Genomic DNA, 144179 nt, shown 5'->3' on the forward strand with positions numbered 1-144179 from the left:
AGTGACGAATGCTTCCTGCAGTTGACTGATCCACAGTCAGGTTTAAAAAACGAATGGTTTGCGTCTCAAACACCTATTTGGAACAAAAGTAAATATTGGCAAGAATAGCAGGGCAGTCATAAGAAGAATTAACAATTTTATATAAAAAGAGAAGATCAAGAATAGTTCTGATAAAAGAGGACTGTTAAAAAGTTTGCAATAAATGGGATAACATGAAATACTACAATGCACACGTAACTGATAGCTAAAAACCTGTAACCATCAACTAACCACAAGGATAGCGAATGTGTGATCAGATCACATAAAATAATGATGGGAGGAGAGATAAAATTATATATATGAAGCAAGAACTTGAGCTGAATGCAAATGGACTTTAGGTAATTATGATGATTTGATTTCTTTATAGCCATCACAATTCACAAAACGCACACATGCACAAAACGGTTTTATTAGTGGCCATCAAGGTTCATCAATTTAAATGCTTGCAAGAATCAATGAAATTTAAAAAAATGTTTTTTTCATGTGCGACCTGTTTGAGGACGTGCATCCTCTGTGTTAAAGGCGAGACAACATGTTCCCTTTATAGCAGCTGTGGATTTATTCTGTGTCTACTTGGATGTTCTAATCTTGGTGTTTTTTCAGTGATTTCTCTAGGTGCAATCCAAATACAGTTGGTGGTCTTGTTTTCCAAAGTTTTGCAAGAGTTTTAACTGGCCAACATGTGCGTTTCCATGTGGTTTATTACTGGCATGTTGATTTCCCAGTTTTCAACTTTGTTTACCATTTTCATATAGCAATCTCATATGTTTGCATTGTCGAGTTCAAATTAGTGGAATGAGCCCTACATAGCTTTACATACTGTGGCGCCGCCAACGTCGGTCAATGGACACAATCGGTTGGCATGGCGTAAATGCACTTGTTGGCATTCTTGACTTTTGACTGCTGTTTTTTTTTTCAAATATTTTATATTAATTGCTTCTGATATGCTCTTAAGTTACTTAATATCCGTCTGCAATTCTGAACTGTAGTCATATTTTCCGATCATGAGTCGTATGTTTTAAATAACTCACCGTGACTAGTGTTTTGCATTATGACGTATATTAATACAATGGTCCACATACTGTAAATATTTTCCTTTTTTATTTATTTCGCTATTTCGTTATTTCACTATTTCGCTATTTCGTTATTTCGTTATTTCGCTATTTCGTTATTTCGCTATTTCGTTATTTCGCTTTCCAGCATTTACAGGAAACGCACATAATGGGAGTCTTTGCAGTTAGAGTGTCTTTCTGTGTGTGTGTGTGTGTGTGTGTGTGTATGTGTGTCCGTCTGTTCCACTGATATCTCAAGAACCATACATCAGTTTTTGATGAAACTTGGTGCATAGTTGCTCTGGACCAATGCGCAGATTTGATTAGGTTTTGGTAAAAATCCCATGCATATTAATTACCTAATTTTCATGATAATTAGCTGATTTTTGGCTGTTTCATGACTGTTTCACTGATATCTAAAGAACCACTCATTGGATTTTGATGAAACTTGGCACACAGATGCTCCAAACTAATGCGCAGATTTGATTAGTTTTGGGTAAAAATCTGTGCAATATTAATTACCTAATTTGCATAATGATTAATCAATTTTCGGCTTTTCCACTGATATCTCAAGTACTAATCATCACATTTCAATAAAACTTGGTACATAGATGTCATAGGACACTGCACAAACCTGAAAGTTTTTAGGGTAATATCAGTAGATATTAATTACCTAATTAGCATAATTAATTAATTTTCAGCTTTTGATATTTCAAGTATTAATTGCCACATTTCAATGAAACTTGGTACATACATGTAGATGTCATAGGACACTGCACAGACCTGATAGTTTTTAGGGTAATATGAGTACATATTAGTTACCTAATTTGCATAATTAATTAATTTTCAGCTTTTGATATTTCAAGTACTAATCATCACATTTCAATGACACTTGGTACATAGATGTCATAGGACACTGCACAGACCTGATAGTTTTTAGGGTAATACGAGTACATATTAATTACCTAATTAGCATAATTAATTATATTTCAGCTTTTGATATTTCAAGTAGTAATCATCACATTTCAATAAAATTTGGTACATAGATGTCATAGGTCATTGCACAGACCTGATAGTTTTTTGGGTAATATCAGTAGATATTAATTACCTAATTAGCATAATTAATTAATTTTCAGCTTTTGATATTTCAAGTAGTAATCATCACATTTCAATGAAACTTGGTACATAGATGTCATAGGACACTGCACAGACCTGATAGTTTTTAGGGTAATATGAGTACATATTAATTACCTAATTTGCATAATTAATTAATTTTCAGCTTTTGATATTTCAAGTAGTAATCATCACATTTCAATGACACTTGGTACATAGATGTCATAGGACACTGCACAGACCTGATAGTTTTTAAGGTAATACGAGTACATATTAATTACCTAATTTGCATAATTAATTAATTTTCAGCTTCTGATATTTCAAGTACTGTGGAATACTTTAGTTTCGCTTGGAATTAATTTCCGCTATTTTCGCTGAAGGAATGATTCAGTGAAAATAAAATTCAGCGAATATACCTTTTTTTCTATCTTTTACATTCAACTCGCCAAAAATCAGTAAAAATAAATTCCATATAACACACCTAAAAAGTCATTTCAGTGAAAATAAATTCCAGTGAAAATAAAGTATTTTACAGTAGTAATCATCGCATTTCAATGAAATTTGGTACATAGACATCATAGGACACTGCACAGACCTGATAGTTTTAGGCTAATATCAGTATATATTAATTAGCTAATTTGCATAATTAATTAATTTTCAGCTTTTGATATTTCAAGTAGTAATCATCACATTTCAATGACATTTGGTACATAGATGTCATAGGACACTGCACAAACCTGATAGTTTTTAGGGTAATACGAGTACATATTAATTATCTAATTTGCATAATTAATTAATTTTCAGCTTTTGATATATCAAGTAGTAATCATCATATTTCAATGAGACTTGCTACATAGATCTTCTCGAATTATGCAGAGACCTAATTAGTTTTAATTGGATATTAATTACCTAATTTGCATAATGTTCCACTGATATATAAAGAACCACAAATTGGATTTTAATGAAACTTTTAAAGAGAACTATGCAGAAACCCAATTAGTTTTTGGTAAATATTTATGCTTATTAATCTCCTAATTAACATAATTAATTAACACTGATATCTCAATTACTGATCATCACATTTGAATAAAATTTGGTACATAAATGCTCTAGGACAATAGACAGGCCTGATTAATTTTGGGTTAAAATTTGTTCATATTAATTCTCTAATTAGCATAATAATTCATAATTTTTTTGTTCTGTTCTGTTCATATTAGTTACCTGATGTACATAATTAGTTTTCAGCTTTTCTATCAATATCTCATGTACAAGTAATTTTGAATTAATTTTTAATGTGTCTTCAATACTCTCAGCACACGGGAGTTCTTTCTAAGCTTTCTTTGATTTATCATTAAAGCCAGGGAGTCGTCACCTCCTCATGCGTCAGATGGCCATAGCGTGTCATTGTTTACAAACAAGCGTCTACCCATGAGCCTTTGCGTTTTTAGCGTGTGTTGTTATCATTGCTTGCGACTCAATTCTTGCGTGTGCGCAGGTGATGACCCTCTCGGTTTATGAATTTCAGGTTTGCGTTGTGATAACTTTAACTTGGTTATATTATCAAGCAATGTACAATTGTGGTGCAGTTTAATGCTAGTGCATCTTCACCAGCCAAGGTTCATTTATTCGGCCATTGCCACATGGAGAGCATGTTTTCATTTACCAAACCTAACCGCACAATTCGGATGATGATGCTAGTGTGTCCGCTATATACATCCAAAATTCGTCTCATTCGCACATGTTAACGTGTGTCCTCATGGTAATGCTACGTCACTACTATATTTTCCCAATATTACAAAAAAAACCAATATTTATAAAAAGAAAATACAACTCGTTGGATAAAAGTACCAAAAACAAATTACAGTAACATCATAAAAAAAAATCCAGTTCAAAACAAAGTGAAAGAAACACATTTTGCATAGTAAATCTACCTACTCCCTCCTCTTCATCCTCAATGTTTCTGATGGGCAACTTCTGACTCCAAAAAGTACTATGAAAGAAGAATGTGCACGGTTTTACATGGAATAATTTTATTTTCAGAGTGAGAAGACAAATATGGAAAAAACAGAAATGAAAGGGCACAGATCTAGAAGCAGTACCTACACACGAATTGGTGACGTCATAAAATACATGACCTTCAATCGGGGTCGTTTCCTCGGTATATACGAATTGGTATATACAAATTACAATAAAGATACTTAAGACATTACACATAAGGTAAAACAAATCACGTGACAATATAATGATAATAACGGTAATAAATCCTACTAGCTTAACAGTTGAAGAGAACGCTCATATAGTCAGTCGGGTGACGCCGAGGGTCACGAACTGTGTTGCAAAATGGCCGTGTGGTTGAAACTGGGTCATGGCATGACGCGTGAGGAAGACATCATTAAACACTCAAAATCACAATAAAACGGGGAAGTGGTTGCATATTACGGCGTAGCTAACATGGGAAATAAAAAAACGCCCAATACAAACGACATGGGTTCGAATCACACTAGATACACACTCACCAGAACCGAAGCAATCAGAAACCAGCAATCGTTTTGGCTTTTCCGTTCAACTCATTGGAACACTGGAGTAGTTAGAAAAATGAACACCACCTAACGACCAACGTCGTGGCGTGGTACACAAGCGTGCCATCAAAATAAAACAAAATTAGCTTGAAAAGACAGTGGGTTCGAGTCCCGCTCAGATCTACCGTAAAAACGTAAATCAAATAAACTGAAATCTCTCAAACCGTAAACAAGTAAACAAAGAACGTCGCAAAAAAATAATAAACCTCACAAAACTCCACCATACAAAACTGAATGAATAAATAATAAAATAACTAACGTCTTAAACTGGACGACGCGCAATTTGTTCAACAGTTTCCAGATTGTGACAAGAGATAAACAAGACCCAAGTCAAGGTAAGTTTTGTTAAAGTGTCGATGGCGTTCCCTATATTACGAAAACAATTCAGGCAACAGACGAATATCTTCCGTGGTGTTGTTGAATTTATACCGTGTCTGCGGAATTGTTGATTGAGGGTTCGAAGCCAGCAGTTAACATTTTGTTAGAAAGTTTCACAATTAAATCAAATATCCAATGATACCAGTATATTTATTTCATTATTTTAACAACTTGCAATGGTGGAAGTTGGTCAAACACGAGTTCTTACACCTAAATAAGTATCAAATATTTGTCGACACATTTATTCTCTCAACCTTGTAGAGGTGGAAATTAATTAAACAACAGGTATTTACTCACAAATATAATGGTCAATATTTGTCCATACATTCATTCTGTCAATTTAAGAACTTGTAATGGTGTAAAATAATTAAACGAGAGTTGTCTACACCAAAATAAGTCTAAAATATTTGTCCGCACATTTATTCTCTCAATTTAACAACTTGTAATGGTGTAAAATAATTAAACGAGAGCTGTCTACACCAAAATAAGTCTAAAATATTTGTCCGCATATTTATTCTCTCAATTTAACAACTTGTAATGGTGTAAAATAATTAAACGAGAGCTGTCTACACCAAAATAAGTCTAAAATATTTGTCCATACATTTATTCTCTCAATTTAACAACTTGTAATGGTGTAAAATAATTAAACGAGAGTTGTCTACACCAAAATAAGTCTAAAATATTTGTTCGCACATTTATTCTCTCAATTTAACAACTTGTAATGGTGTAAAATAATTAAACGAGAACTGTCTACACCAAAATAAGTCTAAAATATTTGTCCGCACATTTATTCTCTTAATTTAACCTGTAATTGTGGGAATTAATCAAACGAGAGCTGTCTACACCAAAATAAGTCTAAAATATTTGTCCATACATTTATTCTCTCAATTTAACAACTTGGAATGGTGTAAAATAATTAAACGAGAGCTGTCTACACCAAAATAAGTCTAAAATATTTGTCCGCACATTTATTTTCTCAATTTAACAACATGTAATTGTGGGAATTAATCAAACGAGAGATGTCTACACAAAAATAAGTCTAAAATATTTGTCCGCACATTTATTCTTTCAATTTAACAACCTGTAATTGTGGGAATTAATCAAATGTGAGTTGTTTACATCAAACTAAGTATTTAATATTTGTTGAGACATTTATTCTCTCAATTTAACAACTTGTAATGGTGTAAAATAATTAAACGAGAACTGTCTACACCAAAATAAGTCTAAAATATTTGTCCGCACATTTATTCTCTTAATTTAACCTGTAATTGTGGGAATTAATCAAACGAGAGCTGTCTACACCAAAATAAGTCTAAAATATTTGTCCATACATTTATTCTCTCAATTTAACAACTTGGAATGGTGTAAAATAATTAAACGAGAGCTGTCTACACCAAAATAAGTCTAAAATATTTGTCCGCACATTTATTTTCTCAATTTAACAACATGTAATTGTGGGAATTAATCAAACGAGAGATGTCTACACAAAAATAAGTCTAAAATATTTGTCCGCACATTTATTCTTTCAATTTAACAACCTGTAATTGTGGGAATTAATCAAATGTGAGTTGTTTACATCAAACTAAGTATTTAATATTTGTTGAGACATTTATTCTCTCAATTTAACAACTTGTAATGGTGTAAAATAATTAAACCAGAGTTGTCTACACCAAAATTAATCTCAAATATTTGTCCACACATTTATTGTCACAATTTAACCACTTGTTAATAGTGGAAATTACTTAAATGCGACTTGTTTAATCAGTTGACATCAATGCAACTTACCCGCAGACAGTGCACAACAGAGTATCATTATTGAGCAATTATAAACAAGAACGTGTCTTGGCATTAGGGTTAGGGTCGGGTCAGGTATGGGCAACGGAATTATTAACAGGAATGTGTCTTGACATTAGGGTTAGGGTCGGGTCAGGTATGGGCAACGCAAATGGCAAACACCCAATTGGCAAGATGTACACTAACGGGTTATGGCATGCATATAGTTTACACAAGTAAAAACACAAAATTGGCAATTTTTTGGACAATTGTAACTCAATAATAGAAATATGTTGTATTTCTATATATATACACACTATATAGTCTTATCAAATGCAAACACATCCAGTCAATCCAATGTGGTCTTGTGGGTCAGTTTTCTGCATAGTGATCAGGAGGACCCGGGTTCAATTCCCTTGCTTGCCCATCTTTTTCTCGCAAACGCCATTTGGTAATAAAGCTAAATATGACAACAAATTATTTAATCTGCATGACTACCCACATAGCTCAGTTGATTTGTACTATGTCAGCAATGTGAGCGATCGCTGGTTCGAATCCAGTATGTTTAGTTAGATTTTTGAATGCTAGTGAAGACAGTGCTCCTATGAATAGGACTTAAATCCTAACTCCTGTGTGAAGACACTCGTGGTACAGAGGACAAGACAGTGCGCTGGGAACTCAAAGATCGCAAGTTCGAATCACGGATTGGACACTCCTACAAAAGACATGAAAGACGTTAAAATCAGAACACAAGAATACTACCCCACATGGAAGCCAGTCGAAGTCGTCAAAGAACGAACACAGTCGAAGAACGAACACAGTTGACAGCTGTAGGTCACGTGCAACAACAGACACGAGGAGCATGGCTGCTCTCCAAATGGGTCCCTTCTTTTGTATTGACCCCCTAAGGATTGCTAATCCCCCTTTCTAACTCTTCCCCCAAAAATAATATATCGCCCCTTTTAAAATGTATTGACCCACAAATTAATGAATATTCATGAGCACAGAAACTGCTACGTCATGAATAAATTAACATAATTTTTAAAAAAATTGCATAAAGTGTAGGTACTCCTTCTGGAGCTCTGCCAATGAAAGTCTTGGAATTGGATGGAAAATACCAGGATTCGGTGAAGCGATTTGCAGATGCTGAGAAGGAATTGAATGAACTGAAAAAGAAAATTAAGGAGGCTAAGAGACAAAATGAAGCACAGGAGGTAAGACACAAGTATTCAACCGGGTTGGGGTTCTTATAGTGCATTCTCTATAGGACTGATTTTGTTAGGACATTGGTCAAAATGGAATCCCCAAAGTCAAGTTGGGTTACCTCGGTGACTGCTGAAGGGAGAAGTACTGTAAAATACTTTATTTTCGCTTGGAATTTTTTTGCAATTTTCAGCGAAAGTAAATTCCAGCGAATATACATCTTTTCCTTATTTTCCATTCAGCTCATCAAAAATCAGTGAAAATAAATTCCATACAAAACACCCAAAAAGTCTTTTCAGCCAAAAATAATTCCAGCTAAAATAAAGTATTATCCAGTATTCAAGACAAATTCAAGATTCTATGTGGCTGTGACCTCTGAAATCACAAACTGAACTGTTGTAGCACCTGATTTCTTATTTTGAGGCTTTCTTTGTTTATAAAGTGAATTTCATTTTATCAAATTTTATTTTCAAAACCTTTAGTAAGATCACCTGTTGCATCATGGAAATTAGCATAATTAGTTGCATCGCACGCCACTCTGGACCCAGAGGACACACCACTCTGGACCCAGAGGACACACCACTCTGGACCCAGAGGACACACCACTCTGGACCCAGAGGACACACCACTCTGGACCCAGAGGACACACCACTCTGGACCCAGAGGACACACCACTCTGGACCCAGAGGACACACCACTCTGGACCCAGAGGACACACCACTCTGGACCCAGAGGACACACCACTCTGGACCCAGAGGACACACCACTCTGAACGCAGAGGACACACCACTCTGGACCCAGAGGACACACCACTCTGGACCCAGAGGACACACCACTCTGGACCCAGAGGACACACCACTCTGGACCCAGAGGACACACCACTCTGGACCCAGAGGACACACCACTCTGGACCCAGAGGACACACCACCTCTGGACCCAGAGGACACACCACTCTGGACCCAGAGGACTCACCACCCTACACCCAGAGGACACACCACTCTGCACCCAGAGGACACACCACTCTGCACTCAGAGGACACACCACTCTGCACCCAGAGGACACACCACTCTGGACGCAGAGGACACACCACTCTTGACCCAGAGGACACACCACTCTTGACCCAAAGAACACACCACTCTTGACCCAGAGGACACACCACTCTTGACCCAGAGGACACACCACTCTTGACCCAGAGGACACACCACTCTGAACCCAGAGGACACACCACTCTGGACCAGAGGACACACCACTCTGGACCCAGAGGACACACCAATCTGGACCCACAGGACACACCAATCTGGGCCAAAAAGCAATATACATCTTGGGCTTCTCCATTTAAGCCTAAGCTCACACCAAATTTGCTTTCTGGATTAAAATTACAATGGATAACAAAAGATAGATTAACATAGTAAACAACATAAACAATAGTGTCCCATAATTCATTGGTGCAATCCGTGGGTTTTCCAGGTTACCCCTTGAAATATCACCAGACAGCAATGTGTGGCATTAGTAAATGACATCATCTATATGGAAGGGTTAATACTATGTGACTCCAACTGATACTCATATACAGCACCTAATCACCTAGCTTCACGTCACAGCATGGGTTCCCCTTGGCCACCTGACATGTATGCTTAGTAACCAAACTTATTATGTACAGAGAGCATAAAGCCCGTTCAAGCTGATCCACACCACACAGCGAAGTCATAAGGGCAAGGACCCCTCTGATCTGACTGGTGAGACTGAATGGTGCAGCTTAATTATTTTGTTGTTAATTAATACATTTTTGTTACTTTCTTGTATTTCATCAGGAAGAGACAATGCTTCTGAGAGAAGAATTGAAGAGAGAAATTAAAGAAAAACAAGACAAAGATGAAGCATATGTGAGTCTGCTAAAACAGGTTGAGAATTCTAACATGTCACTGAGAATGCCAGAAAGCATCAATAACAACAACGCCCCAGCAGCCAATCCTTTTGAAAACATGTTTATAAACCCGTATGTTGACGAAGCAAGAGAGTTAGGTAGACAACACGAAGTAGTAACTAGGGGAATCCACTACAATATGCACAGTCCCCGATCGATCCCACCACCAATCCCACCACCGCGCCCACGCCCTGGTTACGTGATGCCAATGGTGCCACCAACAACACCAGACCTGCTACCAGAGTGCTTTGGAGCTGCAGCGACATCCGCTCCCTTACTGCCACCAATGCGTCCGACTGTATTACCACAAGCCAAACTAGCTGCTGTCAAGAACGAAACACGTACCGCTGCTGATGCAGCTGATCAGAGTGACAGTGATGTGTATGATGAACCCGACGCTGTGACTCCACAAGAAACGGTCACAATACAAGTTGACGGGCACGTTCCAGAAGAAAGGTACAAATTTCTAACTCATCAGTAAGATGCATTAGTAATCCTTGGAGATTTAAAACTTACTTGTAACTTACTTCGTAAATAAGAAAAGTGGTTATCAAACTTTTACATATTACTGCCATAGACCCAAACACAAAAGTGGTGGAGTCAAAAAATTGGTAAATCTGAAACAGTTCTAAACTTCTAATTTTATAAAAAAGTATTTCTGACCTCTCTTATTTTGTTTGGCTTCAGTTTATTATGAGGATATCCGAGAATTCACAGTCAATTTCTCCCAATTTATATTCATCCAAACACATTCGTCCCAATTTATTTTCATCCTAATTCTCATTCGTTTTAAAAAGGTTTCGTCCCATTGCCCTTGTACAGCCTTAACATGTGCAGGGGGTTGTCGATTTCTACGTTACCGTGCAATGAGTTGTCAATTTCAACGTACATGTACATGTGTGCTTTTACCATGTTTACCATTGTTTGGCACATTAATTATACTATAATCATGAAATTATATTGACAGGTTTCTATTTTTGTCATGCTCTGTAGTGCTTCTGCAGCCAAGAAAAACATTGAAAAGTGTTCACATGTAACGTCCAAACCTTGAACATGGCAATGTTGGTGACATAGCTTACGACGTTTAGGGGAAAATTTGGCTTTTGAACATTTGAACGAGTGTTGATACGTTTCGGCAAATTTTATTGTTGTTAGTGCTATTTGTATAATATTGTGAAGTTTCAAATTTCAAAAAAATCAGATGAACTTGAGAAATCTAGTTGCCACCAAGATGTCTGACTGATCCATTAATTATTGTCTTTATTATCTTTTAGAGATGACGTTGCTACTGAATTCCACGATGCGCAAGAATTTTCCGCTGACAGGGTTGCTATATGGTGCCCAGAATGCAATCTTCTCTTTCCTCCTTCGTGTCCTTCTGATACATTTGAGCAGCACGTACAGGGTCACTTTGGATGAGTATGTCCGATGTGTCGCAAACAGTTCCCGAAAGACTCGTGTGATCAGGACGCGTTTGAAGACCACGTGCAGACTCATTTTGAACGAGAATAAATCAAAGTGAAGAAAATTTAAATTTAATTTTTTTTAAATTTAAATTTTCTTCACTTTGGAAACGTTTCCAACTCGTATATAATTTGATGACTCGTGAAAAAAAAATTCGTTTTCGCAGCTTACTCTAGATTTTTGCTTTTGACATGCAACTTATTTTCTCTTCTCGATTTTTTTTTTTTCGTGCAGACTTTAAAAAAATGTGATTTCTAGTGAAATGTTCACCTCAACATAAATTATTTCTTTTGCTATTCTCCTTCACAGTCTGTTGTCACTAAGCTAGGTAGTCACCATGCTTTTGCCGTTCTCCTTCACAGTCTTTTATCACTAAGCTAGGTAGTCGCCATGGAGCGCCCCCACTAGTTTGACCAGGGAGAGTGTGCCAATTGTTATTTTCCACTAAATTTATCTCATTATTGATAGGACAACCAATGGAATTGAATTGGAATTCAAAACATGTCTGAATTCTATTATATCTTTATTTGAATTTGCTTTTATTCATGACTTAACATTTGCGAATCAGTTAATCATTTCAACATCCAGAAAAATTATTATAATCAATTTTAATCAATTTTGTGCCTATATCAAGAAAATATAGCAACTGAATTTATGGTTTTTTGTTTTTGTTTTAATTCAGCATTGAACTAAATTCATATTTTCTTTCTTTTGGTGGCCATATACAGTTATAAACCTACAATAAATGTCAAAAATTATGAAAAAGTAATATTCAGTCAATGTTTATCTTCAGCTTTTGCATGTTCCAATATCTATTTTCAATTTATCACTTTTTTGAAAATGGTGAAACATTAATTACAGTTTTTCAGAAGTAAAAATTAAAATTTGATAAGGCTCTTTAAACCATTTAATCAAAGGAATGGATTACGAATATATTATCCACAGTTTCCTCCTGTTATGGGTCTTCTAAAAATTGTTACAAATTAAAATGATTTGGTTTTTACAAAATTTACAAATAGTAAAACTAACCACATATATGAAGAAATCAACTTTATTAATCAAAACTTTTTGTTTTTATTGGTTTATTCTTTAGTTGTATTGCTTATGTCATGTTACTTCATATTTACATATTTTATTAATTTTGCCAATATTGATTGTTAATTAAGTGTTATATTTGAGTGAATAGAGTTTGGTTTGATTATAGTTTAACATTTAGCAAGCTTGGCTTGAACTAACTTAGATTGCTGTGCAGAGTAATCGTCTAAATTTATCCTATATTAATAACATTGGTAAATACTACTAAGAATAAGTTGACAATTATACCTGCTTTAAGACTGCTTTAAGTTTTTATGCAAAGGCAATGTCAGCTTGGATGTTAATTAATTTACGCATAAATTGTAATGTACTGACCTTTAATATCAGATTTATCTCCTATTCGTTTGATAATGCCTCATGGTGTGGTAGTGCTGTATTCTCGAACAGAGAAGCATCAAATGCTACATATTATGTATAATAATTTACATAGTGTTTATGATATTCAATAACCTGCAAAATATCAGGTTTCAGATATTGACAACTGTCAACAAATGTCACTAGTGGTAATATGTATAATTTATATGCATAACAATATTTTTCAAAAACTTTCGTTGTATTCTCGGGAGCGAACATCCAGGCATTTTCACCGTATGGCAACCATCTTGAGAGGTCGAAAAACTCAGAAAACTGGATTTGAGATAACCCCTACGTGTGCAACATATATTTATATATTTTGTTGTTCGCGTTTAAATTGAACTTCAGTTTGTGCTGTTTTACCGGCTCTTCGACCGGCGTTCCACAACAGCTCGTGCAGAGCCCATAGAAATACATGGTACAGTGGTGCATGTGATAGAAACGTAGAACATTCTATGATGTAGCTCCGCCCCCAAGAATACGTTGTTGTCTACATACTTTGTTTTATGCATAATTTTTGGGAATGCGTTGAATCGCAAAATTTGCATATCTTTTTAGATTTTTATTAAATTATCTATAACTAATAAATATTATTTTTTCTGTTTTCCAGTAATGTTCATAAATACTTGGATTATGGTTTTACAATTATGTTTATTTTTTCTTGCACCTCACCTCACCCCACTCCACCTCACCTCTCCCCAAATGGTTTGACCAGTTATTTCTTCAGACATGATTATACTATTTACAAGTGAGTAGTGGAGTAACATCGCCAGGGTGAGTTATTTTATATATTTTAATTTTAGTGATTTGAAGTGAGAATTGATGTTTGGATCCAATGGCACATGACTCAGTGTTTCCCTGTAAAATGTTATTCTTTTTCGTTATTGATGATGTTCTGTGGCATTCTGGGAAGACCTGTGTCGAATAATATTGTAAACTATTTTGCTGATATAAATTTACCTATATGAGTTTCGGGCTTTCATAAGAATGAAATTAGATCAAAGTCATTTTGACTTTGTTGTTTTAAAGTTGCACTTATTGGGTTCTTTGGACTATTATGTGAAGTATGGGATAGTCTGAATTTGTGAGCATTGCCAGAGAAAAGAAAAGAAGGATTTGAATTACTGCTGGTGAAAGTAATTCAAATCAGAATCAAATCTTTGTGAACTCGTATGTAGAAAAGAGAAAACAAATATCTGAATTACTGTTGATGGCAGTAATTCAAATCAGAATCAAATCTTTGTGAATTCACATGTAGAAAAAAAAACAAGGATTTGAATTACTGTTGATGGCAGTAATTCAAATCAGAATCAAATCTTTGTAAATTCACATGTAGAAAAAAACAAGGATTTGAATTACTGTTGATGGTAGTAATTCAGATCAGAATCAAATCTTTGTGAATTCACATGTAGAAAAAAACAAGGATTTGAATTACTGTTGATGGTAGTAATTCAGATCAGAATCAAATCTTTGTGAATTCAAATGTAGAAAAAAAACAAGGATTTGAATTACTGTTGATGGTAGTAATTCAGATCAGAATCAAATCTTTGAATTCACATGTAGAAAAAAGAAAACATCTAAATTACTACTGGTGGCAGTAATTCAAATCAGAATCAAATCTTTGTGAATTCACATGTAGAAAAGACAAATATCTGACTTATTGCTGATGGCAGTAATTCAGATCAGAATCAAATCTTTGTGAATTCACATGTAGAAAAAACAAATATCTGAATTACTGCTGATGGCAGTAATTCAAAACAGAATCAAATCTTTGTGAATTCACATGTAGAAAAAACAAATATCTGAATTACTGCTGATGGCAGTAATTCAAAACAGAATCAAATCTTTGTGAATTCACATGTAGAAAAAAACAAGGATTTGAATTACTGTTGATGGCAGTAATTCAGGTCTGAATCAAATCTTTGTGAATTCACATGTAGAAAAAAACAAGGATTTGAATTACTGTTGATGGTAGTAATTCAGATCAGAATGAAATCTTTGTGAATTCACATGTATTGTGTCTCTTAGAATACAAAAATGGGTAGCCTAATTGATGGCTAGCATTTAGACATATAATATCAAGCCAAACTGACCTTTGTTTTAATACCAGATGAGTAAACCTTTCCGCCATTTTGGTATGTTCGTGAGTCATAACACAACTATCGCAAATGACGAAACGTTTGGTCAAAAATTGTATGAAGCGCTCACAAAATGTGTCTTCATTGAACGCACATTTGGTATCAGGTCACATAGATTATAGTTGTAATAATGGCATGCCAATAACTTGAAATGTTTTTGTTTTTTTTGAATTCATTTTCATGCTTTTAAACTATGTTCACAATGTATGTACTTGATAACACAAAGGTCATTTTACCTCGTAATTACATGAATTGAAAAAAATGATGAAAAATACACTTTTAAGTCGCTGTAAAGCCATTGGTTCCAACGCTGTGTACTGTAAACTGCTTATGTTTCACTGCTTGTAATTTTGACGCTTACCGGATATTTTGTCTTTTGTGACAACGAAATGATGCGAAAGTCATAGCACTCAGGTCACAGGACCCAAAAGAAATTGTCATTGCTACAAATTTCATGATTTTCACGTACTCTGAATTCATGAAAATTTTTCGCTCGTGAAAATAAAGCAGTTTACAGTAGGATGATATATATTCATTTGCGTTTATTTTTTTTTCTTCGATACTAGTATTTTATTTTATCCTAATGTTATGTAAACTTATATGATTGTTCTGACTTCCAAATCTATTTGATTTGAGATTTCCAGATTTTTAGTGAGTGTATCATCTGTAATGTGTGAAGTATGATTTGTAAATAAACAGAATATATAAACGGGATTATATTGTCTGTGTATTGATTTAACATTTTCACCACCAGACTTTCTTGCCCAAATTATTCTGTACTTTTTTCTAAAATTCTGTAATACTTCTGGAAATGAGCCCTAATTTTGGAGCCAGAAGACAAAATTTGAATCAATTTTTATTTTTTACTCAAAAGATTTGGTATTTTTGTCCAAATCTTTTGAAAGATAGTGCAGACAAACGAGACTATTTTGTCAATTTGTGAGATAAAGAGAGAACTGGTGGTGAAAAGATTGTAGCATGTAAGGCTGTACAGTGATCTGTGTTAAGGAGTTTATTCCATAATTGGAACCTGCTCTGATCAATGGCGTCACACAAAACTTGTAAAAGTTTGATTGGGTAAACATAAACGCACTCGCACAGTACGCCACTGCATCAACCTCTGCTGCGCGTTGGTGGATACTCTCACTGTACTGTCTTCGTGCATACTTTTCGGTATCCATATAAGATAATACGTGAAAATTATCCTATTTATTTCATTTTTATAGTCCACTTTCATGACCCCCTAAAGGTCACACATCCTGGTGCTTTTGTTAGTATGACATCATCGCAAACTTGGACAATTACTGTAAAATACTTTATTTTCGCTTGGAATCAATTTTCGCTATTTTCGCTGAAGGAATGATTCAGTGAAAATAAAATCCAGCGATTATACCTTTTTTCCTATACTTTATATTCAACTTGTCAAAAATCAGTGAAAATAAATTCCATACAAAACACCCATAAAGTCTTTACAGGGAAAATTAATTCCAGCCAAAATAAAGTATTTCACAGTAGGTCATTTTAATGTTTTTTTTTGCTCCTAACAGAAGTATTTTACTCAAGTAGACAAAAAAGAAATCAAGTCCATGAAATTTTGCTGAAATATCAATAAAAAAAATCATTTTTGATTTTGATACTAATGAATGTACCAGGATGTGACATTCAAAGGTCAAGAAAGTGACCTGAGGTACTGCGAAATACATTATTTTAGCTGGAATTAATTTTCGCTGAAAAGTGTTTTGGGGTGTTTTGTATGGAATTTATTTTCACTGATTTTCAATGAGTGGAATGTAAAATATATAAGTTATACTTGCTGGATTTTATTTTCACTGAATCATTCCTTCAGAGAAAATAGCGCAAATTAATTCAAAGAGAAAATAAAGTATTTTACAGTATTACAATTTATATTCATAAAAAGTTTGCACATTCCAGGATGTACTCTAAACTAATCAATCAGTTTCTACTGTAATCTCGTTAAATTGTTCATTTAATAGTCAAAATGGTTTTTCCTGTTTATCAATTAAGGGCTGGTGTAGGACATTCGTTGATTTTACTTTTACAAGACCTGGACCCCACCTCCCACCACCACCAAAACCTGACACTACCCTAAAGTCACTTCTTACTTCTCTGTGTCCAAATAACATGAATCCACTGAGCATCGATGTCAACTGTTGTCTTCATTCACAAAACAAAACCTGCATAAATTGTTTTCACATTTTTTCTAAAATATATATCAAGAGCTGTAGCCAAAAGGAAATTATGTCAAAAAAATGTCAAAAATTTTACAAAAAAATACCATATTTGAACCATTAGCATAAACTTATGGAAATGACAGAAGTATATCTTTGGTCAAAATAAGTCATACTTTAATCTTTTCGCCACCAGTTTCTTTTTTTCATCACAAATTCACAAAAATAATCCTGTTTGTAGTCTGCACTTTCCTTCAGAAGATTGGGACAAAAAATAGCCAAATTTGTTTTAGTAAAAACTGAAAATTTACTCAAATTTTGTCTGTTGGATCCAAAATTAGGATTCATTTCGAGGAAAATTTAAAGAATATAAAAAAAAAAGGCAGAATAATTGGGACGAGAAAGTCTGGTGGTGAAAAGGTTATTTATCCAAGTGCAAAATGGAACAAATACGGTATAGGCAAAATGTTGGGCCGTCATTTCGTTTGAAAGAAATATGACACAAAACTTTTAAATTGAAAGATGCAACAACCGCATTCTCCTAACATAGGTCAGTGACCAGGAAATGAACTGACATTTTAAATTTTATTATCTAATTATGCGTGCTCAATTAAAAGAATTGAAATGTAGGTATTTGTTAAGCAGAAAGCACTGCATTCCACCGTCGTCTCCTAGGGCTGTGTCTACTTACTATGAATCACCCATTGTCAACAATCCCCCCCCCCCACTGGAAAAATAGCAAAACACTGGAAAAGGTAGAAGCGAACTCTTAATTTTTGAGAAAGTTGGTCATAAATCACATGACAATGTGAATTGGTTTATTATGTAATATTATGCACTCGAGCTATTGTTCCTTGCTCCTATGAAATAGCATTATTTGTGTGTTACTGTTATGTATTTTGAGAAACTTTTCCTAATATTTTATAATAATTGCTATTTTAGAACGACTCCATAAAACTCAATGTTGAAGGAAACATGCTTTTTTTGACACCCAGATTTAAAACCCAGATTTTCGAAATAATTTAGGTCAACAAAATGGCCCATCATTCACAATATATGATTTCTACTGGCCTACAATTTGAGATATGGCATAATATCTCTGCCATAGGAACCTTTGGTAAAAGGCAAAATACTGACAAAATGGCCAGCACTAAAATACAACCATCATTTTCTTGTAAATTAGGCTTGTCACGAACATTAATATTGTTATTAATTTTGGGTTTTTATCGCTATATTCAACATTACAGTAATACAGCTGTTATCCAAATGTAATGCATAAATTATGTTAATTAGGGTCGATCTACATTCGCACATGGTTGTTATTGACCAATCAGTGTTTTTTTAACTTCTGCTCGTGTGCAATTAAATTTCTGTTTTTTACCGCTGTATTTTTACTGGAGGAGTTTTTGAAATAAATGGTATACAGGTTGTGATTGTATCATTATCAGAAACCTAACCTGTATTTCTGTGGTGCTATAAGGCTGATGACTTCTCAATGTTGAAGAAAACAGGTTTTTTTGACACCTAGATTTAATTTAGATCAACAAAGTGGCCAATCATTAACAATATATGATTTTTACTGGCCTACAATCTGAGATATGGCATAATATCTCTGCCATAGGAAGCCATAGCAAAAACATTATACATTGTAATACAAATGTACTGACAATATGGCCGCAATATTTTCTTAAAAATTAGGCTGGCGACTTTTTTTTTTTTAATAAATATCCTTATATTTACTGGTAGGTACACTATATTGCAAAAAGAATAAATTCTGGGTATTTGCGTTTACAAGTTTATAGGCTTCTACTTTAAACTGATTTAAGTGTTCAACCTTAATGTGACTGTTTCAAGCACAAAATGAGAGTTTACTCAGTGACTTGAGTGCAGTCACATGAGTGTATAAGTGTACATTCTATGTTTGTTCAACTGAAATGTCAACAAAATGCATCATGTGTTTAAAGTCATGCCATGGTAATTACACCCATAAGGTACCCCGGTATATAATAAAATTTTTATTGACTGGATACAGCTTTTGCTGTCCTCAGCCTTGGTTGTATTGCTTACACGACCTTGCAAGCTTGGGCGCCTCCAGTCCCCCCCCCCATTAAACCATTAAAAATCATGGGGGGGGGGTATATTTAAAATCAATTCAAGCTAGACACCAAGGAAAAAAATATGCTTGCACGGTGTTGTAGGGAACACAATTTGGCACATTCCAATATCACATATTAAGTTAGTTTGATCAGAGTGAACTCAACCCACATTTTCAATTTTGCGATCGAACTAACCGTTTCTAATTCTATCTAACTGTGGCAAATTTGCAACCAGCATTTTCAACTTTCCAATTAACTTTTGCAACATTCCAAGACAATTTTCTGTCCTATTTTTCTACTTTCAGCAAACCTTTGTAATTTGACATTCAATTTTTGTTGACTTTTTACCTTACTTCTGCAACTTTGTAAACCAACATTTTCAACATCCCAGCTTTCAAACTGACTTTCTTGTTGGGTTTTGCAAATTTTTTGACTTTCCACTTTCTTGATTTCCTGGCTTATATTTTCAACTTTGCAACCAACTGTTCTGAATTTTCGCAATTCAACCAACATCTCTGACTCTCTAGCAAATTTGTGCAACTTTGGAAACGAACGTTTTCGATCCTTCACCAAAATTTTGTCTCCAGCTAAATTTCTTTGCCTATGCATGCAGCAAATACAGAGTTCAACTGAAAGGACTCTCCCACATGAAACTGTGAGGGCGCCAGACTTATGAAAAAAGGTCTGCAGTCTACTGCACTCATTTATATCTCGCACCCAAAGATAAATTAAGAGAGTTGAATACATTACCCGGTTAATATTACAACTTGTTTTCAACGTTGTAACTGCGGATCGCAAGTTAGCGGTGATTACTGAGTGTCATTTTTTTCAGACACTTACATCAGGAGTGAGAGTATATAATAAATTACATTTTAAAAAACATTTTTTTTTCCATTGAAAAAGAAAATGCAACAATGAAGATTGATAGAAAGGATTTTTATTGATAGAGTGCCATGATATTAAAATTAATTAAAAAAAAAACAATACAAAAAGTTTCACATGACAAAGTTTCAATAATACCATTAAATAACACTTAAAAACAAAAGGTAAATAAATTCCACCACTAGGTGGTGCTGCGACATTGGACGGTCTTAAAAATGATCAAATTTACATTCAAAACTATACAAATTAAAATCTATTTTTATTCTGTAGGTTTTTGCAGAGGAAATTGGTTATTCAAAATCAAAATTGTTAAAAGCATAATTAATTATCCTAGCTTCCTCTGTCTGTTTCTCCGCTTGGCTCTCCGAAGTGGAGTGACAGACGGATGAAGAACGCGATATAGTGAAAGTATAATTCATGTTAAAAAGAAATCGGCATATTTTCGAAGCGCAACTAATAATTTAGCGAGTAAAAAAAATGACAATATTATTATATAAACAATATATACATTACTGTTTCCACCTTTAGTGTATATTTTAACTTTAATAGCATTGTTTGGATGCAATGAACAGAATTTGCTACAATTTACATGATTTGTGCAAAATTTTAGAGAAAACTGCAATAACAGGTTTAGCAAAAAATTATGAGTGTCACTATTGAGGTCAAAGGTTATCAGAGTAATGATTTTTGTTGAGTTGAGAATATATATACAAGGCTGAATTTGATACAATAAAAAAAAACCTGTCGAAAAACAAGCTGCTCTCTGATTGATCTGACTGTAAGGTGTTGGGGCTGGGTAGCCAATCAGACACAGTCTTGTAAGTAGCATATAGATAAGGCAGAATTTTGATACATTGATAAAAACATGTAGAAAAACAAGCAGCTCTATGATTGGTCTGAATGTTAGGTGCCAGTGGTAGGCAGCCAATTATATTGACACACTTTAGTGGTGAGAAGGCTGGAACCATACTACTATCACTGCCATCACAGGCAACAATTGGAAAACCTGTTTGCACACTGTCATCAGACTCACCAGAAGGTGTGGTCAAAATTGGTTAGAATTCTCCAGAAATCCAATGCCAAATATATCAATCTTTGCAGTATTCAGTGTCACAACCTTGATTGGTCGCCCCCCCTGGTTTATCCATAGGACTGCTTCATTTGTATCTATAGAAACAAACCAACTTTTAGCAAGGGACGAACCAACTAATTAATTGGGGGTTAATGAAAAACAAGAAAATACTTACTTAAAAAAAAAGAAATTGTCACTGTAATTCACACATTTCTTACACAATGAAACAAAAATAAAGCAACTCAAGAAGAGGGAAGAAAAATACTTTGACTTTCGATGATTTGACTTTCGATGGTAATTCCAATACCAGCAAATGCATGCAAATGTTTATATTTCCTTCATTGTTTTGCTTGGATGGCCCAATAGTGATATTCTCTGTTAACACTCATGGCAGTCACTAACTTTCTTTAAGATTTAAACTGAATTTACTTGCTAGAAACAAAATTTAATGAGAAAGTGAATATTTTATGGAGGGGAATTAATACTCCCAAACCCACAGTGAACATTTTACTGAAGGGCTTTAGACCCCTTAAGTTACCATCAAAAAAGTGAGAAACTTAAGACCCCCTAAGTCACAATGAATATTTGACTGTAGGGACTTAAGGCCCCCTAAGTCATAGTGACTTTCAGTAAAAATTTTTCTCACAATCATCCAGGGATCATCGATGCAAACAATTTCTAGAGGTAAAAAATTATCTGGTTTAACCTTCCCTGGTTTTATTTCAGCACATTCAGATTTTTGCAAAAAAGAAATTGAAATGCTGGAAATAAAAATTAAGCATTTTAGGTCAAAAATCTGTGATCTCATTTTAATTAAAGTGTCTGTTCTGGTGAACACTGAAAAAGTTAACAAAATGTTCGCACGTTAATAAAATAAAGTGCTACATACATAGCTCAAGTTTGAATGTTGTATAAAACAAACCACATATTTGTCTTGTGACCCATTCCAGACATGACACAGTATGGCACTTCAACTGCATTGTTAACAGCTTAAAGCGAGAGGATCGTCACCTGCGCTTGTGCGAGAATCGAGTTCCAAGCAACGATGGGAAAATGCAAAGGCTCATGGGAAGATGCTTGTTGTAAACAACAACACGCTATGGCCGTTTGCCGCATGCGCAGGTGACAACTCCACGGCTTTAATTTTCACATCTACGAAATTTGTAAATTTTCAGTAATTCTCGAAATTTTTCTTGTGTGAAATTAAAGCAGTTCACAGTATTTAAGAGAAATTGCAGACGTTTTATGATTCGGCTTCCACCGCTGTAAAACTGTGAGTAGTTGACTGCAATGGTGACCTTGCAACGACCTTCGTGATGTGACCTATTGGTGTATCCGTTGGCAACGGTGTCGGTTCTACGGAAGATCCAGGAGGAGTGTTCGGTGATGATGCTTGATGTACCGGTGTAATTGGGGTTTCTGATGAGAAAGAACAAAGATGAGAAAATTTATCCATTGACCATCAAAATTGGTTGCAACATTTTGCATTTTGATTACTTTTTCACATTAATTTGGGACCAAACGGACATAATTCCCCATTGATGACAGGTATTGATTTAAATTTTTGAAAAAATATGCAGGTTTTATTTTGTGAATGATAACGAAATTAGCACTGCATGAAAGGCATATTCACCAATTTGACATCTCAGAACAGAACACTAGAGGGCGCAATTTGCAGGAACTGTATTTTCATGTATTTTAACAAAAATTTCTTAATGAGCATAATTTCCAATCATCCACTGATCCTGATCAAAATATTTTTTTTCTTTTCAATTATGATAAATTATTATAAATTATGATAAACATTATGCGGGTTATTTTTATGAATTGTGACTTTGGTAAATTCAACATTTTATTTAGGTCTTTGTCTTAACACACACTTGAGGTGTTAAATTATGAACATTTCTAGCAACGAATTTTTTAATAACTGTTTATAGTATAATTCATTCTTTGAAGAACAACAATGTCAGCCTCCTTCTCATTTCACAAAATCAAAATGCATAATTTTATTCAGAATTTTTCAAAATTTTTGAATCAAGATGTACATTTTTTGAAAATTCTGACCGAGAACTATAGCCAATTAAATAATATTTGTAGAGTCACAACACCAGCGGAGGAAAGGAGGAAGAATTATGATGTTAAAAATTATTCTGAGTATTCAAATAGTTATTATTCATTGTACTTACCGATAAGGGAAGGAGTAATGGAGACTGACTTACTCCGTCCGCTGCTAGCACTTGACTTGGCATGGGGCCGTCGAAGACCGCCCTCTTGTGATGGAACTTTTATCGTTTTTTAAAAAATAATTTACCATAATATCATAAAAGTTTGCAAAAATTAAAGAAAAACATCTTCGTACCCGAGTGGATGGTCTCTGAGTAGACTTGCTAGCATGGATGGACGCTGGCGTTGGTGCTGGTACCGTATTCATAGGTGTGCCCTCACGTAGTGGGGTCATTGTCCTACTAATCATTTTAGGGGGTCTGTAATTGTTACTTATTTTACCAGTATACTTGGAAAGATAACCCCTGAAAATAAAGCAAAAATGAAAATTACGTAAGTCTTTCAAATTTTAACTTGCAGTGACAACGATCAAAGCGAGCACTGTAAATATTGAACGACAGAATATATCAATTCAAAACAGTGACGATAGATCTGATTTTTTTTTTCCACTCATTAAATTTTCAACAAGGCATCTAGATATGTCATTTTTTGCTGTTCTTTTAAATTTGTGGAAAAAAATCAGTGAAAACAAACTCCATACATAACACCCAAAAAGTCTTTTCAGCAAAAATTGAATTGAAATTGAATCTTTCATACACTAAACAGCCCTTTATGATTACTATAAAATATTTTAGCTGGAATTAATTTTTGCTAAAATATTTTTATGGGTGTTTTGTATGAAAATTAATTTCACTGATTTTTGATGAGTTGAATGTAAAATATAGAAAAAAGGTATATTCTCTGGATTTTATTTTTACTGAATAACTCATTCACCAAAAAGAGCGAAAATAAAGTATTTTACAGTTTATCCAAGAATATTGTGAAACAGCAAATTATGTAACTCTAGAGGGCACTAGACACAGCAATACGACAAATGCTCCTAAACGCTATGATCACTGTTTACATAATAATAACAAGCAGCCTGTCAGCTGAGATAGCTCCGCTGTTAGCAATGCACATTTCAATTAAAGAACATTAGAAAATGAACAATATGTATAGTATCAAAGCAACCAGCTTGCTGTTTTCAACAAGAATTCAAAAATATCACTTTTTACCAAAAATTACAAAAATAATAATTGAAGATATCACCACAAAATTAACAAATCTGAAAGAAGTCCACATGTAGTACCTATATATGTAATATAAAATCAATCAGACTTGTGTTTTTTTAAAAGAAGTTGAAAATATCACTTTTTACCAAAAATATTCACCAAAATTAGAAAATTGAAGATATCATCATGAAACAAACAAATCTGAGAGAGGTCTACCCAAGGTACATATACACCAAGTATCAAAGCATTCAGGCTTGTAGTTTTCAAGAAGAAGTTGAAAAAGTAAAACATTGTCATGGACAACGAGGGACAATCACTCATATGATAAGCTCCGCTCGACAAAGTCAACAGTGGAGCTAAAATAAAGTGAGGAAAAGTCAACTTACTTTCCTTTCCATTAATAAATAGGTTTGATTAGAAATATTCCGGATTCTTCCTCTATCATTGAGAGCGTATCCATAAGTATGTGCGCTAGTCGTAATCTTTCTTCTCCCATTTCATCCATTCTGTCGTTCCATCGCTGTGCTCTCTGGTGAAAACAAAATGGCGGTCAGATTAAGAAAAGGCAATATTTATGCAACAAAAATTTTTATCATATTTTCAGGGACATATAATTTTGTTATTGTTATTTCATTTTCATTTTTTAAATCAACAATATATCTAGCAGTGAGAATAATGGACATTGAAAGGCCTGTGTAAAAGAATATTGTTTTTTTTCAAGTGTTGCTGTCAACGGCTCTCAACAAGTTCTGGTACAGTTGTTTTTATTGGTTTTTACGTCCCAAATTAGATAGCAGGACTACAAATATTACAGCAGATATTGCATGCCACAGTTACAAATATACGTTGTATATGTGTAGATTTTAACAACAAAAAGTTAAATAGACAAATCGAAAATATGTAATGCAGTACCAATAGATAGGGATTAAAGACATTTTCAATTATTTTTGTATTTTTTTGTAAGGTTGAGAAAAAAAAATATCTCTGTTTCTAGTTTCCATGCACATCATTTTGAACTATGCGCCTCAGACGTTTTTTTTTTCCTTCTAAAACATTCCAAAATGCGCTTGTACTCGCACTTGACACAAATTTCCCCATTTTAGCTCAGTAATCAAAAAGAAAAAAGAAACGTCTTGCCACCTCATTTTAACATTTCCATGAAACAAGAGCAGAGGATTTTTTTTCCCTGCCTTAATTTATGTTTTAATTTTGAGCTATTTGTACATATTATTTCCCATCGTCTGCCGATTTTGATCCATTCTATGGCAAAAGTTGACCAATGCTTTTAAAAGGTTAAAGCGCGGTGGTCGTCGCCCAGCGCACGTTCGAATTTCATGTAAACATACAATGTATTTTACACGCGTTGTATCCGTCGCTTTGAGTCCCATATCGAACAGGACGTGGCACGATGACCACCGGCCTTTTCGACATTCAGCAAAACATGTCGCCCTTTAAATGTGTTGTTGTTCAATTCAGATTACGATAGTTTTCAGTAACAGTGAATAAATTTAAACTGTAATGACCTTCATTTCATAGTAAATACATCTAATGAATTAATGAACTTTGAACTTGTATTCCCATAATTCCATGCTGCAATCCCAGGGATTGAGGAATGTCAGTTTAATATGTTTTACAACTTTTACCACTTACTGTGTTTTGTAATGCCTCCATTTTGTCCAATAAATTAAACACATCGTCATCTAAGTTCTGACGTACGCCCTCTGGAAGAAAAAAAAAACGGAACAAAAATATTGACGATTACTGATGTTACAAAGTTAAAACAAGCATGACATCTTGGGAATGACATTCCTGGGAAATATGACATACCAGGGCAAGGTGTCCATGAGGTATATGGCATCATAGAGTATGCCGTCCGAGGGCCATGGTGTTTTGTTTCTAGGACATGGTGTTCGGGGGGTAAGGTGTCATAAAGGAATGACACTCAATTCACCTTTCCAATGACTTGTGATTGATAAATTTCTACTGTACCATCAAAATGACGTAGATTGGATGAAATAAGTTGTTTATCATTTAGAATTTAGAAAATGTCTAAAAAGTAAATATTTTTATTTATCACTGATTGAAACAATATTGATGCACAGTGAACGGTGTTTGTAAATACACCAATAAGTTACAGAAGCCCTCTGTTGCTAAACGGTGTGGTGTGTTGGATACATTAGTGATATATGCTAATACACAACATGGTAGGCCACAAGCTAACTTTTTCAACACCAATTCCCTCTTTTCATCAAAATTCATAAAATAGTCGTATTTATAGTCTTGCACTTTCCTTCAGAAGATTGGGACAAAAATAGACAATTTTTTGAGTAAGAACTGAAAATTGAATAAAATTTTGTCTGTCGGCTCCAAAATCCAAGTTCATTTCAAGAAATGTTGAAGAATATAAGAAAAAGTGCCGAAAAATTCGGGCGAGAAAGTCTGGAGGTGAAATAGGCAATTTTTTTGAGTAATAACTGAAAATTTAAAAAAAAAATTGTCTGTCGGCTCCAAAATTCAAGTTCATTTCAAGAAATGTTGAAGAATATAAGAAAAAGTCCAGAAAAATTCGAGCGAGAAAGTCTGGAGGTAAAAAGGTTAAGGACAACGTCACACATGATACCCTACGGTCGTTTAACTTCTCCGGTATGATAAGCAAAAATTAAATATATTATAATATTTTTACGACATGTATTGGTCAAATGAATCCTAAACTAGATTTGTGATGTCACTGAAAGCCCAAATATGGGCAATAATAATCTCATTTACGCATACCTTCTATTTGTTTCATCTGTACATGGTGCGTATATTTTTTAACGAGATGAACTAATCGTTGTGACGGCAAATCAACGTACTGCTCCATCGCATCCACTGCATTGTTGTAAACCTCACTCTGTACCTTCTCAGATGCCACGCCTTTCTTAAGAGCACGCTGGTTACGTTCCCAGTCCAACCGTGTGAACATAATGGCCGAATCCTGCTCACGACTTGGTAAGTTTGAACCATAACGTCCGGCGGTTGCGGCAGCTGCATTCAATTCACGTTGTAGTTCAGTTATCATGTCCTGCATCTCCATCATAACAACAGCATTATGACTAAAAAAAAAAACAATTAAAAAACATTTCAAACATGGCTATAATTATAATATTATTATACATCTGTCACCGTAACGCCATAAGTTACAGCGTGCCGTAATTTTGCGATATTTTACGGGGTATTTTCATCCTATCATATTAGGAAATGCGAATTCCAAATATGGAATGATTATGCGTGTAAGTGTCCTCTAATAATAAAAACAAACATGGCTGCCACCAGGGTTTGACTGGACTCCATACAAAGAAGTTCGCTGATTCTGTTCTAAATATTTTAGATTTCAGCATTCCCATGATGTATCCTTGGTAGGAAAAGATGTATAATAATTATGAAGGTTATTATGAAGATACCTCAAAGTATGCACTCAGACAGTACTCTGCCGCATCAACCTCTGTCTTCGTGCATACTTTGAGGTAACCTCGTAATAACCTTATATTATTTTTATATTGTGCATATATTCGTAGCATATTTACACATGTAACTTTCAAAAGTATTTTTATGGAGGGTTTGAAAGATTGCAGGATGACATTTTGAGTTTTTCAGAGCATGATTTTTCCAGTTTTTTATATCAGATCAGTTCTTTCCTAGATTCACTAATTTGCAATCAAATTTCTAGAAATGTGGGTTTCTCTTGGGATTTCGTGATCATCTCACAATTCATGTGATTTCATCAATTCTCGCGAGATCTTCATCTTATATCACACCCCTTGCTTACCCTTATCTCATAAACCCTTGGTTTACAATATGTTAATTAGTGTCAATTATTCAAGATTTGGAGAAACACTTACCCGGTACTTCAACTGTTCTTCATATTCCTTTTTGTCTCGTTTCTTCTCATCTTTACTGTAATGACAAACATAAACACAAGATGCATTAATATAAATACAAAATACTTTTCTAAAAAAAAGGTAAATGTATTTTACATGAATAATCATAATATGGAATCCTTAACCAACTCCACACAAGAGGGCGCCATTTTTCTAAGAAAAAATGACGGAATTTATTTTGATCAAAATTTGAAAGGGAAAACTGATTCGCTAATTCAAGATGTCGCTAATGACTTTATTATAAATTCAAAATGGCCGCCAAACGTCTTCTTTTCTCCACCGTACTGACATGATGGATACACATTATTGAAAAGTAAATTAACACAAAAAAATAAACGTACTCATTGTGGTCATTATTTCAATGAAAATAAATAAATTAAAGTGATACTAATATATTATTACGGAAATTAGTAGTAATTAGTAATTTTTGAGTCCCAATATAAAAGGTCAATATTCTGGATGTAACGCAGCAACGATACCGGCTTTTTAAATCGCTGTTGAATCAGTTTTTTTATGATTGCAAACAAAATCAAATTACACTTAACAGTTTTTCTTTGTTTTTATGGATATGATAACTGCGTATTTGTTTTGATGCGTGACAGACAAGTATTGTGAAAACAGGAAATCAACAATGACAAGAGAGATTCGCTCAATCAACATTTCACTATTACGTCATTTTACCACAATTTGCTAAAATTGCATGTCGCTTTTTCAACATGTTTTACAGTATGTTGTGGGAAGTGGCAAAAGATTTTTTATAAGACACAAATCGGCTAGTTCCATAACAAATTTGAAAACCAATATTCACAAATAATAACTTTTTTTGTCTGTTCAGTTCAACAAAATTGATGATGAAATTTGAAAAAAAGTTCCGAAATATTGTAGAAATATTTTTGGCAGGAAAAACATTAAGGACTATCACAATGAATGTTAAAATGGCAATATTTCAACTTTTTGGCAACTTTTACAAGAAATACTGTATATACTTTATTTTAGCTGCTATTTATTTTCTCTGAAAAGACTTTTAGGCTGTTTTGTATGGAGTTTATTTTCATGAGTTTTGATGAGTTGAAAAATATAGAAAAAAACCATATATTCGGTCGATTTCATTTTCACTGAATCATTTTTTCAGCGAAAATAGCAAAATTAGTTCCAAGCAAAAATAACGTATTTTACAGTATATCCAAGAAAATTATGTAACAGCAAATTATTAAAATATAACTCTGACACCAGAGGGCGCAGTGCGGGTGCAGTACATTTCAACTTACAGTTTACTGAGTGCATCTTGTAAATCCCTCACTACAAGTTCTGTCATGGAGGACATGTTGCTTTCTTCTCGATGTACAGACTGCGTATCGGCCGACATTGTTGGCTGTGAATGCTGTGTTGTCAGCGTCTGATTGGTCATTCCACGTGATCCCAGCGACGACACTCGTGGATCCTGTTTTCGAACACTCACAACACGTATTGGATAATTAGTCTCTGAATTATCACTATTCGTATCGTTGCCATTAACATCTGATTACGCTCCGTGCAGACAGATAACTGCAAACTTGGTTTCTGAGTCATTGTCTCGTCGGCCAATAAAAACTAGACTGACGAGACCAACCAGTTCGGGTCAGTCGCCGGGCAGTTTCAGATAAATTCTTCCTGCCAGGCTGTCTAGCCGGTGCCGTCTTTGCGCGGCCGCCATGAAATGCGCACTTCCGTCCAGAGCACACCAACATAACTGAAGATTTCAAAATTAATAATACGAAACTTTGTATCTAAGTAAGCCTTCCAGTGTTACAGCCGTGTAACCATGTTGTGTTCGTTTTGTCGTCTACATGCCGATTATTCTATGTAGTACATATCTAATAACAACATATACTCCTAAAAGACAGTTAGTTTTTATGACGCCCCATTGCGGCCTTTGAGTATGCATACTATAATAGGCGAGGCCATACAAAACAAATGTATTGTTATGCGAATCATCATGGTGTGAATTTTATGTGGTGATTTTTAGAGATGTCTGTGACTTCATTCGATTTGTGACATTTTTATGGGATTATGGGAAAAATATATCATTATATGTTTTGTAATTCTCAAAGCAACACAATTTTTTGTAGTTTTGATAGAAATTGAATTTAGGAGCAGTTTTGTGAATTAAAATTATTTCATTATCAAGGCTTGATCTTTGGAGTTGAGAAAGCTCCCTTTTTCAAGGCCAAAATTTGATAAAACTGCCTTGGTGGTATATATGTAGAAATAAAATAGGGTATGTTTGTAATTTTTAGAAGGGCATCAAGGCAAACTTTGAGAACATTTCATGACCTCTAAAGGTCACACATCCTGGTACTTTCGTAGAGATGAAAATCAAAAAAGTTTTCATTTTAATTTATTTTATTGATATTTTATTGATTTCCTAGACTTAACTATCTGTTTTAGCGACTAGAGTAAAATATTAGTGTAAGAAATAGAAATATTTCTGTTAGGAGCACATTAATATGCCACAATTTTGTATGTTTGTGATGATGTCATACCAACGAAAGTACCAGGATGTGTGACCTTTAGTGTTCATGAAAATGGTCTATTTTTAATACCTTTGATTCCTCTACGATGTTCAAGTCATAATTTTTCTCATTTTGGTGCAAAATTGCGCATGTTTTGTTGTATTTCTAGTTTTGTTTTGATAACTCACAGTGACAAAAGAACAAAAGAACAGTACGGTAATATTGCAGTAAGAGACACCGTTTTGCTAACAATATAGCTAACAATGTAACCATTTCTTTCTGTGGCAACACTTTGTGGAATTTATTTTGTTATGTTAGCAAAACAGTGTTTCATATTTCCATATTGTAGTTTCATTTTTTGTTTGCGGTCACAGTCATTCTTTGTTTATTTTAGACCAGATGGAAATGATTTTTTCATTATCTAAAGGTCTTGATAGAAATTTTTGAAAAATTGATAAAATTTTATTAAAAGTTTATTTTGTGAAACATAACCAAAAGTTTAATTTGGTGTTTGAAACTATTTCACAACCTGCGTCCACTGCACAAGGACTTGACATCTTGTAAACAACTTAACCCCTATAAAACACAACAAAAGGCTAGAATTTTATCTCCCAAAATGAAACACAAAAGTACTTTTGTTGCAATTAATTGTTTCCATTCAGCTACATTTTATTACACTGTCCTTACAATGTAGCTGAAATGACCTTACACTTTCACTGACTGTGACATTAAATGTCACATGATCTATTCCAAGACTTTTGATTGGAGGATAGTTAATTAATATTCAATACCTGAGAAAACCAAGAAGTAACACCTTCATGTAAATTTTCTGTTTGACATTAAACTGCATTTGATGCAAAATATTTTTCAAAACATTTTATTTTATCACGAGACATGTAGGTGTGTGGTAGCAGAGACTGTTATGACAACCACATTGCCATGGCGATTGATGAATATCAAATGCTCTCCACTTTTACTGACACAATTATGCATGCTAATATTCTAGGAATATTCATCAGATTATGGTAATACTGCAGAGGTTGAACATCACAGAGGAATCAAATGCAATAAGCTCCTTTCATGACCCCTAAAGGTCACACATCCTGGTACTTTGTTAGTATGACATCATCACTAACAAAAGATTTTTACACAAGTAACTGAAACAAATACTCAAGTCTTGGAAATTGTGCTGAAAAATCGATAAAATAAACCCATTTTTGATTTTTATACTGACGAAAAAACCAGGATGTGTGACCTTTAGAGGTCATGAAAATGAAATATTACAACTGTTTGAATGATTGAATATTCCTGGTTGAAATTTTGACAAAATTATTTTTTTTGGATAATTTCTTGATTTTAGGCATAATTCCCCATTTCTGTTGACTACATTCAAGCAACAAATAAATGTGCTCCCAGGGATACCACAGTCAAAGCTACAAGTCAATAGGATTGTTGAGTGTTATGTGGGTTTGTTTTCATGATTAGTGCTCAACCCAGAACTTTAATAATGCAACAAAACAGATTTTCACGCCAACTAAGGTTACATAATCCGTTTAAATACTTACGAATTCATTGTTGATAAGGGAAGACAGAATTTCTGATATTTCACGTAAAACTAGAACAAAAAAAAACAAAACAATCATTTACTACTTTGCAATTAACAAGACAACAATTGAGGGAATCAATAATTAGTAACCATGACAACAGACTAGCGAAAATAAAGCGGTTAACAGTATGGACAATGATGAGTGATTTTCCGTTCACTGTAAGACCTCGCGTAATGCCCGAAGGACGTGGATGAGGCGTCTGCCACATAAAACAAATGATTAGTTTTTGAACTTTAATTTCTCTTTCTTATTGTTCAACGTCGAAATATGGCGTTGAGATACCTTTACTTCATCAATATTGTCCATCATCAAATGTATATAGCACATTAGTAGGTGTGTAAAAACTCAAAACAATATTTTCGCATTTGTTGAATCTTTGACTAGTTTTTACGCTTGATTTCATGGATAAAACGAGATCTTGCGGTGAACAGAAAATGATATATTGAGGGAATCAAAGAGTAACCATGGCAACAACAAAGCAAAATTGAAGTGATTTACAGTATAAATCATGAAAATCTAGAATTAAAAACAGATTAGATTATCTGATTTGACTCACTTTTATGGACGTCTTGGCTCATCTCAGTGATTTGCAAATGAACCGTTCTGTCTTTGTCGAACTCGACATTGGACGCCGTGTCCTGAAGCTGCTCAGCGTGGGACATCAATTCTACAGCGATAAATGTGACAGAAAATCATAAATCAGTTGGTTGTCATAGAAACAGTTATAGCCATATAATGAAAAAAGTGTTTAAATATAAACATCACTATGACTCCATAAACACAGATTTTTCTACTTTTTAGTCTACAGTTTATTGTTTACCTTGTTTAAATTTTCAAAAAATTAGAAAAAAAAATATGCTGGATTATTCTGTGACAAAAGGTGACAAAAGTTGATCTTGATGTTACAAGGGTTAAAGTTCAAAGGTTAATTGATATGATGCATACCTTTTTCTGTGAGTATTTTGACAAGCTCATCTCTGAAGTCCGTCACTGTCTGGTAAGTTTTCAAATACTCCTGTACAACAGGATGGCCAGATATTGAGACAGATCTCCTGAAATAGACAAATAAAAGATATTATTAAAAAGTGTTCAGATTTCAGGTGGGCAAAGCAAATGAACTTGAACTACAATAAGACTTTTGACATGAATTCCTGTATTTAAGTTTATCTATACTGGTTTCTGGGAAATGGATAACCAAATATGGAAAATGGGTATCAAAATATGGACAAGAGGTACCCAAACATGGACAAGGGGTACCCAAACATAGACAAGGGATACTGAAATATGGACTACGGGTACCTATATATGAACAATAGTTGCCCAAATATGAACAAAGGATGCCCAAATATGAGCAATGATTGCTCAAATATGAACAAAGGATGCCCAAATATGGGCAATGGTTGCCCAAATATGAACAAAGGATGCCCAAATATGGGCAATGATTGCTCAAATAAGAACAATAGTTGCTCAACTATTAACAATAGTTGCCCATATATGGACAATGGTTGCCCAAATATGAACAATAGATTCCCAAATATGGGCAATGGTTACCCAAATACAGACAATGATTACTCAAATATTACCAATGACTGCCCATATACAGACACTGGTTGCCCAAATATGGGCAATGGTTTAATTAATTAGTTAGACTCACCTGGATGATGCAGCACTGCCAACTGTCATGGGTGATGTTGTGGCATCAATGTGATCAACAGAAGCTGGAAATAAACAACAACAAGTAAACAACCATGGAATCAAACAATGCAACAACAGTATTAACATTTTACAAAGATTTTATGTAGCCAGACTTAAATGCTAGAAGGTTAATAAAAAATACCTTTAAAAGACTTTACCCCTTTGAAATATTTTAAAACAATTGGAAATTGTGCAAAAAAAAAATATCTGACTCCAAAATTATCATCAAAATAAATTCATAAAAATCAATTACCCACCCTCTCCCACCCCCCAAAACCAAAAAATTACATTTTCTGACCCTCTATAATAACATGAGTCTATCTCTAAGGAGTACCTATTTTTAGCCCTGTACTTTTATGGATCATACCATAATTTTTCGGGTAAGTCAACTACACAAATTGATGAGATTATTTCACTGGAAATATACTTTTAACAAACAATAACAATAACAATACATCCACAGTACCACAATCTATAGATGAGAACAGAATGACATCAAAACACTACCATACAAGAGCACCCTCTATGGGTAGAAATGACCAAGAACGCATTATATACAGTGGTCCCTCTAACAGAACTGAATTTGTATCCTGAGTCAAAATAGAATCCCAAAATCAAATTTAGTCTACTGTAAAATGATTAATTTTCACTGGGTTTAAATTTCACTGATTTAGAATTTCAGGCATATTCAGTCAGTTTTAAATTCACGGTTTTATCATTTACATAATGCTAAATTTGACATATTCACTGGGTTTTAATTTAGCGCATTTTCCAGTCATCGAAATAAGCAAAATTAAAACCAAATGAATAATTAACCCCTTTACAGTATTTATTGACTGCTGGGGAGGTTGGTCAGACAGTGGAAATTGTATTTGAATGTGTCAGTGATTTGAGAAACAAACAAAAATGTTGTGAACCCTGATTTTATTTGTTATTTACACTTATATCTGAAAATTACAAATTCTATAACTATAGTGAGATGTTCAAGTTCACTTTCAATGTATGATTTTTTGTCAATGACTCACCAGTGAATTAACATAAATAGTTGCATTACAGCAAATACTTGTACATCGGTGGAGAATCATATTGACGTAGAGGGCACACTGATTACATATTACATAATACATAGAAAGTACTACAATTTATAAATAAATTTCGACACCACTTGACAAAACATGAACAACGGTTTCAAACACTAATAAACAAAAGCGCCCTCTATGGGAAGGTAAATTATAAAAAGTGCCCTCTATAGGAAGAAATGACCACCACATACTCATAATAAATACGAGTATACAGTTCTACAATCTATAGACATCACCACAATGTGAAGACAACAGAAAGTGCCCTCTATGGGCAAAAAATTATAAACAGCGCTCTCTGTGGGCAATAATGACCACCACATACTCATAACAAATATACAGTACTACAATCTATAGACACAATAGGAAGAGAATAGAAAGTGCCCTCTATGGCCAGAGATTACCGTTACATACCCATAATACCCTTTGATGTTAATTTCACCAGCTCCACGTAGTCACTGTCGCTATTACCCTGGAGACTAGCTGTGTGACTATCGTAACTATTCATATCACTATCGCTAATATCTAAAAACTGACTGAGTGTTGACGTATCGCTGTCACTGAGACTGGGCGTGACGTCACTAGACATGGTGTCACTAAAATAAGTGTGAGTGGAATATATCATTCTGTGTGGAGGGGTGGAAGGTTGATACAGTGGAGGAGAAGAATTATCAGAAGCTGAAAGATATTTAAAAGAAAAGTGAGCAATGTGCTTGGAAAGAAAATGAAAGAATTAAGATGCATATCATGATAACCCTGGTATGGTGTTCTTTGAGTAAATTGACAATTTAGAGGTCATTATTCAAATTATACGCAAATTATTAAACTAGAGGTCTTTATTCAAATTATACGCAAATTGTTAAACTAGAGGTCTTTATTCAAAATATACGCAAATTATTAAACTAGAGGTCTTTATTCAAATTATACGCAAATTATTAAACTAGAGGTCTTTATTCAAATCATATGCAAATTATTAAACTAGAAGTCTTTATTCAAATTATATGCAATTTATTAAACTAGAGGTCTTTATTCAAATTATATGCAAATTATTAAACTAGAGGTCTTTATTCAAATTATACGCAAATTATTAAACTAGAGGTCTTTATTCAAATCATATGCAAATTATTAAACTAGAAGTCTTTATTCAAATTATATGCAAATTATTAAACTAGAGGTCTTTATTCAAATTATATGCAAATTATTAAACTAGAGGTCTTTATTCAAATTATACGCGAATTATTAACTAGAGGTCTTTATTCAAATTATATGCAAATTATTAAACTAGAAGTCTCTATTCAAATTATATGCAAATTATAGGTCTTCATTCAGACTTCATTCTACATATATGTTAATTAATAGTAAGCTAAAAGGGCTCCATTCTAAATCTCTGTTAATTTTTAGTAAGCTAAAGGGCTTCATTCTACATAAATGTTAATTGATGGTAAGCTAAAGTGTTCCATTTTACTTCTGTTCATTAATAGTAAACTAAAAGCGCTCCTTTCTAATCCTCTGCTAATTTTTAGTAAGCTAAAGGGCTTCATTCTACATAAATGATAATTGATGGTAACCTAAAGTGTTCCATTTTACTTCTGTTCATTAATAGTAAACTACAAGGGCTCTATTCTAATTATCTGCTCATTTGTAGTAAGTTAAAGGGCTTCATTCTACATAAATGTTAATTGATGGTAACCTAAGGTGTTCCATTTTACTTCTGTTCATTAATAGTAAGCTAAAAGGCTTCATTTTACTGATATGTTAATTGATGGTAAGCTAGAAGGATTCATTCAAACTGGAGCTCTATAGGTGAACATTGGAATAAATTTGCATATAATTTTAATAAAGCCTCCAAGTTCCTGTCGTCATGGGACTGACAATTTTTATCTATATAAAAACAAAATGTGTTAACATTTAGGAAATATTGCATTACATCACACCAAGGTTTTGAGATAGATCGTCAACAGCAACCCATAAAAGAATGGTGATTATCAAAGATCATTTACATATTATTAGCATGAAATAGAAATATGCAAGCTTATTGGGTGAATATATATTTCAGCCAAACAAGCATTTACATCTCATTATCATAAATCAATGTAGAAAAGTGATTGGTTAAATTAAAGTATGTGCATATCATTAGCATAAATTAGTTACATGAAGTATGAGTGGTGGTAATTATCAATCATTAGCATATCATTAGCATAAATTACAGTTATCATTAGCATAAATCAGGCTGATTGATGTAGATCCTGCTGTAAATATAACTGAAAGAAATTAGTTCTAAACTTTTAAAAAACATTTTTGTCGATTGCTTTGTCGATTATAAAATTTCACATACCAGGTTCACCATCATCATCAGCGAATGGTACGTCATCGGTTGTTGCTGTCTCAGGACGTGACTTAGCACTTAACAACGAACCGTGCATTGACGTGGATTTTGATAGTCGTCGTACGATTCGCCTGTCTTCCATTTGTTGTTTCAGTTTACTGATGAGATCTTTTTGACTTTCAGATTCAGACTGCGGCTGACTTTCCTCACTTGGTATTTCTGATGGCACACCAGTTGCCTTGTCTGTAGCCTGTAAGAACAAAATACAGAATTAATGAAAGAAAAAACACTTTTCCTTAACTATATTTTAGCTCTAGCAAAGAAAACAGATTTCAGAATAAGCAGTCACTTATTTGAATCACAAGAAAGTCAAGTTGTCATTCACATTTACTTAGGGAGCAAAGATTTATTTACAGTCACTTAGGGGGTCAATATTTCAAGTTGTGATTATCGGTAACTTGGAAAGTCATACAGTATTCTATTTACATTAACTTAGAAAGTCAAGTTGTCATTCACATTTACTTAGGGAGCAAAGATTTATTTACAGTCACTTAGGGGGTCAATATTTCAAGTTGTCATCGGTAACTTGGAAAGTCATACAGTATTCTATTTACAGTAACTTAGAAAGTCAAGTTGTCATTCACATTTACTTAGGGAGCAAAGATTTATTTACAGTCACTTAGGGAGTGACATTGTCAAGTTGTCATTATCGGTAACTTAGAAAGTCATACAGTATTCTATTTACAGTAACTTAGAAAGTCAAGTTGTCATTCACATTTACTTAGGGAGCAAAGATTTATTTACAGTCACTTAGGGGGTCAATATTTCAAGTTGTCATTATTGGTAACTTGGAAAGTCATACAGTATTCTATTTACAGTAACTTAGAAAGTCGAGTTGTCATTCACATTTACTTAGGGAGCCAAGATTCATTTACAGTCACTTAAGGGTCAATATTTCATTTGCATTATTTATAAGAGTAAATTTTTGCCATTTGTTAAAAGTGTACAAAAGTTCCCGCCAGCTTTTGTCAATAGCATTACAATCATTCACTTAGGGAGCATAGTTGCTATTTACAGTCACTTAGGGGGTTAATAGGTCATATGCATTATTTATAAAGCAAATGTTTGCCATTTGTTAAAGTGTACAAAAATTGCCACCAGCTGTTGTCAATAGCATTACAATCAGTCTTTTAGGGGGACTAGTTGAAAAATTTGCAGTAACTTAGGGAGTTAAACTGAAACTAAGTACACATGTCAATCACATTACATTATATTACTTGGCAGTAATAATGCAAAGCAAGCAAAAGTTAAACATGCATGTTTTCAATCAGCTACGACATGACATTTATTTAATCCAAGATGGAGGCAAGGTGGTAAAGCTTGAGATATTATGGGATGTTAAAGCTAGAAAACAACAAGAGGTTGCAGTCTGTAAACAGTAGATGCACAAACACACAAAGATATATACAACAGAACATTCTAGTAACATGCTATGATGAAATATACTCAACATTTTAAAATAAAAAATTGGAGTTCACTTTATCAAGATATTTTGTTTACAATGGAGAAGAGCATTGTGTGAGTAATGTACATTTCAATTTATTTTAATCCGTCTTGTAGGTAGAGTTTCTACAAGTGGGTTGTTGCTAAGTACAGTAGCTCGGAAAGTAGAGATTTTAGGGTAGTAACTTAGAGAGTATAGTTATGTACAGTAACTTAGAGAATGTAGTTATAAGCAAACCATGGTCACTTAAGGAGTATAGGTACCAAACCACAGTCACTTAAGCAGTATGGGTATCATACCATAGTCACTTAGGGAGTATATGTATCAAACCACAGTCACTTAGGAAGTAAAAGTATTAAACCATAGTAACTTAGGGAGTATGGGTACCAAACTACACTCACTCAGGGAGTTAATTGTCAGAAAATGTACATACTAATTAAATAATCAAATAACCTATATATGAACTCCAATTTTTGAGGTTTACTTAATAAATTACATCAAAATTAATTATTAAAATTCAATTCAAACAGCACATTAAGACTAATAATCTGACTTGTACCTCATCCACAACAAATGATACAGATTTGGGTTTCTATGGCAACAAACAATGATGGAAGAAACATGCAACAAGTTAGAATGTAGATGAATAGCACCCTCAGGGTCAGCAATTAGAAACATGCAATACATTGTCCTTAGGGAACAGCTGATGAAATGTGACATTTCAGCGCCCTCTATGATCAGTGATAAAACATGCATTACCAGCGCCCTCTATGGGCAATGATTAGAATGAAACATGCAATACACCTTGGTCTTGAAATCTACAACTGATAAAACATGCAGTAGGAGCGCCCTCTAGGGGCTACGATAATTATTGAAACATGCAATAAAAAACTGCAGATGAATCAAATGACAAAGACTGGAAATTGAATAGGCTCAATTACACTAAATATCTCGTACAACTATTTTTAGTATGAATTTGAATTTTTTTCAAAGTTTTTAAAATCTTTCAAATCAAAAAAATGAAGTGCAAGATTTTCCCCATTTTATGTATTTTTAGTTTTTTGACCAAATGAGCATAATTTCCCGTTGACAAAATGTAATAATCAAAATAAAAAAAAATTGCAAGTTTATTTTTAAATTTGTGGAAAGTGATTCTTAACCAAAGGTAACCATTGTCACATTTCAAAAAATAAATCTGCAGAATTTTTTTCATATTTATTTAAAAGTTTTGATCAAGATGTGTAGCAAATATGAAATTATGTCTATTCAGTCCAAAATTATTAAATAAATCATCAAAAAATACATAGAAATGTTCAAAATGTTGTTCATAAGAATATATACAATGGAGAGATATTGACTGCAATTTATGCAAATGACTATAATGAAATGACATTACCATGCAACATGCAATACTGAATATTTGTTATAATTCAAATTTTATCTCAACAAATATTTCAAGATTTTTTTTCCAACATTTATTTTGATCTAAAGTAATTTTAAATAAATCCAGATTTTAATTGTATTTCAATCAAAGTGAACAAGTAAACCATTTCCTGATTGGTTTATCAGTTTTTGTGTTACATTCAGGCCAATCCTAGGAACTCAAATGAAATTTAATCATGTATAATGTTATTATGAAATTAATGAGAAAGACAGTTCAGCGAATGTATCGATCACCATGCCGTCTGAGAACACACTTTGTGACATTTTCGTGATCATCTTATTATAAATGATAGTTTTCAAGGTTGTAAACTTAGTGGGATATACAGTAATATCCAAAATTTGACGCATAGATTTGTTGTGCCTAAAAATTAGGTAAATCTAACAAAAATAGTCAAATAGGAATTAGAATTCATAGGATATTCAAATTCAAAATTTTCAAACATAACCACGCAGGCTTTCACAGATGATTAAAGCGGGAGGGTCTTCACCTGCGCACGCGCGAGAATTGCGTCCCAAGCGATGAAAACAACACATGCTAAAAATGCAAAGGCTCATGGGTAGAAGCTTGTTTGTAAATAACAACACGCTATTGCCATATGACGCATGCGCAGGTGACGACTGCCCCGCTTTAAATACTATAATAGTTTTAACTGCCAAGATTTATCAGATCAGTGAGAAAAGCCCTGTCATTGGCTAGGCCTAAGCCTAACACAATTAACAAACCAATCAGAAAATATCTTACTAAGTTTTGATAAATAGTGGTGACAATTCCAAGAAATCCAAAAAAATGCGCAATGACAATCTACAGAAATGAACATACTAAGGGACATGAGTTACCAAGGTAACTAGAGTTGTGTGAGGTTTTTTTGAATTACAGTTTGTTTGTTTATGATTTCTTACCACAGACTTAGCAGTCTGGCTAGACATGGGAGGAACCGGTGATGAGTCAGGTAATAACTGGGTCAGATCACGATACTGTCGGTAGGGAAATAGGTAGGAAAGCATGAAATTTGGTGAGTACAAGTTGAAAAGTCAACAGCCCCTCCGACATTAACCTGTAACCCTCATAAATGGTCCCAACCACTAGCATGAAATGTTTATTTTACTGCTGTTCTCATTTATGATAAAAAAATAAAGTTATATTGCACAGCGCTGAAAAAAAATGAAATACTTTTTTTATTTTGAAATTATAATGATGCAAAATCCTGTCAAAATACAATGGTGTGTGAAACCGGTTAAGAACAAATCTATGGAGGAAATAAAACACTACACAGTCATACAACCAATCAGGAAGTGTTTTACAAATTTGAAAATATATATACTTGAAAACCACTTTCTGATTGGTTGTTATTTTTGAGGCCACAATAAAGTTTGTTCTTCACGGTAATGTATGTTCACACGCCATTTGAATTTTAACCGTGCATATTAATTAGACATATGCAATTGAGTATGCATATCATGCGCTAATTACACAGATAAACAAGCTTCTAATGCATGTCTGATTTTCCAGTGCTCTGAATCAGTTTCTTTAATTTCTATACATGGCCAGTGAGGGCAGTATTGATTTGGCAGTAGAAAACTCAATTCAGGAAGATATTGATCAGAAGGCCCAATCAAGAAAGCAGGCGGCTAAAATTGAATTCATTTACACACAGTATTAGGAAAAGTAGGGTAGTTGGGTCATTTAGAGGTCACACTGCTCGTTTATAATGTTTTGTGTGTTCTTCTCTCACCACAACCACCAAGTATTACACTAAAAGTCAGAAATCTACTTTGATAATAATTCACACATCAAATCGTGCGACACAACTTATTTTTTTGGATGTCCAAAACTTGCATTATAAGAACCGCTTATCTACATAGCATAAAAACTGCAAAAAGTTACATGACTAAGCCAGAATTGTTTGCAGTTTCAGTAAAATATTCCGACCCAGAAATGTTACATTTTCCAGTGTTTTGATGATTGCTGTATGGGAATAAAAATAATAAATTATTTTACATAAGGTCATTGCACTTTACATTTCGCAATAATATAGCTGCATTATAACTTTACATACAAAATTTTCATCACTAAAAATATTCTTATTTTGATAATTTTCTCCAATTATTATTTTAATTTTTTTTTCATAAAAATCATTATTTCTGTTGATGTTCAAAATTCATCATTTTTTTCTTTGACCTAAAAAAATTCAGAATAATCTGTGAAACAAAATACAGGACTGTCAGAATTTTACTGAAAAAAAATTCAGCTTTTATGAAGAATCTTTAAATTTAATGACAATTTCTGAATAAAAGTAAAAATTCTGTCAACACATTGATTTCTATAAAACAAATCAAACAGAAAAATGTTTTATTTTAATTTTTTTGTTTTACCAAATTATAAATATTTTAGTGATGAAAATTTTAAATGATTTACAGGATTTACTGACATATTGAGCAATAATTTAAAAAGCTGCATTATTAATTTACATTATTTTCCATGATATATATATTATTGTTTGATGGTCTGTCCTCTGAGATATAATAATTTAAAAAACAAATACAATAAAAATTAATTTTTTAGCTAAATAACCAGAACAAAAAAAAACAACAAAAAAAAACATTTTTTAGTTTATTTAACATTTATGAATTATTTGAATTGTTATTTGTGCATTTCTACAATTTAGAAAATCTAGTTTTACAGCTCTCAGGGAACACACACGGTATTGCTATGAATACAGCATTGATAACATACTTAAAATTATTAAAAGGACGATGGTCATCGTGCCCCGTATATGTGAGATATGGGTCTCATTATAAATAAAGATGGCGACATTGACTGTTGCGCAGATCAGCGAGTACAAACTGAGATGTTACCAAACTTTAATTATGTAATTTTTTGGTGATTTCAAAGTCGCACTAATTTTAAAACTCATCTCATGTGTTTTCATCAGAAAAGTGCATTGAACTTTGCCAGAAAATAAATGTTAATCAACACAGATGTTGCACATGCATGGCGCGGCAACCACGGCCTTTCAATAATAATATGAAATATAATTATTTTTTACTTCAAATCACATTGTCCCAAACTCATAGTTAAAACACAAAACTGTTACATATAACTTTACATGGAAAAAAAATTAACTAAAAATGGAAGGAGGAAAAAAAAACAATTTTACTCAAGGAATGATCATACATGTTACTGTTACCATGACAACCCACACTGAATATTAGAGACATTAGGTTTACTGCTTGGCATGCTGGGTAATCTTACCATCTCAGCACGTGAGGTTTGCTGTGAGTGGTCAGTGATGGAAGGAAGCGGCGTGGTCTGTGTTTCGCCGTCCTCAACCTGACCGATATCATCATCCTGCTGGAAAAATGTTGCATGAATTGAAGAAAAAGAAATAGAACAGTTAGAGGAAGAGGATAAAACTGCACCAATCAATGAAGACAAGAAGTGACTCGAATAAATTCCCATTTTGTATCACACACAGAACACCAGTCTTGAATAATATTAAAGTTGAAAAGGGAACTAGACTAAAAGTTGGATGACATAAAAAAAAAATGCAGACAAAACAAAACATAACAATCATTGTTGAACTATTATCATTATTGAAAGATTTGATTGTTAATATTTTACTAAAAATTAATTTAAATAATTTGAATACATGTCCACCACATGACACACATGTGTTCACAACATGCACATAACATGTTTGCCACATGCACATCACATGCACATCACATGTCCACCACATGCACATCACATGTCCACCACATGCACATCACATGTCCATCACATGCACATCAAATGTTTATCACATGATATGCCTACCTTGCTTTTAGGAGTCTTTAGCGTGGATTTATCCAAGTTAAGAATTGCTCTTTGCTCCGGAGTCAACCTTTTAACTTCTTTCTTAGGTTCCGCTTCAGCTTCGGGTTCCGTCTGTGATTTTAGTTTCTCTTCAAGAGCAGCCTTGTCCCTGACCTACCAAAGATCATTGCAAAAAAGCGATTTTGTGACGTACAAATTCCGTATATGGATGAAAGCATCGCGTCGTTTAAAAACTACAACTGCGTTCGGTTGTGTATATAGTCGTTTATTATTTAAATAATAAATCTTGAGTTCATGCAGACCTAATTAACTGATGTTCCTTCAATGTTGCATCTGGATAGAATGAATCTGAATCCCTGGCGATGGCATTATGAGTCAATGCCAAGCTAATTTGATACAAGATTATGCCTGATTGGATAATAAACCCTGACATCTAAGCGTTAGACCAATCAAGGAGCAGCTAGCTTGTTTGTTGACACATTTTGCCTTGTATATATGCTTTGACTCAACCATTCATTGCATGTGACATCACAGAACCCCCTAAGGCTCCATCTAGAGAAATGAGCTTGTGTAGTCCGAGTATTTTCTATGAACTGCAAGCAAATTGAATTGACCTCCGATTTGAAACTTCTTGGCTCACCCACCCATGGTATGACTCACCAATGGTTTGACTCACCCTTTACAAAGTTTCATAGACAACCCAAATGAATGGGAAACAAATTGTATCATGTTCAGCTAAATAATGGGTATTTTTTGAAGAAAAATTGAACAATTTTGCTACAGCAGTTTGGCTGGATATGACTATTTTTAACAGGGCCTTTAGAGACAACCACGTCATACTAAACACAAACAGAACTTGACTTCAGCTCAGGTCAACTAACCGTGGGTGGGATACAACAATCACTACGCTACCTATTGAAAAAATAAAAAATTATATCTCACCAATTTTTCATGTTCATTGATTAACGCTTCTAGCTGCAGCATCGCATCATCAGCTTCTTTCTCGGCGTCCGCCTGCAACCGCTGCGACTGTTCCACCTGGTATATGAGTACCTGTCTCTCAGACTCCCATTTGTGTTGATTATCTCGGTACTGGGATTTCAATTTGTTGTATTTTTTGTACTATTGTCATCTTTGGTTGGTTTGTCTCCTTCTTGTAAGGCTGTGATCACTAACAAGCTCTGTGATTGGTTGAACAGTGTCACATGATTAAAATACTGCAATCTGATGTGATGAGGTGACTGAATGATACACCCTGATTTGCCACTTATAATATCACTCTGTCAGAACTATCACTTGGGGTCAATCAGAAAACTAGGGGTCAAAACAGTGGTGCATACCTGTATACTTTGGAAGTACCCCTGCTCTAGGGTTAGTTAGTCAGAGCAAACAGCTCAAAATTGCAGCTGAAACACATTTTGCTTTCATTGATTCATGCCATCAAATCATTTGCAAATCATTTTTTATTCAGTATTATCCAGGTTACAGGGCCTTCATGCAATAGTTACTCAGGTTACAGGGCCTTCATGCAATAGTTACTCAGGTTACATGACCTACATGTACTAGTTATCCAGGAATACTTTATTTTTGCTTGGAATTAATTTTCGCTATTTTCGCTGAAGGGATAATTCAGTTATGAGATGACTGAATGATACACCCTTTATCCAATTTACAGGGCCTTACCTCCTTCCTGTATTGTTTGAATCCACTCCTTAATTTCTCTTGTGGTAAAGCCGCCCATTTCTCTTCGTCTTCCAGCGGTATTTTGTCATCAAACGGCACTTCCTGTACAGTTTCCAGGTTGGATTTACCGCGTGATACAGGTTGAGGAGTCGGTACTTTCATGGAATCACTGCTGCCCTGCTTCTCCACTGAACCTGAATAATAACAAAGAAACGTGAGATAAGGCCAGGGACTCTGAATAATTGATGAATATTTGCATGAATTGTTGAAAATGAACAATTTTACTATTGCTTGTGTGATGCCCTCCCCCAAATACCCATAATTCTTTGAAATAAAACAGTTTGGCTGAACATGATGCTCTTTTTAAAGCGCGGTGGTCGTCGCGCAGCCCGTGTTCGAATTTCATGTAAATAAACAATGCATTTTACACGCGTTGTATACGTCGCTATGAGTCCCATATCGAACAGGACGCGGCGAGATGACTGCCGCCCTTTAACAAGGCCAACCTATTAAATGTAGCGTCCTGACATTACCTGGTCATACTAAACACAATCAGTACAACACATGTCATCAGACCCTTGGCTGCATCATATGGACATACTATTACATCCATGGTTGTAAAATCGATAAAACCAAATACATACTATACTATCATCGGTAAAAACGGTAATTTAACTTACTTTTGGTTGCTGTCGAAAGATTGGTATTCTGTCTACTACTGAACTGCTCCTGCACAAATAATAAAATAAATGATGTTAAAAATAATTTCCAAGAATTTTTATAAACAGAGAACATGCACGTACATCATATCACAATTGTGTGCTATATGGTTCTACAGATTGAATGTTTACAAACAACAAGCTGTCTGCACTGGACAGCATGTGTCAAATCAATGATTAGCGCCCTCAGTGGCTGTATGACACTAATATTCCACTGCTGTTTTTAAACAACTTGTTAACTATAAATAAAATGTAAACTGAAAGCAATTACTCTTAAAGATTTCTTCTGTTGTTCCTGATATGCAGCAAAGGAGAGAGAAAAATAAGTAGCATTAATAGTAAGACTAAAATAATACCATGCTAGAGGGCCCAATACCAACAAACCTCAGCTTGAAGGGCACTGACAACCACATAATCACTCGATATCAGGATAAATTTCGGTTTGGGGGAAAAATAAAAAATGCAGGAATATACACAACATTTTGTTTTCCCAACATGCCTTGCATCTGAGGTCATTGACATCAGGAATTGAACAGTTCTATTCTAAATGAACTGTTTTTTTTTTGATATTTTCTTCTCACATCTTTTCAAACTCTGCTATGGCACAAATGAGTGGAAATGGCATGCTGGGAAAATATGCTGATTCATAAAATATAAACTTGTGCAAATTGAAGTAGAAAATGGGGAAACAACTTTAATGTTGTTAATGTGTGTCTCAGGGTTATACAAAGTATCACAATGTGTGACCTTTGTAGATCAGTGCGACCTATGAAGGTCTCCCAAAGTACCAGGATGTGTGACCTGTGAGGGTCATACAAAGTACCAGGATGTGTGACCTGTGAGGGTCATACAAAGTACCAGGATGCGTGACCTGTGAGGGTCATACAAAGTACCAGGATGCGTGACCTGTGAGGGTCATACAAAGTACCAGAATGTGTGACCTCTGCAGGTCATACACAGTACCAGGATGTGCGACTTTTGAGGGTCATACAAAGTACCAGGATGTGTGACCTCTGAGGTTCATACGAAGTATCAGGATGTGTGACCTCTGATGGTCATACAAAGTACCAGGATGTGTGACCTCTGATGGTCATACAAAGTACCAGGATGTGCAACCTGTGAGGGTCATGCAGAATACATAAATTTCTTTTGCACACCATGCATTATATTTTACACCCAATGACTGAACAGGGATCAAAACAGGATGTAAATAAAATGCTGCAGTGACACATATTGTGAGTTCCATAGAAAAAAGTGCTGGCTGGTTTACAGTCCAAATGCAACTGAACTTATCAACTTTTAGTTCCCTTCCAAAAAGATTTATTGAAAGTTCATGTCAAATTTTATATATATTTTGTGATTTCTTGAAATTACTTTTCTCAACACTTTCATAAAATTTCATTTAAATCCATCTAACCAAACAGGGAAAGTACAAATAACAAAACCTATGAAGAAAGAATGAGTAAATGTTTCAGATACCAAAGTCAAATTTTATCACAATATAAATTTTCATAAAAAAATTTTAAATTCTCCATATTCGTTCAAAAATTTTAATCATAGCTTGCAGCCAGCAAGAAAATACATCCATTTTGTCGAAATTAAAAAATAAATTATAGAAAAATACATTAAACATTCAAAATGTTTGGAAATTCAAAAATATTGGCGGGAAAAATTATGGTGTTCAAAGGTTTAAACAAATCATGGTTCAGGACTTTTCACCACCAGACTTTCTCGCCCAAATTTTTCTGTGTTTTTTTTTCTTATATTCTTCAATATTTATAGAAATAAACAGTAATTTTGGACCCAACAACAAAATTTGAGTCAATTTATTCAACAAATTTGGTATTTTGGGCCCAATGTTCTGAAAACTATGTACAGGACTATTTTGTGAATTTGGCTAAATTTTACAACTACGGAACTCACAATACATGTGTGAAAAATCAAAGTGTCACTCTGGGAATGGGAATCAAATCGTCAAGTCACGCCAGTTACCCAGTTTTCTCGTAACCAGATGGATCTCTCAATGATCCCCGTCCTCATCTGTGTGGAAATTTACATATTCAACCAATATAAAGATTAGAAATGAACTCCTCTAGTATCCCATAATGCATTGCCTCATTAACACACAACACTTTTGTCATCATTCACAATTTCTATGCATACATAATATTTTTCAGAATTCTTTCAAAATTTTGATCGAGACTTGTAGCCAATTTGAAATTATACCAATTTGATTCAAAATTATCCAAAAAATACAGAAAAACAGACAAAATCTTCCATCATAATTTTGTGAAACACACAATACTGTGAAATACTTTATTTTAGCTGGAATTAATTTTCGCTGAAAAGGCATTTCGGGTGTTTTGTATGGAATTTATTTTTACTGATTTTTGATGAGTTGAATGTGAAATATAGGAAAAAAGTATATTTGCTGGATTTTATTTTCACGGAATCATTCCTTCAGCGAAAATTAATTCCAGCTAAAATGAAGTATTCTACAGTATGCAAATGGCACATCATTTGAGAACGGTGAGGCCAAATAAAACTAATTTATTTTTTTCAGTAACAGATTCAAAATTACTTGGGTTAAGTAGGTTTTTATTTGATGGAACATAATGTTTTAGTGAAAATAAATTTATTTACAGTAACTTTATTGCCTACGAACCATAAATACTTTAATTTAGGCATTATTTTTCAAACATTTCAATCTTTCCTATTGCCTAAATTTGAGTATAATTTAGTTTTTCATAGTCACTGATACTCATTCAATGTTTATCGTGAGTAGATTGAATGGGTGAACTTCATTTTAACATTGAGCTGTAATCGCTGTAAAAAGTTTTCAATGCTGAGATTATTTTTCGAAAATTACTAATTTCTTGATTTAAAAAAAAATCGTGCTGTTTTTCTGCCAAAATCAATGCCAAAAAATTGTACTACAACATTGATAAATCTCTTCTGTGTTGTATTTGCCATTCAGTGAATGCATAAATTGGAGAATTTACAGTGATATGTTACTCTTATTCAGAAACACACACACACACAGACAGACAGAAAGGGTAACCACAAAAACATGTGTACTTTAAATAAATTAACAGCGCAATGAGTGATTGTTGATGGCAGAGATGCAATGTTTCTTGCTGCGTTCTCAACTGAAATGCCATAAAATATAGCACTGACCTAATTTGCATAATAATAATAATAATAATAATATGCTAATAACCTGCACTGTTCTAATTGCTATTGTTCTCTAATGGCAACCCAAATAAGAACAGCGGGTCACTACACTAAAGTACCCTGGGAAGAGTCTGGGTTGTGGTAATTTGTTGCCTGCTACTACACCCCTAATGAAACTTATTTTTTCTAGAATTTTGAAAAAAAAATTCTGAAAACTTATTTTATGTTTTTTTTTCAGAATTTCTTATTTTTTTTAAATAAAAAATTAAGATATTTTGAGATCCTTACATTTACCTTATATGATTTGTATTTGACTCTTATATGTTTATTCAAATCGTATGAAAGTGGCAACAAATTTCCTAGTGATTGGTAAAAACTACATAAAAAAATAATTACATAGAAAAAAACTAAAATAAAATCTACATAAAAAGACTAAACAAAGAATGATCATAAATGTGCTAGCATTGACACAAAAAAGCTTTTTGATGCAAAATTGAACTTTTTGGCGGAAGGGAAGAGCCAATTGTACACATCTGCTTTTTTAAAATATCAAATAAAATAAAATAAAAAAATTTCAATTTGTGCAAACATCACAATGTCAGTTCTAATCACTGTCCCCCCACTCGACAATTGTCGAAACCGGAAAAAAACATTTTTAATGTGAGTTACGTGTTAAAATAGACGTACACTTACTAATTTAGATGACAACTGAAGCGGCAAATTGATCATTTCCAAATTTAACAGAAATCAAAAATATGGCTTGCGAGTATGACACAAAACAGCGATTAACGACAGAGAAGATCAGAGAAATACGAGATACGTCAACAATCAAAAAGTTCATTACATTAAGTATTTTGATTATTGCTACAAAGTAATTACACTGTAGTCAGTTTAAAATAAGAATGCTTCCAGACTAAACATACAAAACCGAGTCAACTGTTGTCATGGTAACAGACACAAATTATAAACAGTCAAGCAACGTCTCTTTTCAGATGTTGTACTATTTAGACAAATTGAATGTAATTGCGTTTAAATCACTTTTTTTTGTAATTGTCTGAGATTTGTTCACATATAAAAGTGAAGTACTAATAGTTCTATATATTTGGTGCAAAGCCACACCATTCAACTTTCGACAATTTTTTTTTTTTAATATCAAGACTAGTCCAACGCTGGTTTGCACGCTGTTTTTTAATTTAGAATATCATTTCTAGCCAAAATGCGTTAGGACTGTTTTATGTTCCTAATACGTTTTGAACACCATTTTTGACTTATACAATTATTATGAAATGACGACCCAGTATTTAACCAAAGTCGCACATTGAAAGTATATTTTCTGTCAGTGTCAGTGACCTTTGCAAAGTTTTGTTTTCACAAAGTCATCCTGAAATCCTGAAAATTTCTAGCAGAGTAAATTAAATTGTTCACATGTCACAGGCCTTAAGTTTTCTGATATGATTTTGAGAGAAAAAACAATGATTTTAATAATTCTTTGCACCAAAGGATGAAGCATGTTCAAACATAACTACTGTAAAATGATTAATTTTCACTGGGTTTAAATTTCACTGATTTACCATTTCAGGCATATTCAGTGGGTTTTAAATTCACGGTTTTATCATTTAGATAATGTGTTCTATGCTAAATTTTTACATATTCACTGGGTTTTAATTTAGTGCATTTACCAGTCAGCGGAATGAGCAAAATTAAAACACAGTGAATAATTAATCCTTTTACAGTATGACTTCAATGATATGTATGTAATATTGACAAACTTTTTAATGACATTTATTTAAATATTTGTTTGTTTGTTGAATAATGTTAATAATTTAAAAAATATTCTAATGAAGTCTAAAGTTTTGTGATTACAGAATATTCAATTCCGATTTAAAAAAATAAACAACATCCACAAATGATAAACAAACAAATAAATAAATGAATAAATAAGAACTCTGCTCCAGAGATGAACAATTATTTTAAATGTGTCTATGTGATCAAAACCAAAATACTGTCAATTATTATACATCTGGAAACAAAAACAGAATTATTTTTTTCAACAATAACCTAAATATTGGACAATTACAGGGGAGTGAAGACAATTACAGGGGAGGAAAGACAATTATAGGGGAGGAAGACAATTATAGGGGGAGGAGAGACAATTACAGGGGAGGGAAGACAATTACAGGGAAGGAAAGACAATTATAGGGGAGGAAAGACAATTACAGGGGAGGGATGACAATTACAAGGAAGGGAAGACAATTACTGGGGGGGGGGACAACAATAGGGAAGAAGAGACATATACAGAGAAGTAGCAATTACCACAGGGGCTGTGAGACAATTACAGGGGAGTGAAGACAATTACAGGGGAGGAAAGACAATTATAGGGGAGGAAGACAATTATAGGGGAGGAGAGACAATTACAGGGGAGGAAGACAATTATAGAGGAGGAAGACAATTATAGGGGGAGGAGAGACAATTACAGGGGAGGGAAGACAATTACTGGGGGGGAGACAACAATAAGGAAGAAGAGACATATACAGAGAAGTAGCAATTACCACAGGGGCTGTGAGACAATTACAGGGGAGGAAAGACAATTATAGGGGAGGAAAGACAATTATAGGGGAGGAAGACAATTATAGAGGAGGAAGACAATTATAGGGGGAGGAGAGACAATTACAGGGGAGGGAAGACAATTACTGGGGGGGAGACAACAATAGGGAAGAAGAGACATATACAGAGAAGTAGCAATTACCACAGGGGCTGTGGGACAATTACAGGGGAGTGAAGACAATTATAGGGGAGGAAAGACAATTATAGGGGGAGGAAGACAATTATAGGGGAGGAAGACAATTACAGGGGAGGAAAGACAATTATAGGGGGAGGAAGACAATTATAGGGGAGGAAGACAATTACAGGGAAGGAAAGACAATTATAGGGAAGGAAAGACAATTATAGGAGAGGAAGACAATTATAGGGGGAGGATAGACAATTACAGGGGAGGGAAGACAATTACAGGGGAGGAAAGACAATTATAGGGGGAGGAAGACAATTATAGGGGAGGAAGACAATTACAGGGAAGGAAAGACAATTATAGGGAAGGAAAGACAATTATAGGAGAGGAAGACAATTATAGGGGGAGGATAGACAATTACAGGGGAGGGAAGACGATTACAAGGAAGGGAAGACAATTACTGGGGGGGAAGACAATTATAGGGGAGGAAGACAATTATAGAGGAGGAAGACAATTATAGGGGAGGAAGACAATTATAGAGGAGGAAGACAATTATAGGGGGAGGGAAGACAATTACAGGGAAGGAAAGACAATTATAGGGAAGGAAAGACAATTATAGGGGGAGGAGAGACAATTACAGGGGAGGGAAGACAATTACTGGGGGGGAGACAACAATAGGGAAGAAGAGACATACACAGAGAAGTAGCAACTACCACAGGGGCTGTGAGACAATTACAGGGGAGGAAAGACAATTATAGGGGAGGAAGACAATTATAGGGGAGGAAGACAATTATAGAGGAGGAAGACAATTATAGGGGGAGGAGAGACAATTACAGGGGAGGGAAGACAATTACAAGGAAGGGAAGACAATTACTGGGGGGGGGGAGACAACAATAGGGAAGAAGAGACATACACAGAGAAGTAGCAACTACCACAGGGGCTGTGAGACAATTACAGGGGAGGAAAGACAATTATAGGGGAGGAAGACAATTATAGGGGAGGAAGACAATTATAGGGGGAGGAGAGACAATTACAGGGAAGGAAAGACAATTATAGGGGAGGAAGACAATTACAGGGAAGGAAAGACAATTATAGAGGAGGAAGACAATTATAGGGGAGGAAGACAATTATAGGGGGAGGGAAGACAATTACAAGGAAGGGAAGACAATTACTGGGGGGGGAGACAACAATAGGGAAGAAGAGACATATACAGAGAAGTAGCAATTACCACAGGGACTGTGAGACAATTACAGGGGAGGAAAGACAATTATAGGGGAGGAAGACAATTATAGGGGAGGAAGACAATTATAGGGGAGGAAGACAATTATAGAGGAGGAAGACAATTATAGGGGGAGGAGAGACAATTACAGGGGAGGGAAGACAATTACAAGGAAGGGAAGACAATTACTGGGGGGGGAGACAACAATAGGGAAGAAGAGACATATACAGAGAAGTAGCAATTACCACAGGGGCTGTGAGACAATTACAGGGGAGTGAAGACAATTACAGGGGAGGAAAGACAATTATAGGGGAGGAAGACAATTATAGGGGAGGAAGACAATTATAGGGGGAGGAGAGACAATTACAGGGAAGGAAAGACAATTATAGGGGAGGAAGACAATTACAGGGAAGGAAAGACAATTATAGAGGAGGAAGACAATTATAGGGGAGGAAGACAATTATAGGGGGAGGGAAGACAATTACAAGGAAGGGAAGACAATTACTGGGGGGGGGGGAGACAACAATAGGGAAGAAGAGACATATACAGAGAAGTAGCAATTACCACAGGGGCTGTGAGACAATTACAGGGGAGTGAAGACAATTACAGGGGAGGAAAGACAATTATAGGGGAGGAAGACAATTACAGGGAAGGAAAGACAATTATAGGGGAGGAAGACAATTACAGGGAAGGAAAGACAATTATAGGGGAGGGAAGACAATTATAGGGGGAGGGAAGACAATTACAGGGAAGGGAAGACAATTACTGGGGGGGAGACAACAATAGGGAAGAAGAGACATATACAGAGAAGTAGCAATTACCACAGGGGCTGTGAGACAATTACAGGGGAGGGAAGACAATTATAGGGGAGGAAGACAATTACAGGGAAGGAAAGACAATTATAGGGGAGGAAGACAATTATAGGGGGAGGAGAGATAATTACAGGGGAGGGAAGACAATTACAAGGAAGGGAAGACAATTACTGGGGGGGGACAACAATAGGGAAGAAGAGACATATACAGAGAAGTAGCAATTACCACAGGGGCTGTGAGACAATTACAGGGGAGGGAAGACAATTACAAGGAAGGGAAGACAATTACTGGGGGGGGGACAACAATAGGGAAGAAGAGACATATACAGAGAAGTAGCAATTACCACAGGGGCTGTGAGACAATTACAGGGGAGGAAAGACAATTATAGGGGAGGAAGACAATTACAGGGAAGGAAAGACAATTATAGGGGAGGAAGACAATTATAGAGGAGGAAGACAATTATAGGGGAGGAAGACAATTATAGAGGAGGAAGACAATTATAGGGGGAGGGAAGACAATTACAGGGAAGGAAAGACAATTATAGGGAAGGAAAGACAATTATAGGGGGAGGAGAGACAATTACAGGGGAGGGAAGACAATTACTGGGGGGGAGACAACAATAGGGAAGAAGAGACATACACAGAGAAGTAGCAACTACCACAGGGGCTGTGAGACAATTACAGGGGAGGAAAGACAATTATAGGGGAGGAAGACAATTATAGGGGAGGAAGACAATTATAGAGGAGGAAGACAATTATAGGGGGAGGAGAGACAATTACAGGGGAGGGAAGACAATTACAAGGAAGGGAAGACAATTACTGGGGGGGGGGGAGACAACAATAGGGAAGAAGAGACATACACAGAGAAGTAGCAACTACCACAGGGGCTGTGAGACAATTACAGGGGAGGAAAGACAATTATAGGGGAGGAAGACAATTATAGGGGAGGAAGACAATTATAGGGGGAGGAGAGACAATTACAGGGAAGGAAAGACAATTATAGGGGAGGAAGACAATTACAGGGAAGGAAAGACAATTATAGAGGAGGAAGACAATTATAGGGGAGGAAGACAATTATAGGGGGAGGGAAGACAATTACAAGGAAGGGAAGACAATTACTGGGGGGGGAGACAACAATAGGGAAGAAGAGACATATACAGAGAAGTAGCAATTACCACAGGGACTGTGAGACAATTACAGGGGAGGAAAGACAATTATAGGGGAGGAAGACAATTATAGGGGAGGAAGACAATTATAGGGGAGGAAGACAATTATAGAGGAGGAAGACAATTATAGGGGGAGGAGAGACAATTACAGGGGAGGGAAGACAATTACAAGGAAGGGAAGACAATTACTGGGGGGGGAGACAACAATAGGGAAGAAGAGACATATACAGAGAAGTAGCAATTACCACAGGGGCTGTGAGACAATTACAGGGGAGTGAAGACAATTACAGGGGAGGAAAGACAATTATAGGGGAGGAAGACAATTATAGGGGAGGAAGACAATTATAGGGGGAGGAGAGACAATTACAGGGAAGGAAAGACAATTATAGGGGAGGAAGACAATTACAGGGAAGGAAAGACAATTATAGAGGAGGAAGACAATTATAGGGGAGGAAGACAATTATAGGGGGAGGGAAGACAATTACAAGGAAGGGAAGACAATTACTGGGGGGGGGGGAGACAACAATAGGGAAGAAGAGACATATACAGAGAAGTAGCAATTACCACAGGGGCTGTGAGACAATTACAGGGGAGTGAAGACAATTACAGGGGAGGAAAGACAATTATAGGGGAGGAAGACAATTACAGGGAAGGAAAGACAATTATAGGGGAGGAAGACAATTACAGGGAAGGAAAGACAATTATAGGGGAGGGAAGACAATTATAGGGGGAGGGAAGACAATTACAGGGAAGGGAAGACAATTACTGGGGGGGAGACAACAATAGGGAAGAAGAGACATATACAGAGAAGTAGCAATTACCACAGGGGCTGTGAGACAATTACAGGGGAGGGAAGACAATTATAGGGGAGGAAGACAATTACAGGGAAGGAAAGACAATTATAGGGGAGGAAGACAATTATAGGGGGAGGAGAGATAATTACAGGGGAGGGAAGACAATTACAAGGAAGGGAAGACAATTACTGGGGGGGGACAACAATAGGGAAGAAGAGACATATACAGAGAAGTAGCAATTACCACAGGGGCTGTGAGACAATTACAGGGGAGGGAAGACAATTACAAGGAAGGGAAGACAATTACTGGGGGGGGGACAACAATAGGGAAGAAGAGACATATACAGAGAAGTAGCAATTACCACAGGGGCTGTGAGACAATTACAGGGGAGGAAAGACAATTATAGGGGAGGAAGACAATTATAGGGGAGGAAGACAATTACAGGGAAGGAAAGACAATTATAGGGAAGGAAAGACAATTATAGGGGAGGAAGACAATTATAGGGGGAGGAGAGACAATTACAGGGGAGGGAAGACGATTACAAGGAAGGGAAGACAATTACTGGGGGGGAGACAACAATAGGGAAGAAGAGACATATACAGAGAAGTAGCAATTACCACAGGGGCTGTGAGACAATTACAGGGGAGTGAAGACAATTACAGGGGAGGAAAGACAATTATAGGGGAGGAAGAAAATTATAGAGGAGGAAGACAATTATAGAGGAGGAAGACAATTATAGGGGGAGGAGAGACAATTACAGGGGAGGAAAGACAATTACAAGGAAGGGAAGACAATTACTGGGGGGGAGACAACAATAGGGAAGAAGAGACATATACAGAGAAGTAGCAACTACCACAGGGGCTGTGAGACAATTACAGGGGAGGAAAGACAATTATAGGGGAAGAAGACAATTATAGGGGAGGAAGACAATTATAGGGGAGGAAGACAATTATAGGGGGAGGAGAGACAATTACAGGGAAGGAAAGACAATTATAGGGGAGGAAGACAATTACAGGGAAGGAAAGACAATTATAGGGGAGGAAGACAATTATAGGGGAGGAAGACAATTATAGGGGGAGGGAAGACAATTACAGGGAAGGGAAGACAATTACTGGGGGGGAGACAACAATAGGGAAGAAGAGACATATACAGAGAAGTAGCAATTACCACAGGGGCTGTGAGACAATTACAGGGGAGTGAAGACAATTACAGGGGAGGAAAGACAATTATAGGGGAGGAAGACAATTACAGGGAAAGAAAGACAATTATAAGGGAGGAAGACAATTACAGGGAAGGAAAGACAATTATAGGGGAGGGAAGACAATTATAGGGGGAGGGAAGACAATTACAGGGAAGGGAAGACAATTACTGGGGGGAGACAACAATAGGGAAGAAGAGACATATACAGAGAAGTAGCAATTACTACAGGGGCTGTGGGACAATTACAGGGGCTGTGGGACAATTACAGGGGCTGTGGGACAATTACAGGGGCTGTGGGTCAATTACAGGGGAGTGAAGACAATTACAGGGAAGGAAAGACAATTATAGGGGAGGAAGACAATTATAGGGGGAGGAGAGACAATTACAGGGGAGGAGAGACAATTACAGGGGAGGAGAGACAATTACAGGGGAGGAGAGACAATTACAGGGGAGGAGAGACAATTACAGGGGGAGGAAAGACAATTACAGGGGAGGAAAGACAACCATTGGGGAGAGCCACATGAGAAGACAACAACATGGAAGGAATACCTCAGAGGGAAGGGCTATCAAGACGGATGAAAACACTAAATATTGACTTACTCTGCTAGACTTTCTATCACTTATCTTATCATCATCTTCAGAATCTGACACCCAGTGTTTCACTCTCTCTAACTCTTCCTCCTGAAAATACAAAAATAAAATGAATACAAAAGACAAATTTCAAGTTCCATCGTTTCCTTAGAAACTTGTTCATTCTGGTGTAAAAAACGTTCCAATTTTGTCAGCATAAACATTTGATAGCTCATTAGAACACTGAGAAACTAATGAATAATTAATATGTGAACTAAAAATCAATTCTGATTCTTGTACAGAAACCGATTAATTTTATACTGTCAAATATTATATTTTAGCTAGAATAAACTAACTTTGTGGGTGTTTTGTAGTAAGTTTATTTTCAGTGATTTTTGATGTGTTAAATATAAAATATAGGTATATTCGCTGAATATTATTTTCACTGAATCATCACTTCAGCGAAAATAAATTCCAAGTGAAAATAATGTATTTTACTGTAATTAACTCAAAACACATGCTAAAAATGCAAAGGCTCATGGGTAGACGCTTGTTTGTAAACAATGACGCACGATGGCCATCTGACACATGTGCAGGTGACGACTCCCCCGCTTTAATACTTTTATGAGCATGCATAGAATAATGAACTTAAAGATTTGAGTAAGTAAATAACAAACTAACACACTAATTACCTGTTGTTTTTGCTGTAGGATGGATGATATGATTCAATCACAATGAGTTGAAGACAAATAAAAAAAAAAATGGGAAAATTAGATATGAGAGTGCAAAATAATATGATTTGAGTCAAAATGTAATGATTTTGAAATGTGAGTGTATTGGTAGGTTTAATCCATTAAGGACCAAAGTCAATTTCAGGCGCCATCCACAAAATACTGTAGAATACTTTATTTTCGCTTTGAATTTATTTTCCCTATTTTCGCTGGACGGATGATTTCTTGAAAATAAAATCCAGCGAATATACTTTTTTCCCATATTTCACATTAAATTCATCAAATAAATTCCAAACAAAACGGCCAAAAAGCCTTTTCAGCGAAAATAAAGTATTCCACAGTAGTTCCATTTAGAGTCTGCTCTTTTCCACATGAAATGTCGTGAAAAATTCAAATTTTTTGAACAAAAACTAGAAACAATGTAACATTTTGTCTTTTAGGTCTAAAATTAAGATTGAATTCAGTGAAAATTACATAAAATGTGAAAAAATTTACCTAAATTTGAAGCGGGGAAAAATTTGGTGCTCAAGGGGTTAACCTGTGAGGTATAATAGTGTACAAACAATGAGTCATGGATATTTCAACACGTATATTACCATATTATATACCATTTATATAACCTGTATACTATCAGAGGTACATTACTTGGGGTTTGCAACTGCAATGACATGATACCAAAATCCTGTTTCAATCTCGCTCTCGCATAAACGAGGCAACTAGGGTACTGGGATGTCCAGGTGGATCACAATAGCTGCTCACGATATGACGGATTACGATAAACTATATTTTCTGTACATTTTCGATGTATTACATTTTTTCACTATGAATTTGGTAATACATGTTTTATTACAAACCGCCTATGTCATGTCGGTCGTAGCATCAGTCTCGCTGTTTACGAGATGAGACTTCAATGGGATCTTGACATGATGTCACCATACAGTACTATGCGCGTTGCAAACCCCAAGTAATGTACCTCTGATTCTATATATACTCTGTAGTATATACCATTTATATACCATAGTATATAGTACCATATGTACTCATAGTACCGGTATATACTTTATACACTAGAGGTTATTATGAGAATACAACGAAGTATGCATGTAGGCAGTATGGTGTTTGTATCGACCAACAGAAGTATGTGTTCCAGTACTGCCTGAGTGCATTTTTTGCAGTATTCTCATACTTCCCACAAATACCATTATAGATACCCCAAATATACCATCACATTATTCGCATATGTCCGAAGTATACCACAAAGTAAGTAACCAAAATATACCATGTATACATGTATCATCAGACAACAAGGTAGTAACTACATATATACTACAACATGTTCCATATATACCACTTCATATATCAGATACACTACACTCATATATCATCCAGTCTAAACTCAAATCCTACATGTGTACCTGAAACTCCATGGACATACTTGATGAATACAATATATATAACGCACACAGTCAGGTATGAACAGAAAATAAAATGAGAAACTGAACAACACAGACGTAATTTACATATTATTACGACCACCTGTCATTAACAGTCACTTATACCATTATGCAATCACAAGTCGTAGCGAGGGCAGCAAACGCTGACCCCCCTTCCCCCAATATACAGTATTCAGCTGCCAATAGTTATTGTTCAATAATGACAACAAATAAATAAAAAAAAAATTATGGAGGGATAATAATTTAGATGATACAAATTTTTGATTTACTGGTTACCATGGAAACAGATCATTTCAATAATGGTGTGTAAACTTTGCACAAGCTTTTTATAGTTATCTTTTATGCTTCTCTACGAATGAATCCCATCAACCAATGAACTCAAAGACTTGATGACCTATGACCTCCACAACTTTTTAAATTTTTTGTCTGAATTGAAAAAATATATATGCAATGGGTGAATATCATAAGAAACTGAGAATTGCTTTTTATTATTTTTGTGCCAAGTGACACTTCTGAACATAGAAGTCATCGCTTGTTTCTACTGATATTTTTTGTATACTGTACAATTTTATGTAAGCCAATTCAAGAAAAGTTGACATCGTTATTATTCAAGCTATTATTGCAGTGAGTCGAATTCTCTAAAATTGCATTTACATGGGGAAAATATACATGCCACACAAATGGATTACTTCCCCTAAAAATTCTCTAAATATGGGTCAACTTTTTCAAAAAAAATGTGACAGATTTTAATCAATTAAAAAAGAATTACGTGGTAGTTAAATTTGAACGAAACTTTACAAAAACGGAATTTTTTTTTCAAAAAAACAATAATTTTTCATCCTGGATATAATCATTTTCACCAACAAATTTTCCTAGAACAGGGTCAATATTTCGAGTTCGGGTAGCCAACTTCTGTCAATTGAGGGCATATAGCTATTTTGTATTTTGAAGAATATACGTTAAATATCTTGCATACAGCGATAACTGCACGTCTATACAAGACATTGACACAGAAATAGCAAAACTGAAAACTACTTATATGAAATACAGTGTTACTAGCTCAGATTTCAACCTTTTTACTGGTGTTATCAACTCACATTACAATAATCTAGTGTTTGCTACTGTCAGCTGATTTCCAATGTAAATATTGACCACAACTTTTGATTAAATCTTTTTAAAGCCATAATACCTGTCTGTTTTACCCTAAATTAATTTAAAAAATCATTAAAAATGACAGAAATGTGATATTTTGCCAAAAATGAGTAAAGTCTGCACTGCATTTACCGTACTGCATTATAAGCATATTTGCAATAAAACGCATATAATTAACCAACAATACTGTAAAATACTTTATTTTACATGGAATTAATTTTCACTATTTTTGCTGTAGGAATGATTCAGTGAAACTAAAATCCAGTGAATATACATATACTTTTTTTCCTATATTTTTCATTCAACTCATCAAAAGTTAGTGAAAATAAATTCAATACAAAACACCCAAAAAGTCTTTTCAGCGAAAATCAATTCCAGCTAAAATAAAGTATTTTACAGTATTTAAATTGTATTCTTCTTGATTATGTAATGAAGTCTGTAGTACAAATAGTATTTTTAACAGTGGATATGACATAGGGACACTAAACTTGGCATTTTCCCCAACCCTCACCACCACCCCTTGTCTACAGGTAAAACTCATATAACCTCATAAAACTCAGCCTGGGGTGGGGGGAGTCGGGCATGACATTGACTGTAGCATAATATAATAGCAATGTTTGCACAAAACCACTTAACTGGAAATCAGAAACAGACAGATAATAAACAACAGTCATTACGGAATAACTCAACTCTAATGTAGTTTAAGACTTAATATTACCTTTAAATTGTCAAACACGATAACTTTTCATGCACGAGGTAAATTCAGTGTGAAACACGATGGAAGTGGTATTATCCCACGCCAGGTAACTAGGCATTATGTTAATTGGTGTAGCGTAACTAAAGCTTTATGCAAATGAGTGTGGTGTGTAATTACACCATATAATGTCACTGACTGTAACAGTAGTGGATTACATCAACAAAGCATTGTTATTGTGTTTTTGTGTGTAGTATTAAATTTGATATGAAGTCCGTGTGAATGAATGACAAGTTAGGGATTTATGTTAAATTTCACAAACAAAATTGTAACACTGTGTTTCAAAACACATAAGCACACTGAACTAAATTTTCGGTAGGTAAGGGGCAGACCATTATAAACTCTGGGGGAGGGGGCATGGTATTTCATTCTATCATTTGCATAATAATTCCAATTTTGAAAATATAAAAACGTCACATTACAATAAAATAAATTAAAAATAAATATTATAGCCTCACTTTCTCATTTTTATTTTGAGAGTATTGGGGGGGGGGGGGTGGTATCCATTGACAAACATACCTACAATGTAACAAACCTTCAAGAACATACAAAGCCAAAGAGTGTTAATGATGACAAATATACTGTAAAATAATTTATTTTAGCTGGAATTAATTTTCGCTGAAAAGACTTTTTGGGTGTTTTGTTTGGAATTTATTTTCACTGATTTTTGATGAGTTTAATGTAAAATACAGGGAAAAAGGTATATTCGCTGGATTTTATTTACACTAAATCATTCCTTCAGCGAAAATAGAGAAAATTAGCTAAAAGCGAAAATAAAGTATTCACAATTTTTTTTTCACCCTTCCACTAGATAGCTGCACCCCTATCCAACACAATGGTCTATCCATATAAAACATAACTTCCAGCTAGGTAATTACACCCTATGCATTTAGTACTTGGAAGCATATATAAAAGGTAGAGCAATGTAGAACAACCACCTTACTCTCACCTTCTCATAGGTTAGCTACATCTCCTGAGCCATAATGGTTTATTCCTGGTAACATCTCTAAATGTAACCACCCCTCAGAAAATTACATGCAACAAGTTGAAACTACCTCCTAACACACACTCTCCCATAAACTAACAGCATCCACTTGAACCACAATGGTCCATTCCTCGTAATTCTATAAATCTTAACCATCCCTCAGGTAATTACACCATGCAACAGGTAGAACTACCTCCTAACACACACCCTCCCATAAACTAACAGCACCCCCTTGAACCACAATGGTCTATTCCTCGTAACTCTGTAAATCTTAACCACCGCTCAGGTAATTACACCATGCAACAGGTAGAACTACCTCCTAACACACAACCTCCCAAAGGCTAGCTACACCCCCTAAATCACAATGGTCTATTCTCCACAACATCCCCTAAAGTGATCTCCCCCAGGTAATTGCACCATGCAACAGGTAGAACAGATAGAACTACCTCCTAACATACACCCTCCCACAGGATAGGTACACCCCCTGAACCACAATGGTCTATTCCTCATAACATCCCAAAATCTTAACCATTGCTCAGGTAATTACCCTATGCAACAGGTAGAACTACCTCCTAACACACACCCTCCCACAGACTAGCTACACCCCCTAAACCACAATGGTCTATTCCCCACAACATCCCCAGGTAATTGCACCATGAACCTTCACCTCAATGACTTGGATAAATATTAACAGGGTAGAGCAGGTTGACTTCTAACCATTGTGTGAAGGTCACACTATTGGCATCACGTTAGACCTATTTTAACTTTTTGAGTGCCAGATAGCTTTCCCGCCCAAAAATTAAGTGCAAATATTTTCACATTTTTAAAAATTTTCACTAAATTTCATCACCATTTTGGACCATACAGACAAGTTTAGATATTTCTTTCAGTTTTTGACCAAAAGATTTGTCAATTTTTATCAACATTTTATGTGTGGAGGAGCAGACTACAAATTGTTTTGTTGACAGTGCTAAAAGTTGACAATGGTGCCCAAGGGATTAACAATTACGACATGGTGCTCTTCTAACAATTCAAACAGACCTGTAATTGTAGACTTTTGTGTCATTCTCCATTTGTTGTCTATTAAACCTGTCTCCTGTCTGTACAATGTGTGTGGTTTTTTTTGATGCACAGAAAGTTGAAAAAAAACCCACTCCCTATCAAAGGTCACCAATTTGTTTAGAGACCCATTCTTGCCAACCAATCACACTCACACAAAATGTGTGATTTTTATACAGAGAATATAGTAATTAAGGACTAGAAATTAAAAAAAACATCACTAAAAAAATGAAAACAAAACTAGGGAAAATAACCCATGTATTCCAGAGCATGGATATCAACAAATCACACCATACATGTATAAATTTAATATCAACAACAGAAAAAATCGCCGTTGTTTAATCTTTGGAAGCGAATAGTCGGTTCTCATCTACCAGTCACTGCATACGTACACACATACACACAAAAAGAAACTGTATCCCCAGTGTGGGATTTTGGTAGAGAGAACAATAAAGAAACAACTACAGATAAAAAGACAACAAGAATAAAAAAAATGAAAACAAAACTATGAAAACAAGCAGCCTATCGGCTGAGATAGCTCCGCTGTTAGCAATGCACATTTCAATTAAAGAACTGAAGACATCATTAGAAAATGAACAATATGAATAGTATCAAAGCAATCGGACTTACAGTTTTTAACAAGAAGTCAAAAATATCACTTTTTACCGAAAATTACAAAAATATTCACCAAAATAAATTAATTAGAGAATTGAAGATATCATCACAAAATGAACAAATCTGAGAGGTCCACATGTAGTACCTATATATGTAATATCAAAGCAATCGGACTTACAGTTTTCAACAAGAAGTCGAAAATATCACTTTTTACCAAAAATGACAAAAATATTCACCAAAATTAGAGAATTAAAGATATCATTACAAAATGAACAAATCTGAGAGAGGTCCACATGTAGTACCTATATATGTAATATCAAAGCAATTGCACTTGCGGTTTTTAACAAGAAGTCGAAAATATCACTTTTTACCAAAAATGACAAAAATATTCACCATAATTAGAGAATTGAAGATATCATCACGAAATGAACAAATCTGAGAGAGGTCCACATGTAGTACCTATATATGTAGTATCAAAGCGATTGGACTTGCGGTTTTTAACAAGAAGTTGAAAATATCACTTTTTACCAAAAATGACAAAAATATTCACCAAAATTAGAGAATTAAAGATATCATTACAAAATGAACAAATCTGAGAGAGGTCCACATGTAGTACCTATATATGTAATATCAAAGCAATTGCACTTGCGGTTTTTAACAAGAAGTCGAAAATATCACTTTTTACCAAAAATGACAAAAATATTCAACAAAATTAGAGAATTGAAGATATCAACATGAAATGAACAAACCTAAGAGAGGTCTACCCAAGGTACATATATACCAAGTATCAAAGCATTCAGGCTTGTAGTTTTCAAGAAGAAGTCGAAAAAGTAAAACATTGACACGGACGACGAACGACGACGAACGACACCGGACGACGGACAATCACTCATATGATAAGCTCCGCTCGACAAAGTCGACAGCGGAGCTAAAAAAAAAACCATGTATTTCAGAGCTCAGGTATCAACAAAATCACAATATCTGAAAAATTCCAGCTGCTATGATACTATTGAGAAGTAATGGTCTGCTATAATTAGATTTTGCCCCTGGCTGACACAGAGGGAGCACTCTACTGGAATTAATACTTGACAGTAATCAAATCCAGAGTTTTGTTATCTTAGAGTTTAATCAGTAAGACAGGTGTTAATAACACTGAAAAAAAAGCAACTGTCTCTGGTCGTGAGGGTAACGGTATTCACACATGTGCGTTTTTATTTATGTGCATTTCTATTGGAGAACTTGAATATACTGTGAAATACTTTATTTTCGCTTGGAATTAATTTTCGCTATTTTCGCTGAAGGAATGAATCAGTGAAAATAAAATCCAGTGAATAAACTTTTTTCCCTATATTTTACATTCAACTCGCCAAAAATCAGTGAAAATAATTTCCATACGAAACACCAAAAAAGTATTTTCAGTAAAAATTATTTCCAGCTAAAATAAAGCATTTTACAGTACCTCATCAGCAGGCTGAAAATGTGTTCTATTCATAGATGATTTTGTTAACATTTTTTAAATTTGTAATATTGAATTTTTCTTTTTAACTATTATATTCATTTATATACATGTACATATATATATATATTTTTTTTAAAGGATGCAATAAAGATATTAGTACAATATTATTATTAAATTAATATTATTAGTATAGGTGGCAGTGACAGGTTTATTTTTAAGTCAGTGTTCACACCTATTCATACCCTATATTCATCTACCATTGAGTCAGCTATAGAGAGTATTGTCTTAAAACGTGGTGGTCCTCGCGCAGCGCGTGTTCGAATTTCATGTAAATAAACAATGTATTTTACACGCGTTGTATACATCACTATGAGTCTCATATCGAACAAGACGCGGCACGACGACTGCCGCCTTTAACCACAACCCCCCACCCCCGGGTGGCTTATCTCACAGTTTAACACTGTCAACATGTTTTCCCTTGCGTTGTTTCACTTGTGTTAACACACTTAATACATCTGGCATTCTATTTTTCAATTCGTGAATAAATTTTTAGTCATGGGTATGCAGGTCAGTTCAAATAGAGTCGCTCACAACATTTTTTTTTTGCGGGGGCGGTGTTGAAAATACTGTGAAAATAAGTAGTGTTTGAATAATCTCATTGAATTTTTTTTTAAATCGTCCCAAAAGCAAGAACCTCTTATTCTAGTGCAGCGAATAGTTAAAATTATTTCAATAATAATATGCAATGCTTTTAACTTCCATTACACAGATTTTTAAAAGTACAATGAACTACAGGTCAATCGACTCCATCCCTCCCTCAACGACAATTATACCCTCCCATGTCCATCCTTGAATTCTGAGACACTTTTGAAACTAAAATAAGTTAGACTTGCCAGGACAATATCTACCTGGGATGCCAACACACACACAACACAACACAACACAACACAACACAACACAACACAGTGGAATTAGCCTGACATTTCAATTCTGAGCTTCTTTCACTCAATCCATTTTTTTTTTATTTATACAGTAAACTTTCCGCTCCACAAAATCTCAATTATTGAGTATATATTGACCGATGTTGTTAGCGGCATTCCAGAGAGTCTTAACTTGCAAGTAATCTGCCATTAAAGGATCAGGAGGGGCAGTATTAAGTCAAGATGACGAGAAAGTCGTTTAAATTTGAACAACGTTCTTCTATTCACAATAACCCCCACCACCACCACCACCACCACCACCACCATCTGTGCAAGTGCAGTAACATGCAGTCAAGTCATATACTGTAAAATACTTTATTTTTGCTTGGAATTAATTTTTGCTATTTTCGCTGAAGGAATGATTCAGTGAAAATAAAATCCAGCGAATATACCTTTTTTCCAATATTTTACATTCAACTCATCAAAAATCATCAATACATTCATACAAATAAATAAATTCCTTACAAAATACCCAAAAAGTCTTTTCAGCAAAAATTAATTCCAGCTAAAATTAAGTATTTTACAGTATATACCACACAGAATTTGATACAGTGAAAAAACCTGTCAACAAACAAGCTGTTCTCTGATTGGTCCAATTGTTAGGTGTTAGGGTTGGGTAACCAATCAGGCACAATGTTGTATGTAGTTCAAAATTTAAATTTGGCTCAAACTACTTTAAAATTACACGCTTGTTGGTAATGATCCCAAAATGCATTAATTTCTTAGAAAACCATGTTACAATAATTGCAGCGCTTACATGCACCTGCCACTGCAATACCCCCAAGGGTGGTGGATTATGAGCTGAAGTGACTGTTAAAAGTCATTTTCCCCTCATTTAGGATTTTGATTAATGTGATGTGTAACCAAGGAGTCAAAGTCAGTACATAAACTGATGGTGACAAAAGTGTGACCAAATAGTTCAAATGGTTTTTTTAATGTAAATGAATGCATTAACCATGTAAGGTTAGGGAGACTTGTTCCTCAAAAATCAAAAGTTAAGGGGCCCTATTTTATATGAACCACTGATACTCTCAATTTTATTATTTCTTACCTCCAATTTTCTAATTTTGTCTTCATACTCTCCTTTCAGTCGTTCTATTTCACCACTGTGTTGTCTTTTCAACTCTATAACAACGCCTTCATGTTCCTTCTTTAATTCTATACAAAACAAAACATCAGAAATTGTCATACCATATAAGGTGAATCAATGAACTGTTCCATTTTACTGCAGGGGAAGTAGGTTGTGTTAGTTGTTCTATTTTCCCAGTAGGGGTGACAGGTTGTGTGTTGATGCTTTAGACTGCATGAAAGGATATATTTAATCTTACAATTAATGAGAAAAACAAATATTGGTAATTACAACACATATTTGTTAATAATATACTGTAAAATCATTTATTTTCACTATTTTGATGGTTTGAGCATATTCACTGTTTTAATTTCATGAATTTTGTCAAAGTAACAATGAATTTTAATGTTATTTCACTTGTTCAAGTAGATTTACTTATCAGCAAAATAAGGAGATTAAAATCCAGCGAAAAAATAATGCATCTTTTCACCACCAGACTTTCTCGCCCAAATTTTTCTGCATTTTTTTTCTTATATTCTTCAGTATTTCTGAAAATGAACCCTAACTTTGAAGCCAACAGATAAAATTTGAGTAAATTTTTAGTTTTTACTCAAAAAATTTGGCTATTTTTTCTCCCAATCTTTTGAAGGTAAGTGCAGACAATAAACAGGACCATTTTGTGAATTTGGGATGAAAAGAGGGAACTGGGGATGAAAAGGTTAATGATATTTTGCAAGTCAAAACTGTTGGGCAAAATTTATTTAGGACAGAAGTAAGAGAAGTGCTTCCACAAAATTTTTTTTTTTCTGTCACAGAATTAAATTCTGATAGTTTACATTGACCATTAGATGGGCACAGACAATATGAACTAGACTGTAAATTATCTTCAATATAAAACAACAAAATAGCCATGGCTGGGCCAGTCTTGTTGAGTACTGTAAAATACTTTATTTTAGCTGAAATTTATTTTTACTGAAAAGACTTTTTGGGTGTTTTGTATTGAATTTATTTTCACTGATTTTTGACAAGTTGAATGTAAAACATATGAGAAAAGGTATATTGACTGGATTTTATTTTCACTGATTCATTCCTTCAGCGAAAATTAATTCCAAGTGAGAATATTTTACAGTACCTGCTTTGCCTATAGTGAAATAACACAGTGGGAGGTATGTTTAACTATTTACATATCTATTCCTAGTGTAATCACCAGGTAGCAGTCAAGTACTTCATATGATGTCATTCATGGCTGACCTAACATCAGTAAATCTTATAGTTATTGTTTACACACTGTTATCATTAAGTTGGCATGAACCAATGTACAAATACTGGGACTAGTTCACTAATTTTATGACTTTTTTTTTAATTTTAGAAAAAAAATTGCTTCCTTTAAAATTCTGGTAAAATATACCATATTTAAAACAAGCTCAAAATGATTATTGCATTGTCGATAAACTTACCTAATCAGAATTTAATTTAATAACTTTTTTTATGATAATTAGTCAATTTTAAGTAAATGTTTATGAAAATTAATAAATTTTAAGTAAATGTTTATGCAAATTAAGAAGTTTTATGGAAATGTTTATGCAAATTAGTCAATTTTAAGGAATGTTCTGCAAATTGGTCAATTTTAAGGAATGTTTATGCAAATTAATAAATTTTAAGTAAATGTTTATGCAAATTAAGAAGTTTTATGGAAATGTTTATGCAAATTAGTCAATTTTAAGGAATGTTCTGCAAATTAGTCAATTTTATGGAATGTTCTGCAAATAAGTCAATTTTAAGTAAATGTTTATGCAAATTAAGAAGTTTTATGGAAATGTTTATGCAAATTAGTCAATTTTAAGTAAATGTTTATGCAAATTAGTCAATTACAAGGAATGTTTATGCAAATTAGTCAATTTTAAGGAATGTTCTGCAAATTAATAAATTTTAAGTAAATGTTCATGCAAATTAAGAAGTTTTATGGAAATGTTTATGCAAATTAGTCAATTTTGAGGAATGTTTTGCAAATAAGTCAATTTTAAGTAAATGTTTATGCAAATTAGTCAAGTTTAAGGAATGTTTTGCTAATAAGTCAATTTTTAGTAAATGTTTTGCAAATAAGTCAATTTTAAGTAAATGTTTTATGCAAATTAGTCAATTTTAAAGAATGTTTATGCAAATTATTCAATTTTAAGTAAATGAATATGTAAAACTTAACACAAAAACTTCTATTGTATATGCGCTTCTAGTTGAACAAATATGGTAAACGTAAACTGCCTTATTTCACAAGATATAAATCCTTACAAATAATGTTTAATGTTTAGATTTAATTACTACATTCATGAATGAATGAATGACCATGCACACGACAAAACAAACGTTTAAATTTTTTATAGGGGTGTATGTCACTCGCCCTTTACATGGTGTGGTTGGTTGGTTTGTGGGAAGTTTTCTCCAATTTACCTAATGCAGCAATAGGCCAAAATATTAAACTTCAGGTATAAATTAATAATCTTTTTTTTTATTAAAAAAAATATTTGTTTTTGATTCAAGCTCAAAATCCACTGATATATTTCAATGAAATACTAGTAAATACAACCCACATGTTTATTAACGGTTTGAATCCTTGACAGCTGAGGCATTTTAATTTTTATCACAATCTGCAAAATTATATCTATTTGGTTCAAAATTAATAAAAAGAATACATGAAAAAGTGTGAAATGTTTAACCGAAATTTCTAAAAATAGTTAGTCTAAACTTTTTTTTTTTTTAAATGGAAATTTAGTGCACTACCCTGGCGTCAACCAGGCTCGGTTGAACACAAGCACCTGCGGACCTTAACCAAGGTTCCCCCAAAGTCGCATTCGTTAGTGAATGAATCTCGGCCAGTGGAATTGGCCTTCCCATTGAGTCTGTGGTACACTCACCCAGGGTAGGGGTCGACCCTTTGATGTTCAGCCTAAGGCAGGATTTGAACTTGGATTTACCGATCAAGAGTCTGATGCAACAACCACTATGCTACCAGTGATCGGTTAGTCTAAACACAGTCCCTCTATCCCATCTATAGAGGGATTGTGGTCTAAACTTTATAAAGTGAAGTTGAAGAATAACATTGATGCCCTGGGAATTGTTGTTGTAGGACGGGTTTATATAAATCTGAAATCAATGAACTAATAATCTATCAGTAACCATTATGTATCTAATGAGAAATTATAAATGATAATTACGTGATTGTTTTAAAAAAAAAAAGTATTCTGGAACAAAGTGATGTGCTTTACTAAAAGTTTTATTAATTTTTTTTTTTCTGTACCTTTGTAAACAAGACTATCTTTATTTCACCGTGCTCCAGTGTCGAGAAGAAATAAAAATTGGGAAAGTCATGGATTAAGCTATGAGAAGTTCACCAGATTCTAATCTTTAAAGGGAATACTGTAAAATACTGTTATCGATTGAATTTACTTTTCTTTATTTTCACTGAAGGGGTTATTTGGTTAAAACATTTTACATTCAACTCACCAAAAATCAGTGAAAACAAACTCCCTACAAAACATCTTTTCAGCAAAAATTAAATCCAGCTAAAAATAAAGTATTTTACAGTACCTAAAATGCCCATGACATAGGCCAGTTGTTTGTTTCAAGTTCAACTACAAGAAGATGATGAAAATATACCGTACAAAGGCCAGGACTACTAAACCAAGTATTTGTAAAGACAGTTCTGTACAACAGAATTTCTATTGTCTTGTTTTCTATTGTATAACAATGAATTCATTATTTTCCACTATTATTGTTTAAGTCACCTATTGTTATATTGTAAGTATAATTGGATCACTGCTTCATAGCCTGTTGATTGTTTTGCTTCCAGTTATTGTTTAGCAATCTATTGTGTCACTGGCTATTGTTTTATGTATCTATTGTTAACAGTTTTTGCAAACAAAATGGTACATGGAGATCTGTACCGGAAACGGTCATTCAAATTTGTAATTACGTTAGTATTTTTTACCATTTGACAACTACAAAGGGATGAAAAATATCGTGATTCTCTGACTGAAAAACCTTAATGACATTTTTGCTACCACAAAATATTGAATTCTAACTTTGCAAACTTAACTTTTTCACCACTAGACTTTCGCACCCAAATTATTCTGCAATTTTTTCTGATATTCTTCAATATTTCTGGGAATGAACTCTAATTTTGAATTCAACAGACAAAATTTGAATCAATTTTCAGTTTTTACTCAAAAAATTTGACTATTTTTGTCCCAATCTTCTGAAAGAAAGTGCAGACTATAACTATTTTGTGAATTTGTGATGAAAAGTGTGAACTGGTGGTAAAAAATTTAAAGCTGTTTAATATTACTGTAATTAACAATATAGAGAATATATTTCCAAAATATACAATATTATATACCGATAATCAGGCATCTCCAATTCCACGTTCTCGCTAAATCCAAATTATTATGGACTCGACCAAGCCTAATATCCCAACTACCCCAGTACCGGTATATATGAATTGATTTCAGACAGTGAAATTGTATCCAGACACTGCGTGTTTCTAGATCACTTGCAAAACTGGACTGCAATGCAACAAAATAATAAAATCCCGCACTCTGTCTATTTTTTTTTGTTGTTCTTTGGACAGGGGAGGGTAGGTCAAAATGACTCCCATACTTCAGTTTTATAATTGTAGGTCCCCTTTGCAAATTGCCGTTCCAGTACATTTTACAAAAAGTTTCAATTTTCAATGTGATTGTACAGAATGTGTGTACAGAATAATTTTTTTGCTGCTTGGAAAAAAATAAATAAATAAATAACTGTTCAAAAAGAAAATTCTCAAAGTAGTCGACAATCAGAATGCAAGAATTTTTTCGCTGGTAGGAAAATAAATAAATAACTTTACCTAGCAATCTGAAAGCCAGCAGAAACATGGCATACCTCCTCATAGTGTTATACATGGTTTGGCAGCTATGTAAGTTTCACATCCACAGAATTTTAAAAACAAATCCCACGGGGTCACAAAGTTCGGTTCAGTTCAAACCACTATGCTACATATATTATTTATAACACTGTTCAGCGGGTCACATATTTCTATAATTTTATTTCCATTTAATATCGGTAGATTACGGATGACGACACAGTAGCAATATCAAAATGTCGAAACAAACATAGATGCAGAATGATGTCAATATAATTAAAATATTTCAAACAATAATTAAAATATTTCAAACCGCAAATAGTTATTTGGTTACACAAGCGTCTATAGTAATCCTTGCTGTGAAGAGCGAACAATCAGCTGATCGAAAATTTGAGTTATTTCGGAAACGAGAATGGCTAAATTAATTTGGTCCAGGCAAGTATACGAGTAGATTAATCCGTGGGCAGATCGTACGAAGAGTGGTAAAGAGGAAAGCTTAGCGATGCGAACGCAGTTGACGTTGAAGTTTTCATACGATATAATTCCATGTACTGAACAGGTGTATAATCCGAAAATTCCGACAAGGAGAAGCGAACATCTAACAGATACAAGGAAAGCAAAGAGTATAGCAAACAGACGAAAGGATCTTGTATCAAAGTAACTATTCCATCTGTGTTAACAGCGTGGAAGACACCACTGTTACCCTCCACGGTGCAATAGACAGTGAAACAATAGACAATACAACAGGTTTTTTAACATTGTCTGCTTGTAACTAGGTTATTAAAGCGATGGCGACTTGCCAACATTCTAACCTCCACCCCAGTACTGGCTCACGACATAAATTATTGTGTTTAGTTCACACATTACAAGTTTACACTGTCTGTGTTCTGTTCAAACAGGTACATTTTAAGGGGGCTTCTCAATTTTTTTCATTTCAAATGTTACAACTTTAAATTTTTTAATCAGTTTTTTTTAATCCCAATAGTAATTTAGAATATAAGGATTATGAGATTAAAATTGGATTAGATTGCTGAATAACCTATCAAGATCATCAGCTAAGGCAAAAAAAATGTTTTTGCTTCTCATTCTAGGGGAATTAAATCAATTATAGCGGTGACACAGTTTAATTTTTTTTTTTATTTGTATTTGATTATTCAATGCCACAACGACAAGACGTTAAATGTTTTTAACGCCTTATAGAGGACATGCATTAAAAAAGTTGATTTGAATCTACAAAACATCTGAAACAGAAAACAAATAATTTCCTTATTTTTTCTTTTTATGAAACAGTTCATGAAATTTGAAAGAAATTGTTTGAGGTTTAGGTTTCCTACTAACGCAATGAAGAGAAGCAAAACTTTTTTTTTTTACTTAAGACTTTTTTTGAGAAGTTCCCTTACATGTCACCAATAGACACTTTTTGATTATTAACAATAGGTACTTGGTGTCAGTGACTGACAGTGATTAACGTTAAATGGACTTAATAGACAACATAATGTGATAGGAACAATAAGGGACAGACCAATAAATAATAGGAGGAGAGATCACTATTAGTTTAATGTGACATTGCACAATAAGGAACAGACCAATAAATAATAGGGGGAGAGATTACCATTAGTTTAATGTGACATTGCACAATAAGGAACAGACCAATAAATAATAGGGGAGAGATTACCATTAGTTTACTGTGATAGGGACAATAAGGGACAGACCAATAAATAATAGGGGAGAGATTACCATTAGTTTAATGTGATAGGGACAATAAGGGGCAGACCAATAAATAATTGGGGGAGAGATCACCATTAGTTTAATGTGATATTGCACAATAAGGGACAGACCAATAAATAATTGGGGGAGAGATCACCATTAGTTTAATGTGATATTGCACAATGAGGGACAGACCAATAAATAATAGGGGGGAGAGATTACCATTAGTTTAATGTGATACACTGTAACCTCAGTATAATGAACACCATTATAATGAACTTCCTGATATAATGAACACATAGCGTGTCTCCCGCTCACAACAAACCCAATGTATTATGTGCTTCATTATAGTGAACATTTTACTATAACAAACTAATTGTTTGTCCCCCCTAAAAGTTCGTTATAGCGAGGCTACAGTGTATTGCACAATGAGGGACAGATCTATAAATAATTGGGAGGGGAGATTACCATTAGTTTAACTTATCGGTAATATGGGACAATAAGGGGCAGACCAAATAATTATGGGGAGGGGAGGTCACCATAAGTTTTATGTGATATGGGACAAAAAGAAATAAGAACAATTAGTTTTAAAATTATTACTAGATACAATGCACTGAAGAAGAAGAAATATTTGCTATGTTTTGGGGTTCAATTATCAGTGTTCAATAATACCTAACAAAATGAGGCCATTTCACTCCTTGAACATTTTTGCCTATTTTAATAATACCTAACAAAATGAAGCCCTTTAACTCCTTTAACATTTTTGCCTATTTTAATATTACCTAATAAAATGAAGCCCTTTAACTCCTTGAACATTTTTGCCTATTTTAATAATACCTAACAAAATGAAGCCCTTTAACTCCTTTAACATTTTTGCCTATTTTAATATTACCTAATAAAATGAAGCCCTTTAACTCATTGAACATTTTTGCCTATTTTAATAATACCTAACAAAATCAAAGAAAGCTTAGAAAGAACTCCCATGTGTTGAGAGTATTGGAGACGCATTAAAAATTAATTCAAAATTACTTGAACTTGAGATGTTGATGGAAACGCAGAAAATTTATTATGCAAATAAGGTAACGAACAGATTTAAGTGTAAAACTAATAAGGTCTGCACAATGTACCAAGTTTCATTGAAATGTGATTAGAACCAAAAACATATTAATTATTATGCTAATTAGAGAATTAATATGAACAGATTTTAACCCAAAATTAATCAGGCTGTCTATTGTCCTAGACCATTTATGTACCAAGTTTTATTCAAATGTGATGATCAATACTTGAGATATACAGTATTAATTAATTATGTTAATTAGGTGATTAAGAAGCATAAATATTTACCAAAAACTAATATGGTGTATAGTCCTAGGTTCATTGAAATGTGACAGGTACTCTTGAAAAGTTTCGTTAAAATCCAATGAGTGGTTTTTAGACATCAGTGCAACAGCCATAGAACAGCAAAAAATTAACTAATTATGCAAATTAGGTAATTAATAGGCACAATTATTTATCCCAAAATTAATCAGGTCTCTGCGTAGTCCTAGAATATCTATGTCGCAAGTCTCATTGAAATGTGATGATTAGTACTTGAGATATCAGGTGAAAAGCTGAAAATATAGATGGAAGACTCTGAGGGACCGCCCAGAGTACCGGCTGTATCCAACGCGAGCGAACTGCATCTCCTTTAACTTAAAATATGTGAGAGGGAGCGTGTTCGACTGTGCGTCTCATGACAGGGTCGGTTCCCTCTGGGGACGCCCGTGGGACGGTAAGAAAGTAGTCAAAACCCACAGCGGGGACCGGATACAAGGATAAATTCGTTACCGTTGTACCGTTACCACGTGACGAACCCTAGCTGGCTGAAAGTGGGGGGGGGGTCAACGCGTGCCCTGCCCTGAAAGCCCTGCCTCGAGATCGGAGACTTGGCTGCCAGCACCCCGTTGGCATTCAGTGCCCGCGGATCCAGAGAAGGACCGGTGCAATTAGCCTGAGCCTCGGCCACCCCCCAAAATAGTGGGAGAGCCGTGACTGGGAACGGGGGTTCCCCGGAAGAGACGTGTTTGAATGCAAACATGCTTTCGTGTCTCTTCTTGCTTGCCCACCGAGGGGACACAGTGGAGACAGCTCGCTCCGACTGCGTCTGATCTACCCGGCCTGCCAGGGACGCAATTGCCCCGACAGTCTTTCGACCAAAGCCCTCAACTCGGAGGCAAACTCGGCGCCGTGCGAGGAAGGGTCCACGAAGAGACCCGCAACGGGCCCCATAGGAGGAAAGCCTCCAGGGGCACAGCCTCGCTGCAGCCGGTAAAATCGGGTAAAAAACACCGCCTGAAAAAACAGACTGTGAGGATGCCCTCCGATCAGGGGGGGAGACCGAGAAAATATCGGTACCTCCGCCGTCGGGCCTCTTACTCGACGTCCCGGTACATGAAGTACCGGTAGCCGAGCGTGAGGACTTTCCACTCATGCAAAACACGCAACTCACTTTAACCGATTTGTTTACTGGACGCGCGACCTTGCTGTGACGTGACGCGGTCAGTGTCAGCGATTTTGATGGCTCTGAAAGGAAATCTCAGGCCTCAGAACTCCAGTGAAAAAAACACGCTTTCACGCAAAAAAAAAAAAAACGGAACCCACACGTAGCCACGACAGCATCTCGGATGCGGGTTCTATGCTGGTAGATTCTGAATAAACCACTGTACGGTCGGCTCGAAAGACGAGGAGACCGGAAGAAAAAGGCAGCGAGCCTTGGAGCTGTCATTACATCGATATATTGCTAAATACATTAAAAATAAAAGACGACATGCATGACGAATTACAGTTGTAAAAGGTGCCGCCATGAAATCAACATGTGATTACGTAGTGGCGCCGGATTTTGATTTCTTTGCTGTGAAAAATACAACACGCAAAGGGGAAAACGACACGAGGGTAAAAAAAGACAAGGAAAACTTATCCTACCAGTTACCATGTCGGATGCCGAACAACGGCAACAACCCAAGCTATAAATCCGGACAGGAAAAAAAAGCAGGCGATCCAGCAGAGCTCGCTAGATTTCATCTCCACTCGAGGTGGAGAGAAATTAAGAGTGAAGGACGGCTACCTGTGGCGCTGCCAGGTGGCCTCGGTCACGTGGGTTCGTGACGTAAGGGGTAAAAGAATCTTGAGGTCATGGAGCTTCCCCTGACCTGGATTCTATCTCTCCGTCACCGGCAGAATCGCTGATTAATGCCTACAGTTCAAAATAGTCATTTTGACTGACCGGAGTCTATGGTGGGTAATTGAACGTAGTGAATGTCACTGTGCAACTGGGTGATGCCACTGTGCAACTTGGTGATGCCACTGTGCAACTTAGTGATATCACTGTGCAACTTGGTGATGCCACTGTGCAACTTGGTGATGTCACTGTGCAACTGGGTGATGTAACTGTGCAACTTAGTGATGCCACTGTGCAACTTGGTGATGCCACTGTGCAACTTGGTGATGTCACTGTGCAACTTGGTGATGTCACTGTGCAACTTGGTGATGCCACTGTGCAACTTGGTGATGTCACTGTGCAACTGGGTGATGTAACTGTGCAACTTAGTGATGCCACTGTGCAACTTGGTGATGCCACTGTGCAACTTGGTGATGTCACTGTGCAACTTGGTGATGTCACTGTGCAACTTGGTGATGCCACTGTGCAACTTGGTGATGCCACTGTGCAACTTGGTGATGCCACTGTGCAACTGGGTGATGTAACTGTGCAACTTAGTGATGCCACTGTGCAACTTGGTGATGCCACTGTGCAACTTGGTGATGTCACTGTGCAACTTGGTGATGTCACTGTGCAACTTGGTGATGCCACTGTGCAACTTGGTGATGCCACTGTGCAACTTGGTGATGCCACTGTGCAACTTGGTGATGTCACTGTGCAACTTGGTGATGCCACTGTGCAACTTGGTGATGTCACTGTGCAACTTGGTTATGTCACTGTGCTAATTAGTGATGTCACTATGCAACTTGGTGATGTCACTGTGCAACTTAGTGATATCACTGTGCAACTTAGTGATGCCACTGTGCAACTTGGTGATGTCACTGTGCAACTGGGTGATGTCACTGTGCAACTTAGTGATGTCACTGTGCAACTTGGTGATGTCACTGTGCAACTTAGTGATGTCACTGTGCAACTTGGTGATGTCACTGTGCAACTTAGTGATGTCACTGTGCAACTGGGTGATGCCACTGTGCAACTTAGTGAAGCCACTGTGCAACTTAGTGATATCACTGTGCAACTTAGTGATGCCACTGTGCAACTTGGTGATGTCACTGTGCAACTTGGTGATGTCACTGTGCAACTGGGTGATGTCACTGTGCAACTTAGTGATATCACTGCAACTTGGTGATGTCACTGTGCAACTTAGTGAAGCCACTGTGCAACTGGGTGATGCCACTTTGCAGCTTGGTGATGTCACTGTGCAACTTAGTGATGCCACTGTGCAACTTGGTGATGTCACTGTGCAACTTGGTGATGTCACTGTGCAACTGGGTGATGTCACTGTGCAACTTAGTGATGCCACTGTGCAACTTGGTGATGTCACTGTGCAACTGGGTGATGCCACTGTGCAACTTAGTGAAGCCACTGTGCAACTTAGTGATATCACTGTGCAACTTAGTGATGCCACTGTGCAACTTGGTGATGTCACTGTGCAACTTGGTGATGTCACTGTGCAACTGGGTGATGTCACTGTGCAACTTGGTGATGCCACTGTGCAACTGGGTGATGTAACTGTGCAACTTAGTGATGTAACTGTGCAACTTAGTGATGCCACTGTGCAACTTGGTGATGCCACTGTGCAACTTGGTGATGTCACTGTGCAACTTGGTGATGCCACTGTGCAACTTGGTGATGTCACTGTGCAACTTAGTGAAGCCACTGTGCAACTGGGTGATGCCACTTTGCAGCTTGGTGATGTCACTGTGCAATTTAGTGATGCCACTGTGCAACTTGGTGATGTCACTGTGCAACTTGGTGATGTCACTGTGCAACTGGGTGATGTCACTGTGCAACTTAGTGATGCCACTGTGCAACTTGGTGATGTCACTGTGCAACTGGGTGATGCCACTGTGCAACTTGGTGAAGCCACTGTGCAACTTGGTGATGTCACTGTGCAACTTAGTGATGTCACTGTGCAACTTGGTGATGTCACTGTGCAACTTAGTGATGCCACTGTGCAACTTGGTGATGTCACTGTGCAACTTGGTGATGTCACTGTGCAACTTGGTGATGTCACTGTGCAACTTGGTGATGTCACTGTGCAACTTGGTGATGTCACTGTGCAACTTAGTGATGTCACTGTGCAACTTGGTGATGCCACTGTGCAACTTAGTGATGCCACTGTGCAACGTAGTGATATCACTGTGCAACTTAGTGATGTCACTATGCAACTTGGTGAGGTCACTGTGCAACTGGGTGATGCCACTGTGCAACTTGGTGATGCCACTGTGCAACTTAGTGATGCCACTGTGCAACTTGGTGAAGCCACTGTGCAACTTGGTTATGTCACTGTGCTACTTAGTGATGTCACTGTGCAACTTGGTGATGTCACTGTGCAACTGGGTGATGCCACTGTGCAACTTGGTGAAGCCACTGTGCAACTTGGTGATGTCACTGTGCAACTTGGTGATGTCACTGTGCAACTTAGTGATGCCACTGTGCAACTTGGTGAAGCCACTGTGCAACTTGGTTATGTCACTGTGCTACTTAGTGATGTCACTGTGCAACTTGGTGATGTCACTGTGCAACTGGGTGATGCCACTGTGCAACTTGGTGAAGCCACTGTGCAACTTGGTGATGTCACTGTGCAACTTGGTGATGTCACTGTGCAACTTAGTGAAGCCACTGTGCAACTTGGTGATGCCACTGTGCAACTTGGTGATGCCACTGTGCAACTTAGTGATATCACTGTGCAACTTAGTGATGCCACTGTGCAACTTGGTGATGTCACTGTGAAACTTAGTGATATCACTGTGCAACTTGGTGAAGCCACTGTGCAACTTGGTGATGTCACTGTGCAACTTGGTGATGTCACTGTGCAACTGGGTGATGCCACTGTGCAACTTGGTGAAGCCACTGTGCAACTTGGTGATTTCACTGTGCAACTTGGTGATGTCACTGTGCAACTTAGTGAAGCCACTGTGCAACTTGGTGATGCCACTGTGCAACTTGGTGATGCCACTGTGCAACTTAGTGATATCACTGTGCAACTTAGTGATGCCACTGTGCAACTTGGTGATGTCACTGTGCAACTGGGTGATGTCACTGTGCAACTTGGTGATGCCACTGTGCAACTTAGTGATATCACAGTGCAACTTGGTGATGCCACTGTGCAACTTGGTGATGTCACTGTGCAACTGGGTGATGTAACTGTGCAACTTAGTGATGCCACTGTGCAACTTGGTGATGCCACTGTGTAACTGGGTGATGTAACTGTGCAACTTAGTGATGCCACTGTGCAACTTGGTGATGCCACTGTGCAACTTAGTGATGTCACTGTGCAACTTAGTGATGTCACTGTGCAACTTAGTGTTGTCACTTTTACAACTATGGAAAGTGATGATGTCATTGAAAAGCTTGGTGAAGTCACTAAACATTTGTGCATGCAAAATTGTGGCTCAATAAGCTAAGCCATGGTAACTTAATTTATGACATTGTGAAATGCCCACATATGATGGGATCTGTAAAAAAAAAGGCCAGAGACATCTGCTCGTACTTTGCTTCCCTGACAATAAAATGACACTGGCAGGAAAGAAATACGAGCTAGTACCAGTATACTGTAAAGCCGTTTATTATCACTAGCATTTCATTTGACTATTTTAATGTTTTGAGCATTTTCACTGGGTTCACAGACTTGGCAGGAAAACAATGGGTTCTATTGTTACTCACATGTCTATATGGATTTTATTTACCTATCAGCAAAAATACTGTAAAATACTTTATTTTAGCTGGAATTAATTTTCGCTGAAATGACTTTTTGGGTGTTTTGTATGGAATTTATTTTCACTGATTTTTGGTGAGTTGAATGTAAAATATAGGAAAAATGGTATATTCGCCGGATTTTATTTTCACTGAATTATTCCTTCGGCGAAAATAGAGAAAATTTATCCCAAGCGAAATAAAGTACTTTACAGTAGTTAAAATTAAAAACCAGTGAATAATTAATATGTTTACAGTAAGTTTGGTTAGTTACATGTGTAGTCTCACAACAATGGATACATTTACTACTGTAAATCACTATTGTACACAAAGCAACTAGTCTATTTTAATCTCAGTCACGGTTGAAAGATTATTTCAGTCAGATTGTCTATCAAAAAGTTGCAGAGCAGTGTTACTGACATACATACCACAGAATTCAGATTTTTTAAACTGAAAACAAATATCAGTATTATGAAAAAAAATCTCACAATACTTTACAAGAAAAACAGCTATGGTACTACAAAATATTTTATTTTCGCTCAGGATTTATTTTCTTATTTTTCACTGAAGGCACGAGTTCGTGAAAATAAAATCCAGTAAATATACCTTTTTTTATATGTTATACATTCAACTCATCAAAAATTAGTGAAAATAAATTCTATTCAAAATACCAAAAAATTAATTCCAGCTAAAATACCGGGGGGGGGGGGGGGGGTAAGGTATCACATAAAATTAGCAGGGTAAGTATAGGAGTCGGATGGTGTCACTGTATCACGAAAAATAATAGGTGAGGAAATTACTACGTGGTGGATACAGTGGGACGGTTTAAATGAAATGTCATTATAGGGCTCCCTCAGCCCTCATTGTAATCCTAACTTTGTCCCCACCAGTGCCCCTCCTATATTTTAATTTGATATGCCCCTCTTTAAGAAATGTATAGTTACCAGGAGGGGCATGTAGAATTATATTGCTGGAGTGATATAGTTTAGGTTAGGGGTGGGGGGGGCCTTAAAGAAGTCATTCTGTTTAAATCAGAGGTGAAATTAAGGCCTGTCAACCTGTTCAAGATAGGCAGATTTTAGCTGGGACAGGTAAATGTAGAAATTGCCTGTACCGTGGAATTAAGGCCTGTCCACCTGTTCAAGATAGGCAGATTTTAGCTGGGACAGGTAAATGTAGAAATTGCCTGTACCGTGGAATTAAGGCCTGTCAACCTGTTCAAGATAGGCAGATTTTAGCTGGGACAGGTAAATGTGGAAATGGTCTGTCCCTGTGGAATTAAGGCCTGTCAACCTGTTCAAGATAGGCAGATTTTAGCTGGGACAGGTAAATGTGGAAATGGTCTGTCCCTGTGGAATTAAGGCCTGTCAACCTGTTCAAGATGGGCAGATTTTAGCCAGGACAGACAAAAGTAGAAACTGCCTGTGGATTGAAATATGACCTATTTTGATCTTTAAAAAACCTCTGTTATTTATGTAATCGCATTTATTATGGTTGGGAGGAGGGTAGGGGGATTATTCAAGGTGACGAAAGTTCACTGGAGGTTAAAGTTATTCATAGTATGGTTTCTATAACAACGCAGTCATGTACTACACAAGTACTGACCACTCTGTTGTTAAGATTCTCAGGCTGCCGTATCAAGATCAGAAAGATAAGGCCTGTGTCAATACTACCAATACCAGTACTCACCAGTTCGTAGAGGCGAACTCTCTTAGCGGTGTCATCGCTAAGAACCAATCACCAAAGAAATTAAAAAACTGTTGTGTCCTGGAAAATTCACTTGATAAAAAAAATACTCAAAAATCTTTGAAATCTAGCAAGAGGGGTTGGGTAACTGTGATGTTCAAAATTTTGAAATAAAAATATAGGGTCATCGAACTACGCTTTCCACAAAAGCAACCTAAAAAAATTTATCAAAAACGTGTGTTTTACATAGTTTACAATTGGTTCCTATGACAGAAAAATTATATTAAATAACATTTTGTTCAGTGACCTATGCTAAAAAAATTCTATGTAGTATCAAGTGGGCTCCATATGACTGTCACAAAAAATGGAGAATTTTGAATAATTATGTTACTGTAAAATATTTTAGCTGGAATTAATTTCTGCTGACAACAATTTGTTGGGGTTTTGTATGGAATTTATTTTCACTGATTTCTGACAAGTTGAATGTAAAATACAGGAAAAAAGGTATATTCACTGGATTTTATTTTCACTGAATAATTTCTTCAACGAAAATAAAGTATTTTACAGTAAGTTATCCATGGAAAATGACTTGCATGTATATGAATCAACACTCAACGATTCTTGAATTATTTACTGTGACCAATCTTTTCTGTGTTCTAATTTAATGGTACAGAACTACCTCAAAATCATATATCGTATATATAAATCATATAAATATAATCATATTTTCATATATGTCAAAATTGAATTAATTTTGTAAAAAAACAAAACATTTTCATGATTTCTTGAAAATCAGGGACTTTTTCTCTGGAGGTCATGCAACAGCGAGTGTTAGCGACTTTTGTAGTTACATACTTTATTACGATACATAATTAAGATCGTATTATGAGCGAACTCTGTGAATCCAAAATGCCACAAAATAAACTGAGATGAAATAACCCCAGTTCTTACCTACTTAAAAATGATTAATTTTCACTGGGTTTAAATTTCGCTTATTTAGCATTTCAGGCATATTTAGTGGGTTTTAAATTCTCGGTTTTATCATTTAGATAATGTGTTCTGTGCTAAATTTTACATATTCACTGGGTTTTAATTTAGCGCATTTTCCAGTCAACGAAATAAGCAAAATTATAACCCAGTGAATAAATAATCCTTTTACAGTAGACTTACACATACATTTGCATTATTATTTCTAGAAATGTCTGTTTTTCTGATTTCTCACAATTTATGAATTTCAACACGATTTCCTTCGGAGGGTGGGTATGCAATTACAAATATACTTAGTTCCTTATTTGGAGGCATGGTAATGTAATTCCCAGTTCTCGAATCGATAGTGTTTGCGTATTCATCGTTTGTGCGCATATTGCGTGACCTGAGGTAAACCGGAATATTTTGTTTTATTTGCTGTAAATTACACAAATTTTTTTTTAGCAATGAATTATTGAATAATGTCCTAAGGTAATTGTTTGACAACAAAAATCCCTGCTTTTACCAATCATTTCAACGCCAAACAAAAAGTTTTCGCATATCAAAATCTTTCTATTAGTTAGTTTGACCATTATTTTGATAAGAATTGTCACCTGATTTTTGTTAACATTTTGAAAATGGCCACATTCAAGTTTCTGCATTTCTTCTCTTCGACCACAAACAAACTAATCACACCTTAATTCTATATTTTTTTTTCCGTGTTTTGAAATGACCTCCATCGACTTAAATCAAACTTCTACAACCATGTAACATATTTCAATCACACAATTATCATAATTTTATTAATTTTGCTACGAACAATTAAGCCACCTCATAAAAAAATAGTTTTTCATCAAACCACTTGGTCTGATGTTCCTAAGTTATGTTCAACATTTTTTGAGGGATTTTTACTTTGTGAAAATTTCCTAAAATTTATTTTTCTACCTACATAATTAAAAAAAAAAATGTTCATAGACTGAACAAGTTAAAGGGTATTTAAAAACGGTATTGTATAATATTTTGATAATTTGGGTTAAAAAAAATAAAAATTGAAAATTCGGAAAATGCTTTATACGCTCAAAAAAAATAATATCTTTGTACAAATTACGGACTAATAAAATAGCTGATTACATTTTACATCTCGCCCATGTCTACGAATTTACATTTTTTATTTATTTAAATTAGATCGTAAAATCTGTATAAGAAGCCGCATCCCTAATATAAGTCGCACCCATTCTTTTTGAACAATTGAGAACCACAAATTCACTATTTCTCATATGTGCAGATGCTCTAATAGAAGCTGCATCCCCTCTGTTGCATTGTAACATTTTAATAGAAGCCTTGGCTTTTAATACAGATTTTACAGTATTAAGAAAATAAAAATAGTTGATTACAGCTTACGAAAATACCCTTTGCCGACACTCAAGTTATATTGAAATTTTTTTGACAACACTAGTTTCAATCACTCTTTAAAGTGTAAGATATATTCTCAAAGACGGAGCTATGTCACGATCACCCAAACGTTGCCAGGACCAATCATAAACAATTGACATTAAATATTTTGATTAACACCTCGGTTTTCCCCACGCTAAAGAAAAAAATTCTCTTGTCTTCTACTGACTTCCTGCTCCAGTCCATCTTTCAGAATAAGCTTAGTGTTCTCAGCAGGAATTTAAATACATCGGTGGAATTGTTCCATCAGTTTAGAAAGTATGAGAAAATTACTGTAAAAGGGTTAATTATTCACTGGGTTTTAATTTTGTTTATTTCGCTGACTGCAAAATGTTCTAAAATAAAACCCAGTGAATATGTACAATTTAGCATAGAACACATTATCTAAATAATAAAACTGTGAATTTTAAACCCACTGAATATGCCTAAAATGGTAAATCATTGAAATTTAAACGCAGTAAAAATTAGTCATTTTACAGTACTCATCTATGTGGAACTACATGTAAAAGCATGTATTTTGTTTCCCTCATAGTATTTTGCTTATTATGAAAACATATTTTAATTTTATTCTACACTTATAGTCACTTGTTTTTCTTAAAATTGTGTGAGACAATTTATCTCATGAGAGTAAAAACCGAGGGACAAAAAATTAAACCATTGTGTCTGGTGAAAAAACTTGAAGCTCAGAAAAATAAAAACAGGAATCACGTTCAATCATGCTGACCTTGAGGGAGAACTTTGTTTTGTAAATATTACGAGTGACCATGACTTCAATCAGACACCGATCACTCCGCGATAACACTAAATATAGCTTATGTTCTTCTGAAACTTAAACTGTTACGGTGTAAACATGACAATTTACGTTTCCTGCGAAACTCGATCGCCGAAAACAAGTGTTTTTTATCGAGAACGCTTAGCGCCATTGTCGGGTGATATAACTATAAAAACAAAACAGAGAAACTCGACACTACAGGTACATGGTACGTACTTCAGATATGCTACAATCTCGGTACCCAGTATTTTAGTTCTAGCGGGGATCGTGGCCTGGAGGCGATTGTTCCAGTTTGCTGCATCGTAAACAGCACACACGATAACCAACGTCTCGTTGAAAGTGTTAATCGTTTTTTATCATGAATCGCTTAGTGATTTATTGTCATCGATTAACGATTAATTAGCTACGTAAGACCGATAAAACTCACCGTAAATGTGAAACAAAGATTACACTTTGACTCTGTTGAGCATCACGCCGTAATTTTCACCAGGACCGTTCGAATAAAGCTCAGGAACGCAAGATCTCCAATCTTCTGTCAATTCCCCATGTCCGCCATTTTGCTGACCGAGCTCGCCATCATGCTTGGTCACGTGATAGTTGTTGCCTAGCAGCAGGCGCAGCAGTGAAAACAAAACTTGAATGGCGACAAGTCCTAACTAACGAGAGAGAAAAAACGAAACGTAACTATCAATTAAACGGTATGAAAATACTGAATAAAAAATACCGAACATCAACTTATAAATGTAGATCAATAAACTCACAGGCTAATGTACCAATGACATACGCGCTTACGTGTGAGGTTTGCTGTTGACGGAGAGGGGCGTCCCGGGTTTAATCCCGGCGGACAGTTGATACGTAGCTGGGTAGGGAGGTGCCCCTGAGTGCTCAAAAGTGTGACCATTTTTTTTACCTGGATAGTGGCAAATTCTATACCTATATTTATACTAAAGTACGATTTTTATCATCACTTTTTATTCCAAATAAAACAGTTACCGTATTTGCTCTGTTAGAAGAGCATCTCCAATAGAAGCACATGTAAGCCAACAGTTGAATTGTATATTGATTTATTAAAATATGTATTTTGACCATAGAAATACCTCTGTCACTTACATAAGAGCATATTATTAACACAATGTTCAGGTTATTTAAGTTGTTAAATGAGAAACATCAGTTCTCTTTCTCTTTGAAATATTACCGATATTTATACCTACTAGTATCTTGACCACAGAAATAAGACCGATACTTATACCTAAAATCCAAAAAACAAGACCCATTTCAGGGGCACGTCCCCATTAGGCAAGTTGCCCCCCCCCCCGGGTTTAATCCTCATGTTGTTATAAAAACAATGAATTAAAAAAAATGAGCGAAGAAATTAATACCAAGCAAAATAGACTACGCGGATCGTGGGAACTATGTAAAATGTTAAATGTTTTAAGTCGAACTAGGATTCGAATTGAGAACTATTTTCTATTTTCAATTTAATATTTGTTATTTAGCTGGAGAAAATGAAAAAAGTAATTTTTGGGCTGACAATATTTCGAGAAATGAACAATACCGGTACATAAGTCGTCATCAGTGAGCGCGTCAGCTAAAAAAATGTGCACAATTTTCACAATCGATTAAGGCTGTCACGGTACAATAACAAAACACTTAGAAAACAGAAAGTTAAAGCGGGGAATAGTCACGTGTGCAAGTGGCGGACGGACGGCCATAGCGTATCGGTATCTACAAACAAGCGTATTCCTTTGCGTTTTTATTGTGCGTTTTAATTCGAGTGATCGAAAAAAAAAACACGAAATGTTTTTGCGCGTTTACTCTTCTTTTACGCGAAAGCTGTACTAAGTTAATTTTTAACCATTTTTATCGCATTTTTGAAATCAGTTTTGAAATTTTAAACGGAATATGATTCAGATTGTTGTCCACCTGCAGTCTCCTTCCCAGAGACCCTTGCGACCAGAACACCATAGAAATAGAACTCTGTCTGAGAGATTGGTCCACCAGTTGTCGCAAACCCATGGGAAATCAGAGAAAGCTTAGAAAGAACTCCCGGGTTCTGAGAGTATAGGAAAAATATGTGAGTAAAACAAGAGAAATATTTAAAATTAATTGAAAATATAAGCTATTATAAAGGACTGGTCATTTTCTCCGGCTGGGGAGGATGCCGGGAAAAAAGAGGGGGTCAAGCTATTTTAAAATTGAATAAAGGGGGCATGCTTTTTTTTCCATTACCAGGGAGGGAGCAATTATGTGCAGAAAAAAAAAATACATAGTTTAAGCAGATACAATATTTACAAATTATTTTATTGCACAGAAATATTCAAATTCATAAACTTTCTTTTAACACTTTGTGCGCTCAAATTTGCAACACATAGACCTAAATGCGCTGAGCTATCAAAAAAATAATTTTCGCAATAGTATGTTCGAGGTCTTCAATTTCTGATAAAATAAACACGGTTTTAACAATTCACTTATTATAACACCCTCAAAAGCGAGTGATCCAATTTCCGTCAATGGTTGATTCGTGTTTTGTACGATGATTTGAAACGGTTTCGTGTGTCTCACGTGTTCATTTGCCTTAAATACCGTTTTCGGGTTCATCACTGCCGTCCCTGGAATCTTACTGATTTCGATTTAGTCGTAATTTTCGTCACGGTAGCCATCGCCATTGATTCACAAAAGAAAAACAGTGGTGAAATAGTAATTAGCATAAAAATGTTTTTCACCTTTGTCGTCATTTTTATTTCAATTATATTTTGTAGTATTGCAACACATTAGTAACAATTAACAAGTATTAACAAGCAGTATAACAAGAATACATTCTATACATGTTTAAATGTTCCTTGACCAAAGTAAGAAACTAGGTGATAATATCAGAGCATGGATTTTATTTAGGGGAACTCCTCCTAAAATAAAAAAAATAACTGTTTGAATAAATAAAGAAATTTATTTATTTATTTATTTATTTATTTATTTATTTATTTATTTATTTATTTATTTATTTATTTATTTATTTATTTATTTATTTATTTATTTATTTATTTATTTATTTATTTATTTATTTATTTATTTATTTATTTATTTAATTATTTAATTATTTATTCATTTATGTTTTGTTAGGTTTTCAACCTAAGAAGTCAACAGCAAATAGCTAAAAAAATCGTGGTTGTTTGTTCCATGCGAAAAGTAGCTCAGAGTACATATATTTCCAATGAGAACTACATTGAAAAGTCTGAAAAGCTGTTAATAGTTATTCATTATCTCAAAATTGCTTTGGCCTGGCAAGAAAAAAAAAATGATAAATAGATAAGAATGTTTAAAAATACCAATAAAAATATATTGACAACGTTAAAAACAGTTTTTTAGAGTAGGAAAAGAAGTACGCCCGGTAAGGGGGTCTAACCCTTGGCCTTAGGATTAAAAGTCCCACGCTCTACCGACTGAGGTAACCGGCTCGCTTGAAACTTTGTACAAACTAATTATACCAGCTCTTGATTCAATGCTTTACCAATGAAAACACGTTTAGTTCAGAATTGTGAATATTGTATGAACTAATTACAGGATTATGAGGTGAATTATTAATTACAGTAATTAATAAAGAGCTACACGAAGAGCTCAGTAACAAGGATTCTTGGAGATATACAGCAGTGCAGGTGCGCGTGGGGGCGCGCTACAACCTCGAAAGCAATCACACGCTCCGGCGTTGAACCACAGGGAGCCCAGGAACTATAATCAACTGTAGTACGCGGTGTTTATGAGCGGGGGGGGGGGGTTATCGGCTGGTATCGAGTGTAAGAAATAGACAAGGGATGAAGGCTCCAGCCAGCTCACATTTTTTAAACTCGAAAAAAACAGACGAAAAGAATGAAAAATAAAATCTAAAAAAAATACCAGGTTGAAGAATATTAGTTGCTCCTTCAAATTTTGCCAAAGCCTTGCCTACATTTTACCGATATCTGCAGAATAAATCAAGAAAACTACACAAATTGACTCCGTTTAGGAATTCCTAACGGTTTGCCCGAACGCATGGCAAAGTTTGGAGGCGTGGCCTGTAGCATTTGGCAACAACCAATCACAGGACTGATTACGAACCAGTTGAGCAAGGCTAACCGAGTCGTGACCTCGATGTGGTTCGTAACTAGTCTTGTGATTGGTTGTTGACAAATGCTGAACAGGCCACGCCTTCAACTGTGCCGCGCGTTCGGGCAAACAGTTAGGAATTCCTAAATGAAGTAAATTTGTGTAGTTTTCTTGATTTATTCTGCAGATATCGGTAAAATGTAGACAAGGCTTTGGCGAAATTTGAAGGAGCAACTAATAATCTTCAACCTGGTATTTTTTTTAGATTTTATTTTTCATTCTTTTCGTCTGTAATTTCGAGTTTAAAAAATGTGAGCTGGCTGGAGCCTTCATCCCTTGTCTATTTCTTACACTAGATACCAGCCGATAACCCCCCCCCCCGCTCATAGAGACTGCGTATTACAGTTGATTATAGTTCCTGGGCTCCCTGTGCGCACACGTGATAATAAAATAAATGCGATATTTACTATATGGGGGCCGCCATCTTGAATGACGCATAAAACTAAATAAGAGACAAGTTGTGAAACGCGTTTTTCAGATTCCTACAAATCAGGACAAAAATACCAATCTTTAGTTTTATGCGTCATTCAAGATGGCGGCCCCATATAGTAAATATCGTATTTATTTTATTATCACGTGTGCGCCAGCTGACTGTGCCGTCAAGGCCCCAGCCCCCGGGTGGGGGTACTCACATTGAAGTGCTATATGTACATGTGCCGCCAAAAAGGGTTCCAAATTCACCACTTCTGTCTGAAAAGGGGTATGCTATTTTACCTTGTTTGTCCGAAAAGCGGTATGTTATTTTAGCCTGTCTTTCTGAAAAGGGGTCCATATTTTCCAAAGACTGCTGTCTCTAGAGCTTCAGTGACCATTAGCTCAATACGTGATTCAACAATCAGGGGAATGAAGCTGATTTTTTCTTTCTGTAACTTCCTTTCGATCGTCAAAGTTTATCCCCGGGAGTCCATCTAGGTAAACAAAAATAGCTGACCACCCCCGATTTCCCGGAATGAATAAACCTGAAACGGGTCCTCTGATTCGCTGTCTACCATTTACGCTTACTGTCTGGGAAGGGAAGTCAAAAATCCACAGTTTGGTCATCTTGCAGTTTGGTCCGTCTGGTCATGGACGAATGAGATTAGAAAGCACAATTTCGGTAGTCAGCCTACGGGGGGGGGGGGTAATTTCACTCACATATAAAGAATCCTTGTCGTGATAGTGAGCGAAATTTTCTCTTGAAACAGACTGAAGGTTGACAGTTTGAAATCGAGGTGGGATTTTTTACTCACATCTTGCAGAACCTTTTATTCACATTTTTTTCATATGCCGGTATATGTATTTCCATCCAACATTTCAAAGAACTCACCAACTTTTAATATAAAAATTAAATATAAACTCACTCTTCCATGCACCCCCATTTATTTCAAAAGGTGTGCCCTTAATTAACTGTTTCATTTTGTTCACCGTTTACGGCAAGGATTTCTTATCCGGTCACATCCACACATCCTGACTTACACCGTGATAGTGTATTACTTCCTCCGTCTTTTCTCAGCATCGCTACCAAAAATATATATACGAATACTAGTATCTATTTACCGGAAGCGTAGAAACAGACGGAGGAAGCTGGGATAACATCGTATATAAAAGCATGCGGGGCGTGTTCATTTTTCAAACACAGTCTCTCAACATTTAAACATCGCTTTTTTAAAACAAAACAAAAAAAAACACTGACTTTGGTGAACTTCTTTGTCTACAGTCGACTGAAATATTTGTGCGGTACATGTATGGATTTATTAAAGCGCGGCGATCGTCGCGTATTTTACACGCGTTGTATACGTCGCTATGAGTCCCATATCGAACAGGACGCGGCACGACGACTGCCGCCCTTTAATAATACAAGACACTTCGCGTTATACGTCTTTCGCGGTCAGTAATATTTACGAAAATTTGTGTTTACTATTTGATAAACTGGCTTGGCAATTCTACCACCAATTAGACAATAGCATTTGGGCTAGTTTTTCAACAAATCTAAAATCACTCTCAATAATTTTGATTACATTTATGATTTCATTTGAAGTTTTTATAATTTTAGTTGGTATACATATTTTCGATGCATACATGTACACTCACAAAAATATCCACAGAATAAGATAATATAGTATACTGTAAAACATGTTGAAAAGGCGGCATGCAATTTTAGCGAATTGTGGTAAAATGACATAATAGCGAAATGTTGATGTAGCGAATATCTCTTGTCATTGTTGATTTCTTTGTTTGGCGGTCATTTTGAATTGATAATAAAGTCATTAGCGACATCTTGAATTAGCGAATCAGTTCTCTCGCTAAATTCGCGAAAAAGACATGCTCGCGAAAAAAACATGTTTTACAGTATAGCCTTGACAAAAAAAGCATCATTTTTTCGATCTGTGTAACTTCATGGGGAAATCCTAATGAGATTTAAAGTTCAGTTCACAACTGACGGTTTTGAAATATTCCTTGTCGTTTTTGTAAACAACGACACGCCATGATCGTCTGCCGCGTGCGCAGGTGACGACGACTCTGCTTTAAAACAATTGTAGGTCACAGGATTGTTTTTCTTCAAATCCGTCCGATATGTCATGGTTAAAAATTTTCATTTTTGCATTAGTTTTTATATGAAAAATTATTTCCTCATGATATCTCAAAATTTCCATTGTACACACTGGATCTATCCCATATTGCATTGTATGCAGTAACCTGCTAGTGCCAAATTTCAAAATAAAAATAACTCAAATATTTCGTTATTTCACGAAATACCCCGGGAAGAGGGTCTGCCATCCGAACTAAAAACATTGACCGTGTCCCAAAGCTAAAGCGATGTTGGGCTAATAAAGTAGTTTTTGGTATAAATGGTATCATTTCCGGAAAATAGTGTCCAAACTTATCCAAAAATGGTAAAACTGGCGTCATTTTTGTTTATTTTCTTTTGTTCAAACTTGGACCTCCAATATTTCGTTATTTCACGAAATACCCTGGGAAGAGGGTCTGCCATCCGAACTAAAAACATTGACCGTGTTCCAAAGATAACGCGATGTTGGGCTAATAAAATAGTTTTTGGTATAAATGGTATAATTTTTGGAAAATAGTGTCCAAACTTACCCAAAAATGGTAAAACTGGCGTAATTTTCGTTAATTTTTGTTCAAACCTGGACCTCGCAAAAAATTCTGTTTTTTTTTTTTCTGAACAAAGATAAGTAACGGAAAATCACTTATTCATTGTAAGTTAAAATCCAATAACAGTATTACATAACTTGTAATTAAAATAAAATTTTTAAAGGACGGCAGTCGTTGCGCCGCGCCACGCGTGTAAAATACATTGTTTGTTAACATGGTATTCGAACACGCGCTGCGTGGCGACCACCGTTCTTTAACTAACAATTTTCAAACATTTCATATTCAAAAACACGCTCTCGACCAATAAGGACAACGTATTATCAAATTATCGTCCAATTGTAAAACGGTTGCTGATTGGCTAATTGCGTTGAAGAATAATTTCGGTTTCAGATACCTCGAGAGAGCGTTTTGCTACTTGGCTGGTTCCCGCCTCAAGTGTCACCTGCCATTCGCAAAGGACGCCGGGAACCAGCGAATTTTGCTACCAGCATGCTTTGCTATCAACGCCGTCTGCAATGGCGGTAAGCGATGTGATTTTTGAAGGATGTTCAGACAAATTTGAGGACTTTGGTAAATTGCGAGTTTTTTCCAAGCCATGGTGAATTGAACAAACCGCTGCATTGACGAAAGTGCACAATAGAACAGCTGTAAACGTGAATTGAGGAAGTTTTCCGACCCCAACGAAAATGTTATCTTGATTTGTGTACCCGGACTTGAAGTAACTGCGACCATGAACTATTATTAACCTTGTCCTTGACGCTAGTGACAGAGTGAGGGAAGGCCATTTCCTGGTAATTAAACAACAGGTAAGAAAATACATTATTAATATTAATAATATTATGTACTTTAATAATCCCAAATCAGCTACTTGTTTTCGTTCTCATGTCCACTGTCTGTGAACTTTCGCGGCGTGTACCTGCTTGACTCAGTGCATTTTAAACATTGTACAAACAAATCGTTATGGAACAATAATAAGTCAAATGCTGCTGTATTTTTTGATTATTTATATGTTGTTTTTTTTGGCAAACCGTGGAACATTGCATTGTGCGCTAACATGCGCCAGGGTGGGTGGGGGATTTGCACGAGAGGGCGCCGCCCGATCTAGATGGGATGTTTCGAAGTCAGTCGTCCGCGTCCGTGGGCCATCGTCGAAGCAACAACGCCCCTTTTACGAGCATATGAAATAATTTCAGCGATTTCTTTACAGAATTATCCTCAACAAAACTTAGAAACATCACATAGAAAAATGCAGGCTCTAAAATTATGTCTATCGCGAAACGGCCAGTTTGAAGGACTGGAACAGCCTTACAACCCATGGCGTGGGGGGGGGGGGGGGAGGGCGGAAGTGCCACACTCTGTGGTATATAAGGTGTTAATTTTGTATCACTAAAGTATCTTGGAATGTTTCCTGTGCGGAATGAAGATGTCTACTGAATGGGCTGGGTAGCAAAGTGTATATTTTAGGGAAAAAAATAAGCTTACTAATCATGTTTTGGTGATGTGCACTATGTAATTATGAAATAAATGATACCATTCTATTAGTCTAAGATAGTATAAAGATAAGATAATAAGATAATAATAATAAAAAAAACAAAAACATACTACTGTTAAAATTTTCATTTCATAAAACCCACTCGAACAAATAAATTTTATTTACATTGTACGAAACTGTGGTTTCATTGATCCCAAATTGCACTGGGAACCAAATATTAGCAGACAGGGGATTTACATTGAAGGAGGACTTTGCTGCAGTATGCTCTGCCCATCTCATTATGCCAGCTTTTACCAAAGGCAAAAAAACAACTTTTTGCAGAAGAAGTAGAGAATTCCAGAAAGATATATCTACTGACCGATTCCACATTGAGTGTGTCAAATATGAAATACAGATATACAATACTGCAGGGCCTTAATTCTAATTAGAATGGTTCAGAAGTTGGCAGATGAGGCCATAGATAACAAGTTTTTCAGCATTGATAAAATAATAAAGGTTTGTGCCATTCTAGCAAGTTTTGGTGGAAACAATGTAAACAGTGAGCCACACATTGAATTAAATTTTAATATAGTTGAATTAACTTTTAATATAGTTGTGATATGAACTCGATTAAAACGTGTTCCTATATAGAGTTGGAGTTTAATTAAACACGATTACAATGCAGTACAACGTAGAATTGCGTTTTAATTAAGTTTAATTAAACAAAACTTGAATATCCTGTGACTGAACATAGAAATGTTTACAAAGCTTAGGTTTAGTATCAGGGGAAGGTATGGTACAATTATATTAATATTAATATCAATTGAACCATACCTTCGCCCGATACTAAACCTAAGCTTCGTAAACTTGACTTAAATTCGATTAAATATTAATATAAATTATGAAACATTGTGAAGTCCAGGGATCTCGCCAGCCCAACGTGAGTGCTGGTCGGTCATGAATATTAATGAGAATATGAATATTAATCAGCAATGAATATTAATGAGTTCGATCGCAGTGCAAATATTTTTGGAATTAAGACATTATGTTTCACAATTTAGAAGACTTTGAATTTAAAAATTAAATATATTCGAAATGCAAATGCTGCAGACTAAAAACAACATTTTCACCATTCCGGACCCGGATCTCAGTTATGCATGGACGGATTTTGTTCAAATTTGGTACATACATTAAACATAATAGGACCTTGATGCACGTCATTTTTTGGGGGGATCGGGTTTGAAATGGCCGACTGGCTGCCATTTTGTTTTAAAGAATTCAGTTCTGGATATGTATCTGGGACATGCCTGGATTGATCGAGTTCAAACTTCACACACACAAGGTACATCATGTCACAAATATGTATGTGCATTTGTTTCATGATCTCATTAACGATAACCAAATGGCGGCCATTTTAAGGCCGAAAATGCATCAAAATCACGTATTTTCACAATTCCGGAACCGGATCTCAGTCATGCATAGATGGATTTTGTTCAGATTTAGTACAATGTGTTGTACATATGCAGGTGCATTTCGGTCATGATCTGCTTTGAATGTATATTTCACTCAAATATGAACGGAACGGGGACGTGTCATTGACAATGACTTGTTGTACAATAACTCTTTATTAAAGTAATTGAGCTGATTTGGACAAGAATAAAATCAATTTTATTTGGAACACATCAGTGTTTGAAGCGATGACTGAATAAACAAACCTTGGCTGGCGAAGATGCATAAGGAAGTTTACACATTAGTTGGAAATGAAAAAAAATATTCAATGTAATGACAAACATTGTAAAATACTGTGGAATCTCTTTTGTAAATAAAAACAAGATAACTCTGCTGTTAGCATCGCGCATTTCAATTAAAGAAATGAAGATATCATTAAAATTAACTTATGTATAGTATTAAAGCAATCGGACTTGCTGTTTTCAACAAGAATTCGAAAATATCACTTTTTACCAAAAATGACAAAAATATTCATCAAAATTAGTGAATTGAAGATATCATCATGAAATGAGCAAATCTGAGAGAGATCCACATGTAGTACTTATATATGTAATATCAAAGCAATTGAACTTTTTGGGTTTAACAAGAAGTCAAAAATATCACTTTTTACTCAAAATTACAAAAATATTCACCAAAATTAGAGAATTAAAGATTATCATCACAAAATGAACAAATCTGAAAGAGGTCTACCCAAGGTACATATATACATCAAGTATCAAAGCATTCAGACTTGTAGTTTTCAAGAAGAAGTTGAAAAAGTAAAAAGTTGACTCATATGATAAGCTCCGCTCGACAAAGTCGACAGTGGAGCTAAATACACTAGTAATTTTTTTTAATGTTTTATGGAAGTTAATTTATTGAGTGTACATGGATTGGTGGGCAAAACACAGGAAGATATTCCGTACAGTATGAATTGCAAACTAAAACTGATACTTTCTCAAACCTCACAGGGGTTTATCTATAATTAATATTAAAATGTAAATTGTTTTATATTTCAACAAAAAATATTTTATTTCCACAGCTGTTGACTGTTTCAATTCAATCTTGGCAACAAAACACACATGCAGGCTTAATCAATAATTCTGTGAACAAAACGTAATTTATCATCTGATAAAGTTATCTCTGTTTGCTTGCATTGTGGTTATTATTGGCTACTGTAATATTATTCATGATTTAAACTGGGTTTGGCTCATTCTGCCGACAGTAGTCGTCAATGATACACTAGTGTACAAGAACAATTTGGACCAGCGATATATATCTGGTAAGGACTTCATAAGCTGTTCTTAAAATATAGGTGTTCATCTTACATATAACGCCTTTATTTGTGGCATAAATACTTGGTTTGATACTTGATGTTTCCATCATGTTAGGTACTTTATGTAGACCTCACTTATTCTTGAAAACTACCTTCCTAATTAATTTGATACTTGATATGTAGGTACATTGTACGTTGAGTGTATCTCTGTGTGGTAAATGATGATACACTGGAATTGTTGAAAACTATCAGCTGAATTGCTTTTGATGCTCATGGTTATCTGTCAGATTTGTTCATTTCATGCTGTTATCTTCAATTTTCTATTTTTAGCAAATATTTTTGTTAATAATGATAATAATGATACATTGTATTTTAGACTTTTTTGAAAACTACCAGCTGAATTGCTTTGATGCTTAGTAATAAGTACTATGGGTGGTTCTCTCTTTCATTTTGTGACGATATCTTCAGTTTTCTTTTTAGCCCTGAATGGCTGCTGTCATTGAAAAGGATAGGCAGAGCTGTTGGTATCTAGGTGATTGTCAATTCTTGTCATCTCTGATCAACTTTTTCGTTAAACGACTTCTTCTTGAAAACCGTTAACATATCCTATAACTGGTTGATAATTTCAAAACTTGTGTACTATTAAACTTATCTTTATCAATGGTGGTCATTTTGTTTTTGTTCATTTTCTTGCTAATTCCTCACTAATATAATGCGTGAATCAGTTGAAAGTTTGCTCTCAAGTACTATAACATAAGTTGTCTTGTTTATTAATTTGATCAATTTTGTTGAATAGATGCAAGAGGGAGCACCACCAAGTAGGAGAGATAGGGTTCTCCCTACCAAAGAATTTTTGATAATTCTAAGTTAAAATGGAGCATTATATGGCTTCCTTGGGGCCAAAATTACTATCAGACAGGTCACAGTTGAAGACTGATCCCTGGTCAATCAGAATTTTATTGTTGCCAGAAGATCTGCTCCCAGGGATAAGTGGGCACATGGCCATGGCCATGGCATGAGGGCGCTGCACCCCTGATCAAAATTTATAATACATACAGAAAGTAAATTTTATTTTTCGTCCATGGTTTTTAGTCTTATTAGTTCCAGAGCATCACTGCAATGAATTCAATTCAATTCGGATTTTTTTAGATGTCAGGAATAGGCTAATAATAAATAATCAATATGCATGTTTATCAACATTAAACTAATCATGTCTGTGGATTACCTCAATGAACCAAATGAATTATCATACAAATTAAGCAATTATTATGCATAGCTTTAGGTCTGTATATTGTTTTATGGTGCACATGTACAAAGTTTCATTATAATGTGATGATTAATCCAAACTAAATTAGTGGAAAGCTGAAAAGTAAATTATTATGCAAATTAGGTAATTATTATAGATTTATATAAACCTAAAACTAATTTGATCATCAGAAGTTTCATTGAAATGGAATAATTAGTACATGTGATATCAGTGTAAAGGCTAAAATTGGCTAATTATGCAAATTAGGTAATTAATATGCACTGATTTTAACCCAAAACAAATAAGGTCTGTCCATTGTCCTAGAACATCTATGTACCAAGATTCATTGAAATGGGATAATTTAATAGTACTTACGATATCAGTGTGAAAGCCATTTATTAACTAATTATGCAAATTCATTGATTAGTATGCACACATTTTTACTTAAAATTAATCAGGTCTTTGGATTGTTCTAGAGCATCTATGTACCAAATTTCATTGAAAAGTAATGAAATAATAGTCACTAGCGCCCAGCACTCATAATTGCCGACAAGGACAAAATGTTGGCAACCGGCACTATTCTATTTGTTTATGATACACACAGGATGTCCGCCACTAGACAATCATTCTATTGTTCGTGTTGGTTTTAACACACAACACAATGCAACAATTAACACACAAGAAAACTTGAAAGAAGACACCGCTGTTCAAAATCAACGTACACGTGTAACATCGGCCTAAAGTGTTGTGTGTAGGATTTGTCGAGTTGAACAATAACCGGCAGCGATGCGTCAAGCTGTTGTTTGTTTAATCTGCACTTGCACTCGAGCGTAGTAACCTTCATTGATGTTTTCAGCTTCATGACTCGTTCATAAAATTAAATTCATAAGCCATAATCAGTCAGCGATACAAGGAATACTTATTTTTCACTATTACCTTACTTTCCCGAGTATAAGCCCAGGGACCTGAACATGTAAAATCATAAAAAAATAAAGGGTGGGCTTATACTCGAGGAAAACCTCAGAAAAAATAATTTGTTGGTGCATTTAAAACTGTAACCATCTTCCCAGCCTCGAAACATTATCCAAATTACATTTTTCGTTCACAGCACCGGTCTCTGGGGGAATATTACGTCTTTTTGAGAAAATGAAAATGAAAAACGAGCAGTCGTTGATTTCAACGGCGCTTTTTACAATGAAGAAACAAATATGAACAAAAAACAAAAAAAATATTACAGTACGATTCACATACCGTCTGAATTTATGGTGCAAAAATGGGTAGGGTCTGTGGGAAAACAGTCAAAGGCAAGATCGTCTGTTAACTCTCGATACAAAGCTATTTCCGCCATGGTTTCATCATAATTTGACCTGAACAACTTCCTTTGACCTAACAGGTCACATCTTTCATAACCAATGAAAATGTTCTGTCATACAGTCGAATTCACACATTTGATACATTTCGTAAGTCTTATTGCCCCAGCATTTCTGAGTGAGAAATATTCAGGCAAAAAACAATTTTCGCCCAATCAACCTACAATGACTTTTTAAAAATAATAATTTAGTACAACATTTAGATGATTGGTTATCAGTTACACACTGAAACAAAAATTTTGTTTGTAAATCACTCTGGTGATGTACAATTAGCAATAATATCTAAGGGCGAGGAACTGCTTTTCAAAAAGATATACATGTATATACTATATATAACTATTCATGTCAAGCATCATTTTGTTGGACCATTACATTTTCACAGTGATATCTCTTGATATATGGTATTCGTAGTTCAATAACACCCACTTGTTGCATAAAAACAATATATGAGATTGCCTTTGTGCTTATCATGAGAATGACAAATACACACCTAACAACATTAGAATGTTTGGCACCAAACCATGTTTATAATTGGCATAAACTTTACCCTTCCCTCTCTTGCCCTGCTGTATCTCATTCTCTGTCCTGCTTTTTTCCATTGCTTTAAAAATGAAATATCAAACAAAAGAAGCAGAGTCAGAAAGTAAAAGGTTGCACATATTTACATTTTGTTTTCTTTGAGTCTAACTAATTGGTTCATAATTAGTTTTTTTTTACTCCTCCAAAGTGTATTTAGTTATCGGTAATTGCTAGACTAACATTGATTAGTCAAAACAGGGCCATGTGATCATTTTCAAATATAAAACTCAACTACGGGCAGTTTAATTAAAACTCACTCAATGTTGTCATTATGTCAACTGACATCACCACTGTGTTTCTAATGTATAAAAATCTGGCTATAAGATCCCTTCAAACTGCCCATTAATACTATGTACATGGATAAGAGTAAATTTAATTTTACTTTTTAGCATCTGACTTGAAAAGTCTAATTACTTACATTTATTCATATTTGGTACAGAGGCAAAACAATATTTTACAAAAATGCAAGTTAATTCTGACTATCAGCAATTGTGCACATATCTCAAATTCACACAGTCCAATGAGATCAGCACTGTCTATAGACCGAGCCAATAGAAACAGACAAGTCAGCAGATTTTCTTCATGACCGTTTAGCAACAATCTGGTTTTGTGTTCAGTATCTGGTAGACTGCTGCATTCACTAGTGGGTGTAATTTTTCCATGACGATGTACATATTACGGAGTGTGCGATGTTTCAAATCATGGCATATGGAGCTACAGCTCTGTGTTTGGCGTGAATGACCGAACAGACTAAGTTTTAATTAAACTGCCCATAGTCGAGTTTTATATTTGAAAATGATCACATGGCCCTGTTTTGACTAATCAATGTTAGTCTAGCAATTACCGATAACTAAATACACTTTGGAGGAGTAAAAATATAAATCAGATGAAATAAATGTATGTGAATGCTTATCTGTCCCTCTGTCCCGCTAATCCAGCAAAACAACAACTGCTATCAACATCACTTCAAAAGTATTACAATTTACTTGTTGAAATACAATATAACAATTTAATTTCAAACCAAGTACTTAAGTGGACAGAGGCGGAGTTAATTACCCATGAGCACTTGGTGCAATCCTTGGGATTTAGCGGCCCTCCTTTAGGGATTAGTTATCACATTGGGCCATTCCAGTTTATATCTGCACCCCCCTGTTGATGAGGTCGGATTCCTAGCACTGTATGATGGAGAAAATACCCCGGAATTCCAACTGTGTATGGAGAAACAGAATCTAGAAATCCAGACGAGTATGGAAAAAAAATTCCTGGAAATCCAGGCAGTTATGGCTACTAAATAAAATATGGCCTAGTTTATCTCGCCACAAACCGGTTGATGAGATTGGATTTCCAACAGTATGACTAAAAAAACTTGGAATTCTGACTGTATATGGTAATTAATTTTTGTTTACACTTAAAAAGCCGATAAAGATGTTAAGATACCCAAACTAGTTACTAGAAAAAAGTGATTTTCCTATATCATTAAACCCAACTCAGGTATATATATATATATATATAATAAAAATAGATATAAAAGGATAAATCAAATTTTATACATCAATGAAAACAAAGTAATTTATTTATGTATTTTATTGCCTCATGTTGAGTGACATAGACAAAATTCACCTCACCTTTTCCACATGCAACTACACTTTAGAGATACCCTTACATACATGCATATTTGTTTTGTTTATAAAATCTAATCTTGAATGAATATATTTGCATTTCAAAACATTTTTCATTGCCGTTTCATTATTTTATCTCCGAAAATCATTATTACATGTAATACCAGAAAGTATGTACTCAGGCAGTACAGGATTGCATTGATCCCTATTACAAGTCAGTTAATACATTCACCGTACTGCCTTCATAAACTAACATAACAGCATCCATCTCTGAATTTTTTTCAAAACATCATGTTTTTGAAACTCAGAATTTTGTCTTCATTTTCATTTAACCCTTTATGCATAGTAATTTTTACCTTAAATCTTTGTCTGTATAATGATTAATATAGACTTTTTTTTTCTTTTCAGATTCACACTGGGTTGATTTCTGATGTCAAAGTTCACAATGGATTCATATATATTGCCTCACATGATGGAACAGTGAAAATATGGAATGGTGAAGATTCTTGAAAACTACAAGTCTGAATGCTTTGATACTTTGTGTATATTTACCTTGGGTAGACCTCTGTTAGATTCGTTCATTTCATGTTGTACACTTCAATTTTGGTGAATATTTTTGTTAACAAGCAGCCTGTCGGCTGAGATAGCTCTGCTGTTAGCAATGCACATTTTTTAATCGTGTGTATTTAATATTTAGGCCAAGAACATTGGTCCAGTGGGATGTCATTATGACTACCCAGCTCCCGTACTTTATTGGATTAGAGCTTTATACCCAAACCAGGTGAAGGGAGAAATTAGAAAGGTGTGTATTTCAATGTAAATTCCTGCAGTTCATTACACTTCGTTGTTGATATTATTTTGTATATTCTATCATTTACCACAACTTTTTAACGTGAAGTTTCCCGGGGTGTCAACCTACTATATTGTTAGTGGCTCAGAAATCATAATATATACTGCATTTATTTCATCTGCTTTATATGTTCACTAATATTGGTTTGTTATTTTCAGAGTGCATTCAAACTATCGATGGAGGATTTCTGTCAGGCAATATGTGTATCAATAGCAGGATAGCAGTACAACCAATACATTTTTAATTTTGGAATGTTCTTTATTTTTTGTTGGAAATTGATAATAATAATAATAATGAAAAAAACAATGTTATTTGTTGTGTTGGATTTTTATTCACATATTTTTTTTTCAGCTATGTATGAATTCTGTGCCAATTACAATTCATACATTATTATGTTCATTTCCCTGGCCCCAATTCACAACCACAATATATAAATAATAGCCAGTCCCCTAGTTGACTCACACTGAAGTCTCACACAAACAAAAACAATGTTGACTGATTCAAATTTGTATTTACACTAATTTTGTTGAAAGTATGACATTAAAAAGGAAAACAAATAACAGACTATCAAATATGGCATAATTACAGCAATGGGAAATTTAGTGGCGAATCATTACAAACTGCAGCGGTCCCTTGGATGGCCTTTCATTAGTAGTTTGCATTGCCGACATGATCTTGGCTGGCGATGCCTGATTTCTTGTGTATCGCTGAATATCTCTGCTAAACTTCATTTTGTCTGGCACCGCACGTGAACAGGTTGTTTTGAAGCAGTGGGCGTGGTTTATCATTTTTATTTTGGCGCGTCAACCTTTTCAGTTTGGCGCGTCGATATTTTCGTTTGACAAGTTAGCTTACAGCTAGTCAATTGATTGGGCCACGCGCACCGGTGGCGGCGTCTTTTTTATTACGTTTTGAACACTTGCTTGACTTCCGCAGTACCGCGCACGTACGTAAGTGGTCAATATTATGAACAATGAAATGTCGTTCACACACTCAGTGTATAAGACTAGGGAGCAAAGCACAGTTCAGCCATTCTGATTCAGTCTAGCTATCAGTTAACTGCTCAGAATTCTATATCGCTCGCTCTCTGAAAATTTTATATTGCCTCTTTACGTCAGAATCGCTATATCAGTCCCACTGATAATCTGTATCGCATTGTCTCATATCAGTCCCACTGATATTTTATAACAGCCTCTTTACGTCAAAATCGCTATATCAGTCCCACTGATATTCCGTATCGCATTGTCTCATATCAGTCCCACTGATATTTTATAACAGCCTCTTTACGTCAAAATCGCTATATCAGTCCCACTGATATTCCGTATCGCATTGTCTCATATCAGTCCCACTGATATTTTATAACAGCCTCTTTACGTCAAAATCGCTATATCAGTCCATGGAGCTAAAATCTTAAAATCGTAAAATCTTTTCCCGCGGACGCCGAAATTTAGTTTCATAGTAAGCTGACCTATTCTACGCCATGTTAGGGTAGGTGCCAATAGCGGCACATCATGGCCAAACTGGCAATCGCCGATTGAATTCGACATGCGTTGCGTTGCTTTGCTTTGATTTGTGTTGATACCAGTAGCTCATATTAAGGGATAGGGGATAGTTATATTGTGGCGGGTTGGAAGTTAACGATACTTTGTTCCCCACTACATTCCATCACAATTACTTGTGTATTACACATCACCAATTTAGAAGTTACTGTGTAATTTTGATCATGTTTTTTCCTACTTGAGTCGTTATAATTTTTTTTTCGTCCCTCACCCTGATTTGTAATAACGACCGAACTCATCCGAGAACGTCCGATCATGACTAATTAAATATTCACGTCCAGTAATCCCCCCATAAACCCGTCAAGTGTTATCTGTTGACCAAATAGTCAGCAGAAGTCATGGTAACAATAGCATCAAAGGGAGTTCACTCTCCTTTTTTTAACTCCATTAGCCCCATGATCAGTCCCACTGATAATCTGTATCGCATCGTCTCATATCAGTCCCATACAATGCGAAGAGTACCAAACAGCAACGCAATGGAAACATTACTTGGCGATGTAGTGTAAGAAGCAAACGGTTAACATGTACGGCAACGGTTCTACAAAAGGGAACAACATTTACGAAAGGTTTGCATGACCATAATCACCAATCACTGCCAGGTGTTGGAATGCGAATAAAAACAACAGTTGAAGTGAAAAATATTGCCCGAGACAATATCTTTCGCTCTGCTGCGGACATTGTTGAAGAGGTTATCGTAAAACGTGACGCCCCGGCTGCACCCGCGTACAGCCAACCGGTACCACTAAACCTTATCCGGGCAGCGAATAGGTTGCGTCAGAACATGCGCCCAACTGAACCCCAACGACATGATTTAGATTTTGAGATTGCGTACGACTTTATACTAGCTGATTTCCTACAGAATGACATTAAGTTAGATGGTGCCCGACATCTACTCTTTTACACACAAGATCAGATTGGTTTACTTGGCCTCGTTAAGACATGGTATATGGATTCAACCTTTAAGATTGTGCGTCAACCTTTTTATCAACTTTTTTCGATTCATGCGTTCGTTAAAGGTGATAGTGGACAGATCAAGCAAATTAGAAAGCAGATTAGACAAGTCATTTTCAATGACACGTCCCCGTTCCGTTCATATTTGAGTGACATATACATTCAAAGCAGATCATGACCGAAATGCACCTGCATATGTACAACACATTGTGCTAAATCTGAACAAAATCCATGCATGACTGAGATCCGGTTCTGGAATTGTGAAAATACGTGATTTTGATGCATTTTCGGCCTTAAAATGGCCATCATTCCGCTATTGTTAAGCAGATCATGAAACAAATGCACATATCTATTTGTGACATAATGTACCATGTGTGTGTGAAGTTTGAACTTGATCAATCCAGACATGTCTTGGATACGGATCCAGAACTGAATTCTTTAACAAAATGACCGCCAGTCGGCCATTTCGAACTTGATCCGAAAAAAAAAGACGTGCATCAAGGTCCTATTATGTTTAATGTATGTACCAAATTTGAACAAAATCCATCCATGCATAACTGAGATACGGGTCCGGAATGGTGAAAATGTGCGATTTCAATGCATTTTCGGCCTTAAAACGGCCCCCATTTGGCTATCGTTAATGAGATCATGAAACAAATGCACATACATATTTGTGACATGATGTACCTTGTGTGTGTGAAGTTTGAACTTGATCAATCCAGACATGTCTCGGATACGGATCCAGAACTGAATTCTTTAAAACAAAATGGCCGCCAGTCGGCTATTTCGAACTTGATCCGAAAAAAAAAATGACGTGCATCAAGGTCCTATTATGTTTAATGTATGTACCAAATTTGAATGAAATCCGTCCATGCATAACTGAGATCCAGGTTCGGAATGGTGAAAATGTGCGATTTCAATGCATTTTCGGCCTTAAAGTGGCCGCCATTTGGCTATCGTTAATGAGATCATGAAACAAATGCACATACATATTTGTGACATGATGTACCTTGTGTGTGTGAAGTTTGAACTCGATCAATCCAAGCATGTCTCAGATACGGATCCAGAACTGAATTCTTTAAAACAAAATGGCCGCCAGTCGGCCATTTCGAACCCGATCCAAAAAAAAAATGACGTGCATCAAGGTCCTATTATGTTTAATGTATGTACCAAATTTGAACAAAATCCGTCCATGCATAACTGAGATCCGGGTCCGGAATGGTGAAAATGTGCGATTTTGATGCATTTTCGGCCTTAAAATGGCCGCTATTCGGCTATCGTTAATCGGATCATGAAAAAAATGCATGTGCATATGTCCCATATAATGTGTGATGTATGAGTGAAGTTTGAACTTAATCGGTCCATGCATGTTCGAGATACAGGTGATCACGGACGCACGGACGGACGGACGGACGCACACAGGGCAAAACATAAGTCCCCGTTTTCGGACTGCGTCCGAACGGGGACTAAAAATTGGTTCCCTACACTTTAAATATTCGTGGGTACTTTGTCACATTGTGTTTGCTACACTCCTCATTTCCATTACAATGATTGTGTGTACTTTGACTATGTACCGCCAACCGGGAGGTGTGTACGACCCTTGCATTGTGCTAAAACGTAAGTGTTAAAATTTCGCTGTAGTTTTCCGCGGTTTTCGTCGTGAAATCGACCAATTTCGGACAATCGCCCTCAAAATAATTGATGAAATAGTTTCGGGACCCATCGACAGTAGAAAAGTAGAAACTTGAGGCGAAAATAATGAAAAATTAAAGCCGCAAGCGGCGTCACCGGGGCCCAAGCTGACAAGATTCTGTTTCATAATTAATGTGGTCACATGTTAGACAATCAGGTAGCTTGAATTATCAGTAACATGAGGTCAAAATGAAGTTGGTACCATGTATTTACCTGCTTTGGTTATCGAAATATGGTTTTCAGGATATATAATGAGCCATGTTCTTAATAATGAGATTACATAATCATATATAGCCATTTCTAATGTCAGTTACATCTTTCATTCAATGTCTTCATAATGACACTTGTTACATGTCCTGCTCTGCAACAGTGTTTTAGATATGACTGCTTTGCATATTAATGAGTTCACATGACCATATATGGTCATCTGTTATTTTTAATCAAATCTCTTGTTCACTGTTGTCATAATAACACAGGATTCATCTTCCTAACTGCAACAGTGTTTAAGATATAATGGTTATGCATATTAATGAGTTCACATGACCATATATGGTTATCTGTTATTTTAATCAAATCTCTTGTTCACTGTTGTCATAATAACACAGGATTCATCTTCCTAACTGCAACAGTGTTTAAGATATAATGGTTATGCATATTAATGAGTTCACATGACCATATATGGTTATCTGTTATTTTAATCAAATCTCTTGTTCACTGTTGTCATAATAACACAGGATTCATCTTCCTAACTGCAACAGTGTTTAAGATATAATGGTTATGCATATTAATGAGTTTACATGACCATATATGGTCATGTTATTTTAATCAAATCTCTTGTTCACTGTTGTCATAATAACACAGGATTCATCTTCCTAACTGCGACAGTGTTTTAGATATGACTGCTATGCATATTAATGAGTTCACATGACCATATATGGTTATCTGTTATTTTAATCAAATCTCTTGTTCACTGTTGTCATAATGACACAGGATTTATCTTCCTAACTGCGACAGTGTTTAAGATATAATGGTTATGCATATTAATGAGTTCACATGACCACATATGGTTATCTGTTATTTTAATCAAATCTCTTGTTCACTGTTGTCATAATGACACAGGATTCATCTTCCTAACTGCAAGTGTTTGAGATATAACGATTACGCATATTAATGAGCTCACGTGACTATATATGGTCATCTGTTATTTTAATCAAATCTTTTGTTCAATGTTGTCATAATAACACAGGATTCCACTTCCTAACTGCAACAGTGTTTGAGATATGACTGTTATGCATATTAATGAGCTCACATGACCATATATGGTCATTTGTTATTTTAATCGAATCTCTTGTTCAAGGTTGTCATAATAACACAGGATTCATCATCCTAACTACAACAGTGCTTGAGTTATAACAGTTATGCATATCAATGAGGTTAGAAGCCCCCACCCCATGGGTGCCCAGCCACGTGGCCTAACAGTGTGCTATTGGGGCAAAATGATGCATCTGATGACACAAATGCACATACAAAATTTGAAAGAAATCAGACTAATACAAAACATGTAGTTGCATAATTTCTATTTTCACAAAATCCAAGATGGCGGCCAAACCACGTGACTGATCAAAATAATATTATTTTTCTCGTATGCAGCTAAGGCCACGCATAGTAAATATAAAAACATCTAGTCGATTGGTTGAATCACCTCTGAGAAACAAATGCCCAAACTTTTGGTCAATTTTGCTTAAAATCCAAGATGGCGGCCAAACCATGTGACTGATCTGAAATCTTTCTTAGGTTTCTGAAAGCGTTTGATATACAGATGCCATGAAGCAAAATTGAAAATAATCCCTCAAGTGTTGCCAGAGTAAAAAACTACTTCCTGTTTAGAAGAAATCCAAAATGGTGGCCAAACCACTTGACCAATCGTAATAATTTTTTCAAACATAAATGGGATTCATATATAGAAGCTTAATACTACATATGAGAGCATTCTGCTTGGTGGTTCTGAAGAAGAAGATTTGTTAGTGTTTTTTGCCGTATTTAGGAAAAACAAAATGGCGGGAAAAGTCACATGACCGCTAAAGTTTTTATTGCTGATATCTATTACACATGAGTTGTACTATATACCATAAAAAAATCTAGACGCCTAGACCCTCAGAAAGTGGTCAGACAGCCACTTCCGGTTTTATTTCATTTCAACATGGCTGCCAAACTAATTGACCAATCGAAATTCTGAAAGCATGTTGCACCAGTTCACATTAGGGACTATCAGTATAGAGCATTTTTAGACTATTCAGTTCAGCAGTTTTCTCAAACGGCTTGACGAAAGAAGTTGTGGAAGAAAGAAGAAGAAGAAGAAATTAAAGCCGCAAGCGGCGTCACCGGGGCCCAAGCTGATAAGATTCTGTTTCATAATTAATGTGGTCACATGTTATACAATCAAGTAGCTTGTATTATCAGTAACATGAGGTCAAAATGAAGTTGGTACCATGTATTTACGTGGTTTGGTTATAGAAATATGGTTTTCAGGATATATAATGAGCCATGTTCTTATGCACAATAATGGGATTACATAATCATATATAGCCATTTCTAATGTCAGTTACATCTTTCATTCAATGTCTTCATAATGACACTAGTTACATGTCCTGTTCTGTGACAGTGTTTCAGATATGACTGCTATGCATATTAATGAGTTCACATGACCATATATGGTCATCTGTTATGTTAATCAAATCTCTTGTTCACTGTTGTCATAATAACACAGGATTCCACTTCCTAACTGCAAGTGTTTGAGATATGACAGTTATGCATATTAATGAGCTCACATGACCATATATGGTCATTTGTTATTTTAATCGAAGCTCTTGTTCAAGGTTGTCATAATAACACAGGATTCATCATCCTAACTACAACAGTGCTTGAGTTATAACAGTTATGCATATTAATGAGATTAGAAGCCCCCACCCCATGGGTGCCCAGCCACGTGGCCTAACAGTGTGCTATTGGGGCAAAATGATGCATCTGATGACACAAATGCACATACAAAATTTGAAAGAAATCAGACTAATACAAAACATGTAGTTGCATAATTTCTATTTTCACAAAATCCAAGATGGCGGCCAAACCACGTGACTGATCAAAATAATATTATTTTTCTCGTATGCAGCTGAGGCCAGGCATGGTAAATATAAAAACATCTAGTAGATTGGTTGAATCGTCTCTGAGAAACAAATACCCAAACTTTTGGTCAATTTTGCTTAAAATCCAAAATGGCGGCCAAACCATGTGACTGATCTGAAATTTTTTTTAGGTTTCTGAAAGGGCTTGATACACAGATGCCATGAAGCAAAATTGAAAATATTCCCTCAAGTGTTGCCAGAGTAAAAAACTACTTCCTGTTTAGAAGAAATCCAAAATGGTGGCCAAACCACGAGACCAATCGTAAACATTTTTTCAAACATAAATGGGATTCATATATAGAAGCTAAATACTACATATGAGAGTATTCTGCTTGGTGGTTCTGAAGAAGAAGATTTTTAAGTGTTTTTTGCCGTTTTTAGGAAAAACAAAATGGCGGGAAAAGTCACATGACCGCTAAAGTTTTTATTGCTGATATTTATTACACATGAGTTGTACTATATACCATAAAAAAATCTAGACGCCTAGACCCTCAGAAAGTGGTCAAACAGCCACTTCCGGTTTTATTTCAATCCAATATGGCTGCCAAACTAATTGACCAATCGAAATTCTGAAAGCATGTTGCACCAGTTCACATTAGGGACTATCAGGATAGAGCATTATCAGACCATTCCGTTCAACGGTTTTCTCAAACGGCTTGACGAAAAAAGTTACGGAAGAAAGAAAGAAGAAAGAAAAAACCGGACAATAAGAATAGGGGCCTCGCCCTTCGGGCTTGGGCCCCTAAGAAGAAGAAAAAACCGAACAATAAGAATAGGGGCCTCGCCCTTTGGGCTTGGGCCCCTAAAAACGGCTGTTACGGCCCGACCTGATTTCAGGTCGGTAAAATATGGTAACTCGCATAAGATGGAACTGTAGCTCCCCGGTTTCGCGTTAACACCACGACGAACAAAATAACCGACAGCGAAACCAAGCGAGCTACAGAACTGCAGCTACCGGTAAACCCATGTACGCGGCAAATTTAACCACCCCACATCGGCCTTTACGGCCTTTACCGATCGCTCTTCCTGCGATTACCATTTTCTTGTTAACTTGAAACTGATTTCCTTGTTTTTCGGAAGACGGGAGAATGCTCTCGGCTGAAGAAAAATAACACTCTGAATTTGAGCATTTAAACTGGAAGTGAGATCCTCAGCTGTGCCGCGAGTCTTCTTCCAATGTCAAATGTCCATCGCTACAACTTGAGCACCGCGCTCACCGAAAAAGTTCGCTATTTATAATGTTGACATCGAACAGTCTCAGCGACCCATCTGTGTCAGCCATTTCATCATCGTCACTGTGTGACGATAGTTTTCTTTCAGATGCACTTCTTGGCACTTCTTCTGGTTCTTCACTGTCAGAGCATTTTTTTTACCTCCATGGTCAGAGCTACATGTTGATAAACTTTGTATCGTCACATCGTTGTAGTCTGAACTATCGGATTCATACCACGATTGGTGTGTTTTTTTAGACGAAGTTTTGCCTCTTCGGACATTGGAGTCGCATTCTTCCTTTTTGGTCCCTTCCTTCTCTTCATATCTAATAATAATTTAGGAGCGCTAATTGTTGGATGTGTCGCAAACGGTGTGCTAATACAGAATGATCACAGAGGCAGGGCGTGCGCGGGCTGTTTCCGTTGCTACTACTTATGCAAATTAGGTCAATATTTATTGTTTGCGCTCAAAGACGATTATCCAGAAAGCAAAGTGAGCGGTCTGCTGTTATAAACACATACTCTTACTTTTTTAAAAAAAGGCTTCTTTTTGGCTTGGTTATGATATAACCAGTTTTAAATTAGGGTTTGGCCTATTGCCTGCAGGTCATGGGTCACATGCAAATACGATATTGATCAACGAATCAGAGACCCACTTTGTGACCTTTAATCGAGGATTAACTTAAGTAAATAAACTAACTCACAAGTCGTGGCATTTTCAAACTAATATCATTGCGATCGCTGCAGCCGCCAAGTTTACAGTGCCTTCTCTGCTTACCCACCCTTTTCCCACCCTGGCTTGTAAGGGATTCTTGTTACTGCTATTTACAGCATTTAATATTTACTTTAATATGCCTTGACATTGTACAATATTTGTGATTTGTTTTTGTTTTTTTGCATCTCCTAATTATGTACAGCTTTGAGATATTTCTGTTGCAATGTTTACAGTCTTTATATTATCAACTATGTAACATTAATTCCTATTGTCTTTTATCATTTACAAGTCTGCTGAATTCTGGTTTTACAGTACTTTCGTTTTTTTTGTTTTCTTGCCAGTTATGAGATTGTTTTTTCCTTTTTTCCCCCCTTTAGGGGGAATTTCATTCGTAGTGTTTTCGGTTTGTAGTACATACAACAGTTACCAGTAGTATCCCCTGGATCAGCCTTACAAGTGATTTATATATCACCTTTGAACTGTCACCTTTGACATTTCCAACGCTAGTTGTTAAAGGGGCAGACCACTGATCTCATCAGTAGTAGTAATGTGAGTTTTTAGATTAGTAATAAATACCCCCTACTGTACCCAAACACCGTCTCTGTGTGTACTATTGTGCTGCCCCCCTCCTTAACAAACCCAGATTTAAAGTGTATTGGTTACGATTTTTAGTGTATTGGTTACGATTTTTAGTGTATTGGTTACGATTTTTAGTGGGAAACACACCCATTGTCTGCAGGTAGTCAAATGCCACCAAACTATACAATAAAACAAAAAATGTATAAAAAGTGACTTTTAAGTCTACTACATCCTTAAAGAACTGAAGATATCATTAGAAAATAAACAATATGTTTAGTGTCAAAGCAATCGGCTGTTTTCAACAAGAATTCGAAAATATCACTTTTCACCAAAATGCCAAAAATATTAATCAAAATTAGATAATTGAAGATATCATCACGAAATAAACAAATATGAGGGGAGTCCACATATAGTACCTATATTGTAATATCAAAGCAATCAGACTTGGGATTTGTAACAAGAAGTTGAAAATGTCGCCAAAATTAGAGAATTAAAGATATCACTACAAAATGAACAAATTTGAGAGAGGTCTACATGTAGTACCTATATATGTAATATCAAAGCAATTGGACCACAGATCCAATTGCTTTGATATTGCATATATAGGTACTACATTTAGACTTCTGTCATATCTGTTAATTTTGTAATGATATTATTAATTCTCTAATTTTGATGAATATTTTTGTCTTTTTTTTAGTGAAAAGTGATATTTTCGATTAAGTTTGGTTGCTTTTATGTTATACATATAGGTACTACAGGTAAAACTCACTCAGATTTGTTCATGATGATATTTTCAATTCTCTATTTGTAATGATTATTTTTGTCATTTTTGGTAAAAAGAGATATTTTCAAATCCTTGTTAAAAACACAAGTCTGATTGCTTTGATACTACATATATTGTTCATTTCTAATGATATCTACTGTTCTTTAATTGAAATGTGCATTGCTTACAGCGGAGCAATCTCAGCCGACAGGCTGTTTGTTTACACTGCATAGTGTCCCCTCCTATAATATCTAATGATCACCCTTGGTGTACAACTATTCGTTTTACACTGTACCAACACAGTGTCCCTCCTAGAGTTTATAATAGTCACCCCATGGTGTACAACTATCTGGTTTTTACGCTGTACCAACACAGTGTTCCTCCTAGAGTTTATAATAGTCACCCCATGGTGTACAACTATCTGGTTTTTACACTGTACCAACACAGTGTTCCCTCCTAGAGTTTATAGTAGTCATCCCTTGGTGTACAACTATCTAGTGTTTACACTGTACCAACACAGTGTCCCCTCCTAGAGTTTATAATGGTCATCCCTTGGTGTACAACTATTCGTTTTTACACTGTACCAACACAGTGTCCCCTCCTAGAGTTTCTGATGGCCATCTCTTGGTGTACAAATATCTAGTTTTTTTTACACTGTACCAACACAGTGTCCCCTCCTAGAGTTTATAATGGCTATCCCTTGGTGTACAACTATTCGTTTTTACACTGTACCAACACAGTGTCCCCTCCTGGAGTTTATAATGGTCACCCCTTGGTGTACAACTATTCGTTTTTACACTGTACCAACACAGTGTCCCCTCCTAGAGTTTATAATGGTCACCCCATGGTGTACAACTATCTGGTTTTTACACTGTACCAACACAGTGTCCCCTCCTAGAGTTTATAATGGTCACCCCATGGTGTACAACTATCTGGTTTTTACGCTGTACCAACACAGTGTCCCTCTCCTGGAGTTTATAATGCTCACCCCTTGGTATACAACTATTCGTTTTACACTGTACCAACACAGTGTCCCTCTCCTGGAGTTTATAATGGTCACCCCTTGGTGTACAACTATTCGTTTTACACTGTACCAACACAGTGTCCCCTCCTGGAGTTTATAATGGTCATCCCTTGGTGTACAACTATCTAGTTTTTACACTGTACCAACACAGTGTCCCTCTCCTGGAGTTTATAATGCTCACCCCTTGGTGTACAACTGTTTACAAGGTTTCAACGCAGACAACGTCCCTTCCAATGTTTATATTGATCACCCCTTGATTTACTTCAATTCATGGAGTGCATTGCACTACACTAACACAAACAATGCCCCCCCAGGATATATAATGGTCACTCCTAGGTTTACTTCTATCTAGTTTTTATCCTGTAAGGTTATACCTTATAACACAGTCTCTCTATAGAAGGACTGGCCTTATAAAAAGCAAGGGCCCCCTCCCAAATATTCCAATGGGCGTGCCCTTTGTGTAGAACATTCTAGAAGGCTTTACACTACACCATCACAAATAGAAAGCAACTTTATGAAGCGTAATAGGTATGTGTCAAAGTTTACGGGTCATGTGATGCCAGACACAAAGCCAACTTCTCACCACATTAGACTGTCTGTCGTGACTGATACACCTATAAGCTGTTGAATCTAAAACACAGGTAGGTACGGGAAATAGATTGTAAAGTCAGTAGTTATAATCGTACAGTATAATGTGTGGACAATTTCTATTTAACTACATGTTTATATGCAATGAGTATTCAACTAATGCTAGTGTACACAATGGTTAGGGTGTGGACAATACATAAGTCATACTGTCTCTGCAGACTGAATTGTACCATGGACTTTAAAATGTATTTTAATGTCTAAGATTGTACAAGACATGCATGGCGATGAAAACTATTGGGTATATACACTGAATTGTACAAGACATATAGGACAGGGCATTCTTATATTGTATCTGTATATCGTATGACACAAACAAGTATGTATAAATATCAAGAACACAAAACGCAAGTTCTAAGAACTGTTTTTCATACCAGGAAACTGTTTGTGTAGCAACAGCAGCCATTTTGAAAGTTCAGTTGAAACTGAATACAATGCAGCCAAGCCCCTACCCTGATTACAGCCCCTTGAAAAAGCAAAAGAATCGTCACAATTGACACAGGGAGTCAGTAACTCAAAATAAACCACACTCCTTCTGGAAGAGATAGAAGGACTGTGAATAAACTTGACGTTTACCCTGTATGGAAGGGGGGGGGGTAATCTATTGGTTTCCGTGTATAACAAAACACAAGGGGTAAAGGCTCAAGCCATTTCATATGTCTTTTAAATTAGAATACACAGACCATAGATAAGTTAAATTGAAAAATAATTGGTGAATATTAGATGTTCTTTTAAATTTATTTGTGTTCGTACCAAAATTTACTATACCGATATTAACAGAATACATTAAGGAAACATATTGACCCAATTTACGAATTCATAATCGGGAAAAATGCTGGAAAAAATACCGAAATAATAAAAATATCTGGCAAAATATATAACCTTAGTATTATTTTTGTTAATGGCGGGATGTGCTACATAAACCCAAACGACAACAGAACGCTGTGTTTGCCGGTCAAGCAGGAGAGAAGTACAGGAGATCGAGTCTCAGTGCAGTGAGAGCGGAAATCAACCGACACGTCAACTAACCAACGTCTAATTGCAACCCGAATATTATGGAAGACCACGAGTTCAACACTGTCAACAACACCTTCAAAGGATTAATTAATCAACTTAAAATTGGGGGACTTGATAAAGTTATAAACATAAATTGTAACCTGCATGGAAGAATTGAAGAAGTAGACTGACACCAACGTGCTATCACAGTCCCAGTGATGCCTGTGGTGCTATGGACGAGTGACCCAGTTAGCACCGTTTAATTCCCATTGTAGCGTGTTAGTACAGTCAACATTGTTGTGTGAATGCAATACGCCGCAGTGAACAAAGGCGCTGCCACCGTCTATTGAGGCAAGCTTGACCTGTGTCACCTGATCGAAACTGGTTGCTAAGGACGTGAAGCTTGGCTACGGGAGATCTCGCAGTGAGCGGAACATGGAATATTAGAAAAGTTTGGGTTGATTTAACGTTTTATTTTGAGAGCCGTGGTCAGGAAGAAATGCAAATCAATAGAAAAAAATCGTTTAGTGAACAGCAAAAAATAGTTCCGACGATGACTATAAGGCACAGGCAAAAATGGATGCCACCAATAACAACTGGTGTTCTTCAGCGGCGTTCCAATTGTACCGACAAAATTGTACTAAATTAGTTAGTAACGGAAATTTATAATAAAATAAAATGAAACACCAACAAAAATCTATAAACTGAATATAAAAAAAAACTGGTAAATTCTGTGTTAGAAGTTTTGTTAATTAACCCATTAACGTTCCAACTGCCTAATTTAAATTTAGATGTTAATGGGTGCATAATAAAAATATAAAAGAAAATCAAAACACAAGAATCGTCTCATTTTGAATTGAAGGTAACTTGGGTAAGGTACTAGATATTATTATCAATATTCATAATTCAGGGTACTTACGGCAAGTGATCAAAAATTAATTCAATTTCAGGACAGCTTAGAAAAAGTTCATAAAGTCAATGAATTTCTTGAATTTCGAGAACATGTATGAAGAGTTCATTGTATTAGATTGCGAGCGGTGTCTTGAGTATGTCTGTCTGGCGTTGGTGGCGCTCTTGATAGTTGTTCCGGTTGCGATAGTTATCACGGCCTTCATTGCTGTATTGGCGTCGAAAAGTGGGCGGCTTTATGGAAGAACGATTGTGATTTCTTCAACGGAAATCGGCGTATTAGCGGTAGAAATAAGTCGGCCATGTTTATCGACAAAACGACGAATAAATACGGTAAATCGTAGTGATCGTTGTAGTGTGCTGAAGCGAGTTGAGTCGACTATATTCTCAAGATTGATGTAAGTTTCATTTGGTTCGTCACCTGCATTATTTATCAACAAGTTTAAGATTCTCATTATTTATAGGGAGGGGATAACCTAAAAATACGACGTACTCAATGTTTTAGATACACACATTATAGTCAGTGTGGTAGACGATGACATAGAATACGTCATATTAGAAGCAGATGATTATTTCCATAAATATATTCTCTAAAAATTTTCAAGAGAAACATACACCCGTCGCGACTGATTAAGATTGTCGATTTGAAACAAGTTCACGCTGCTATGACTGTCAACTTACCGAAACTACATCTACCTACGTTCAACGACGACATACAAAAATGGGCGAGTTTCAATGACGTTTTTAGTTCGGCAAAGATACACGGCTTGAAATGTACAAAAATGTCAGTACCTCCGCGCCCAATTGTTTGGTGAAGCCGCGCACACGGTTGATGGTTTACCTCTGACGGACAGTAATTATAAACATGCTCTCGATCTACTGAAGAAACGATATAACAAACCTCACAAGATAACTAATGCATATATAAAGGTATTGTGAGATCTGACAAAATCGACGAGCGAATATGACATCTTCAGAACATTTTACGATGATTTAGAAACAAATATAAGTAGACTCGAAGCACTGGGGGAAACGGAAGCGTCTAACGGTGATTTATTGGTACACATTATTTTAGAGAAACTGCCATGCAATATCCGTAGACAAATTAGACGAGAATTCTGTAAAACACATTGAAATAGCTACATGCCATTTTAGCGAATTTACTCAATACATGAATTAACAAAATCTTTATATAGCTAAAATGCCAACAATCTCATTGTGAGAATATACTTTATTCTAAATTAGCCACATCTTGAATTAGCAAAATTACAGATTAACTAAATTAGCTAAAATGACATGCTAGGTAAAAAGGCGTTTTTAACAGTATAGGCATAAAGAGCGCAATCTTGCCGAGCTACGACGAGCAATTGATACATAGCTGTGTAGGGAGGTGCTCCTGAGTGCTCAAAAGTGTGACCATTTATTACCTGGATAATGGCAAAATCTATATCCATATGTATACCAATATACCATTTCTGTCATCACTGTTTATTCCAAATAAAACAGTTACCGTATTTGCTCTATTAGAAGAGCATCTCCAATAGAAGCACATGTAAGCCAACAGTTGCATTGTATATTGATTTATTAAAATATGTATTTTACTGATTGCTCATATACGGACCTATAAGTATACCAAATCGGAAAAATATTACGAATATTTATACCTATCTTGAGCATATATAAGTCCGATACTTATACATAAAACCCATTTCAGGGGCACGTCCCCATTAGGCAAGTTCTATGTATTCCCCCCCCCCCGATAGAAGCTAGAAGCGGTTTTTTTAATCGACGAAATCAAACGGGAAATGCGCCCAGAAACTCAGTAAAGTAATGCCTCATTCTACACAGATATTTGAGGAATGACAAATGTACGCCGATCGACTCCAACGAAGAAACCGACGGTATGCGAGTGTTGTAAAGAAACTCACTAACACAATGATTGTATAACAAACGACATGACAAAGTCAAATGGGACAGACGTTGTTATATTTGTCTTGGAAACCACCGTTTCACTCATTGTAAATCGAGAAATACGATGTGGGCGGACCACCACACCTCGATATGCACCAGGACGGACACGAACCCCGGTCAATGACTTCATGTGCGGATCGTAATTCGCGATTTAATGCTGCCTCGTCGACTCAAACACATGTCAACTTTGCGAGAAATGAAGATACCCCGCGTGACTATCAGATAAAACCGACAGTTGCCCAAGTTTCCGCGAAATCGGATGCAATAAACGCGACCATATTGACGAGAGTTCCACATGTTCCTTCCTCACATCTGACCGACAAACTCAACATTAAACTCGACCATAGTGAGTCTGAGAATATTAGATTGGTTACATTTGGAAATATCGGCACACAAATACGATCATTCGATGTAGCAACGTTCACACTTTAAACCTTATACGGACCTCGAACTACTACCGCTCTCATCGTTCCCCGGATCTAATATGATCACCCGCCCTATTTTTAATTTGCCACACTTACGAGGTTTAAAACTGTCACATCTGTTGTCAACCGTGGACTCGTTCGAACTGTCTGTATTAATAGTGGCTGACTACTATATGAACTTTGTTGAAGACCATGTAATTCGTGGTAACGGTCCTACTGCTATGTGTGGTCGAAACTCGGCTCTACAGGTATAGGAAATATGCCTGACATTAATGCCATTATGTTACACGCCGCCATTAGCACATATGAAGAAGAAAATCAACTTCAAATCTACTGGGATTTGGAATCGATTGGTATCAAAGACGACTTTCGACACTAAAACCTATAAAAATGAATGATGAAATGAAATATAAAACTTATAAAAATAGCAGCTTGAAAAATATTAGTTCAAATTTAGACTTGCCTTCATTTTACCGATGTCACTAGAATAAATCAAGAAAACTACGCAAGTGACTGTATTTACAGACAATTAACGGTTACATAGAAAACACGGTACAGTTGGAGGCGTGGTCTGTTCAGAATTTGTCAAGAACCAATCACAAGACTGGTTATGAACCAGTTGAGCGTGGCTAACCGAGTTTTGGCACATTCTGAATAAGCCACGCCTCTAACTGTGCCAACATTCCGTTGACTGTTAGAATATTCGGTAGGTAATTGTGAGGTTGGTAACAAGTGTGAAAAAAGGAAACTCATGAATTCATGTTATCTCAACTTTGGAAACAGTATGATTTGAGTATGTATATAGGGTATCTATTTTAAGTTTCTGGACTTGAAAAGCGATATAAGCTCACCAAAAAAAATACGTCTTTAGAGGCTTTTTTTAAAAAGTTATACTTCAGCATAAGTACCAGGTCTGACTTGGAGTAATCCCCCACCCCCACCCACTTGGTGACTGCCTACTGGCTGGACCACCAGTACTCAACGACCTCACCTCGGTGTTACTCGGATTTCGCGAACATCCTATCGCATTGACGAGTGAATTCAGAAAGTTTTTTTTCAAATACGTCTTGAACCTTGTGAACGATAGCTTGCAAAGTTCTTGTGGCTTTCTGATCCAAGAGATATGAGAGCGAATTCGTCAGTTATCAATTCAAATCGATTTAATTCGGCGCTGTGTGTTTACCTTTCATTTTGAATGCCGTAGTAAAAACGCAGATGGAAGCAAATTCTGACATTCCGACCTTCTCCGATTTGAAATAGAACGTATATGTGAATGACGTCATAGCCGGTTGTATGTCTGAATCTGACGCTATACAATATTACAAATAATCCAATCAACTAATGAGTTCTTGTGGTTTCAACCTTCTATCAGGAGGTAAATTCTTCTTCACGGGGTTCTCCACACGTGTCAGGGAGAGGGGGGGGGATCTCGTCTCGTCTCTATATCTCGTCCCCTTTAGGTACGGGACCGGGAAAGTCACTTTAGCTTTACAGTCAAATAAGACACATACAACGAAATACGTTTTAACTCTCGTCTTAGTCGATCATTCGAGCACTCTATTAGACACAGCGCCCTGGGGAAAAGTCGCCAAGACTATCGCAAGGCTGACCCAAGACTCGCCCAAGACTATCCAGGACTGCGTCTGTTCTTGTGTGCTCGCCAAGACCAACTAAAAAACAACTTTATTCATTTTCAAAACTCTAACCAATTACAAAGCAGTAAAAAGACTCTAGGGCGTAACCTTCAATCATAAAGCCAATCACACTAAGTACTGAATACGTCATATCTTTTGATTAATCGTTCACTACATTAATAACTATGGATGTAAACTGTCAGAAATAGTAGTCAGAATAGCGACAGTTATCTCGTAATTAGTTCCAAATCACTGAGTCGAGTTCCGTCCAAAACTTCACATGGCCTAAACGGTGACAGACATAACACAGCAATTCACTCGTAATCAGCTAATTAAGTCGATTAACAGATACGCGAAAACTAATTCATGACACTTCGCTCGTGATCCTCGAACATTAATGAGATTAAACTGAAGACCGCGCCCGACTATGTCTAACAATTGGGATCGATCTAAATGAGATCACAAATAGTACATTAAATCGTCAATATTTGAAACAACAGATGACTCACACAACAACACAAACGACTGTGAACTGAACGTTTTTTTCTGATACTTCCATGAAAGCATATAGTGCCGTTGTTTTCTTCAGGAAAACCAACAAAACGGCTATTTTTTATGGCAAAAAACCGAGTCGCGCCGATCAACTGCAAAACACTGACTTTCCCTCGTCTCAGTAGAGTTGATGGCAGCCTTAGTTGTCACGTGATTGAGCAAGTTTGTTGACAATGCGTTATCTCCGAAACTGAACATTACTGAACGCGTATTGAGATGTGAAAGTTAAATAACATTACATTGAATTAATAGTGATAGGAAAGTGTCTTTATTCATTGCTAACAGAGTGAAGGAAATTACCGGCTACGAATACATGTGTAAATATTGTCCCACAGCTGACAATCTAGCTGACCTACTGACTCGAGGAATTACTGTAAATGAATTGAACATGTATTCTTGTGCAAGATAACTGTCAATCTGCACGCTATTCGATTCGTCTCTCTTCGGTGACGTTGAACGTGACACGAATCCGCGCACCGATGACGTCACGCACTAGGTCAACGAACTATGTCCCGGGGATTCCCTCGATCTACGTTCTTACGTCAACATCGACGCGTCCGCCGATGTCAACATCATCGTGTTTATTCGCGGCCCACAGATACCGGTAGGCGTAAACAGAAACACACCCACAGTTTTTTGATGTGAAGGACATTCATCAATTTGAGACGCGTCGTGTTCGATACGGGACTTATAGCAACGTATACAATGAGACAGTTCCCTCCGCGGTTCAAATGGCTTCGAACTTAAACAAACGATTAACAACTCTGAACTCTAGGTGGCGCTCACACTAAATCTTCAAAAACAGTCCGACTTTACATGGTACGTGTTCTGTTGCAAGACACTATATAATTAGTATATAGTGGAACATGATAACTTTTCCAAGGCAACTTGGCAAGTTTCACATACATTGGAAAAATTGCAAGGCAGAACACAATAAAAAATAAAAAACGAGCACAGTGGGTAAAAAATAACATAATAACAAGATTCGGGCATCATGAAAACAAAAATATCCCCTCCTTCTCGAAGGCGCAACTTTACTAGGGGGTCCAGGGGCATACTACCCTTTAAAAATGTTGAAATCTAGACCCTCTGAAACTCTATTTCCTGCATTTTGAGGGTCAAATGTTGCTGACTCAAAAGGTTTCAGCTCGATTTTAGCGGGGGCGACGCCCGACCACCCACACTGTAGCGTGCCGAGGAGCGGCCCACAGCCTAGCCGTCTACCGCTTTTACTGCGTGAAAGTTGTTTTTTTAACTCGTGCCGCGCCCCGCCCGAGTCTTTACCGGTATAATGCGGACTCATGAATTATCTAACTGGAAACCGTAGGATTCGTCTATATTCTACGACAAAGAGAGCATTTTTCATAGGACTTTCCGCTAGGGATAACAATTAGTCCGCCTTTTAAACAATACTGTGCATTAAAAATGGACCTTCGAACCCCCATCTGCGAATGGAAAATGGAAAGTACGTTGCTTAGTCACCGTGGAAATCAGATCAACCACCCGACACGGTTATCGTGTACAATTGAGGTTGTAGGCTATGAGGGAACCAGAATTGTAATTGCGTATTACAGCGTGTGACATATTGGGACTTTGCCATCTGAGTAGTCGCTGTGTTGGTGTGGCTTGTAGTGTCACTTATGTGTGGGCTTCGAATCGACGTTCAGCATCATCAAAGAGGTTTGATTGACAGACCTCAGTGACGTAATGAAAGTCGGCGTTGAAACACACTTGCAAATGCGCTATTCTAATAAAGTCACAAATATGAGGTTTGATTTTGGCGCGACTTGCACTACTTCGATACTTCACAATCACCTAAAAATACCTATTTAAAGCTTGGTAACGTTTCAGTTTGTACTCGTTGATCTGCACAACAGCCAGGGTCACAATCTTTGTTTATATTAGATCCATATATCCCGTGCATGCGTGGCGCGAGGACTACCGCCCTTTAAATATATTTTCGGGGCCAGTACCCACATCTTGGTTCTTATTTTCATCAACAAAGGGGTGAAAACTATTTTTTTTCCTTCTCGTTTGCCGCAGGAAAAATAAGGATTGAGCAAGTTTACATGCCCTGTAACGTAAACGTAAATTTTGTAAATATATGAATGGTGATTGTTTTACGCATATGCATTATGCTATTCAATTTTATTTCAACATTTGAAAATAATACCAGTCAAATTATTTGCGTGTTCTAAAACTCACCATACGTAAAAGATATTTCTAGGTCAACTCGTGACCTGGCGACATTTGACCTCGAAAGGTGGCCTGTCAATCATTTTCGAAAAGATAAAATGTATCAACATGTTGCCTGGTAACATGTTTCCACGATTTTCCTAATAACAAGTTGAACGCTGTTTGCCTCTGGTGGTTGTATCGTGCCAAGATCGTAAAAATACAACAATTTGAAACGAGTTACTCCGACTCGTTTGGTGTGTTGAGTTTTTGACGTGTACTCAACACTCGTACTCTCAGAACAAACCAGTGTCGTATGTTTTTATTGGCAAACCATTCGTATAATAAAACATGGGGCTCTGTGATTGTACACAGGGACTAGGATACAAATAAACAACAAATTGCGTCGTGTGATTATTCAATGTTAACTTTTTGGTAAATACTATCACATTTACTAATATTAAATATGTACATATGTGTACAGTTTCCACTCAGGACTGTACACTGTAGTCCACTTTTATTGACAGTAATCATCACCACAACAGATGAAATATAACCCCACCGGGCATTCCCGAAGAAGGACGTTAGTTTTGGACGTTAGTTTTGGTTGTAAGTTCTAGATTTCATTGCTATGTTTTGGAACGCCGTTCATTTGACGTGTCCCCATGAATAGATCTGTGTGAAAATATTGTAAACATATTCTGACTCTCACAATATTACCTATTCACATTTCAAACTCAGAGATCTACTCTAAATACAACCACTATATTCACAAACGTGTCAGAGTTGATACTACTATATACATAAATCAGTGAGTGTTTATTGACACCATATTTGGAATGCTTGTCAAACTGTCAGTGATGTTTTCAACGAAAATACGTTTATTTTGTAAATTTCACTGACTAGGTCATGACACAGCTGTTTCGAAGGTTATGTTGTTGTAAATACATTGTAACAAGAAGCCAGTTAAACTACAATATTCCACGTTTTTGGAATGAAATTCAGTCAGACTTACGTCGCGAAATCTTGTTTACAACTCACGGTAATATAAAACTCAAACAGCGCAGAATATAAAACGAATTCAGTGAAAATGAAAACAAACTTTACAAGTAGTGTTAGCAGAGATGCTTCTGTATTTATGAAATACAAAATTGAATCTGATAATACTGAGAATTTCGTGAAATTCGGCGAAGTTCTCTCAACACAGCGGACGTACCACCCTACTGCGCATGCGCAAAAAACACAAAAAATGAACAGGAAATATTTAGACACTAAATTTCCAATTTTTTTATAAAATATGTTTTATTCATAAATTGTGAGTGCTTAATAAATATCAGAAAACTCTACTTTACCTAATAATGTATGTATGACGTCAGATATCAACTTATACACGCGATTTTGAGAGTATTTGCGAACGGAGCCGACAGGTTGTGTTGTCTTCAAAACGGCAGACTACAGTGTAATGATCACGTGCAAGTAATGACGTCATTATGTTCTATTTTTAGATGGAATGTGTGAAATTGGTGATTAGTGTTGTTGTGGTCGTTGTTATAGCAACACTGATATATCATGACTTCAAACACACCACATTGGGTGGAGTGGCCAGGTGGTGGTTTGTATTACATTGCTCATAACTGTGGATTGAGTAAATTTCCGAGTGAAGTCTTTGATGAAAGTCGTAGAAATGTTGTGCAGATATGGCTGCAAGGAAACAATATTTCAGAAATTCCAGACAATATTTCTTGTTTACGTCACCTGAAAGTACTGTTGTTATCTGACAACAATCTGAGAACAATTCCAGATAACATTGGAAACCTTTCACAACTAGAATGGCTGTCCCTGGATGGCAACCCATTGATAGATCTACCCGTGTCTTTGAGAAGACTAAAGAATCTGAAGACGTTCACCTGTGACGTCATAGACGGTATTTTAGAAGAAGATGTGAGGATTGAGAACAACAAGACGGAAATCAGAAAACTATTTGATAAAGTGTTTAAAAGAAAAGGTAAACACAAATAAACAAATAAACAAACAAATCCAGGTAAACAATAAACAAAAGTTGAGCACGTGACCAAATTTGAATATTTTTTTCAAAATGCAAAAAAAAAATTAAAAGTGAGTTTTAAAAATTTAAGACCCGTTGGGGGGGGGGGTCTCGAATGGTCACGTGACCAACCGAAAACCCGAATTTTTATTTTAATCAAAGATTGATTTTAGCTATTGCCATTGTCAAAAATGAAATGCACAGGCAGTGTGAATATCAGTGAAAGTTATTTTGAATTTTACAATGTGTTCTTTATAAAATTGTAAATCGAATGTTGGGCTAAAAATATAGAATGTGTAATCAACGTGTTTGCGTTAGACTCGTTCGTTGGCGAGTGGATTATAGTTGCTGAGATTTATCAATTTAAATCCAAGAATTGTAACCATTATCCTAAAACAGAGACTATGAGGTCAGTGTCAAACCTTTATTTCATTGATCAGAAGTACTGTGCTCACAATGTGACTTGAACTCGGTCAAACAACTGATGATGACAATATTGACATGTGCCAGTTCAAAAACACTATATGCATGTATCAGTGCCAACTGATCATGACACGTTACAGTTTGTAAACACGAGTAGGTAATCGGAGTATAGAGAATTCCAGCACAGTACAAGGGACATCAAATAACACTGAAACAGATATTGTGTAATAATTTTCAAAACAGGGAACGAAATTGACAATAGAATCAAATATAATTCCGTTTTTCTTCCAGTCCTCTCAAAACTCAAAAATAACTCCCATATCAAATGATCCACAGTCAATGTTGAGATAAAATGACAGTATTTTTGAAATCTGCTAATCTTGTAAGCATGCATAGTTTATGTGAATTGTATCTGAATGGGAACAAATTTGAAAAAAGAATATTAGATAATATTAATTTATGAATTAAATCATATTCTATTATTTTAAATACCAAGTAATGTAAACACATGGATGACCCACAATTCATGTTACAACTATCTCAGTGCTGTTCACATATGCACATAAATTAAAAAAATGACAAAAGATTAATTATGCCCTTTTTAGTAAAGTATTATTATTAATTTACGATGTAACAGTTATCTAAAAATAAGAAAAAATATATATTTTTAATTTAATTCCAATAATTTGACATGTTTATAATTAACACAATTCAGGTCAGCTCTCATGACCCCAGTCATACAAGATAAAATATAACAATTGTTAGTGCCTTTACCGATCAAAGTCTTGTTAGAAACTTGTTAAATCATTTTACAGTATTGATTAGATTTTGATACATAATTCTTAGGGAATTTTATCTTTTTATAACAACAGTTTGCTCAAAACTTGATACATGCATAGTGTTTTTGTAGTTGAAAGTCTAACTCTGATTTAGAATTAGGGCCAAGTAAAATATATCCTGTGTTTCCAGCAACCTTTTATACCTACCAATATTTGTAAGTGAAATCAAAAATTGTATTTAAATCAAAAATTATTTTTCATGTCACATCCCTAAACAGTTGTGTTCTTGTATATCATAGTTTCTCTTAATGATTTGACTCTAGTATAATGTACCCATCAGTTGTTTTCATTTGTTCCTCTGGAATTTTTTTTTTATTGTCATCATTTTTTATTTGTGTTCTTGAACTTGAACATGACTGAAATGATGTTTCAACAAAGGTCAACAGTTTGGTAGATTATTTCCACTTTTCTTTTCTTGCAAATTAGCCATGGTCACTTCTTGTATTTTTCTTTGTTTAGTGAATGGTATTTATTGAGATTTAGAACTTTTTTGTAAAAAATGATTTAATATCATGGCAAATAACTTTTCTCTAATCATTTTTCTAATCTGTAGTTAGTCCATTATTATGTTCTTGTAATATCCGAAGAAATTAGTTTATCGGAAAAAATAAGCTAAAAAAAATCTACTGGTAGCAGGATATCACATTTGTTTTATTATCTGTTCCACTCGCTGATATAGAACCACTCTCTGATTGCAATGAAACTTATGACATAATTTCTCTGGGATTATGCATGGTTCAGAATATCCATTAATTATCAAATTTACATCATATTTACAGTTTTATTTTTTTTTTAAATATCTTACCAATCATTCATAAAATGGTGATGTAACTCACCAACTAACCTGTGCTTATAATTTTTTGCTATGAATAATTTTCTAATTTCCATTGGGAGTTGCAACAAATAAATAAAAATAAACAAAAATAAGGAATAGCTTGGTACATAGGTGTTTCATAACCACATACCTTAAATTAAAAAAAATAGAATCCCAAATTACAGTGAATTCTTGATTAAATCACAAATCATTTGTTGATAGAAAACCAAAATTTCTATTGAAACACAATCCCTCAGGTTTTCACAATGTTTTATAGCTATAAAACACAGAATTAAAATAATTAGTTTTAAAATTAGAATACCATATGATGGTGAAATCTTAACTGATCAAACTTAAAATAAACAACAAAAATTAGCTTAAATAAGTCCTGAACCATTGGTCCAAGAAAAGAAATCTGTGATAAATGTAATTTTGGAGAACCAAAGAATGATGCTAGCAATCAAATTTTTTAAACCGGTATAAATTATGAAAATCCACCAAATAATTAATATGAAATTGTAGTTTTAGAATGGCTACATTTTGGAGTCTTATGGAACCTAATTGTAGTTCTTAGTTGAAATCCTTACATAAATATCTAATCTGGATCAAATAACCAATTTTAAGCTCATTTTTCATGGGTAATCTGCATACAGTAAGCCGATTTTAAACGTATTTTTAATAGATAGTCTGATAAAACCGTTCAAAACTGTTTTCATACACACACAATTGTTTGTGCTCTGACACAGACCTGGTTTGTGTTGATTTAATGTTGTGCATATTACTGTAAAATCTGTATTAGATACAATGATACAAATGATACAATGCAACAACCACATTGCTCCAAAGCCAACATATGCCTGACAGAATGATGTAGTTTTTCACTTCCCCCATCGATTTGTTGTCAGTACCGGTCAAATTGCAGGAATGTCAGATAGTGGCAGTGAATGAGTTTCTTTGTTTGTTAACATAATGCGTGATAAGGTGCTGGCAAATTTGTGATTTTTTTCGACAATGTAAACACAATTTGTCTCCCTGATTAAAAGTGAGTGTCTTCACAGGAAAGACACAGTCTGTAGTTGTACCCTGACAAGGTCGTGTGAGTTGCACCCTCTGTACAGTGTTACCATGGCTACCAATATGAATATTCATTGAAACTCATTGCAAGAAGGCTTAAAATTTGCAAATTCGCAGTATTGATCTTGATTGATTGACGAGACGTACACTATTCTGTCAGGCATAAGTGGGGTCTGACGCTACTCGGCCGGTGAGGGCGCCACCCATACTTACATGTCAGGCTACAACTGTGGATGTGGCTTGTATTTTAGCATCTACACATATGATGATTGTTACAGTGGCACATATATAGAAACTTGATTAGCTATAATAGTCAAAGCTTACAAGTTGCAGTTCTCAGAATAACCATGGGGCTAGTACGTGTATGTAAAAGAGTTACCGTAATGTCAAAATTAAACGTCATGGATTAATTCAAAATATCAACGATAACAAAATTACAACTATAAAATGGTTTAGAACTAAAATAATAACAAAGACTGCAACAAAAGCCAAATAAAAATGTGTATATTAATCTACATTAAATGGTGAAAACAAGAATATAAAAAAAATGAGATAATGATAATAATGTTGTTGCGATAAATTTAGGGGAGGTGTTGCTGCCTTATTTCCATACATTATTTAATATATTATGCCAAAGGGATAGGCATTTATTTGTTATTTAATAACATTATGAATTTGTTTTCATTGTGGCACTTTCTTCTCTGCTGTTTCAAATAAGCTATTCTTTTGTGTCTGGTATCTTGAACATGTCATTATGAAATGATATTCATTTTCAATCTGGTTATTGGTACAGAAATTACAACTTCTCTTTTCCATTGCAGTGTGAGTATGTCTGCCTGTTTTTATTTTGAGGCAATGGTTCCCCATCTGAATTTTGTCAGAATTTGTCACAGTTCAATATTTTGGAGTTCAGTTAGGTAGCTTTCTAATTTAAACTCTGTTTTAAATTTTCTATTGTTCTAAGTTTATTTTTTCAGTGAACATTTGGTCTGGAGTCAACATGAATTTCCATTTAATGCATTAAGCATTATGTCCAAAACCACTGGTCTGATTTTTGGTATGAAGGTACCCTGTGGGATAGAAATTGAAAGTTGTTCATAGATCAGTCTATAATTCTGCAAATTGGGTCAAAAAAAGATAAAAATTGACATTTTTGTCAATTTCTCAAAAACCTTCAGTCTGATGACTTAATATTTAGCTTATAAGTACGTACGCCGCTCATCTGTGTAGCTTGTTGATGTGGTACCATTTTCTTCAATTTTCTATTTTTAGTGATTTTTTTATCATTATTTTTAACTTGTTTTGTTCAAATCATATTTTTTTTAAAAATTCTCTCCAACCATCATACAGATTGCTTTCATGTCAACCATAAAGTTTTGTCCATTTTGTCATGTGATGGAGTTTTCTTTTAATCTTGTATTTTTTGTGATTATTTTAGAGCTTTATTTTGTTGAATTTTTTTGGCAGAAATTCTATTTACACTAATTTTTTTCAAACTGCTAGATTTTTGACTCCCATGTGCGAAGCAGATAATGGGAGTCTTTGCAGTTAGTGTGTCTGTGTGCGTGTATGTGTGTGTGTGTGTGTGTGTGTGTGTGTGTGTATGTGTGTATGTGTGTTCGACTGTTCCACTGCTATCTCAAGAACCATTCATCGGTTTTTGATGAAACTTGGTGCATAGATGCTCTGGGCCAATGCGCAGATTTGATTAGGTTTTGGTAAAAATCCGTGCATATTAATTACCTAATTTGCATGATAATTAGCTGATTTTTAGCTGTTCCATGATTGTTCCACTGATATCTAAACAACCACTCATTGGATTTTTATGAAACTTGGTACATAGATGCTCTGAACTAATGCTAGGTTTTGATTAGTTTTTTGTAATAATCCGTGGATACTAATTACCTAATTTGCATAATGATTGGTCATTTTTCGGTTTTCCCACTGATATCTCAAGTACTAATCATCACATTTCAATGAAACTTGGTACATAGATGTCATATGACACTCCACAGACCTAATAGTTTTTATGGTAATATCAGTACATATTAATTACCTAATTTGCATAATTAATTATTTTTCAGCATTTGATATAAGTAGTGAGCATTACATTTCAACGAAACTTGGTACTTACATACTCAAGGACTATGCAGAGATTGATTGTTTCCGATAAATATTTGTGCATATTAATCACCTAATTTGCATAATTAGTTAATTTTCAGCTTTTCCATGGGTATCTCAAGTACTAATCATCGCATTTCAATGACACTTGGTACATAGATTCTTTAGGACTATGCATAGACCTGATTAGTTTTAGGGTAAATAATTGTGCATATTAATCACCTAATTTGCATAATTAACCAACTTTCACACTGATATCTCAGGACCTAATCATCACATATCAATGAATGTTTGTACATGGATGCTGTAGGACAATAGACAGACCTGGATAATTGTGGGTTAAAATCTGTACATATTAATTACCTAATTTGCATAATTAACCAATTTTAAGCTTTCACACTGATATCTAAAGTACTAATTATGCCATTTCAATGAAACTTAGTACAAAGATGCTCTAGGACAATGTACAAACCTAATTAGTTTGGAGTAAAAATCTGTTCATATTAATTCCCTAATTAGCATAATAATTCATATTTTTTTGGTTCTAATCACATTTCAATTAAACTTGGAAACATAGATTTTCTGTTACATTGCGCAGACCTCATTAGTTTTACACTCAAATCTGTTCATATTAATTTTCTGATTTGCATAATTAGTTTTCAGCTAAGTAATTTCGAATTATATTTAATGTGTCTCCAATACTCTCAGCACATGGGAGTTCTTTCTAAGCTTTCTTTGATTATTTTTTTATTTTCGGTGTAAAGGTTCCTTATTGGTGAAGATGGTGATTTGTTTAAGAAATGTAGATTAAATAATAATCTGCAAATTGGATCAGAAATGCGAAAACATCACAATTTTTCTTTTCAACAATTACTATTATAGACAATCTCTAGGATCTGAAGTGCCCTCTCATGAAGCTGCTTTTTTAAAAACTGAACAATATCCCTGTCTTTTTTTCAACAGATAGCATTTGGCAATGCATCGTGCCAAGGAGTAGACAATTCATAGAGTGATCACCCACATACAGCATTGCTTAACTATACATTGCATGCTTAAAGCAATACCAATTTCTTGTGAAATTTTCTAATTTCATTTATAAAATTTAACACCTACAGATTAATCATGGCATTGAAACACTTGTGCAAGTATTGTATATTATACTTCAAATTTGTTGCTAGGCTAATGTTATAATTACCAATGAGTGTCAGGCCCATTGTCATATTTTTCAGTGAGGTACCGAGGGTACAGTAGATTTTGGTGATAATAGTGCTACTAGTAAATATATGACTGTTTAATATTAGCAGTACTTTGTAGATGTATGTACTATGAAATTTGTGGTGGTATAGAGTTAGGAAGGGGCACTTGTAACTGTTTACCTACAAAGCTCACAGCCGTCATGTCAATACATACAACACTCATACATGTACAAAATACTGTCTTGGTGCAATGCCCCGGCACACTGTGTTTCAAGTAGACAGGTTGGTTATCTTCATTTTTTTAACAAACAGATAGAACTTTTGCATAATCAGTCACCTCAACCTACTGCATGTACATGGTTTATATCGCGAAAATTTTCAAGTAGCGGACCATTTTTGTCATGTCAATTTTCAAATCTCCAACTGTTTTTTTCAAATAGTAGATTGATTTAAAAGTAGCAGACTTTTTGTAGTTGTAGGCCACTGTAGAATGGTGGATTTTTGGTTCTAAAATGTTTAGAAAGAATTGGTGGCTTCCCTTACAGATGTGACTGCTTATACTAATTTTATAGTAATTATTAAATTTACATAATTTTGCTACTTTTTTGTGTTCTACAAATATTATCAAATTTTTATGAAATTTGGTGCATGCATGCTCTGGAAGAAATCACATAGCCAAGTAATTCTTTGTTGAAATCTTTTCATTTTTAATATATTTTTAATTAGCATAGAAATTTCCTGTTGTAGTGTTTGGTTGCAATCTGTTCTTTTTAAATACTTAATTTGCTTAAGTACTAGTGAAATGCTCCCTCATATTTTTTTGTCAATGTGAGAAAGAAATAGCTTTTGAAAATTCTGGTGTTTTTTGTTTTGTTCTGGTGTTTTGATTTATTTCAACTAATCAGTAGAGCACTTTTATGAATGTTTAACAAAAATGCTTATGTGACTATAAGCCTTAGTAGTATATGTGTACTGCAACAACTGGGAGACATTGTTTAGCACTTTAATGCAGTAGTGAATATACAAGAAATAAAACAAGAGGGAGTAGCATAATTCCAAAATCACTCTTTTTTCCAGCAACCTTTCACAGCATTATCATAAATTAACAATCCCTTGCGACATAATTTAATCATCTCTCCCCAAATTAGTGACAGCATTACAACTATTTAAAAAAAAAACCCATTGTACATTTATTCAATTATTTTGAATGTTGTGTAGTTACATTTCATAATCATAAGTCAATCTCTAGTATTAATATTAACCAAGTATGAATATAGCAAAAAGATTGTAACTATGGGTAACCAAACAGAAACCATTTAACAAAATTCACCACTTTTTTGTGTACCAATAATTACATTTCATAATTGTCATTCAGTCGCTAGTATCAGTATCAAATAAGTATGAATTTGTAAATGTTTACAAGAAATTTGACATTACCACATAACACTACATTTTGCTTTTATTTTTTGTTTTTTTATTTTTTGAAAAGCATGGAGTGATAGATATAAGGCATTCCGTTCCTTTCTAATGATTCCTGTGAATATGTTGTGTATGAATAGACCATGGTAACCATGTGTAAACACTATGGATATTGACTCCTGTGAATATGTTTTGAATGAACAGACCATGGTAACCATGCATAAACACTATGGATATTGACTCCTGTGAATATGTTGTGAATGAATAGACCATGGTAACCATGCGTAAACACTATGGATATTGACTTCTGTGAATATGTTGTGAATGAATAGACCATGGTAACCATGCGTAAACACTATGAATATTGACTCCTGTGAATATGTTGTGAATGAATATACCATGGTAACCATGTGTAAACACTATGGATATTGACTCCTGTGAATATGTTGTGAATGAATAGACCATGGTAACCATGCGTAAACACTATGGATATTGTCTCCAGTGAATATGTTGTGAATAATAGACCATGGTAACCATGCGTAAACACTATGGATATTGACTCCTGTGAATATGTTGTGAATGAACAGACCATGGTAACCATGTGTAAACACTATGGATATTGACTCCTGTGAATATGTTGTGAATGAACAGACCATGGTATCCATGTGTAAAAACTATGGATATTGATTCCTGTGAATATGTTGTGAATGACTAGACCATGGTAACCATGTGTAAACACTATGGATATTGACTCCTGTGAATATGTTATGAATGAATAGACCATGGTAACCATGCGTAAACACTATGGATATTGACTCCTGTGAATATGTTGTGAATGAATAGGCCATAGTAACCATGCGTAAACACTATGGATATTGACTCCTGTGAATATGTTGTGAATGAATAGACCATGGTAACCATGCGTAAACACTATGGATATTGACTCCTGTGAATATGTTGTGAATGAATAGGCCATAGTAACCATGCGTAAACACTATGGATATTGACTCCTGTGAATATGTTATGAATGAATAGACCATGGTAACCATGCGTAAACACTATGGATATTGACTCCTGTGAATATGTTGTGAATGAATAGGCCATAGTAACCATGCGTAAACACTATGGATATTGACTCCTGTGAATATGTTGTGAATGAATAGACCATGGTAACCATGCGTAAACACTATGGATATTGACTCCTGTGAATATGTTGTGAATGAATAGACCATGGTAACCATGCGTAAACACTATGGATATTGACTCCTGTGAATATGTTGTGAATGAATAGGCCATAGTAACCATGCGTAAACACTATGGATATTGACTCCTGTGAATATGTTATGAATGAATAGACCATGGTAACCATGCGTAAACACTATGGATATTGACTCCTGTGAATATGTTGTGAATGAATAGGCCATAGTAACCATGCGTAAACACTATGGATATTGACTCCTGTGAATATGTTATGAATGAATAGACCATGGTAACCATGCGTAAACACTATGGATATTGACTCCTGTGAATATGTTATGAATGACTAGACCATGGTAACCATGCGTAAACACTATGGATATTGACTCCTGTGAATATGTTATGAATAGACCATGGTAACCATGCGTAAACACTATGGATATGGACTCCCGTGAATATGTTGTGAATGAATAGACCATGGTAACCATGTGTAAACACTATGGATATTGACTCCTGTGAATATGTTGTGAATGAATAGACCATGGTAACCATGCGTAAACACTATGGATATTGACTCCTGTGAATATGTTGTGAATGAACAGACCATGGTAACCATGTGTAAACACTATGGATATTGACTCCTGTGAATATGTTGTGAATGACTAGACCATGGTAACCATGCATAAACACTATGGGTATTGACTCCTGTGAATATGTTGTGAATGACTAGACCATGGTAACCATGCGTAAACACTATGGGTATTGACTCCTGTGAATATGTTGTGAATGAATAGACCATGGTAACCATGCGTAAACACTATGGATATTGACTCCAGTGAATATGTTGTGAATAATAGACCATGGCAACCATGCGTAAACACTATGGATATTGACTCCTGTGAATATGTTGTGAATGAACAGACCATGGTAACCATGTGTAAACACTATGGATATTGACTCCTGTGAATGTGTTGTGAATGAATAGACCATGGTAACCATGCGTAAACACTATGGATATTGACTCCAGTGAATATGTTGTGAATAATAGACCATGGTAACCATGCGTAAACACTATGGATATTGACACCTGTGAATATGTTGTGAATGAACAGACCATGGTAACCATGTGTAAACACTATGGATATTGACTCCTGTGAATATGTTGTGAATGAACAGACCATGGTATCCATGTGTAAACACTATGGATATTGTTTCCTGTGAATATGTTGTGAATGACTAGACCATGGTAACCATGTGTAAACACTATGGATATTGACTCCTGTGAATATGTTATGACTGAATAGACCATGGTAACCATGCGTAAACACTATGGATATTGACTCCTGTGAATATGTTGTGAATGAATAGACCATGGTAACCATGCGTAAACACTATGGATATTGACTCCTGTGAATATGTTATGAATGAATAGACCATGGTAACCATGCGTAAACACTATGGATATTGACTCCTGTGAATATGTTGTGAATGAATAGGCCATGGTAATCATGCGTAAACACTATGGATATTGACTCCTGTGAATATGTTATGAATAGACCATGGTAACCATGCGTAAACACTATGGATATTGACTCCCGTGAATATGTTGTGAATGAATAGACCATGGTAACCATGCCGAAACACTATGGATATTGACTCCTGTGAATATGTTGTGAATGAACAGACCATGATAACCATGTGTAAACACTAAGGATATTGACTCCGGTGAATATGTTGTGAATGAACAGACCATGGTAACCATGTGTAAACACTATGGATATTGACTCCTGTGAATATGTTGTGAATGAACAGACCATGGTAACCATGCGTAAACACTATGGATATTGACTCCTGTGAATATGTTGTGAATGAACAGACCATGGTAACCATGTGTAAACACTATGGATATTGACTCCTGTGAATATGTTGTGAATGACTAGACCATGGTAACCATGCATAAACACTATGGGTATTGACTCCTGTGAATATGTTGTGAATGACTAGACCATGGTAACCATGCGTAAACACTATGGGTATTGACTCCTGTGAATATGTTGTGAATGAATAGACCATGGTAACCATGCGTAAACACTATGGATATTGACTCCAGTGAATATGTTGTGAATAATAGACCATGGCAACCATGCGTAAACACTATGGATATTGACTCCTGTGAATATGTTGTGAATGAACAGACCATGGTAACCATGTGTAAACACTATGGATATTGACTCCTGTGAATGTGTTGTGAATGAATAGACCATGGTAACCATGCGTAAACACTATGGATATTGACTCCAGTGAATATGTTGTGAATAATAGACCATGGTAACCATGCGTAAACACTATGGATATTGACACCTGTGAATATGTTGTGAATGAACAGACCATGGTAACCATGTGTAAACACTATGGATATTGACTCCTGTGAATATGTTGTGAATGAACAGACCATGGTATCCATGTGTAAACACTATGGATATTGTTTCCTGTGAATATGTTGTGAATGACTAGACCATGGTAACCATGTGTAAACACTATGGATATTGACTCCTGTGAATATGTTATGACTGAATAGACCATGGTAACCATGCGTAAACACTATGGATATTGACTCCTGTGAATATGTTGTGAATGAATAGACCATGGTAACCATGCGTAAACACTATGGATATTGACTCCTGTGAATATGTTATGAATGAATAGACCATGGTAACCATGCGTAAACACTATGGATATTGACTCCTGTGAATATGTTGTGAATGAATAGGCCATGGTAATCATGCGTAAACACTATGGATATTGACTCCTGTGAATATGTTATGAATAGACCATGGTAACCATGCGTAAACACTATGGATATTGACTCCCGTGAATATGTTGTGAATGAATAGACCATGGTAACCATGCCGAAACACTATGGATATTGACTCCTGTGAATATGTTGTGAATGAACAGACCATGGTAACCATGTGTAAACACTAAGGATATTGACTCCGGTGAATATGTTGTGAATGACTAGACCATGGTAACCATGCATAAACACTATGGGTATTGACTCCTGTGAATATGTTGTGAATGACTAGACCATGGTAACCATGCGTAAACACTATGGGTATTGATTCCTGTGAATATGTTGTGAATGACTAGACCATGGTAACCATGCGTAAACACTATGGATATTGACTCCAGTGAATATGTTGTAAATGAATAGACCATGGTAACCATGTGTAAACACTATGGATATTGACTCCAGTGAATATGTTGTAAATGAATAGACCATGGTAACCATGTGTAAACACTATGGATATTGACTCCTGTGAATATGTTATGAATGAATAGACCATGGTAACCATGCGTAAACACTATGGATATTGACTCCTGTGAATATGTTGTGAATGAATAGACCATGGTAACCATGGGTAAACACTATGGATATTGACTCCCGTGAATATGTTGTGAATGAATAGACCATGGTAAGCATGTTTAAACACTATGGATATTGACTCCTGTGAATATGTTGTGAATGAATAGACCATGGTAACCATGCGTAAACACTATGGATATTTACTCCTGTGAATATGTTGTGAATGAATAGACCATGATAACCATGCGTAAACACTATGGATATTGACTCCTGTGAATATGTTGTGAATGAATAGACCATGGTAACCATGCGTAAACACTATGGACATTGACTCCCGTGAATATGTTGTGAATGAATAGACCATGGTAAGCATGTTTAAACACTATGGATATTGACTCCTGTGAATATGTTGTGAATGAATAGACCATGGTAACCATGCGTAAACACTATGGATATTTACTCCTGTGAATATGTTGTGAATGAATAGACCATGATAACCATGCGTAAACACTATGGATATTGACTCCTGTGAATATGTTGTGAATGAATAGACCATGGTAACCATGCGTAAACACTATGGATATTGACTCCCGTGAATATGTTGTGAATGAATAGACCATGGTAAACATGCGTAAACACTATGGATATTGACTCCTGTGAATATGTTGTGAATGAATAGACCATGGTAAGCAAGTGTAAACACTATGGGTATTGACTCCTGTGAATATGTTATGAATGAATAGACCATGGTAACCATGCGTAAACACTATAGATATTGACTCCTGTGAATATGTTGTGAATGAATAGACCATGGTAACCATGCGTAAACACTATGGATATTGACTCCCATGAATATGTTGTGAATGAATAGACCATGGTTAGCATGTGTAAACACTATGGATATTGACTCCTGTGAATATGTTGTGAATGAATAGACCATGGTAACCATGCATACACACTATGGATATTGACTCCTGTGAATATGTTGTGAATGAATAGACCATGGTAACCATGTGTAAACACTATGGATATTAACTCCTGTGAATATGTTGTGAATGAATAGACCATGGTAACCATGCGTAAACACTATGGATATTGACTCATGTGAATATGTTGTGAATGAACAGACCATGGTAACCATGTGTAAACACTATAGATATTGACTCCTGTGAATATGTTGTGAATGACTAGACCATGGTAACCATGCATAAACACTATGGGTATTGACTCCTGTGAATATGTTGTGAATGACTAGACCATGGTAACCATGCGTAAACACTATGGGTATTGACTCCTGTGAATATGTTGTGAATGAATAGACCATGGTAACCATGCGTAAACACTATGGATATTGACTCCAGTGAATATGTTGTGAATAATAGACCATGGTAACCATGCGTAAACACTATGGATATTGACTCCTGTGAATATGTTGTGAATGAACAGACCATGGTAACCATGTGTAAACACTATGGATATTGACTCCTGTGAATATGTTGTGAATGAACAGACCATGGTATCCATGTGTAAACACTATGGATATTGATTCCTGTGAATATATTGTGAATGACTAGACCATGGTAACCATGCGTAAACACTATGGATATTGACTCCTGTGAATATGTTATGAATGAATAGACCATGGTAACCATGCGTAAACACTATGGATATTGACTCCTGTGAATCTGTTGTGAATGAATAGACTATGGTAACCATGCGTAAACACTATGGATATTGACTCCCGTGAATATGTTGTGAATGAATAGACCATGGTAACCATGCGTAAACACTATGGATATTGACTCATGTGAATATGTTGTGAATGAATTGACCATGGTAAGCATGTGTAAACACTATGGATATTGACTCCTGTGAATATGTTATGAATGAATCGACCATGGTAACCATGCGTAAACACTATGGATATTGACTCCTGTGAATATGTTGTGAATGAATAGACCATGATAACCATGTGTAAACACTATGGATATTGACTCCTGTGAATATGTTGTGAATGAATAGACCATGGTAACCATGTGTAAACACTATGGATATTGACTCCTGTGAATATGTTGCAAATGAATAGACCATGGTAACCATGCGTAAACACTATGGATATTGACTCCTGTGAATATGTTGTGAATGAATAGACCATGGTAACCATGTGTAAACACTATGGACATTGACTTCTGTGAATATGTTGTGAATGAATAGATCATGGTAACCATGCGTAAACACTATGGATATTGACTCCCGTGAATATGTTGTGAATGAATAGACCATGGTAACCATGCGTAAACACTATGGATATTGACTCCCATGAATATGTTGTGAATGAATAGACCATGGTTAGCATGTGTAAACACTATGGATATTGACTCCTGTGAATATGTTGTGAATGAATAGACCATGGTAACCATGTGTAAACACTATGGATATTAACTCCTGTGAATATGTTGTGAATGAATAGACCATGGTAACCATGCGTAAACACTATGGATATTGACTCATGTGAATATGTTGTGAATGAACAGACCATGGTAACCATGTGTAAACACTATGGATATTGACTCCTGTGAATATGTTGTGAATGACTAGACCATGGTAACCATGCATAAACACTATGGGTATTGACTCCTGTGAATATGTTGTGAATGACTAGACCATGGTAACCATGCGTAAACACTATGGGTATTGACTCCTGTGAATATGTTGTGAATGAATAGACCATGGTAACCATGCGTAAACACTATGGATATTGACTCCAGTGAATATGTTGTGAATAATAGACCATGGTAACCATGCGTAAACACTATGGATATTGACTCCTGTGAATATGTTGTGAATGAACAGACCATGGTAACCATGTGTAAACACTATGGATATTGACTCCTGTGAATATGTTGTGAATGAACAGACCATGGTATCCATGTGTAAACACTATGGATATTGATTCCTGTGAATATATTGTGAATGACTAGACCATGGTAACCATGCGTAAACAATATGGATATTGACTCCAGTGAATATGTTGTGAATGAATAGACCATGGTAACGATGTGTAAACACTATGGATATTGACTCCTGTGAATATGTTATGAATGAATAGACCATGGTAACCGTGCGTAAACACTATGGATATTGACTCCTGTGAATCTGTTGTGAATGAATAGACTATGGTAACCATGCGTAAACACTATGGATATTGACTCCCGTGAATATGTTGTGAATGAATAGACCATGGTAACCATGCGTAAACACTATGGATATTGACTCATGTGAATATGTTGTGAATGAATAGACCATGGTAAGCATGTGTAAACACTATGGATATTGACTCCAGTGAATATGTTGTGAATAATAGACCATGGTAACCATGCGTAAACACTATGGATATTGACTCCTGTGAATATGTTGTGAATGAATAGATCATGGTAACCATGCGTAAACACTATGGATATTGACTCCCGTGAATATGTTGTGAATGAATAGACCATGGTAACCATGCGTAAACACTATGGATATTGACTCCCATGAATATGTTGTGAATGAATAGACCATGGTAACCATGCGTAAACACTATGGATATTGACTCCAGTGAATATGTTGTGAATGAATAGACCATGGTAACGATGTGTAAACACTATGGATATTGACTCCTGTGAATATGTTATGAATGAATAGACTATGGTAACCATGCGTAAACACTATGGATATTGACTCCCGTGAATATGTTGTGAATGAATAGACCATGGTAACCATGCGTAAACACTATGGATATTGACTCATGTGAATATGTTGTGAATGAATTGACCATGGTAAGCATGTGTAAACACTATGGATATTGACTCCTGTGAATATGTTATGAATGAATCGACCATGGTAACCATGCGTAAACACTATGGATATTGACTCCTGTGAATATGTTGTGAATGAATAGACCATGATAACCATGTGTAAACACTATGGATATTGACTCCTGTGAATATGTTGTGAATGAATAGACCATGGTAACCATGTGTAAACACTATGGATATTGACTCCTGTGAATATGTTGCAAATGAATAGACCATGGTAACCATGCGTAAACACTATGGATATTGACTCCTGTGAATATGTTGTGAATGAATAGACCATGGTAACCATGTGTAAACACTATGGACATTGACTTCTGTGAATATGTTGTGAATGAATAGATCATGGTAACCATGCGTAAACACTATGGATATTGACTCCCGTGAATATGTTGTGAATGAATAGACCATGGTAACCATGCGTAAACACTATGGATATTGACTCCCATGAATATGTTGTGA

General features: G+C 35.5%; 2 protein-coding genes, 2 long non-coding RNA genes and 1 pseudogene across 8 annotated transcripts in view; 2 read left to right on the forward strand and 3 right to left on the reverse strand.

The window, feature by feature from the left end:
- Positions 1-20318: 20318 nt before the first annotated feature.
- On the reverse strand, positions 20319-23873 carry LOC146729927 (uncharacterized). Its single transcript, XM_085494631.1, has 2 exons — positions 23711-23873; positions 20319-22770 (listed from the first exon to the last, which is right to left on the reverse strand). The coding sequence occupies exons 1-2, from the start codon at positions 23743-23745 to the stop codon at positions 22491-22493; spliced, it is 315 nt and encodes a 104-aa protein (XP_085350757.1). The 5' UTR covers positions 23746-23873; the 3' UTR covers positions 20319-22490.
- A 1248-nt stretch (positions 23874-25121) lies between these two features.
- Positions 25122-26267, reverse strand: LOC146729928 (uncharacterized). The gene is made up of 2 exons (XR_014927970.1): positions 26150-26267; positions 25122-25155 (listed from the first exon to the last, which is right to left on the reverse strand). It is a non-coding gene; the product is annotated as an uncharacterized LOC146729928 (long non-coding RNA).
- Positions 26268-27594: 1327 nt separating this feature from the next.
- On the reverse strand, positions 27595-78561 carry LOC146729929 (uncharacterized; annotated as a pseudogene). Its single transcript, XR_014927969.1, has 18 exons — positions 78388-78561; positions 68808-68914; positions 58598-58678; positions 47180-47203; positions 46870-46918; positions 46190-46383; positions 45449-45687; positions 44507-44659; positions 43943-44038; positions 41590-41664; positions 37752-37992; positions 34297-34360; positions 33588-33694; positions 33199-33309; positions 32601-32650; positions 29812-29984; positions 28505-28559; positions 27595-27718 (listed from the first exon to the last, which is right to left on the reverse strand). The product of XR_014927969.1 is annotated as an uncharacterized LOC146729929 (transcript).
- Positions 78562-94996: 16435 nt separating this feature from the next.
- LOC146729930 (uncharacterized) lies at positions 94997-104692 on the forward strand. Of its 4 annotated transcripts, none has more exons than XR_014927862.1 (3): positions 94997-95205; positions 104234-104338; positions 104545-104692. It is a non-coding gene; the product is annotated as an uncharacterized LOC146729930 (long non-coding RNA). The 4 variants fall into 4 exon arrangements; XR_014927859.1 differs by lacking the exon at positions 94997-95205 and adding an exon at positions 103945-104032; XR_014927861.1 differs by lacking the exon at positions 94997-95205 and adding an exon at positions 103992-104055.
- An 11871-nt stretch (positions 104693-116563) lies between these two features.
- The window catches only part of LOC146729931 (uncharacterized), a 60892-nt gene continuing 33276 nt past the window's right edge, over positions 116564-144179 (forward strand). The window contains exons 1-2 of the mRNA XM_085494709.1: positions 116564-116703; positions 126875-127374. Coding sequence (XP_085350835.1) covers positions 126939-127374 — 436 coding nt within the window. The 5' untranslated portion in view covers positions 116564-116703; positions 126875-126938. The remainder of the gene's footprint in view (positions 116704-126874; positions 127375-144179) is intronic.

Source organism: Saccoglossus kowalevskii, chromosome 20 (assembly GCF_978046115.1).
Source record: "Saccoglossus kowalevskii chromosome 20, keSacKowa6.1, whole genome shotgun sequence".
Classification (NCBI taxonomy): Eukaryota; Metazoa; Hemichordata; class Enteropneusta; family Harrimaniidae; genus Saccoglossus; species Saccoglossus kowalevskii.

Bases quoted from the DNA above. Each gene is read 5' to 3' on its own strand.
- LOC146729927 (XM_085494631.1), bottom strand. From the start codon at position 23,745: ATGCTAGCAAGTCTACTCAGAGACCATCCACTCGG. The intron at 22,771-23,710 runs GTACGAAGATGT...CTTTCTCATCAG, and splicing joins CTCAGAGACCATCCACTCGG to AAACCCCAATTACACCGGTA.